Consider the following 109,103-nt stretch of genomic DNA (forward strand, 5'->3'; position numbering starts at 1 on the left):
CTACGCTCTGGGGGCCTCACCCGCCAGCTATAAGGTACAGATTGTCATACTTAGTCACCTCCCTGCCTGTTTCTCTTCGAGAGGTCAAGCAGACTGGAGATCAGAGGTGCAAGTGTGCTCTGCAGAAAGGGGAAGTTGTATGGGGCCCATGAAGGCAGAGACCCAGCCTGAACAGAAGAGCCGGAGACCAGAATCCACGTCCTTCCCAGCTACTTCTGTGAACTCAGCTGCCGGGGACTTGGATCTTTCCTGCCTAATGGATACTTCCTGGGCTGCTGAGGGGTGCTGGCCATAGGCCGATGGTTTGGGGTTTCTTCTTGAGGTTTCCATGGAGTCAAAACAAAATGTGGACTTTGATCTCTCTTCAGCAATTGGCAGAAAGCTCAATTCCTAGCAGAGTCCAAATCAACTTTTGAGGACTAATCTCTCAACCTCCCCATTGTCAGGGACAGCCACTTCTGGAAGCTTCACATCTAATTCAGGCTGCAAAAAGCAGCTTGAATTCCTATTTCTATCACCCACTAAGTCAATTCAATTGCCTTCCTTTTTCTTAACTTTGAAATAGCTTCAATTACCTGGCATACAATAGTCACCTGGGTTTAATCTTTTTTTTTTTCTTTTTTGAGGGGAACTCATTTTAACTAAGCAATTACAAACAATAGCTTGATTATACTTCTAAATTCTTTTGACACAAGCAACTGCTTCTTTACCAAAGCATGCACTGAGCTATCGGAATATTGTAATATTTCCCTCCCCCAGCAGTTTTGCCTAGATCTCACCCACTGAAGAAACCAACTGTAAATATCTGACATTCCTTGTACCTCTGGTAGTCCACACTGTTTAGCCTTCTGGGGCTCTTCATTTCAGTTTTAAGCCTCAAGGGAAAATGGAAAGAAAAGACTGGGGTATGTTTTCGTACCCCAAATGTTTCAGACTAGGTCCTGAAACTTTGCTTCTTTATAAATAGTCACCCGGGGGCGCCTGGGTGGCTTAGTCGGTTAAGCGTCCGACTTTCGCTTAGGTCATGATCTCGTGGTTCGTGGGTTCAGGTTCGAGCCCCGCGTCGGGCTCTGTGCTGACTGCCAGCTCAGAGCCTGGAGCCTGTTTCAGTCTGTGACTCCCTCTCTCTCTGACCCTCCCCTGCTCACGCTGTCTCTCTCTCTCTCTCTCCTAGAAATAAATAAAACATTTAAAAAAATTTAAAAAAAAATAGTCACCTGTTGGGGCACCTGGGTGGCTTAGTCGGTTAAGCATCTGACTTCGGCTGAAGTCATGATCTCATTGTTCATGAGTTCGAGCCGCACGTTGGGCCTCTTCATTGATAGCACAGAGCCTGCTTCAGATTCTCTCTCTCTCTCTCTCTCTCTCTGCCCCTCCTTTGTTTACATTCTCTCTCTCCCTCTTTCAAAAATAATTAAACATTTAAAAAAGTAATAAAAAAAATTGGGACACTTGGGTGACTCAGTCGGTTAAGCAATGGACTTCGGCTCAGGTCATGAGCTCACGGTTTGTGGGTTTGAGCCTCGTGTCGGGCTCTGCGCTGACGACTCAGAGCCTGGAGCCTGCTTTAGGTTCTGTGTCTCCCTCTCTCTGCCCCTCCCCTGCTTGCACTCTGTCTCTTTCTCTCAAAAATAAATAAACATTTTAAAAAATAATAAAAATAGAAAAAATTTTCATAAAAATAAAATAAAATAATAGTCATCCCTTGAAGGATGCATGTTAGGATGTTGCCATAGTTTCAGCTTCTAATAAAGCTTTTCGTGTGTGTTTGGTAAAATATATATACGTAAAATTTACCCTTTTAACCGTTTTTAAGCATACAGTTCCGTAGCATCACATACATTCACAATGTCATGCAGTCTCCGGCACGATCCATTTTCAGATCTTTTTCATCATCCCGAACAGAAGCTCTGGACCCATTGCATAGTAGTAGCTCCCCATTCTCCTCTCCTCCAGCCTCTGGTAACCACTAATCTATTTTCTGACTCTATGAATTTGACTATTCTAAGTACCTCATATAAGTAGAAGCGATAACATTTGTTCTTCGGTGTCTGACTTATTTCACTTAGCGTAACGTCTTCAAGGTTCACACATATGGTAGCACATATTAGACTTTCATCCCTTTTTGTAGATCCTGTGGTGTGTATATATGCCTCATGTTGTTTATCCAATTCATCTGTTGGTAGACAGTTGGGCTATTTCCATTTTTTGTCTAGTGTCTAATAAAGTTTAAATAAATAAATACATAGTATCTGGCTCCTCTATGACCTATGACCAACATAACAACTACCTTTTACATTTCGTTCTCTAGAAATAGGACATCAGGATGCCTGGGTGGCTCAGTCCATTGATTGTCCAACTTGGGCTCAGGTTATGATTCTTGTGGTTCGTGAGTTTGAGCCGCGCATCAGGCTGTCTGGGGTCAGCAAGGAGCCCATTTCAGATCCTCTGTACCCCAGTCTCTCTCTGCCCCTTCTCTGCTCACGCCCACTCTCTCCCTCTAACAAAAATAAATAAGCATTCAAAAAAATAGAAATAAGACGTCAGTTAGATCAACACCAGGGCTCTGTGGGCACGGCTAGGGCTGGAGACAGTGAGGATGAGGATCTGTGGTCACTATGAACCTTTGCAGAGCTACACCTGAGGGTCTGGCTGGTGGAGATAGCACTCTGGGTGGGTGGGATTGCATAACATGGGGGTTCTGATTCTGTAATAAAGGAGAGCTTTCATTCATTCCTTCCTTCCTTTCATTAGACCCATTCATTCTATTGTTTTCCCACTTGTTCATTCCAAGATTATTTAACACCGTGATGAGCTCTTACTGCCCTGAGCTTCCAACCATTAGAGGCAGAGGGACCCGTAAATCGACACTGACAAAGCCCAATGCCCAGGGCTTTGGGAGAAGAAGGATGGCATGTTGTGGGAACCCAGAGAGGCACCTCTCCTGTCCTTGGGAGCCCGGAAAGGCTATCTGAAGGAACTCATGCCTGTGCCAAGCCATTAGGGAAGGGAAGAAGTTAGCCAGATGGCACAGAGGACGGAAAGGCTAAACCAGGCTTAGGGAGGGTCACCCAAGGGCCCAGAGATGAAAGGAGGAACTGCGGTGGGCTTACGTGTGTGACCTGTGATTTGAAGTGGGGGTGCAGAGACGTGTGAGAGGCAGAGGCGGTGAAGCCACAGGTGTGCGCAGGGATCATTTGGAGAGGGGAACACTTGTGGTGTTTGGGCTTAATCCTGGAGCAAAAGAGAAGTTCCGAGGGCTTTGAAGAAGGGGAAGAAAGCAGATCCTGTTCTACCCTCAAAGGAGGCATCCAGCTCAAAATCCCAAGAGCCAACATCTACTGAGTACTTTCAGAGGACTGGGTGCTGCTCTGGGGCCTCATGCTTATCTCCGTTAACCCTCATGACAGCTGACCAGGATGAGTGAGGAGACCTAGAGAGAAGCTTCCCAAGGCCTCCAGGTGTGGGCGGCAGGATGTAGATCCAACTGATGAGGGAGCATAAGGCAGGCTGAGGGCAAAGTACAAGCACAGGTGAGATGTGCTTGATATTCCTCAGGCACTCCCAGCTGCCCAAGAACAGACGAAAGGAAAGAAAACAAACGGCTACCTGATAGAGACAGTGGTCATACAGGACATGAGTCTCCATCAGTTTACAAATACCTTAGTAAATTACGAGAAAAAGGCAATCTTATCAACAGCCCTAATCTCAAGAAACCTGCAGACTCAGTTTCCTGGAAACCCAACATCACCTTCCTCTCCATCGTGATGGGGGGACAAAGGCAGGAAGGAAATGGCGGGTAAAATTAAATTTCCTTAATCCACAGCCCCCTGACAAATACCTGAGGCAAATACAGAGGACAACATCTCTCCAGGAACCCCCTCCTGTCTTAATGTTAATGCTTTGCTAGAGGGAAAACAACCTTAGCTTGACAACAGCTAGGCCTCCAGTATCCTGTGAGTCTTCTTCAGCATAGGAAAATCTCTTTGGAAACTTCCCCTTTAGCCTTTAGCTCCCCAACTCCAGAGTGCATAGCCTGTCATTCCTCACAGCCCCAGCGCAGCTCTTCCTGCCCACGGGCCCTGTCCTCGTGCTTTAATAAACCCACCTCGTTGCACCAAAGACATCTTCAAGGATTCTTTCTTGGCCATCAGCTCTGAGCCCCACCATCACCCCAAAATGTCATCTTAACCATTACCGCGGCTATTCAGTGTGGTCTGGGGGGCAGAATCAATTGCATCTCCTGGGAGCTTACTGGAAATGCAGACCCTTGGTCCTACACCTTCCAGAATAGAATCTGCATTTTAACAGGACCCCTGAGTGATTCCTGAGCACCCGGAAGTTAGAGAAGCTCTAAGATGATTCCCAGGACTAGCTGCATGGGGGAATCTCCTGCACGGTGCCCAGGGCCAGACTCCTGGATGAACCACCACAGAATTTCTGGGGCTGCCACTCAGCCATCAGGATTTTTCAGAATTCCCCCCAAGTCCTTGCATGATGCATTCCCCCCTTTCCAGGGAGGGCAGGCTGACTCCTGCAGGAAGGCTGGGAAGGGGGAGGCTGAGAAGGGGGAGGGGGACTGGGATCCCAGCTCCCCTGGAGGCTCTGCAGCTTTAAGAACAGGAGCTGGCTGCATGCCCAGGAGGCGACCACATGAGCACAGGCTGCCGGAACGAAAGTCCAATCCAGTGTACAGGGCTGGGCTGGGTGTGCAGACCCAACCAGGCCCGAGCCTGGGTCCCAAAGGCAGGCCCCAGTGGCGCCGAAGAAAGGGGACCTTTATGCCTTTTGGAGGGAAGCACACATTCTGCGAGGCCGTGGAAACAAAGAGAGGAACTGTTTGTAGTCCTAGTCCAGACGTCCCAAACAAACAGTAAGTCAGGAGGGCACAGAACACCGCACAGCCCCTCCCCTGCCCCAGGACATCACACACACACACACACACACACACACACACGCACGCATGCGCATGCACACGCACATACACACTACTCTGCAGCTAAGGGGCACCAGGGCCAAGCTGGTGAGCAGGACAGAAAATTCCCTGAAATTCTTTCTCAGGCTGGGGGGACCTCTGAACTTCAGGGCTCAGCTCAGGTCAGGTAGCACCTGATGACTGCCAACACCTCAGCTGTGGGTGCTGTTTCTGCACCCTGTCCCCCCTCCTACAGGGGCCTTTTGGTCCGTATTCGTGCCCTGAGAACGCCAAGGTCCCGTCAGGGCAGAGAAAGTGAAATTGAAATCTGTCAGTTTAACTATCGGTCTTTGGGCCACCAGCCTTCCTGGGACGAGGCACCGATGAAGCTAATGGCTGACATGGGGGTGGCTGTGGGGACTGCGGCAGACGCGGGGCAGGTGGAGTTTCCTGGGCGCCTGCAGGATGTAGGCAGGGACCTCTGAGGAGGGAAAAGTGGAGGGGAGGCAGGAGTCAGGACGTCACCTCCACCTTGGCTGGAGGCTGAGCTCTGTAAATCCTATTTAAGATTTTCTCCAGGCCTTGAATCTGCTTGTCTCAGTCTCCACGGTGGGGGGGTGGGGGGATGGGGGGTGGGGGGTGCAGGGGGGACCAACTGGCACAGATGGCTACAGTAGCATGCCCCTGACCCAAACGCTAAAGGCAAAGCCTTGTGACTTTTGAGTGTCTCTTCTCTCGTGCTATCTGTACTTCCCTGTCTGCCTCCTTCATTACGGACAATTGAGAGCTAACCGTAATCCACCTTAACTTCCTGAGAAGGCGTGCAAAAATTATCATGCGTTGGGAGCAGGTAGAGGGTTGAGATTATGTTGGCAGAGAGAAGGTTGGCATTGATTGGCACGCAGAGGAGGGAAGCTACTTTGTGTCTTCAAGATAACTGGGTACAAGCTAAAAGGAAGGGAAGGGGCGGTCCGAGGGTAGGGAGCAAAGAGAAAGCTGGCTTTACCAGTGGGTGGAGTGAAGGTGAGGAAAAAGGAAGAGGAATGTGACATGCGGTGAGCAGAGCAAGGCGGGGCAGGGAGAGAGCCAAATGGTGGCTTGTCCATAACAACCATGAAGCATCTTCAAGAGCCGGATGTGACTTCTGGCTGCAGGGGGCTAGATCCCAGAGATCACCTGCTGGCCCCTGACATGTTTTATTTATTAATCTGAGCATCCTCGGGAAGCGGGGAGATTTCATGTGTGATTCTGAAAGGTCTGCATGCCAGGCTTAAATTGCAGAAGAGCAGCTAGAGCTGCGTGTTCACCAGAGTCCCCACTCACACGGCAAGCATTCTGCTTCCTCCACCCCATCCCCCACTCCCCAACTTCTGTTACCCGCCGCCGCCAGTTCCCACAGGCAGTGCAGACTGCTGCTACTCCTGGTCTTGATAGTTAAGATTCTCTTCTGTTGAGCCTGCACGCGTGTGTGTGTGTGTGCACATGCATGCACATGCACACGTGAGGCTCTGTGTGTGCACACGCCAGGCACACAGGTATGCTGTCTTTCTATTAATTTCAGTTCATCTCTCCCCTATTTGGCTGAGGATGGCAGGAGCACAAAACCAAGTGTACCCCGCTCCTTACAGACAGACTCCACAGCCTTTCCAGGCCATCTGCCAAATCGCGAGATGGGATTTGCATTAAAAAAAAATTTTTTTTGAGTGCATTTTCTTATTTTGATTTAAGTATTTCCCAGCCTGCCTTAAGGCAATATTTCATGGATGCCACGCTTTCTAGCTTTTAAAGCATTTCTTCGGGGCGCCTGGGTGGCTTAGTCGGTTAAGCGTCCGACTTTCGCTTAGGTCATGATCTCGCGGTTCGTGGGTTCGAGCCCCGCGTCGGGCTCTGTGCTGACTGCTAGCTCAGAGCCTGGAGCCTGTTTCAGTCTGTGACTCCCTCTCTTCCGACCCCCCCCCGCTCACGCTGTCTCTCTCTCTCTCTCTCCTAGAAATAAATAAAAATATTAAAAAAAAAAAAAGCATTTCTTCAACATGCACAAATTCATTTTCTCCTCTCAGCAGTTCCGTAAGGTCAATAGTTGGGGTCCCCTTCCTGTGCTCCCTTGGAGAAAACCGTAGGTAGAGAAACTAAATGCCTTGGTTCTGCGGTGGTTTTGAAGGAAAGTTAATCAAAGTCAGCTGTTGTCGGAGGCCGGCTCCGACAGGTCCAGGGGTCCCTGAAGGATGGACGGTGTCGGCGAGAGAGAGAGAGTGAGAGAGCCCCGAGATTCTTTCTGATCACCAGGCAGGCATCTCTGTCCTGTCGGTTTTGGTGTCTTTATTTAAAGGTTCAAGAACAACAAGAGATCAGAAAAAGGAATTTTTACAATGGGAAGCCTTTTGTGAATTACCTCAATCATAGTGAGGTTGAATTTTACAACTAAGGAAATAACAGGATGTTCTTAATGAAAAATAGGATGACATATATATGTTAAGTCGTAAATAGTTAGGCTAGGAATTATTGTTTGGTTCTTAAGAGGATGAATGTTTTTGAACTGGTTTGTTTGTGGAAACCTATTTGATGCTGAATGTGTGAACACCACGGGGTCCCTAAATGTGTTAGCCTTTTGCTTTTGGGTTATGTGTTAGCTACTCTTTTCTATCCTCATCCCAGCCACCTGTAAGGGAGGGTGTTTGCAGAAGATAGGCCTTGGGGAAGGGACTGCCGTACATCACCAGTTAGAAGAAGCTGTAAGTGTTAAGTTCTACCCCTGTTTGTTCCTAAACTCTAAATTAGGCTCTTTGTCCTGGGGCCAGGCTCAATTGTCTTTGATATGCAAGGCCCATAGGAAGAGGCTTTTGACAATCACCTACAGAGCTCTCATCTAAAATCTCTTTTGTAAAGACAGGAATATGCTTTTCCTTATGTGGTATCTGTGTTCGGAATATGGGTCTGATCTGGAATATTGTGAGGCCTGGTCAATACCAGCAGGCTCATTTCCAACATGAGCCAGTAGTAGTAGCAGGAGATACCAGTTTTCGTTTCTCATGGCTGGAGCTGTGCAAACACTGCCATTTCCTTGCTGTGACTGCCATCCAGAGAGTCCAGTGTGGCTCCCAGCAAGCTGTGTCCTTTAGATGGCAAGGAATTATAAAAAGTATAAAAAGCTAGGCTTGGAAAAGCACAGTGACCATGGGTATGATGTCCATCCAGAGTACTTGTTTGACTACTGATTAGGCCACTCAGAAGCTGTGAACCTTTAGACAAAGTACTAAATCTCCCTGTGGATGACAACCCTTATCTAGGGAGTGTTGAGTGGATTAAAGGAGATAGCATCTGCAAAATGTTTAGAACAGTGACTGGCACGCTATACGTTTTCAATAAATATTACCATCAGTACTAAAATTATTATTATATGGGGCGCCTGGGTGGCTTAGTCGGTTGAGCGTCCAACTTTCACTTAGGTCATGATCTCACAGTTTGTGGGTTCGAGCCCCGCGTCGGGCTCTGTGCTGGCTGCCGGCCCAGAGCCTGGAGCCTGTTTCAGAGTCTGTGTCTCCCTCCCTCTCTGACCCTCCCCTGCTCATGCTGTCTCTCTCTCTCTCTCTCTCTCTCCTAGAAATAAAATAAAAACATTTAAAAAAAATTATTATTATCTGCACCTTTGGGACAGGCTAAGTTGTAACAAAAGGACCCCAAAATACATTTGCTCACAAAGGATAGAAGTGTATTATTCTCTTTCACCTACTAGCTCGGAGGTAGATGGTCAGTCCAGGACAGGTAAACAGTTCTGCTCCACAGGGTCATTCAGGGACCCAGGTTCCTTGTGCTGGGTTTCTTCCCATCCCCTGGGGCGTCCCCCTCTTCTGCCTAGGTACAGCTGCCCACCATTACTTCTACCTTCTGCTCCCCACTGCAGGCAAACAGCCTGCTTCCAAATGCTATAACTCTGAAGCTATTCATGCCCTTTCACTCGTATCCCTCATTGACCAGAACTTGGGCACACTTAGCTACAGGGGAGTCTGGGAAATGTAGTCTCTGGCAGGGCCGCCTACATATGCCCAACTAAAACTTATGAATTCTCTCATGAAAGGGAAGAAAGGGAGAGTGGAAATTGGGAACAGTTCACGCCACTGGGCCATGTTGCCACAAATGCGCACTTTGGGCCTGAATCTGAAGTTGCTAGTGCCCGCTCCTTCTGCCAGTTTCTTAGCCCACCCGAGCTCTACTTCCTACTGGATGCCTGAGTTGCTCATGGATTTCTTCTTTAGAAAAATCCAGGGACAACTCTTGGCTCCATGTTTGAGATAAATACCTCTGGTGGCAGCATGATTATCTCCTGCGGGCTGGTCAGACTACCTGTCCACAGGGAATGGGCAGCCTGTCCCTTTACTGCCCAAACCTCCTCGCAAGAGTGGCATTGGCTCTGTTCGTTTGTTTGTTTTCTTCTGAGTCTTCTGACAACTTCCCCAACATGCAATGTAAATTCCATACTCTGTTGTCTTCAGAGAGCCAGTCTTCCTTGTGATCTTGAGTCCAGGGGTGGCTGATTTAGGAAGGGTCCCTGTGTCCTTCTATTCTCCTAGGGCTCATCCTTACATACATCGAAGAGGGAACCTTCTCCCCACCTCATCAAGGACTATCTATGAGCCTGGAGGGCTGTAAGAAAGAAATGAAGCCATGTGTTTGGTGGGTGGATGGGCAGCCATGTGGCCCCGCAGCTCTTTAGTTTTGTTTTTTTTTTATATTTTTATTTATTTCTAGGAGAGAGAAAGAGAGCGCGAGCAGGGGAGGGTCAGAGAGAGAGGGAGACACAGACTCTGAAAAAGGCTCCAGGCTCTGAGCTGGCAGTCAGCACAGAGCCTGACGCGGGGCTCGAACCCACGAACCGCGAGATCATGACCTAAGCGAAAGTCGGACGCCCAACCGACTAAGCCACCCAGGCACCCCTACCAGCTCTTTAGTCTTAAAGTTCAACTTCGGTGATGCATACCTTCCTGAAAGCACTAGGTTAAGTAACAGCCTGGCTCAATGAAAGGAAGTGTGGATCAATATTCCATTCTCATTATTGCAAGTCACTGATTGGTTGGGTCAAAGAAGGACATACCAATGGTCTAGCAGGAGCTTACTCCAGGGACAGAGAATGTACTTTGAGGTATATTGCCTAACAGATAAAGAAGGAAATTTTTATTTGTTGAGGACCTACTATGTGCTGAGCACCTGCTCAAGGCAGCAGTCAGAGCACTAAATAACAAAACAGGAACCTAATGGAGTTTACAATCTAGCAGGAGTACTTGGCATTAACCATCTTATTTAATCCTTGTGAATTCTGCAAAGCATGTATTTTTTCGTATTTTGTAGACCAAAAATTCAAGTTCAGAGAGGGGAATGGTAAGGATACTTTTAAACCCACGTCTACCTGATTCTAAAACTCTTACTCTTTCCATTATTATTTCATCTGCCTCCAGACACTTTTTTTGTTGAAGAGGGAATCTAGCCTATGTGAAAGAGAGACCTGGCCCCCTGTGCCAAACACCTGAAACAGTGGCCCACCATCCCCCTATGCTCCCAACACCCTCCCACCACCCCCTGGAACCTCCCTCCAATCATTCTTTTCTCTTGTTCACATCTTCAGCCTCTTGCCTACCCCCATTTCTCATCACTACCTAAACTTGTTCAATCTCTCCAGTCTGAAGAGAACCCTCTTCTTGATCCCATATTTCTGTCTAACTTCTCCCTTCAGTTTCCCTTTCTCTCTCCTGTCATAACCAGGCATCTGGAAAGAATTGTCTACACTAGCTGTTGACACTGCCCACCTACCCCTTCAATCCTCCATCACCCATCTGGTGTATGTTCCCATGATCAAATGCCCAGACTAACGTCATGAAAGACAGCCATTCTCGAGGTCTAGTTGGTGCTCTTCTTCCCTAACATGATTCCATCCTTCAAGGGCTTTGGTACCGTTATGCACCCACACATTTTGAGCCTCTCTCCCCAGGTGACTTTTCTCTCTAGGTTTCCACCCTACTTTGCTGGACAATTTTTCCTATCTCCTATGGAGGCCCTCTGTTCTACTCACTCCCTGAATGTTCCCAGGGTCTCTGTGTCCCACCCACTACTCTTCTCACCCTCTCCCTTGGTGCCCTCAACCATATATGAGCTAATGTCCCCTCCCCCCCCCCCCCCCCCCCCCCCCCCCCCCCCCCCGCTGACTTCTGGTCCTGAATGTCCAGCCTCTCATGGACTGCTGCTTCTGGCTGTCCCCAGTCTCCTCTCACTTAGCATTCTAAAGCCAGACACCTCGTCAGGCTCTTCCAAGACTTACCCGGCTTCTTATGCCCCTCATTTTCAGGACGGGTACCATTATTCCAGTCGCCCATGTCAGAACAAAGAAATCTAGTAATTATCTTGGATCCATCCTTCTCATTGCATCTTTGCTTTCAATCAGGTATCATATTCTGGTGAGTCTAGCTCTTCCAACTCCTGAATCTCCTCTCCCCTCATTCTCCTACCACTGGGGAAAGCCTTTATTGCTTCCCACACAGCTATGGCAAAGGGCCCTTGAGGGACTGCCTCTATTTCCACGGTCACCCCTCTAATGCTGCTGGCTCAGGGCATCCTCCTGCACTTCAGTGCTCCCAAAGATTTTGGATAAAGCTCACATAACCCCTCCTGGCCAGCTCCATGTCTACCTTTCCGGCACCTCTCCATTTTTACTCCAGGTATGCCCACCACTCGGGGTGATGCAGGTTCCTGCCTCGGGACATGCCTTCACCCTCTGCCTTCCTCCTGGGGCTAATCTCCAGTTGTCTGTCAAACCTTAGCTCAGGCAGCAGCATCTCACAGACCAAGTCTGGCTGGCACTCCCATCACAATTTCCCATGCCAGCTTCCCCATTAGCAGCTCCAGGGCCGAAGCACATAAGCGCGTTGCTGGCACACAGAAGGTGCTCTACAAATGGTAAAGGAATGGACTGTTTTTTCAGAAACGTTTAATTCTCACTCAGGAAGCCTGAGGCATCAAGTTAAGGTCCACTGTGAAAACTCTTCAGGGTGTACCCAATTTTTTAATAGAAGCATGGTTTGGCCTTGACAATCAGACATTTAGAAGCTGCACAGCCAGTAAGCTGAGTGTAGAGCAGTTAGTTGTTCCTAATTCACTCCCAAGGAGCTAAGCAAAAGGAAGCACGGCTGTCCCTCTTCCCCGCTGCCTCTTTTCTCTGGGCTGTCAGCATACACGGTATTTTTGCATATGCCCTGGGGTCCTTTATTCTCTGGGGTTTCTGAATTCATTATACTATTGCATTAGGCCTGGGGGAGGGGGTGACAGTTCAGCAAGATTTAAGGCTTCAGGGAGGAAATAGGGTCCCTTGGGGGTAGCTGCTTGTTAATTCATGGTGGATTGGATTTTTTGTGAGCAGCGACTTTCCTCAGCCAGGAGCACCGAAGGTTTGGAGAAAGCTTTGGGGGAAGGTGATGTTGCCCTGGCCAGGGAAGGCATAGTGCTCCAGAGGTTATTTGTACCTCACTCTAATTCTCCAGCTGAACAGAAGCAAAACTTCCCATTTTGCAGAAGTTTTCATTGTTTGTTAAGATGGGATTTTACCAACTGTGCTTGAAATTTTCTTGCTGACAAATCTGTTCTCTGGGATGGCTGAGATTCTATCTCTAGTCTGATGATCACCTCAGCATTTTGAATAAGGCACTTGGCTGGCTAGCCAGCTATGTGGATCTAGGCTGGTCCAGTGGCCCAGACCCTGAGAGCCAGAGATGTCAGGAACGTCATCCCTGTCACCAGGTAAGACCTCCACTTCTGATGCTTCCCTGAATCTGGGCTCCACGTGGCTGAGGAGATTAGCGAAGTCTCACAGAATGTGCAAATCAGGACCCAGGGTTTGCAAGTGACAGCCTCGACTCATGACATGCAAGAAAGATGAATTTACCAGCTACAAGTCCTAACGGGAGATCTGTATTTAGATATGTGTGTTTGTAGGGTCAGGGAAAGCATCATCAAGACATGCATCTCCCTTTATACCCCTTGGCTCGGCTTCCTTCTCAGCTGGCTTCCTTCTCAGCTGGCTTCCTTCTCAGGCTCTCTATGTCCCTCTCTACGGAGAGACAGAAATTGTCCTTGCATCTAGCAATTTCAAGAAAAGAAATTCTTCTTTCCCAGCAGCTATACAGAGTCAAAATGTAACTCTAATTGCCTACTCTGGGTCATGTGGCTTAGTCTGTTTGGGCTGCTAAAACAAAAATACCACAGACTGGGGGACTTAACATGCATTTATTTCTCACGGTTCTGGAGGCTGGGAAGTTCCAGATCAAGGTGTGAGCAGATTTGGTGTCTGGATAGAGCCCACTTCCTGGCTTACAGATAGCTATCTTCTCAGTGCATCCTCACAAGGCAGAAGGGGAAAGGCAATTCCGTGAGGTCTCTTCTGTAAGAGCACTAATCCCATTCATGAGGATTCTACCCTCGTGACCTAATCATGCCCCAGAGGACCAGCTCCTAATACCATCACACTGGGGGTTAGGATTTCAATATATGAATTTTGAGTACAGATAAACAGTCCATTGCAGTGACTGTCCCCAAGCCAAACAGTGCGATCTTGGGGATGGGGTGTGTAGATTGGTCACCTGGGTCTGAGATAGTGATTGACTATCCTACCAGGGGAGGGACAGTCTTAAAAATGTCTGGGCATGGATGGGATTGGTAAGGCTGCACGACAAATTACCATAACTTGGTGGCTAAAACCAGCAGAAATGTATTATCTCATAGTTCTGGAGGGCAGAAGTTTGGAAATAAGGTGTCAGGAGGCCACACCCCCTGCAAAGACTCTGGGGAGTCATTTTTCCTTGCCTGGTCCAGCTGTTTTGACCCCAGGCAGTTCTTGGTGCTCCTTGGCTTATGGCTGTATCACTCCGGTTTCTGCCTCAACATCACATGACGGCTCCTTCTGTGTTTCTCTTGTTCTGTTGGTGTCTTGTCCTCCTAGAACGACACTTGTCATTGAATTCAGGGCCCACTTGATTAACCCACAATGATCTCATCTCGAGATCCTTCACTTAATTACATCTGCCAAGACCCTTTCACAGGTACCGGGAGTTAGAAGTTAGACATATCTTTGCGGGGAGGGGGCATAACTAATCATAGGGCAGAAAGAAAGTAATGGAGAGCCACTACACTGTACCCCTTGACTGCCTAGCACAGAAACAATTTCACAAATGTGCCACCCCAACATGGCACAAGCTGCCCACGCGTCAGCCAAGCTGGTGGATGCGCATTCCTCTTGATCGGGTCTGCATGTTAGTCTTAATAATCTGTCAGTTACGCAGAGTAAATGGTCGGGTTAAACACCCCAGCATTTAATGGTCGAGAGAAAATATAAGATACTTGGAATAAAAGCCACTTGCAATTATTAAAGGGAATATGGGAAACAGCACACTCACCCAATGTTCTACAGGAGAGGATTGGCAAGAAGCCACTTCGTATCTACTGGAAGATAGGAGTTTCTCCACCATCATCCGGGGGTGCCTGGGGTTCTGCTCTCTGGAAGACCCTCCCTTGCTCCTCACGCTCCATGAGTGACATCAGAGAGAATGTGCTTTCTGGAAACTGTATACCCTAGCTGGCCACTGGATGAGGACCTGGGGACAGCGGTCTGGGGCTGGCCCCAGCAGTTGAGCAATCGCATGCTGTGGTTTGCTGGGCTGGGATGTCTCTGGCAGTGTGACTCTTTAAACTTGGAGACAGTTGCTGGGCAGTTAGTTTTCTGATAACTCCATGAGCTGGCAACCAGCACTGGAGCCCAGTCAAGTCATGCTCTGGAATCTGGACCCTGTCCTCACCAGGGCTGTCTGCTAACAGCCATCTCAGTGCTCTTCCCTCCCCCAGCTTCCACTTAGATGTCCGGCCACTTGGCCTCTGCCCTGGACACACAGAGTAGTGGGGGAGAGGCAGGGCTAATTTGGCCACTTGCCCCCAGGCTCTTTCCCAGTGGACGGCTGTCTACAGTGGGGAGAACGGTCGCTTTGGCCAGGCAGGGAGGGCCCGGCAAGAGCTGCTGGAGGGAAAGGAGCCCTCTCCAGTGTTGTTCTTTTTATCTCCCACCGTGTCTTCCTTCTCTTGGCTTGTGTTTGCACCACCATTAGCCCTGGGCAGGGATTTGACTTTTGCGATCCCAGAGGATAGTTTTCTGGCTCTCAGCTCAGTTGAATTACTGGTCACCGGCAGTGGACGATCTCGTGGCTCTGTTTTCCCACTTCCCTGCTTTCAGAAAGGCCAGCGGGATTCAAGTATGCCTTTTGTTACAGAACCTTACTAAAGACTGAAGAAGTAGCCAACGCACCCCATAGCCTGGCTTTTCAAAAAATACGTTCTTTAAATTTCCGACCTTACCGGGCATGCGGTTTGACTCCCCAGACCCAGCAGGAGAGAGTTTAGCAGCTTTGTTCCATTTAGCAGATATTGCTTACTTCCTGGTCAGGGAGGGGGAGTCTACACGGCCCTGCTCCCCACCCAGCACAGCCAATTCCACACATTAGTGCTTGTCACTTGCAAACCCCTGTTCCTGATACAAAATTCTATGCTCCGCAGCACACTTTTGATTGCAACTAGATCTGCAGCTGTCTATGTAATGGGTATCAGGAATGGCTGGATCAAGACACTTGAATGACAGTATGATGACTTTGTCTCTCTCTATCCCCCTGTGACTCTCCAGTCTTCCTTTCTGCTTTTTTCTCTGCTAGCTTCATTTTCAGGTGGATTTCATGAAGCTCTAGGACTGCCATGCACTTGCACATAGTCATGTTACCTCTTTCTTGATTGTTCCAACAGAGGGACATGGATGGCTCTGACTGGGCTGGCTTGGGACCTCTGTTCCTTCCTGTATTAGCCACTGAGGCCAGACAAGCAGACATACCCTGGTTACCTGTCCTGAGTCACATGCCTACCAGACAGCCCCTCTGGGTTGCAGGGAAAGGTAGTCTCTGGAAGGAAAAAATGCTTGAGAGGCAAAAATAAATGTGTAGGAGATTCTGAGCAGGTTCTTGGTCTGCATTTTCCTGTAGGTCCAGAGCTTGGCAGGCTGCCCAGCCTTTGCCCGCACCCTCAGGGGATTTGACCTTCTTCCTGCATCCTTCACCATCGCTGAGAGGCCTTTTATCCTTTATGTTAATTTTTTTATTGTGAAATGTATCATATATACATATATGCCATATGTTCGGCTTAAAGAATAGTAAAACAAACACTTGCATCCCCACCTCCCAAGTTAAAAAATAGAACAGAGTGAGTTTCTTAGAAGCTTCTGAATGCGTCTCCCCAGCCAACACTCCCCTCTATCAGAGAGAACCTGTACAGAATTCTATGTTTATCAGCCATGCTTTTCTTTATAGTTTTATTACACACACACTCTCTCTCTCTCTTAAATCTCTGAGGAGTATATTGTTTGATTTTGTAGACCATGGTTGCCTATCTTAATGCTATATTTAAGAATATAATAGAAGCTCCTGGGTGGCTCAGTCAGTTAAGCGTCTGACTTCATCTCAGGTCATGATCTCACAGCTTATGGGTTCAAGCCCCGGGTTGGGCTCTGTGCTGACAACTCAGAGCCTGGAGCCTGCTTCAGACTCTGTCTCCCTCTCTCTCTGTTCCTCCCCCACTCACACTCTGTCTGTCTCTCTCTCTCTCTCAAAAATAAATAATCATTAAAAAGAATAATACATATTCTGTGACTTCTTAGATTAAACATTGTATTTCTGAGATTCATTTACATTGATGCAAATCACTATAGTTCATTTTTACAGCTACATACTATTCCACTGTGGAGTTATCCCACAAGACATGTATTTCTTCTGTTCTTTAGAGTATATACCAATGTGTGAAATTACTAATTTTAGGGGTGCTCACACCTTCATGTCTACTGGATAATGCAAATTTCCCCCCTAAAGTGATTATAATAATCTATATTTTTACTAGAAGTCAATGATAATATTTTGGTTGATCTCATTCTTGTAAACTTTGTCAGTTGAATGGGCGTGGCCTGTGTCTGATTATGGTTATAATTTGCATATATTTGCTTGCCATTGATGGGAAATTCTCTTCATGCCCATGGACCATCTGCTTTTCCGTTGCTGTGAAATGTCTGTTCATGTCTTTTCTCTATTTTCTCACAGGCCGTTGGTATTTTTTCTTTATTTATAAGAGCTCTTTGTGGATTTAGAGGGTTATAATCTGACATCAGTTCTGTAGGTTCAGATATTTACTTGTAGTTTGGGATTGCCTTTGCATTTTATTTATGGTGACTTGAACAGAAGCTGTTCATTTTCATGCCAAACTTTTCTTGTCTAAGAAACCTTTCCCAAGCTAAGTCATAAAGATATTATTTACTATTATCTTCTGAGAATTTCTTCTTTTGTCTTTCATACTTTAAGTACTAAATCTTTCATTTTTTAAGTATTTAATCTGCCTGGATTTGATTTCTGTGATTGTTGTAAGATGATCGGCTCCCAGTTCTACTTTTTTCCCCCACTCCATCAGAAATCAAGTTTCCATGTGTCAGTAGTTGTTCTTTTTCCTCTGACCTCTCAAACTTTCTGTGTTGAATGCCAGTTTTTCCCATAATCCATTGCAGAACAATGGTTTTGTAAATATAATAAAAATCAATTGCTAGAAAAATGAAATTCAAAAAGATACACAAAATAAAGTCCCCAGTTTTTTATTATCAGATCCAACACGTTAAAAAAAATTTTAATATTTATTTATTTTTGAGAGACAGAGAGAGAGAGCACGAGCAGAGGAGAGGCAGAAAGAGGGAGACACAGAATCCAAAGCAGGCTCCAGGCTCTGAGCTGTCAGCACAGAGCCCAGTACAGAGCTTGAACCCAGGAAACGTGAGATGATGACCTGACTGAGCCACCCAGTTGCCCCTAGATCCAACAAACTTAAACTTACTCTGTCAAGTTACTATCCAAGTTTCCAAATGCTTACTATGCATGTCTGTACTGATCGTGGGCCCATGACAAACAGATCAGAGATGGCAAGCAGTGTTCAGACTGCACTTTGAGTAGTGCTGCTCTGTTTTGCACTACTGATATGTTTGTTATTCCTGCTCTCATATCACCCAATCTTTTTCAAAAATTATAGTAAAATATACATAACTTAAAATTTTCCATTTTAACAGTTAAAAAATTTTAATTTTAGAGAGAGAGGGACAGAGGGAGAAAGTCTTAAGCAGGCTCCACACTCAACATGGAGCCCAACGTGGGACTCGATCCCACTACCCCCAGGGTTATGATCTGAACAGAAATCAAGAGTCAGATGCTCAGGTGTTATATGGAAACCAACTTGACAATAAACTATTTAAGAAAAAAAAAGAGTCAAATGCTCAACTGACTGAGACCCCCAGGTGACTGCATCTTAACTGTTTTTATTTATTTTTATTTTTAAAAATATTTTTATCTATTTTTGAGAGTGAGAGAAAGAGAGGCATAGAGAGAGGGAGACAGAGGATCCAAGGCAGGCTCTGTGCTAGAGCACAGAGCCCGATGCGTGGCTCGAACTCATGAACCATGAGATTATGACCTGAGCAGAAGCTGGACGTTTAACCAACAGAGCCACTCAGGTACCCATCAACCATTTTTAAATGTACAGCGTAGTGGCATCAAGTACATTCACTTAATATACAGCCATCAGCAGCATCCATCTCCAAGACTTTTTCAGCACCCCAAACTGAATCTCTGTCCTCATTAAACAACGACTCCCCATTCCCCCCTCATCCTAGCCCCGGTAACCCCTATTCTACTCTTATCTTTAGTAATTTGCTATCTCAGGTAACTCAGATAAGTGGAATCATATGGTATCGGTCATTTTGTGACTGACTTACTTCACAAACATAATGTTGTCAAGGTTCACCCATGTTGCTGCGTATTTCAGAATGTCCTTCATTTTTGGAATATTCCATTGTATGTGTCTACCATAGTTTGTTTGTCCAGTTGTCCATCAGTGGACATGAGGATTGTTTCCACCTACTAAGGAATACTGTAAACAATAATTTTGTGAATATTCCACCTATTGTGGCTGATATGAATAGTGTTGCCATGACTATACGTGTACAAATGTCTGTTTGAGTTCTTGCTCTCCATTCTTTTGGGCATATACCCAGAAGTGTGATTGCAGTTTGATGTTTAATGATTTTGAGTAAACGTTTTCACAGGCTACGCCATTTTACATTCCCACTAGCAATATAAAAGTGTTCCAATTTCTCCGCATCTTTGCCAACACTTGTTATTTTCTGCTTTTGTGTTGTGTTTTGTTTTTAATAATATCCATCCTAATGGGTATGGTGTGAAGTGGTATTTTACTGTGGTTTTGTTTTGCATTTTTGTAATGATTAGTGGTTTTGACCGTCTTTTCATGTGCCTATTAGTCATTTGTATATATTCTTTGGAGAAATGTCTTTTCAAGTCCTTTCTCATTATTTAACTGGGTTGAGGTGTTTTTTTAAAAATTGTTTGTTTTTGCAGTTGAGTTGTGGGAATTCTTTCATTTAATCTTAATTGCTATGGTTTTATAACAAGTCTTGATATCTGGTAGAGGAAATGTACCTTCCTGCCAAATAGGCACATGCTTGTCTGTTCTTTAAAAATGATTTGACATTTCTTGGCCCTTTGCTCTTCCAAACAAATTTCCAAATCATTTGTTGAGCTTTTTTTTTCTTTAATCTTGTTCAGATTTTGATTGGAATTGCCTAAAACATGTACATCAATTTGAGGGTAACTGATATATTTACAATATTGAGTCTTCCTGTCACAAACATGGTGTCTCTCCATTTACGTAGGTGTTTTAAAAAGTCAGTAAAGTTTTACAATTTTCTCCATAAAAGGATTTCACAATTTTTGTGAGATTTACTAGATGTAGAGTATTGGTATTTGCTCATGCTATTAAAGATGGTATCTTTTAAAATTACACTTTCTAACAATTGCCGATGAATAGAAATGAAATGCAATTGACTTTCACATGTTGGTTTTGTATGTGGAAAACTTCCTGAACTCTCATACCAATTTTAATAATTTATTGGTAGATAATGTTGGGTTTTCCATGAAGACCTGTAAGGTTTTTTCCTTCTTTTCCAATCCTAACACATTTTGATTTGCTTTTCTTTTTCCCTTGTTCTACTCTACTTGCCAGTAGAATATGAGGATAAGGGGACTTCCTAGGTCTTGATCCAGATCTTAAAGGGACTGCTTTCAACATTTCACCATTAAGCATGGTGTAAGTGTTTTGTGCTTTTTTTTTCTTGAGAAACAGAACCAGTAGGAGAGATATATTATATCTGTATTATCCATTATGTCTTATATATAATATAAAAGAAATTGCTCGTGGGATCATTGAGACTGAGAAATCCCACAGCCTGTTGTCTGCAAGCTAGAGACACAGGAAACCCACTGGTGTAGGCCCTCATCAGAGGGCAGGAGAAGACCAATGTCTCAGCTCAAACTATAAGGCAGAAAGCAAAATCTCCCTTTCTCTGCCTTCTTGCTCTATTAAGGCCCTCAAAGGATTGGATGATGCCCGCTGACCCTGGGGAGGGCCATCTGCTTTACTCAGTCTACCCATTCAAATGCTTATCTCACCTGGAAACACCCTCATAGACACACCAGAAATAATGTCTAACCAGCTATCAGGGCACAACCCACAACCCAGTCAAGTTGACACATACAATTAACTATCACAGCGTTCTTGTTTTTGTGATTTGTTTCATTATTTTTATTTTGTTCTTGGTATTGTTCCCCTCCACCTCTTTTTTAGCAATGCTTTATTTTTTTTTTAAGGTTTTTTTTTTTATTTATTTCTAGAGAGAGAGAGAGCATGAGCAGGGGAGGGTCAGAGAGAGGGAGTCACAGACTGAAACAGGCTCCAGGCTCTGAGCTGGCAGTCAGCACAGAGCCCGAGGCAGGGCTCGAACCCACAAACCGTGAGATCATGACCTAAGCGAAAGTCGGACGCTTAACCGACTAAGCCACCCAGGCGCCCCAGCAATGCTTTAAAAATAAAGAAACTAGGGGCACCTGGGTGGCTCAGTCGGTTAAGCGTCCAAATCGATTTCGGCTCAGGTCATGATCTCATGGTTTCGAGAGGTTTCATGAGTTCGAGCCCCGCATCGAGCTCATGCTGACAGTGTGGAACCTGTTTGGGATTCTCTGTCTCCCTCTCCCTCTGCCCCTCCCGTACTTGCATTGTTTCTGTTTCTCTCAAAGTAAATAAATAAACTTTAAAAAAAAAAAAAAGAAAAATATAAAAACCCTTCTTAGTTCACAGGCTCTACAAAAGAATTTGCCAGTCCCTGACTTAGATTATCTCCCAATAGCTACACCTCAATAGCTTTGTTGTTTCCAACAATATAGTGTTACTTGTGTGATTTCCTAATGTAAATATCTATGGAAGTCAAGAGTCAGAGAGATAGCCACCACCCGGTGGCAAAACTTTGCTACCATATCTCCATCCACCATATCCAGTGTCTTTTCAAACTAGTACCAACTAGGATCATGCCAAGTGCCTCTAACACTTAGGCATGGTGACTTGAACAGCTACAGTTAGTTAGATTCCGGCTCTCTCTTGCTGCCCTCTGCTGGCTGACTCATTGCTGAGGATTAGATGTGAGTTCTGGTGGGTCATGACACCTCCAGGTCGGTTGCTGGTCTGTAGACTTAACAAAACCTTATCAAAACCAGTGGAAAGTACTAGTAGAACTCTTAACACTGCTTGTGATGGCCAAGTTTATTATCTCTTGTAAACAGGAAGCCCTCAGACTTTTTGAGCACAGGTATTACATAAAAAGAAGAGTTACTGTGGCTAAACACGTGATATTTTACTTCATCCATGTAACAACCACATGAACTTCTTCTCTCTTGATTGTTCAGCACTCCCTTTGTGCAGGTGATGAAATTGAGACCCAGAGAGGTTACATAACCTGGCCAAGGTCCACAGGTAGTAGGTAGTGGAGCTGCAGTTTGGGGTTCAGTCCATAACAATCTGACTCGCAAACTCGGGTTCTTAACGTGCTACCCAAGGTTCTCCATCTTTGGTAGAGTCTTAATCAGTGGGAATCCTTACGGAGCAAGAAATCTGCAATTTCATCAATTTCATGTCCAGGATTCTGATGCAGGTGTCCTCGAGAGCTATACTTTGAGAACACTGCCTCCCATAAATAGAAACTGAACATAGAACTGTTTAACACCAGAAGCCTCATCCTGGGGTGGAGCAAACTGTTGGGTCTACCCCCTTCTTTGAATGCAGGAGATTAGAAGAAGTGATCAAATGTCAGATATCTTATCTCTTCCTGTCCCTCAGGCTTCCCTCCCCAACTCCCCACCTAAGCCACAGAGAAGTACGGCTCAGTCACATTTGCCCAAAGAGGAAGAACACTCCTCTCAGCTGACAAAGAGCCCCGAGCAGGTGTGCCCTGGTTCAATGACAACACTCAAAACCTGAGCGAAGCCTGGCTGCTTTAAGGAACAGTTTCACATCTTAATTGAAAATACATACTAAACCACCTAGCAAATACCCTTTCCTTTCTTTAATAAGTTAGACCCAGTGCTCAGGCTGTCGGATCTGGAACTGTTCATGGCTTGCTGGGCAGAGACAAAAGGAAAAACACTTTGTTATAATCCAAACACAATGATCTTCAAGGAAACAAAGCAGCTTGGGCCATAACTATTCCTTGGCGTGCTCTGGGTTTCTAGCCGCAAATCTATGTTTGGCAAGGAATGGGATGGAAACTTCTCCCCACCTGGTGGCCAGTGTTTCCTTGAACCTCTTTATCTCTCTTTGGCTCCTGAGTAGGGTTGGCCATCATCCACAGAGCAGGGGTGAGGGCTAGGGGCGCATGCCTGTGAGGGCCAGCCACTGGTTAGGGCCCAGCAAAGAAGCAGCACAGCAAGAACACGGCAAAATGATGTCAGACACCGCGCTGAGTGTCTGTTATGACTGAATCTTCCCACAGCCCACAGAGGTGTTAGGATTATATCCTTACTTGGCAAATAAGAAAACTGAGGCAGAAATACACAAAGTAACTTGCCCCAAACCACCCAGATAATGAGAAGTAGAGCCAGGAATCAAACCCAGAGTCCTTGCCTTTCGACACAGCTGTTTGCCACAGTAGGGGACCACTGCCTTCTGTGTTCGAGCTTCGTGACAGATCCTCCCCTTCCAGTCTAATTAGGTTCTGCTCACAGGCCTTGGCAAAAGGCCAGTTGTCCTTGGGTCCAAGAATTACATAAATACAATCAGCTATTTTGTTTTAAGATTTTATTTTTAAGTAATCTCTACACCCATCAGGAGGCTCGAACTCACAACCCTGAGGTCAAGAGCTGCACACTCCACCAACTGGGCCAGCCACATGCCCCTACAATGAGCCATTTTATTTCATTTTTAAACAGAATTAAATTTAACTTAATTTTAAGTTTATGTGTTTTGAGAGAGGGGAGAGGCAGAGAGAGGGAGCGTCTCCAGCACGCTCCACACTGTCAGCTCAGGGCCCAATGAGGGTCTTGATCCCACAATTGTGAGATCATGACCTGCGCCAAAACTGAGAGTTGAATGCTTAACTGACTGAGCCACCCAGGTGCCCCTACAATGAGCCACTGAAAAAAAAAAAAACAAGATTACTGGGGCACCGTCCCCATCCTGCCTAGATGTGCAACCCTCACTGGTTTTATGCAACAGGTGATAAAGAGATTGTGGTGCAGGCCTGAGTCTCAAACTTCTGGTGGTCAGGAATACTCATAAAATGAAATCTTAGAGAACCTCAATCAGAAAACAGAGCAGGGAAGGGCATAATCATGTCTGAGAGGGTGGCTCAGTCAGTTAAGTGTCCAGCTTCGGCTCAGGTCATGAGCTTGTAGTTGGTAAGTTCAAGCCCCACATCAGGCTCTCCGCTGTCAGCACAGAGCCTGCTTCAGATCCTCTGTCCCCTGGGTCTCCGCCCCTCCCCTGCCCTTGTGCACTGTCTCTCAAAAATAATTAAAAATTTTAAAAATAATAAAAATATAAGATTACATATGTTAAGCACTTTGCCCAGTTCCCAGTACTTCTTAATGTAATCAGCAGACCTCTGGGTGTTATCGGGCCCCTGGGCCAGGATGCTCCTGGCTACAGGACACTCCCTTGACCATTTGGTAACAAACACATTTCAAGCAACTACAATGGATGGTCAAAACAGGAAGAAAAAATAGCTTTGGGCTCAAGAAAGTTATAAACCAACTGGGGAATTAAAATAATTTCCTATTGGGGTGCCTGGGTAGCTCAGTCAGTTAAGTGTCTGACTTCGGCTCAGGTTATGATCTCACGGTTTGAGGGTTCAAGCCCCCTGTCTGTGCTGACAGCTCAGAGCTTGGATTCTGCTTCAGATTCTGTGTCTCCCTCTCTCTGTCTCTCCCTCATTCGTATTCTCTCTCAAAAATAAACATTAAAAAAATTTTTAAATAATTTCATATTTAGAAAAAGAAATGAAAACTTACTAATTGCCTACCTATCACACAGGGTCCTCATTTCTAGACTAGTCCTGATGTTACCAACTACTAAATGTGTAGCCATGGAGGAAATGATTTCGCTGGGGCCTTGGTGTCCTCGGTGGGAAAATGGATTTTATTGTCAGGGTCACGCGCGCGGTTGATTCCCAATAAACAACACACAGGAGCCGGGGTAGAGGAGGAAATAGAATTAGGCGGGCTTTCCTCAAGACCTAGCTTTGGAGCTGAGGTCTGAGTGTGATGAGGGCTTTGGAACTCTAAAGAGGAAATAACATTCCTGGTGCTTTTCTCCTCGTGTTATGGAAAACCCAACTCAAATGGATTTAGCCATGAATGGAATGTATTGACTCACAGACCCAAGAAAGTCAGAGGTGGAGCGAGTCAGAGAAGTGGTTTGACCTAGGAGTACTCATGCTGCCACGACTTCGGCTGCGGTTCTCGGTGAGGCTTTGGTTGTTGCTCTTCATGTACTGGTTTTGCCAACTGGCTGGCTTTGCTTATGATAGTCAAACGGCTGGGACAGTCCAGCCTCACATCGACAGCCCATGCGGGCCTTCTGTTCCCTATTCCCAGGATAGTTCAAGTGGCATTGGACCCACGTAGGCCACATGAGCCAATCCCTGCAGGCAGGGGCCAGAATTATGTGATTGGGTTGGCTCAGGCCACATGCTTGTCCCCAGCACCTTGGGGTAGTGTCCAGTTTCTTGGAAGCACGTGAATCCTCAAGTGGAAAGTGGGCCCTCCTGGAGGGTGGGATTTGGCCGGGAGACAGCCACGATGCTCACAAGGGGGAAGTTAACTTTCATAAAATAAAAAGGAAGGCGTAAGCAGGGGTGAGAGTGAGCCCACAGGCTTGTTTGGCAGAGCATTCTTGAGAGGGGGTGGTGAGGAAGGGCAGCGGGGGCCCTGGAGAGGGCCATCCAACGCTGGGCTGGGCGCTGTGTGAGCCTGGGAGTTTCAGCATTTACGAGCATTTACCAGCACCTCAGCAAATTCAGGAAGCATGCCTGTTTCCTTCTATTATAAAGGCTAACCCTTAATTCATTAAGTAGATTATTTACTCTCCCTTAAAACATTCAGTGGGGGAGTAGAGAAGAGGGGAGCCCACATTTACCGAGAGCCCACTCTGTGCTGACTCTGGGCTGGAGGCTCCTCCTACATCTTCTCCTTTAATGCCCCAGCCTCTCTCTGAGATAGGAGGCATGACCCCATTTCACAGAAGGGCAAGGAAAGGGAAGTTCAGTTGAGTCTCTCAGCCAACAGATGTGCAGAGAGGAGACTTGAGTCCCCAGGTCTGCTTGACTCCAGAGCCCACAAACAGGGAACTATGCTGGAGTTGCTCCAGTTCATGAGAATTTCGTTGTCCCCGTATCACTGCAAGTACCAGGCTGGTGACCCTTGTGCATGGTGACTCTTGCTGTGGAACGTGAGCTTGTCCTTAGCCACATATGCTGTGCCCACAGACACTGATGAATGTGGGAGTCTGGAGGCAGCAGGCTACTCATGGCTGGGGGCCCTGTTTCTAGGGCCTAAGAGCAGGAAGTCAGGCCCAGGAGAACCAGGGCAGGCTGAGCACCCTGTCCCTGGCCATTGTCACTGCTCACCTGCTCACAGTTTCCTCTCTAGCAGCTCTGAGTACTCTGCTCAGGGCTTTCCATACATTGTCTCCTCAACCATCACAAAGCTCTTTCGAGGCTGGTTATTCTCCCCATTTTATAGCTGGGCAAACCAAACAGTGAAGGCTGAGGTCATAGGAAGTGGCTTGTCCCTGTGGGGTGTGTTTTCTCATGCCTAGTTTATAGATGAGTATGTTAACCATCTGCTCAGAGGTTGCCCACTGATCTCACATGGCTGGCGGGTGACAGAATCAGGATTCATACTCAAGCTCTGTCTGATTCCAGAGACTGGGTTTAAGGGCCGTGCTGTAAAGGGTGGCCCTTAACTTAGGGAAAAACTTCAAGGAAGCCATTTGACCTTGTGGATTTCCCCTGAAGAGGCTGTCCCATGTGCTCCCGGAGGGGCTTGTGATCTACTTTGTTGGGATAAATACAGGTCCTTTCTTGGGTCATCTGTGTATACTGGTGTCACCGACCCTCTTCACTAACCCCGAGCTTCCCCCCTCTTCCCTAAACACCTTACAGGAGGTCCCCAACAAGCCCTGGGAAGAGCCACTTGGGAGGAGCTCCCTCTGCCTAGAAATTTTACACCTGCCGCAAGTAAGTACAGACTTCCTGGAGCCTCGGGCCACATCACCCCAAGACGATGCTGATGCTGATAGTAAGCCTTTTATTTTTTTAAAGCCGCCTACAACAAAAACACGGAAACTGGGAATGCAGAAGGTCCACGTGAGCAATCACAAGGTGTAACAGCAGCTGCAGAAGGTGACTGTGGGGAAGTGGATTGCCCCCCTTTACTTTAGGTTCTGTTTTTAGCCTGTGTTTTTCAGAGCAAGTAGGTGCCATGGTGACAGGTGCCATAGAAATAGATGGAGCACACCGCCGAATGTGGAGCTGCCGTTCCCATGGAAATGCACCGAGAGCTAGGGAGAGCCCGCAGTCCCACTGCGCTCTGGCTGCTGGACACGACAGGAACCCCCTCGGAGGGCCTTGTCCCACCTGCCAACTGCCGGGTCATAGTCCCCTTGAAGCCCCTACCTTTCTCACTGTGATTGTCCGAGACCTCTGATGGTCTCCCTCCCAGGGCACCCGTGGGGGCTTCTCTTTGTGACCTCCATGGGAGTCCCAGGGAAGAAGCTCTTCCCTTTGCCCCAGCCACGAATCATCCAGGCAAACCGCGGCCTCTGAACTAGCACCGCTATGTCCCCTCTCTGGCACTGAGAGTGCGCCGGTCCCCCGCACCGTCCCCATCCTGCCTAAGATGTGCAACCCTCACCGGTTTTATGCAATGGATAATAAAGAGCTTACGGTGCAGGTCCTGAGTCGCAAACATCTGGTGTTCAGGAATACTCCTAAAATGAAATCTCAGAGAATCTCAACCAGAAAACAGAGCAGGGAAGGGCATAATCATGTCTGAGAGTGTGGTTTTCAGTTTGTGAAACCTCCGGCAGTGCAGAGTCTGGCTCGCCTCAGCTATTTCTGGATGCAGCTTTAATGGGACTGAAAGACCCTTTGAAACAGCTGCCCAAGCCGTCCCGTAGCATTTACACAACCGTCTCTGTACAGCTGTTGATGGGTGGATATAAATGAAAGGGGGCCAAGCTTAGCTCACTTTTATTTGGACTTAGACCAATTGCATGTCTTCTGAAACGTAACCCATGTATTCATATGGCCTTGAAACCTGAATTACACTAGGCCTGGTATAAGAGGATTAGGTTTAGAGGGCATGTGTTATTTTATCTGTCTCATAACGTCTACTTCCGGACTGGGGCTCTATTACTAAATACATTTGTTTCCGTACAATTACGCTATCAGATGGCATACTTCCTGCGGGGTAGGGCAAGTATAGTTCCGGACTCGTGTGTGCTTCTGAGACCAATCATTCCAAGAATTGACCAACTAAGAGTTAATTTTACTCTCAAAGAAACACGCACACACATATCCCTAAACACAGAAATTAAGGGAAAAAAACATTAGTAATCCATACCCCATCAACTCATCAATTATCGTGTAAATAGTTACAGACGACGAAAACCATAGGTCTGGAAAGCACTGAAGAAATGTCTATCCTGGCATGTCTGACATTTGACTCGAAGGAATCAGGGCCCAAGGAGTCAAGGTGCTTTGCTGTTTGATTCACTGTATCTTGTATGTTGTACTAGATTATTACCACGTAGGCAAGACCTTTCCCAGTCGAGGAGGTGCGTGGAGCCTCCAGCTCCCCCAACCAGAGAATGGTGCTCATTGTGACCTTGAAGTAGGCTTGTAGGCCATGCCATTGGTTGAGCAGTGCAGTAGATGGGGAGCTAGACATTAAAGCAACTGTTTGCTTTATCCCTAGAACTCACCCATGGAACTGCATGTATTGTTAGTAACATCATAGACTTAACCTCCATCTGGATTTGTGTGTCGTGTTTCACGGCCACAGGAATTGGCTCGGACAGAGCACTGTAGAACCTCTGTATTAAATAAGCAGACATGCGTGCTCTAGTTTTATAGGCGAGCAAACTATGAAGCAGAAGGGTTTGCCTTGTTTGCCCAAAGCAATGTCATACCTTGGAGTTTTGCCACTTGGTTGGGTTGCTTTATTTAGCTAAGTAACTAAAAGCAGATTTACTTTGAAGAATCAGGCTCTCAAATATTCTATAACTCTCTAAGAATGGACATCTACAGCCATGTTTGGCAGGAAGAGTTCTTCCTAAATTGTCACAGAGTCATCAAGTAAATGTTTGGCCACATGAAGCGTTTACACAAAAACTTTCCTTTTTCAAGGTAAGCTTCTTCCATGGAGCTGGAACAGGGGACCTGAGTTAGAGAATATTTGATATTTAATTCAAGACACACACCAACCTTGGTGTCACTTTTCACAGCAACAATTTGAAGCTAAACATGTAGCAAGAATCTCAGTTTCTGTTGTTTAATTTAATTTTATGTTGTAAAATATATGTAACATAATATTTACTATCTTCACCAGTTCAGTGGCCTTGAATACATCCATATTGTTGTGCAGCCATCACTACCTTCCATCTCTAGAACTTTTTCATCTTCCTGAACCTAAAATCTGACCCCACTAAACACCAACTCCCCATTCCCCCATCCCAGCCCTTTGTAACCACCCTTCTATAATCTGTCCCTATGAGTTTGACTATTCCAGGCACCTCTTTTTTTTAAGTTCATTTTTTAACTTTTTAAATGTTTATTTATTTTTGAGAGAGAAACAGTGAGAGCCAGGGAGGGGCAGAGAGAGAAGAGAGAGAGAGGGAGGGAGGGAGATGCAGAATCTGAAACAGGCTCCAGGTTCTGTGGGGCTGGAACTTAGGACCTGCGAGATCAAGACCTGAGCCAAAGTCGGACGCTTAACCAACTAAACCACTCAGGTGCCCCTATTTATTTATTTTGAGAGCTAAAGAGAGAGAATCCCAAGCAGGCTTCGTGCTGACAGCTGACAGCTGAGTTGGAGCTCGATCTCATGAACCATGAAATAATGATCGGAACCATGAGACCATGACCTGAGCTTAAATCTAGAATCAGACACTTAACGCACGAAGTCCCCCAGGCACCCCCCAGGAACCTTTTATAAGCGGAATCATTTGGTATTTGTTCCTTGTGATGGGCTTATTTTTCTTTCTGTAATGTCTTTAGGCTTCCTCCATGTCATAGCATCTGTTAGAATTTCCTTCATTTTAAAAGGCTAAATAATATTCCATTGTATGTGTATGTCACATTTTGTTTATCTACAATTTAATTTTCTATATTTGATTCTTATCATTTTTAAATTTTGAAGCAATCACAAAGTGACAGAAAATGTTCAAGGGTGGTACAAAAAACAAAACCCTCTTTTTTTCTTGAACTCTTTGGGAATACGTTGTCCTGATACTCCATCATCTTTCAGTACTTTTCTGTGTCTTTCCTGCATACAGACACTTTCCTACCTGACCACAGCACGACCATCAAAACCAGGAAACAAGGTTTGCCAATTATTGCAATCATGTCTTTTACCACAAAAGGATCCAGTTCAGAATCACTTTGCATTTAATTAAGTCTATTTAGTCCCCTTCAGTCTGGAAGTACAATTCAAAAGTCTCTCCTTGACTTTCATGACCTTGACACTTTTTTTTAATGTTTTTATTTATTTTTGAGAGAGAGAGAGAAAGAGAGCAAGCAGGGGAGGGGCAGAGAGAGGAGACATAGAATCTGCGCTGTCAGCAGAACCAGATGTGGGGCTCGAACTCGTGAACCACGAGATCGTGACTTGAGCTGAAGTTGGACACTTAACTGACTGAGTCACCCAGGCGCCCCTTAAAAAAACTTTTTTAATGTTTTGACCTTGACACTTTTAAAGATCACAGACATTGTAGAATGTCCCTCAAGTTAAGGTTTGTCTAATGTTTCCTCCTGATGTATAAGCTTCTTCAAGTTATACATCATAGCAGGAAAATCATGAAAGTGACACTGCCTTCTTCCCCTTGCCGCCTGCCAAGGGATTCTCTCTTTGGTTTGTTCCAATACTTTGATCACATGGGTAAGGTGGTGTCTACTGGGCTTCTTCACTATAAAATGAGCCTTTTCCTCTTTGTAATTGGTAGGCATTTTATGGGGAGGTACTTTAAAATTGTGTAAATATCTCATTCTTCATCAATTTTAATTCTTTTTTTATCTCCATATGAACGTTTGGATTCCCATAAAAGTTAGTGAGTTATATCCATTCCCATCATTCTTTAATTTAAAGCCCATATTGTCCCCAGTTTGGCCACTGAGAGCTTCTTCATTCTGTGGCTTTTCTGGTACGGCCCCGTAATTCTTAGAGCACATCCCTACTTTCCAGCGTAACAAGATGTTCTAGGCTCATCTTCTGACTTCCTGGCCCCAGTTATGGAATCAATCATTTCTCCAAGGCATCTTGATTCATTTTAATGGAAAATGGCATTTGGAATCCAAAATTTGGGCTCATCCCTTTTGAAATGTTGTTGCTCCCAGGCAGAGCTAAGGAATACATGTTTCTCTGCATGCACACACACACACACACACACACACACACACACACACACACAGAGGCATGGGCATGCTCCACGTAAATACACTCTTTACCCTCTAATACTACATGCCAGGCTGCCTTTCTCCCACCCTATGAAGAATCTCTCCTTGCCCTGATCAGGTGGTGACATCACAGAACATGCCACCCTTTTTGGGGTTGACCTCCTCATCACTTGGGCTCTGATCCCCTGCTTTGGCCACCATGGCCCCTGCCCTCCACCCCTCACTGTGGACTCTTTCCTCACAGCTCTACCTAATGACTTTGGGACTGAATTGTTTAGGAAGGGGAACCATTGGCTTTGGTTGTTCACAATCTTTTGCTTATTGGGAGCACTTGAATCTGACCTATTAGATAAGCAATACTAAACATGACTCCCAGCATTTCCCTAATCTTTTGTCTCTCTTATTGTAATGAAAACAATTCTTATGAAATATTTATACAGTTAGGATGGCTTCTTCCTTACAGCAACATCTATTTTGCAAATTTGCAGTTGTATTTAGGCTGCCGCCAGCCACTCTCTTGGCAAATGTTGAGCGACTCCCACCACAAAAATTAATGAGTGAAGGCAAGGTCTGCACACCTACTTATTCTGTTCTTCCATTATCAAGCTGTAGGACTCTGGGGAAGTGAATCAGGCCACATCTACAGAAACCAGAAACAGACTTTTGCGTTACTGTGAATCGCTCGTGCTTGTGAATTGAGATCTTCCTGGTTAGACTCTGAACATCAAGGGAATGGACTTGTCTCCTCCTATATTTTGTATCCTTCAGGTCAGGTGCTGAACGCAATCCTGCTTACTGGGCGGGTGCTCCTGGTGCTTGTTAACCAACAGGACCACGATGACCTCATCATGGTAGTAGGGAGAAAGGACATGCATTTTCAAACTCCAATGGGTGCTTGTCGGGCTTTAATCTCCTTGACCTCCATAAACACAAATTCCCCGCCCCCCTCCCCCCACCGCGACACTTGCTCTTCTCGGCTTCTAAGCACATGGTTCCTCTCCTACCTCCCTGGCTCCTTCATCGCGGTTGCCTTTGTGCATGTTGCTTGCTCTGCCTGTTTCCTCCAACAGCGGGCCTTTGTTGGGCATTTTCCATGTGCCAGGCACTGTTGTAGGTACTGGAGATACAGCAAAGAATAAAGCAGATCAGAAATCCTTCCCTGGCAGAACTGAAGGGAAACAGGAAGGCTTGCCCCTTATGTGTGTGTGATTTCTTGCATCCGTTCCACAGCCTCTGCTGCCGCCCTGAAGTGTGTTGAGCACTGGCTGGTCCAGCCAGGCAAACAAAGGATTAAGGTACCCTCTCTCCTTCAAGACTTTTTCTAGAAGGAAGACGTTCAGGTTTTTTTTTTAAGTTTATTTATTTATTTTGAGAGGGAGAGAGCGCACAAGCAGGGGAGGGGCAGAGAGAGAGAAAGAATCCCATGTCAGGCTCTGCACTGACATGGGGCTTGAACCCATGAACCCATGAGATCATGACCTGAGCTGAAATCAAGAGTCAGATACTTAACTGGCTGAGCCATCCAGGTGCATCCTAGGAAGGAGGCTTTCTATACGCTCATCTTTCTCCTGATCTCCCCTCTCATCTGCCAGCCTCCTATTTTGCCTGCCCTACACAGTCCCCCACCTGCAGCCAGAGCCTTCTTCACACACTCACTCCACTGCCTAACACCTTCAGGATTTCCCATCGCTCTTGGATCGCCCAAGAGCTGGCCTCTGCTTACCATCCCGGCCCCCTCTCCCCTCCCTCCTCCTTTATATCAAACCTCCCAGCAGCACAGGAAGCTGGTTCCATTCCCATGCCCCCCTGCTTTGGCTCACGCTGTCCCCTGACCTAAAGTGCCCCCTCCCCACCTGTCTGCTAGTCTGACCCCTACACTTCCTGTTAGATTCAGCTCCTTTACCTCCTCCCCTTGCAGTCCACCTAGGACTGCAGTGGCCCAGGAGTGCTCAGCACATGGTGTTACAGCTACTGAAGATAGATACAGTGGTAATTATGTGCTTAATGTCTGTCTCTGGGGATGGTAAACCCCCTGTGAGCGTGGGCTGTGGCTGTCTTATTCCCTACAGTAAGTGCAGCACGCTGGGTGAGGAGCGGTAAACAGGCAATGCTTCTGTGGTGCTAACTGTGCACCCAGCCAGGAACTGTTCTAAGAATCTCACGTGTGTTAGGTCATTTAATCCTTACCACGACTCAGTGGGATACGCACTGTTATGAGTCCCTGTTTACAGATGAGAAAATAGGCACAAGGAGGTGAATATGATCCCTTCCCAAGTGTAAAGGCAGGCTCGGAATCCAGCCAGCCTACCCCCTAGTCTGTGCTCTCTACTGCAATGCCTGCTGAATGGCAGGTGGATGATGGATCGTGTCTGGATACTGAGTGCCTAGCAGGCACCCGGTAAGCGATAGCTGTCATTATTATCACCATGGTGTCCACACTCTCAGGCATGCATGCCTTTTATTTATTTTTTCTAGTCTTTAAAAGTTTATTTATTTATTTTGAGAGAGAGGGTGGGGGAGACAGAGAGAGAGAGAGAGAGAGAGAATTCCAAGAAGGCCCCATGCTTTCAGCACAGAGCCCAATATGGGACTCGAACTCATGAAACATGAGATCATGACTTGAGCCAAAATCAAGAGTCAGATGCTTAACCAACTGACTGTCCCAGGCTCCCCAGACGTACATGCCTTTTAATGAGGGCAAGTTCTGCTTTTCTCACCTCTGTGTACTCAGTGCACCCCACATGGTAAGGACTAAATAAATATTTACCAAATGAATAAAAAAACTCGTGACAGAAGTATAAGGAATGACCCAGGGTGCCTGGCTGGCTCAGTCAGCATGTGACCCCGGATCTCAAGGTTGTGAGTTCAAGCCCCACTCTGGGTGCAGAGGTTAGTTAAAAAGGATCTGAATTGGGGCCCCTGGGTGGCTTAGTCGGTTGGGCGGCTGACTTCAGCTCAGGTCATGATCTCATGGTTCGTGGGTTCAAGCCCCATGTCGGGCTCTGTGCTGACAGCCAGCTCAGAGCCTGGAGGCTGCTTGGGATTCTGTATCTCCCTCTCTCTCTGACCTTCCTCTGCTCAAGCTGTCTCTCTCTCTCAGAAATAAATTAAAAAAAAACATTTTTTAAAAAAGGATCTGAATCTACCTTCCTTATATATGTTTCAATTAAATTCCATGTTTTAAATTATGTGATATTTACATGTTGTACTACTGAAAGTTGTAGAAAGGATAAAGCAGAAAATCCCTCTTCCATCAGGGCCACCCCATGGCACAACTCCAGAGGGCGCCATTCACCTAAAATACAGTGTGGCAGCCACTGCTCCTGCTCAGGACCTTGTCCACCTAATTTCCCTCTCTGCAGGCACAACTGATACAAGCTCTTCTCCATCTTTACAGAGATAGTTTACATGCATTTGAACTGATCATGGGTGTGTTATTCAACATAGACTTCTTTACCTTGCCTTGTTCATTTTATGTCTTTGGGAGATTGTTTCACACCAGGCGTATAGAGTAGCCTAGCCTCATTCTTTTTAATGGTTACATAGTATCTCATTGTATGGTTTGGATGTACCATAGCTAAACCATAGTTTAGCTTTGCCTCTATTTAATCAGCCCTCCATGTATTTAACCAGCCTCTATTAGGTTTTTTCCAAATTGTTTCTGTTACAAATAGTGCTGCCATGTGCTCCCATCACCCCACCCCCTGTTTGAGCACATCTGGAACATGCATTCCTAGAATTGGATTACTTGGGTAAAGCAGAGAAATTACTTTCTAATGGCAGAATTTCAGTCATCTGTGACTGGCATAGCTAAGATTTTTATACCGGGCTTTGGGGTGTGTCAGATCCTTCTAAGGAATGGATGATCTGTGGGCCCCTCTCTGATACATCTGAGACTAGGGGGCAATATTTGTGGGCTTGATAGTTTGTTACTCTCTAAAGAGAAAAGACAATTCACAGTGGAAGGGTAAGCTTCTTAGAATCCAACCAGTGCTCAATGATTAGATCCCTTACTTAGAGTAAGACCTCACTGAGCGTTGAGACACTTGGGTCACTCAGGGCCAGTCAGCAGTGAGTTCACTGAAGGCCCTGGTGGAAAGACTGAGAAGTTCAGGGTTCAGTCCCCAAAGAAACATATGGAATCAAGAGACTCTGGTTCTGGAATCACATTGTAGGGGGAAAGGGGGGGCGGTCCCTGCTATTCCTATGAGGATGTAATTCCGATTAATACCAGAGGATGGAGAGAGGGAGGGATGGATACATAAACACATAGACATAGAAAGGTAGATATCAGTCAAGCAAGCACAAGCTTGGACTTATTTTGGGGTTTGGGCTGCACCACCTAATAGTTAATGGGACTTTAGGGAGCTTCTTTGAGCTTCTCAAGATTCATCCTTTGTCCATAACGGGATTAACAATGTCTTTTATGTGGGGCAGTGGTGAGGAACCAATGGTTGTAAACCAAAGAAGGTAAAGGGTCTGGCACAGTGCCTGGGTTCTCATATACAGTGGGGCGGTAGCTACTATCGTTTATTATATGACTGGCCTTTCTGTCATTGGTATATTGGCAGTTGCCAATAAGCATGTACTTCATGCTCCATTTGACCCCTGCTTCCAGGGGGACTACTCTTTAAAGTAGGGGTTCTCAGCCTTCTTTCCCTCCCGACATGTGGGCGATACTCAGGTACCTGGCACACTCCCAGCATTCATTTCTCAGGGCAGGATTTCAAACTACACTCATTTATCTCCAGGCCAGGAAAGCAACATTATTACAGGAATGACCTAGATCCACTGAAACTTATATTAAAATGATAAATAAATAAAGGAAAGGAAAGGCAATCACCCTCAGATTTGGGTCTTTTGGCTACAATTTGCAAAACAGCACCCAGCTTCCACCTGCGGTCTCATAGAGTAATAGTGAGGGGCAGGTACCACTGGGGGTGCTCATTTCAGTGGGTTTGGGGGTAATCTCTATTCTCTCCTCCAGATACAAAGTGAAGGCCATTACCAGAGGGGTCTGGCAACTGTCCCCACTTGATTATGGAATGGTTCTCTCTTTGACCTTTGCTGAGTGCCTGGCTGAGGTGCTAAGCTTTCCGCAGTGACCCTGGGGAAACACAGACATCCAGGGCCTTAGCTGGTGCCTCGGATGCTTGGCCAAGGGGTCCAGCCTGCCAGGTCCAGGAAGGCTCTCTCAGTCCCGCAGACAAGCTCAGGCTTGACCCGCCAAAGCAGCTGCTTTAATACTCAGTGTCTTCAACTGGGGAATGGAATCCAACCTCACCTGACCCTCCCAGCAACCAACCCCCTTAGCCCAGCAGGGCCAATTCTTCTCTCCTCTGTGTCCCCAAAGCACTTTGTTGTGTGACTATTAAAGCACTCCCTGTCAGTTTAAAATGCATCTCTACCCCTTCTGGGGCAATATTTCTTGTATTTTGTTTGTTAAAGTTTTTATACAATCTCAAATTTTTCATTAAAATGGACGTGGGGTTTGCATGGTTTTCTACCTATGAGACGGGAGTTGAAAACATACATCAGTGGTCTGGAATCTCATTGGGCTCTTCTGCAGCTAGAAAGGGCTGTGGAAAATCTGGCTTGTCCAGAACCTTCACTGTGGACACCACCCTTGAATCCTGCTTTCATCCATCGTCCAGTCAGTCAGCTGGTCATTTAACAAACACTGAACCACTTTTGTGCCAGGCACTGCACTAGACACATGGTATATTGAGATGAAGAAGACACAGGCCGTGCCTTGGAGGCCAACACAATGAGACTGTCTAGCCCTAGATTGTCATAAAATGAAGTATAGGTGACATACAATATTGTGTTAGTTTCAAGTGGACAAATACAGATTTGGCAATTCCGTACCCTGCTCAGTGCTCCCCAAGGTCATTGCAGTCACTGTTAACCACACAAAATTATTGCGATCTTATTGACCATATTCTCTGTGCTATACCTTTCATCTCTGTCATTTTGTTTACCTCTTCATCTGTCGAACCCTAGATTCTGCTGACACCTCGAAACCTCTTTCTAGAGCATGTTAACCTTAAAAATAAAACTGCCAGCAATTTTAGCAGCAAAAACGAGTTTATTTGGAAATAGCAGAGAATTGCAACCCAGGACACACAAGCTGTGGCAACACTGTAGGCAAGTCCAGAAGCAAGTCTGGGGAACAGAGGAGAGGGAGCTCCTTTCCAGAGGGAAGGGGGAAGATGGGAAGGCTGTTAGAATGCAGACGTCCATTGGAGTAAACTGGGAGTCCGAAGTGTAGTGGCCCCTCATTGGCTGAGCTGTGACCGTCACTGACCGGGCTGTTGCTGGGAGAGGAGGAGACCTTTCCTCCTACTGCTGGGATAGTAAACTAGTAGCTAACGTAGTATTGGACTTGGTAAGGTGTAGGTCTTCCTGTTGAGGCTGCAAGACCTCCCCCTGCTGGCCTCTCTCCTCCTGAACTAAACTGAAGGTTTCCTTGAATTAGTTTTCACAAGAAGTCAACATACAGGATTTCTTTCCAAGTGTAATTTCCTGGAGCTTTGGCACCATCTCTATATTTTAAAATCTACGGTATTTTATTCATCCACCGAAAATCTCTGTAAGGCACTCTACTATACCTGGAGTAGGGGGGTGGGGTGGTGAGGTGGGGAATATGAAGAAAAAACAAAAAATCTGTTCCTTCTAGGCACCTAAATCTTTTTTAATGTTTTATTTATTTCTGAGAGAGAGAGAGAGGAGAGAGAGAGAGAGAGATGGTGTGAGCAGGGGAGGGTCAGAGAGAGAAGGAGACACAGAATCCAAAGCAGGCTCCAGGCTCTGAGCCACCTGTCAGCACAGAGCCTGATGTGGGGCTCGAACCCACGAACCATGAGATCATGACCTGAGCTGAAGTCAGATGCTTAACTGACTGAGCCACCCAGGCACCCCTCTAGGCACCTAAGTCTAAATAACAGAAGTCACACACAGACAGAAAATTGGGCCAATTCTTTCATTTGTGATTGCACATGGCATGCATTCATTTGTTCATCCGAGCATAAGTGTTTTTGGTGTGTGCTATGTGCTTTCGCTGTAGCAACACCGTGGGAGGCTCAAGATGTACACTTGCTCTCTGGGTACTTGGGGTCTCCCCGGGAAAGAGGAAGGGAGTTCAGAGTCAAGTGAAACATCAGGCCAAAGTCAGTGGCTCAAAGAACGATCTGGGGGCAAGGAGACCCGATGACCAGTGAGCATGAGCCTACAGACTTCTTCGTAGAGGCAGAGGATTCAAACCAGAAGTGAGGAATGGAAAGGTCTTCAGGAGGGCAGGAGGGAGGACATTCCAGGCTTGGGCAAGGTCATGAGCAAAGGTCTTGAAGTGTTAGGAATTTCTCATTAGAAACTGAGACCCGAAGGGGGTGGGAATAGGGTGGGGAGAATTTGCTCCAAACAGTGCCAGGAAGGGCCCGGTGGGGGGGGGGTGGGGGTGGATACCTGACTTCTCCCAATCTGCCCCCTGCAAGGAAGCTCTGCTTCTCGTTTGTTCTGCTTTCTTCCTTCCCCCAGTCTCTGGCCCATTCAAAGACGTCATGATAACCACACTTCACCTGAAGTCCTGCCTTCCCTCTACCATAAGGTGCTTGATCCTACAAAAGACACCAAACATCAGAAATGTGTCCAGCATGGCTGGGGGTAAGTAGTGATAGACGTTTCAAAAAAGAAAGAAAAAAGATCCCTAGAAATACCAGTTGTGCCGGGCCCAGGAATTCCTGAAGTTTCTAGCTTCTGCCTGGGAAACAAGAAGTAAGAGTAGGATGATATTAGCTCTGGTCCCTAACTAATGTTCCAGCAGGAAGTCTGGCATGTGGACCAGACTCAGGCGTGAACACCGTACCAGGCGGCTTCTGTACCACCAGTTCTGCTTGGTCAACCCAGCTCCACGGGGAAAACCGCCAATGGCCTCCCATGATGCAAGGGGTTTTCCCTCTGGGGGAAGAGCACCCCCAGATTCCACCACATTTTAACTGGTTTTTGATTCAGACCAGATTTTGGTCTGTTTTGGTCCCTGTTTTGGTCTTCTCTGGGTGCACCATGTCCCCAGTCTCTTAAAGGAGTGGCCCTCAAGGCTCTGAAAGGTCCTGTGAGAGAAAACAGCCATCAATTGTCACTGACCCAAGTCCCAGCAAAATTTCATGACACCAAAGGCTTTTCTGATTACTGGAATCACCAAAGATAAAAACCAGTAGCATGGTTTAAAGTGCTAGAGCAGGACAGTGTTCATTATTTATTGACATATCTGGCCTCTGTCGCTATTTCTGGACCAACAGAATTCTCTGTTATTGCATAACAAACACCCCAAACTCACCAGCATCCGCCATATTCTCCAACGATGCTGGTGCTTAGTGGGGTGTTTCTTCTGCTTCACGTGGTGTGGTGTCTTCTGGGGCTGGATCATCCATGATGACTTCTTCCTCACATGCCTGGAGTGTCCACTTGGAGCTCTGGAGCACGTGGGGCTGACCTAATGCTTCTCTATTGCTAGGAAGCCTCGCCAGCAGTGGTAGCCAAACTTCCTTACAAGGTAGCTCAGGATTCCTGGAGGAGGAGCCGTAATGCCCAGGCACATATCGAACACCTGCTTGCATCATACTTCCTAACGTTCCATTGGCAAAGCAAGGCACGTGGCCAAGGACAGAGTCAACAGGGAAGGGGCCACTCGGGGCTGTGAGCACTAGGGAGCGTGCTTTGTAGAGAGCCGTCAGGGTAATAGTCTCGCACAATTCTTGGTACACATGACGTACCAGCAAACCCCAGCTGAACCCACTGCTCGCTAGAACCCCAAGGAATCAGGAGGGCGGAGTGAGTCAGTCTGGATATGTGTCCCAGCTTGGCTCCGCCTGGCGGTGGCTGTGGGTAAGGTGTGTGACCTCTCTAAGCTCACCTGTACATGGAAAGTAACAGCTCAGTCCTCCGCAGGAGGAGTCACCGAGCTCCTGTGGGTAAGATGTTCCATCCAAGTCAGCCACTGCCATGGAACGTTCCACAAGGAAAGAAGCTCATTCTACAGAACAGCTTGGGACTGTGTCTTCCAGGGCTTTACATCAGATTAGGAACATTAGGGGTGCTTCTCTCCCCCTCTTGTCATTAAGTTAAAAAAAATAAAGAAAGAAAGGAAAGAAAGGACAACATTGCTTTGAGGTAAAAGGACTCGGGAGACTCACTTCATTTCTCCTCACAAAGAAAAAGCCATCATGACCTTAGATGGAGCCGGAGAAAGCCAGGGGATTCAGGAATCAGCTCAGACCCTCCCCTCACTAGTCCGCCACCCCCTCCACAAAGCCACCATGAGCCCTCGAATGGTGTCCTGTTACTAATGGGAACAAGTGGGAGACTTGTTACCATCAGCAGTGGAGATGAACAAAACGAAAACACAGTGCTGTCTGAAGTGCATTTAATTAAAAAGGAAACAAAGAAGCTTTGTGTGCATAATACCTCTGATTTGCAGTATTAAAAATCCAATTTGCTCTCGCAACAGGCTTCGGAGGTAAGAAAGAAGGTGGCTAAGGAAGCCAGGCTTCTAGGCTGGCTGGATTCCCCGCCACCTCACTCCAGATTATTTTTGGAGACATTCTGGGCTTGCTCGAGACGTGCGGTCAGCTTCCTTGGGCTTTCAGCAGCTGGGACTGTCCAGCTTGTCCTCATTGTCAATGTCTGTAGCATTGGCAGGCACCGAGGGCTTGAGGCAATGAGTTCCAGGATGTTAGAGCAGAAGCTGGTACTAGAACTTTCCCTGCAAGATAGTTGCATCTACTTGTATCGGCTTCTTTCTACCATCCCCAAGGAGGAGGGTTCCGGACTGGATGGTGGACCCATCCTACGAAGGTCTGATGCCTATAGCCCAGTGGTGACCCTAGAGGGACCCAGAGGTCCGTTGTCTCAGGCTTAAATCCTGGCCACGCCATACACCAGCCATGCGAAGTCACTTCATCTCTTTGAGCCTTGTTCTCCTCATGTATAAATGACTTAGCACAGAGAGCTCAGGAAAATATCCTAGCTAAAGAGAAAATATTACCTGACACCATCACTGTGGCAAAGAGATGCTTATGTGTCAATACAGCAATCTAACGTTTGGGAGAATTGTCACCAAGGTTATTTCTCCAAAAGCAGCATAATTATGTTTTTTCTTTGGGATGCTCTGTTTAGAAGAAACAGTCCTCAAAAAAACCCATAAGTTTTCTTGTTTGTTTTTTCTCCAGTTACAGAACGACACCTATTTATCACATAAATTCTAGATTTGAGAAAAGCACAAAAGAGAACGTTAAAAATGGCCAAGTCTTGTTACAGGAGATAACTGTGATTAACATGTAGATGTATTTCCTTCTAGTTCTTTCTCTTATCAACTGTCTAGAAAGGAGAATGTGCCCAGCACACACTTTTGTTATCGAGTATTGTTCCTTTAACTATATGTTACATCTTTTACCATCATTAAATACTCCTTCTGTGCCACAATTGTAAATGTCCATGCAAGATTCCACTGAATGAATATGCCTTCAACCCCTACTTCCTGTACACCTGAGTGTTAGGTAATTAACACACAACATTGAACTCCCAGGGTCTCTTTGAGGTAGGTGTCATTACTGTCATCTCATCCATGGACCACACTGCTGGTCAGAGGCAGAATCGGGATTCAAACACAGGTTTGCTTACCTCTAAAGCCAGAGGACTTCCCATTCCAGAGGAGAGCTCCTTACCCCCAGAGGACATCGTGGCATGCGAGTGGAGGGTCTTCCTCTATAGCTGCAGGAAGACTATCTCCTTGGAGGGAGAGTCAAGAATTCTATGAGCCTGCTCAGCCAAGAATCTGCCCACTCAGAAGACATGAGCAGTCCCTTTCCCACAAAGTATACCTAAATGTCCAATAAAACCTATGAAAATCACTTAGCTGCATTGGTCTTCAGGGCCATACAAATTAAAACCACAATGCAAGGCCACTACACACCTGCCAGAGTGGATGGAATGGAAAACATAGGCAACACCAAGCACTGGAGAGGATAAGGAACAAGCAAGAACTCGCAATATAAATTGGTACAACCACTTTGGAAACCACTTAGCTGACCATGTATATACCCTGCAACCCTAGGTGCATGCCAGACAGAAAGGCATCCATGCGTACCCCAACATGCATGTATTAAAATGCTCATGGCAGCACCATTTATAATCACCCCAAACTGGAAGTCGTTCAAATGTCCACCCACAACAGGATTGGATAAACACATTGTGGTAATGAGTATATCACACAGCAGCGAGAATGAACCAGCTATCATCAAACACAGTGGTATGGATGGATCTCCCAGACATGTGATCAAGTGACAGAAGCCAGACTCCAAAGACTCACCTTGTATGATTCTGTTATATGAAGAACAGGCAAAAGTAATCCGTGATGTTAGAAGTCAGGGTAGCAGCCACCTTCGAGGCTGGGGTGATTGACTATAAGGGGCATTAGAGGGATTCTGGGATGCTGATAGTGTTCTGTTTCTTGACCTGGGTGTTGGTTACACGGGTATGTTCATTTCCTGAAAATTCCTCGGGCTGTACACTCATGGGCACTTTCCTGTGCTGTGCTGCAACAGAGAGTTCAAATGGAAAGACTCTGCGAAGAGACCACTGACTCTGCCTGTGTCCCTCCTCTCACCAAACCCAGGGCTCCGGCCAGCCAGCGTGGTGGTCCTGCACAGGTCCCTGGCTCCAGCCTTTGAAAAGTTCTGCCAAGCCAACAGTGGCGCTCTGCCCCTGCTGGGCCTGACCGAGCCAGGCAAGTGGACGTTGCCCGCCCCGAGCGCTGTCCCGGACACCAGGTAAAAGGCGGGGGTCACCAGGGTTCAAGTGTGGCGGTGGCCACATGCAGCAGCCAGCATGGCTGTCAACAGGGACCTATTTGGCCAGTCATGGGGATCCTCAGCATCTGGTACAGAGCCTAACTCGTGACTCTTGTTCACGGACCAGCTGCTGTCCTTCCCTCCATTCCCATCCTTGTCCCTGTCCTGGTCCCTGCCCGGGGAAGAATCTTGGGGGTCACCAAGATAGTCGTGCCCTACCTGGAAAAATGCTGGCATCTGCAGCCGCCCTCTTCCTCACCTAAGCCAGACATCAGCAGCCCTGGATGAAGAAGGAGGTGAAAATACTTGCACCGCTGATACCTACCCAGAGGTGGCCGTCAGTAACACTGTGGGCATGTTCTCACAGACTTAGAAGACATAACGCATTGAATAAATGGCCCTACTGATTCTGCTTCTGCAGTAGCACCCCAGCGAGCCCACCTTTCTCCCACACGACCCCAGCTCAGGCTCACGTCTCTTCTACTCGCCCACCCAAGTGGCCCTTCCTAATGCTACACCTGATCACGTGACTCCCCCCATTTAAAATCTTCAGTGCCAGGGAGCACCTGGGTGGCTCAGTCGGTTAAGCATCTGACTCCGGCTCAGGTCATGATCTCATGGGCCATCAGTTCAAGCCCCTGCATCGGGCTCTGTGCTGTCAGCTCGGGGCCTGGAGCCTGCTTCGGATTCTGTGTGTCTTTGTGTCTCTGCCCCTCCCCTGCTCATGCTCTGTCTTTCTCTCTCAAAACTAAGGAAATAATTTAAAAATCATAAATAAATAAATAAATAAATAAAATCTTCAGTGACTTGCACCTTGGCCTGATATCAAGACCTGTAGTGACCTGGCCTCTGTGTCTCCCCTTACCCATGATGCTCCAGCCATCCCCAGCCATGTCCCCAGAAAGAAAGCTCCCCCCAGACAGTCTGCTGTTACCATTTTGTGGACTCTGGGGTAGAAGGGTCCTTCATAGACCCCACCTGGACCCGAGGTCAGTTCCTGCTGTTTTTTTTCTAGCACCTCCTATGCTACTATCTTGGGAACTCCTAGAACAGATCGCCCAATGGTCACATGTTTGATGCCTCCATGCTGTTCACATACTGTTCCCTCTGCCTAGGATGTGCTTTCCTCCTTGTCCAGCTGGTGAACTCCTATTCACCCCTCAGGACCCAGCTCCAGCACCTTCCCCTTTGTGGTAGAGACTGGGTTCCACCCTTCCCTGGGTTGCTCCTCTCCCCATGCTGTTAATACTCACTGCTCTGTGTAGCAAGTATTTGTGTTTAGTGCAGTCTCACCTGCCTGTGTACGATTGCACACTTCTTTTTTTTTTTTTTAATTTTTTTTTAATGTTTTATTTATTTCTAGGAGAGAGAGAGAGAGAGACAGCGTGAGCAGGAGAGGATCAGAGAGAGAGGGAGTCACAGACTCTGAAACAGGCTCCAGGCTCTGAGCTGGCAGTCAGCACAGAGCCCGACGTGGGGCTCGAACCCATGAACCGCGAGATCATGACCTAAGCGAAAGTTGGACGCTTAACCGACTAAGCCACCCAGGCGCCCCCGATTGCACACTTCTTACCAGTGGGCCAATGTCTCTCTGTCACTATTGTCCCACCACTTGTGCTTGGCACAGGAATGGCTCAACAAAATAACTTTGGAGTGAATGAAGCATAGGCTTATCACCAAAATATTTTAACTCTACAGAAAAGTTGCTTTTTTTAAAAGTTCATTTATTTTTGAGAGAGCGTGCAAGCAGGGGAGGGGCAGAGAGTGAGACAGACAGAGAGAGAGAGAGAGAGAGAGAGAGAATCCCAAGCAGGCTTCACACTGTCCGCCCAGAGCCCGACGTGGGGCTCAAACTCAAGCACCTGAGCTGAAATCAAGAGGCCTAAATTGCACCACCCAGGGACCCCATCCCCCATTCTTTTTAAAAATGCATGGTCACGGGCCATGTTGATTCTGGGCCTGTGAGCTTCCTCCTTGTGTCCCCAGGACAGGCCGTCCCCAGTTCCGGAAGTACGAGTTTGGTGCCTGCACGGGCAGCCTGGCCTCGCTGGAGGAGTATTCGGGGCAGCTGAGGGACATGGTGGCCTTCCTCGTGGACTGCAGCTTCTCCCCAGAGGCAGCCTTGGAGAAGGTGGGGCTCCCCAGAAGAGCCTCCACAGGCCATGGTCACGTGGGTGCATACAAGGTAGGGACATAACCTCCAAGCGCTGAATGACCTGAAAACATGGATCACCTTGTATTTTCCTGTGGTGGGGAGAACATTGACACAGGAGGCAGGAGACCAAAGTGGCCCCAGCTCAGCCACTGTCTTGCTGTGCAACCCCAGACAAGTGGTTAACCTCTCTGAGCTTGTTCCCTCATGTGGAAAATGGGGTGTCCAGCCTCTCCCCTGCCCACGTATGGGATCGCTGTGAGTGCCCAGTGTGCCCTTGAGTGTGCAGGTCAAGCCCTTATAGACAGATCATGGCGTCAGGCCATGTAAACCAAACCCATTTGGAATTGTCTGGCTCCTTTAACTTAGAGCATCTCAGTGAGCTCTTTGAAAATCCCCCTTGGCTCAAACTTGCTGGCGCCGGGCAGAATGCGCCTGGCCAGGTGAATGCCTGGGGATTTGTGGCAAGGCCTTGGCCAGCCTGTTGGCTGCTGGGTTATGTTTCTGTCAGGAAAGCTGGGTCATGTTCTTGGCCAGTGGGGGCCCCGGTGGTCGCCTCTCTTGGGATGCGCCCAGTGTTAGGGGTCACCTCCCTGCTGGGTCTCTGAGGTTCCTTCCATCCCAGCCACTGCTTGTCATAGCAAGAGAACCAGATTCCCTCGTTCCACTGACGCCTCCCAGGCCCTCATGGGAAGCCCACGATGGCACCGTGCTGGAGGGTCGGCCAGCCAGTGTCAGTGGCCGGGGGCAGGTTTCTCTGTGGAGGACTCAGACCGCGGATTGTGTCCTGGGCTTCTGGATATTTATTAAAACTTGCTGGTTTGGGCTCCTGCCAGAAAGGCCCAGGCTGCCTCTGATGAGAAACCATTTTCCTGAGTGAAGCATGTGCCTGAGCGGGTTTTCTTAAAGGTGGGGGTGGGGACAGAGTGCGGCCACTGGCAGAGGCCAGGGGCAGGGTTGTGCCCCACACGCACCGCCACTGGCAGCAGGTAGGTCATGGGCAATCTTTCATTGAGATGAGGGAACTGAGGCCTGGAGAGAGGAAAGGACTTGCCCATGGCCCGAAGCCAGACTGCGCCCTAGGGCTCCTGGCTCCCGTCTCTAAAAAGTCACTCACTAGTACAAGTGTGACGATTAAGGGATGCTTTGCGCAGAGTGTTCATCTCTGCCCATGGTAAGCGCTCAGCCTTCGGTAACCAAATATCCTTCAGTTCAGCACGGCTGCCTCTGGCCCTTGGCTCCTGGGAGAAACGGCGAGGCAGCCATCTTGGATTCAGGTGGGGCCCTGAGGGGCAGCCTCGGGGAGCTCTGCCTGTCCCCTGTGAAAGTCCCTGACACATGTCCCTTCCCCAGTGCTGTGATTCAGACCCCAACCGGGCAGGCACGCTGAGGTTTCATCCAGCGGCCACCAGCGGCCTGCCAGGGAGGAAAACTTGCCCCTTCTTCCCTTCTAGGCCCTTTGGCTGGTCTGACACTTGGACTGACAAGAGATGGGTTAACAGGAGGAAACCACATTTCATGTCGTACCTACAGAAGCCCCAAAGATGCGAGGCTCAAAGAAGTGATCAAAGCAGGCAGCTTTTACACCTTTCAGACAAAGAAACAATGAACTTGTGAATAATTGACAAGACAAAGAAGTTTGGGCCTGGGGTAGGAAATTAGGAGGAAGTCACAAGGTTTGTTTATACAGCCCTCTGGGCCTTGAATTTCCCATCTCTGGCAATAAAGATGCCTTTTTCCTTCTTGGTACAGGGAGGGTCCCTCCACGTGGGAGATTTATTTCCTACTTTTGGGGGGGGAGGGGCAGGGGAGGGGAAGGGTGTAGAGTGTTTTTCTTGCACTGGTGGTTTCTCAAGTAACTTTAATTCAAAATAATCCATATGCCACACCGGTGTATTTTGGGGTGGCCTATCTCCCCCCTCAGGGCCAGCAGCAAGGCCTTGGGGCAGCAGCCACGACTGTCCCAGTGGATCATCATCGTGGCCACATCCTAAATCTTTCATAAGCCCCACTGCAGCCACCAGAAACCATTCAGACCACAAACAACACCAGTGAAAGTCACTCAGGTCATTCTAAGGCAGGGGGAGCGAGGCAGGGCTCAGCAGGGCCCCTTCCCCAGTGTGGACTCACGAGGCAGAGCAGACTCAGTGGTTCCCGAGACATCCTTTGCCTTTGGATCCCTCTGACATTGACTCTCTTCGAGGGCTTCACCCCTGGTCCCTGGAGGTCCGTGGAGAAAATTCAAAGGACCCATGGAATTGGATGGGAAAAAATTACATCTTTACTTTTATAGCCTCAAACTGAAACTGAGCACCTCCTCTGATTATGAACGCAGACGAGGAACTACCATTGTATCAGCAGACCCTGTGATTTTGTGGCTGCCTGGAGAACTCCCAGATATGATCATGTCTCGTGGCCGTTCAGATAGCACAGAAATACCCTATGTGTTGATCACTACACCAAAATTATAATGGTAGGTCTGCGTCTTGTTCCCCAGGCTGTTAACGAAGGATACAAATCACTGCATCACATGTTTTCATACTTTGATAACTGCAATTGCAATATAATTGGCTTCCTTTGTAAACCTATGCATTTGTTATGTAGTTAAAAATGTTACTTTAAGTGGCAGCTCCGAGCTACCAGAGAGTCCACAGCACATACAAAGTTCTCTGTTTTAGACCAATAAATACCGGCAGGCTTTCTCATTCCTATGACACAGGAAAGTAGAAGCTATATGGGGCACCTGGGTGGCCCAGTCGGTTGAGTGTCCGACTCTTGATTTTGGTTCAGGTCATGATCTCACGGTGTTGTGGGTTCGAGCCCCCCATCTGGCTCTGCGTGGGCAGAGGGGAGCCTGATTGGGATTCTCTCTCTCCCTCTCTCCTCTGCCTCTCCCCTGCTGGCACTGTCTCTGTCACTAAATAATATAATAAATATAATACAATACAATATAATATAATTAATCAATCTTAAAAAACAAACAAAAAATAGAAGCTATAATTTCATAATAGCTGCTTGCGCCCCCTCCTTCATTCAGCTGCCTTGAATTCCTGGTGCTCAGGCTTTCAGTCTGTGTTAATTCCGTTTTTTCAACATGTTTTCCTTGATTTCTTTTCAGACAACAGTGCCTTGTGCCACCATTGCTGGCTTTTGCTGCCACCTGGTGGTCACAATGAGGCCCATCCCCAAGGACAAGCTGGAGGGGCTGGTGCAAGCCTGTTGCTCCACGGGGAATAAGGGACATCCTGTTCATATCGGCCACCCAGGTGAGTGTCCGCTCTCGTTCGTGATTCCGACAGGCACCCCTGAACTTCAGCCTGAGAAGACAGGAACTTGCTAAGTTCCTGAACTCCTCCGGCTTGTCCTCATTTTCCCCAAGAGTCCTGGGGATCCCGGACGAGGCTCAGACTCCTGCAGCAGCAGAGTCTGGCTGGGTATAGAGGCCCCTCAGGTTTCAAGGTGTTGCCCTTGGCAGAGTAGTCAGTCTCACCCATCAGCTCCCATGAACTTCAGGTGAACTTAGGGGTGACAGCACAGCTGCTTGTCCCGGGACTTGAGCTCAGAGCAACCTCTAATCCAGGCTGTTGGTCGGTGGCATATTTGGCAGAGGAAGGCTTTATTCTAAATGTTCACTTGAACGGATCCCCAGGGTATTAACTCAGTCTGAGAGCGAGTGAGCAGATCTAAGAGCGGCCGCTGTCCAGACCTCCTCATGGTTCTCAGAGGGACTGGTGAGCGCTTGGGACTGGGTCTTGGGTGAGATTCAAAGTAAGTGAACTTGCTCAGCTGCGTAAAAAAAACAAAACAAAACAAAACAAAAATGAATCAGAGAAAGCCTGGTTTCTCTAAAGATGCAGTCAGCAGCAGGCCCCTTCCTCAGAGAAAGATGATCTCAGGACCACCCGAAGCAAAGTGCATTGATGAATCATTGAATTGTCCACTCATCGGTGGGGCTGGGTCGGGCCCAACACATCCCCCTTTGCTGGTACCAGGATAAACGTTGGCTCACAAATGCTGGCTCGGTTAGTGGCCTGCACAAGGTGTTGGGCTAAGTGCACCTCCAGCAATCATATCAGGCACCTGAGATGCTGAGTGATGAAACTACTATTCAGAATGGACTAGAAGCTGGCAAGCATTCTGGATTGTTGAAGCCCTGAGTCCTTTTCTCCAGTCCCATCAATGGCAATCCTAGGACCAGAGTTTCTCTGAGAGAAAGAAACATAAACCGCTCAATGTGTGTCAGCTTGGATGGGACCTTCAAGGGCAGGACCCGATGGGCTTCGTTTTCATTTTCTATTTGCAGAATGGTTGGGAATCAAAGATCTTTCCAGACCTGACTATGGGGAGCCTGTGGTGTGTCAGCCGGGGGACATCCCAGTGTTCTGGCCTTCTCCGATGACCAGCCTCGAAGCTGTCAGCAGCTGCAGTAAGTCCGGGCTTGTGGGGGGCAGTCACTATGACCCAGGATGGAGACTGGTGGGTCTCCAGTTCTTGAAAGCACAGACTTACAGTGCGATGATTTAGGAAATAGAGTCATGATGGGCGCCTGGTGACTCAGTCAGCATCTGACTTCAGCTCAGGTCATGATCTCACAGTTCATGAGTTCGATCCCAGCATCGGGCTCCGGGCAGACAGCACAGAGGCCACTCCAGATCCTCTGTCCCCCTTTCTCTCTGCCCTTCTCCCCCACTCATGCTCTCTTGAAAAATAAGTACACATTAAAAACAAAAAAGAAACAGAGTCACGAAACAGAACATATACAGATCTCACTGGCTTCCTTCTTCTCTTCCCAGGGCTGGGTCTCTCAGCCTGTCTCTCAGCTCAAGAATGCTTTGATATAATATATTTCTCACTGTCAAAGAGTCCCAGCCTGTTCTGATAGAAAGACCAATATCTAGCTTGACTTTCTGAGACATTTTGTAGGTGGGTGGGGCTTCTGAAAACCGGAGTGAAGGTAAAGAGTACAGCTAAACACACCATTTCACATGGTGTTTGCAAGGTGCAGCGGGTCCCCCTTATCCTTGGTTCTGCCTCGGGAAGCTTGTTACCCACAGTCAACTGCAGTCACGAAGCAGACGATTCGTCAGAAGGTCTATAGTGGCCTCACTCTACATCACAGTGCCTGTGTCACTCACCTCGCTTCCGCTCATCACGCAGGCATGTTCTCACCTCACATCGTTGCAAGAAGAAGGGTGTGTACAGTACAGTAAGGTATTTTTAGAAAGGGAGGCGTTCACATAACCTTTGTTATAGTACATTGTTATCATTGCTCTATTATTAGTTATCCTTCTTAATCTTACCGTGTCCAATTTGTAAATTAAACTTTATCATAAGGAGGTACATATAGGGAAAAACAGTCTCTATAGGCTTCGATGCTATCCGTGATTTTCTGTCCCCTGGGGGTCTTCGAAGGGATCTCTATACCGCAGGACCTCGGTGTTTTAAAGAGATACATACGGTCAGTTTATTTTTTTCCAAGGTGTAGGGTGCTGTTACAATGAAGCGACACAAGGGGGCGCCCTAACCAGCTCACAGTAAGGTCGGGCTGGGATAAAATATTAACTATTGCGGCCCATTTCATGGACACTGGAAAATTCTAGCCAGGTCAGCCACACCTGCACCACAAATCATAGAATTTAGTGTTTCTTTAATTGATTTTGAAGGCATTCATATGACTTTAGCTATCAGAATGGCCTCGTGACAGGGGGAGATTAATACAGTTAGGAGATCCATGGGATTCTATTATCTAACAGTAAATGTATTAGGCACCTGCTACGTGCCAGGCGTGGACCCAGATGTTGGGAATAAAATGCTGCATGAGACAAGATGCAGTTCTCAGGGAGGGTGTGGTCATTTCTGAGTGTGTGTGGGCTCATGTGTGTTCACACGTCCACACACGTGCAGTGTGGACGTGCAGTGAATACTATGTAGCACGGTGGTCTCACCCCCTCCTGCCACCAGCCACAGGGGCTGCCCTTTACTGCAGCAAACTCCAGCCCACTAGCTCTGGCTTGAAAGAGCACGCCTGTTTGTATGTGAGACCAAATGACATCACTAGTTTAGGGATGACCTGGAGTATTTCTGATTTACAAAAGTCATGCTCAAACTTCTATGTGCAAACTCTTAGTGATAGATTAGTTGCTACACGCCTCACAGCTGACGGGGCAAAACCCCGTGCCACACTCTGAGACGACTGTTCTGATGTGTACCTGACATCAGAGTGACCGGTTTTAGATGCTGACCACCACACAGAAGAGGAGTGATTACATTCGTCCAAATCCTTAGTTCTTGCCTATCTAAAAATTAAGTTAGAGTGCTTTCTGCAGTTATCAGTAGGTGTTTCTTCTGCAGTGTCGACTAACTCTGGCTTTTTGTTAAGTCTGAAAAAAACTGTGACTGTTTTCTGTGAAATCCGAGACTCTTGTGCATTGAGACACTCAATTCTGAGATAAATAAACAGTGGTCCCTCATCTCTGGGAGCACAGAGCTGAGTGGGGTGAAAGCACTCTTGGATAATAATGACAGTGAAGAAAGCTGACAGGGTAAATGAAGGGCAGTAAGTATTAAGCACCTAAATGGACCAGGCACGAAAGCATAGGATTAGTAAGATACTGTGCCTGATTCAGTCGTGCAAACCATCATTTATTGAGGGTTTCCTCTGAACCACTTTGCAAGAACACTTTTCTGTGCACTTTCCAGTTTAGTTTTGACAACAAGCATCTGAAGCATTATCATTATGATATAGTTGAGGAAACACGTTTAGAGAGGATAAAAATCTCATCTCCGACTGCTTGGCACACCAAAGCCAGTTCTAAATAACTATGCTAGCGTGCCGGGATTCACATTGCCCGGGATTTAGTATGGGAGAGGTGTGTTGTTTTGTTTGTGTGAGAGAGGGAGGGTGCGAGAGAGAATGTGTGAGTGGGAGAGAGGCAGAGGGAGAGAGAGAGAATCTTTTTTAAAAATGATTTTTATTAAAAAATATTTTTAAAGGGGGGGCACCTGGGTGGTTCAGTTGGTTAAGAGTCCAACTTCAGCTCAGGTCATGATTTCACGATTCGTGGATTCGAGTCCCACGTCAGGCTCTGTGCTGACAGCTCAGAGCCTGGAGCCTGCTTCACATTCTGTGTCTCCCTCTCTCTCCGCCCCTCCTCTGCTCATGCTCTCTCTCTCTCCCTCAAAAATAAATAAACTTTAAAATATTTTTTAAGTTTATTTATATATTTTGAGAGAGAGGACACAAGCGGGGGAAGAGCAGAAAGAGAGAGAGAATCTTAAGTAGGCTCCATGCTCAGCACAGAGTCCAATGTGGGGCTCAATCCCACCACCCTGGGATCATAACATGAGCTGAAATCAAGAGTCAGTTGCTCAATGGACTGAGTCCTTTTTTTTGGGGGGGGGGGGGAGAGTTTTTTAAAGAACAAAATTAGCATGTACCAAATCAAAATAAAAGTCCTATGGGAAAAATAGGAGCTATGTTCAGAGAGAGCTATTTATTAGCAAAGTATAGAGAGATGGCTTCATGCATTGTAAGAGTTCAGTACGTACCCTCTGATACCCATGGATTAAACTGACAGAAACTCCTACAGCCCTATCTGTAGCTGTGGCTGTACCTCCCTTCTCCCGTATTCAACTCATCTTCACTTTCCTAAAAATTGAGGCACCTGTTTAAGTGGGACTTGATTCAGCCATAAGACAGTTTTCTCTTAGTGCAACGAGCCTCGAAGCGCTGTTGGCAGAACTGAGGCATGGCGCCATCTTGCCCGTCAGCAGTGAGCTAGAGGAGCATGGACTGAGTTTGATGAAGTGAGTGCATTAGTCCCTCCTGTTGTGTGTTTTAGGGACCCCGCTGGCTTTCACCAGTGCACCGGGCTGCACAGTCATGACCAACCTTAAGAATCCGGAGGCTCCAGCCAGTCGTTTTACCCCTGAGGGAATTCCTGAGGTCCATCACATTTCCCAGGATCCTTTGCACTACAGCATTGCGTCGGCTTCAGCTGTTCAGAAGATTAGAGAACTAGAGACTATAATAGCCGCAGACCCAGGTAAGAAAGTTCACACCTTAATGACCTGGAGAAATTCATCATTGACGTAATGGTCAGTGAAAAAGGCAGCATGCAAAGTGCATGCATTACAGTGTAAATTTTTTATGAAACGAGAAGGATTCATTCCTCTTTATTTAAATAACACTATCAAAGAAAAGAAGTTGCTATTGTATCAAGAAAGTAGGCATAGCCTTGGGACGCCTGGGTGGCTCAGTAGATTAAGCACCTGATTCTCTGCAAGGGGCGTGGAATCTCCTTATTAAGATTTTCCTCTCTCTCTCTCTCTCTCTCCCTCTCCCTCTCTCTCCCTCCCTCTCTCCCTCTCTCCTTCTCCCTCCCTCCCTCCCTCCCTTTCCCTCTCTCTCCCTCTCCCTCTTCCTCTCTCCCTCTCTCTCCCTCCCTCTCCCCCTCTCTCTTTCTCCCCACTCCCCCTCAAATAAATAAAAGAAAATAAGCATAGCCTTAATGTCATGCTATTACATTTTTCATTAAATTATGGAAATTGAGGCTTCATCCAATGTGTGTCAAGATTTCACTTATAAGGTCATTCTAATGAATGAATGTTTTTGAGGTATAAACTTCAAAAACAATGTTATTACGAGGCTTCAAGGTATTTAGAATCTAGGGATGCCTGGGGGGGCTCGGTCAGTTGAGTGTCTGACATTGACTCAGGTCATGATCTCATAGTCCATGGGTTTGAGCCCTGAGCTGTCAGCACAGAGCCTGGAGCCTGCTTCAGATTCTGTGTCTCCCTCTCTCTCCGGCCCTCCCCTGCTCGCATTCTGTCTCTGAAAACTAAATAAATATTTTCAAAAAATTTTTAAAAAGGTAGTTAGAATCTAAACTCTTTGAAAAGTTACTTGCGAGTCATTAAGATATTTGCTTGAGTCGTCTTTCCCCTCCATCGACATATACAAGGCTCAGCTGCCTAAATTCTCTCTTTGCCCTATGGAGCATCCCCACGGTGTGATTTTTTTTTTACATGCTTACACTGCATATGAATCCCCCCAAAAAGTAAATGCACCAAAATTCTAATGTTGATGATCTCTGGGTAGTTCGACTGAGTAGTTTTTGTTGTTTTTTTTTAATTTATGTTTTTTCCCCAAATTGTCAACACTAAACATAAGAGAGACTTTGGAAGGTGAGCTTATTAACTGGAAACACTGCCACCAGGATCCAGTTGGGACCCGGTAGGTAAGAAAACAGGGAGTATGGTTCCTAGGTAGTCAACTGCCACCATTTAAACAAAGCCATCCCTGCGTTTACAAGTGTCCCTAATCCCCTTCTTTTGTGCCATTGCCCTGAGATTGGGTGCAGAACAGAGTTTTTGTGCTGGGCAACAGAGGTAAGGCTGGGGGCTGGATTGTCACTCCCTTGCAGATACTGGTGGGGCAGGATCCTGCCAGAGACAGCCTCACAAGAGATTGGAACCAACATGTGTATTGTATATTGAGTCTCCGAGAAAGGACATTCCTTCTATAGCTTGAGACCCGCTGGCTTTCTAGACATGGGATCCACTAGGGGTCTTCTGGTTGCAAGTAGAAGGAGGTTGGCTGAAAGCTAGTCAAGGGGCTTTTCTCTTTCTGCGGCATCGCCATGATTAAGAGCCAAATGTCTGATCCCAGATGGCCAGCAGAGGGCGCCGATGTGCATGGAAAGTCAATCGGTTTGCAGGCGGAGAGAATTAAGGTGCAGCCTTCCCAGCGGCTCTCCGCCTCCGTTTCTCATCAGTATAACAGGAGTAATAACTATGAGATCTCCCTCGGGAGGTCTATGAGACCAATAGCTATCATCTGCTGAGTTTTACCATAGACCAGGCATATGCTAAAAGCTTTGACACATTTCGGGGCGCCTGGGTGGCTCAACTGATTAAGCCATTAAGCGTGATCTCATGGTTTGAGGGTTTGAGCCCTACATCCAGCTCTGTGCTGACAGTGCAGAGGCTGCTTGGGATTCTCTCTCACTCTCTACCCCTCCTCCGTGTTCTCTCTCTCTCTTTCTCTCAAAATAAATAAACTTTAAAAAATTTAAAGCTTTGACACGTTTCATCTTATTGAATTCTTCCAATGACCTAATGAGAGAGCTATTATTAACTTCCTTTAACAGATGAGGAAACTGAGGCATATAAGGTTAAGAAACTGAGGCCCCTGGGTGACTCAGTCCGTTAAGTGTCCGACTTCGGCTCAGGTCATGATTTCACGGTTCATGGGTTCAAGCCCCACATCAGGCTCTGTGCTGACAGCTCAGAGCCTGGAGCCTGCTTCAGATTCTGTGTCTCCCTTTCTTTCTGACCCTCCCCTCCTCATGCTGCCTCTCTCTCTCTCTCTCAGAAATAAATGAAACATTAAAAAGAAAAAAGGTTAAGAAACTTGCCCAAGTCCACATACCTAGTAGATGGGCAGGGCAGGGAAGACATTGAATCCACACTAATAGACTCCAAAGCCCACGATCAATAAATGTTGGATAAATCGGAATCTGAGTTTAAATGGTGTATCACAGTCCCACGGCCAGTTAACACAGTGCTCCGGTCTCTATGGGCTCACACCCCATTCCTTCTGCACCTTCTCACAGGCTGTAATTCTAGACCTGGGAGCTCTCTGTACTTTGAATGTCTGGGGAAGTCATATGGTGGTCCCCTTGGTGGCTCATCTGACCCCTGTTTCCTAAGCAGATACCTGGATTGGCGGTGGTGGGCCCCCTGTGGAGAGGAGGGGGGTGAGGTCAGCCGAAGGCATAGACCCTCCTGGCCAAAGTCCCAACACCTAGACAGAGCTGATGACAGTAACATTGGTACAGAAAGCAGCAGCTGGACAGAGTCATAGAGCAGCCAGCCAGGGTGCCTTTATGTTAAATAATACTGCAGCTAAGAATCTAACAGCTCCAGGGCCAGTAACCAGCCTGGAAGATGTCTGATCTCAGGGTGCCTGGGTGGCTCAGTTCGGGTCAGGTCATGGTCCCAGGACCGGAGGATTGAGTCCCATGTTGGGCTCCTCGCTGAGCATGGAGCCTACTTAAGATTCTCTTGCTCTCTCTCTCTGCCCCTCTCCCCATCTCTCTCTTTCTCTCTAAAATATTTTTTTTTTTAAGTCTTCTCTCTCCCCTGGGTTTGGGATCAAAGGTCTACAGTAGCAAAACTTCCTTCAAAACCACAGGGCACAGCTTTTTGATGTTTTGTCTGTCTGTTACATTGTTCATTCATTCATTCATTTGTTCGTTCATTCTGCAGAGACTATGGTTTCTTTTACATATAACCCCACAATAAATTTGAGATCTATGCCTATCACAGATGCACCTTTAAGGACATGCATATATAGAAATGAATGGTCACGGCTATGTATATTTAGAGCCTCTAACATAGTTGATTTCCTGGGTGGATTTTTTTTTTTTTAAATATCTGCAATACTTTCTCCCTCACAACCATTCTAATCCAGGCTATCTCTCTTCCACTCAGCAGGAGGGTCAGAAGGGAAGATGAATTATTAACTCTTCCATTAGTTCAGATAAAAAAAGTGAGTGGGAAGCAAATTTACTGTAGGCCCGGCACACCCTAACTTAATAAGAATGACCTAGGAGGTCACAGGGCCAGTGGCACAATGGATAACGCGTCTGACTACGGATCAGAATGACCTAGGAGGTCATCCACAAAGCCCCCTTTCGGTGCTCAGTCAGACTGTGTCAAGGTTTGAAGCATGAGGCTTGTGGGAACGGCAGATTCATAACTGCCCAGAGGTGCCAATACTGTCTATTAAGGAACGTCTTTAATCCTAAAGAACAACAGATGCTTTTGATTCCTACTGTATTAAATAAGCAGATACAAGATTAATGGTGTTATCTGGAGCATTACTCACTATTATAATAGAGACACTCTGTCATTTTTGAGAGGATGCTGGCTTGCATTTGACATCCCTGGAGAATATGCAGGGACCCGGGGTTCATAGTGATGATGTTTGCTCTCTTAATAAAACCATCATGACTAATGAAATCACACACTGCTGTAAATTTGACAAAGTTCTCTCTCCTCCTCTCACTTTTGTTGTTTATCACATCCTATGAAACAGGTTACTATTCCAATTATTTTCCTTTAAAAATGTTCTTCTTTCCTTTCACCACAGCAGTTCACACTCGTTGCAGAAGCCTCAGAAAACATATGAACATAAACAGGCGGTAAAAATTACCAGAATCAGGGTGCCTGGGTGGCTCGGCCAGTTGGTGAGATCGAGCCCTGAGTTGGGCTCTGTGCTGACAGTGCAGAGCCTGCTTGGGGTTCTCTCTCTTCCTCCCTTTCTCTCTGCACCTTCTCTGCTCTCTCTCTCAAAATAAATAAATAAACATTTAAAAAATTACCAGAATCTCATCACAATTAACCATTATCAACAGCTCAATATTTGCCCTTAAAGTCTTTTTCTTTAGTCTTAAACCTGTAAGACTGAAGAAAGAATATATATATATTCTTATATATATATATATTCTTATATATATATATTCTTATATATATTCTTATATATATTCTTATATATGTATATTCTTATATATATATTCTTATATATATATTCTTATATATATATATTCTCATATATATTCTGATATATATTCTTATATATATTCTTATATATATTCTTATATATATATGTAAGAATACACACACACACACACACACACACTGTAAATATATTGCAAACAGCCTTCCATGTCATTAGTCTTCTACCACATCCCTTCTAATATTTGCCTAGAATTCCATTTGAGGAATGTGCCACCATTTGTATTAATATCCTATCAATTTGGACCATAAGCAATCTGTGATGAATGCCTTCTGACTATGTGTGTGGGCACCCCCACAATCACTGCATGAGGGTAAATTCCTATAGGTGAATTGCTGGTGCCAATAGAATGTGCCAATTTAAGGTCAGAGTGCCCTCCTGACAGATGCACTCCTACTGCACCCTCCTCCACCTGGACCACCCCCCACCACGCTCCGCTAGGAAAACTGAGGTCCAGAGCAATCCAGGGACCAGGCCAAGGTCACACAGCCACCACGTTCCAGCACCTGGGTGTGAACACAAGTTTCCCAGATTCGAAGTCTGGAACTGTCCCCCCACAACAGAATCCCCAGCCCCGTGTCCCTTCAAGTTCTCCAGGCAGCTGGAGGCCAGGCCGACACCCCCTGTCTCTGGCCCTCCCACCTCTCATTTCAGCCGCAGCTTGTGGGGGAAGTTCTGAGCCACATGCTGCCTTCACAGCGCACAGATAACGCTCTGCGTGACCTGGATGCGGACAGGGGCTCGAGGCAATGGGACGGGCCCTGGGAGGCTGTGCTGCCCAGCTGGGACCCGCTGGCAGACACCCGCGGGCATCACGGCAGATGCTGCTGGCGCCCCCGCCTGTCTCCCTCCCCCGCGGGTCCACCTGATGCTGCCATGGGCGGTGCCCAACCCCACAGCTTCCCCGCTTGGGCTCACATCTCTCTGTCCTCCACCTGAGCGTGTCCTTGCACCCCCCGAACCCCTCTAGCACAGCAGGCACAGCCCCGAGCGGCGGAGAGTTTACAGCCTGATGGGTAACCCGCACCCAACAGGGGACAGGAGCAGGTGCGTCAGCGCCCAGTCTCCCTGCGCTCCGGGACAGTCCTGAGGTGCGCACCCACGGTTTCAGAGAGCATCTCAAGCGGGATCGGGCCCCAGCTGCCTTTGGAGTTAATTTGCTCACTCACGCGTTCTTCAGCGGCTTTTCTCCCCTTTTTCGCACTTCCTCCATCTTCTGACTTCATGTTCCTGGGCTCACTTTACACCGACATCCCTGCACCCAAGTCCTTGCTCGGGGGCTTCTTCCGGCTTGCCACTCCTCCTTTGATATTCCTGTGCGAGTTAGAATTTGCTAAAACCACGATAACAAATTGACCCCGAGATGCTTTCCTCAAATACAGTACAAGCGTGTCCAGGGCAGGCGTTCCCAGGTGCGTGTTCGGGTTGAGCAGGAAGGGAGACCTGCCCGGACCCAGAAGCTCTGCCATCACACCCTGTGGCCTCCAGGGGGCGCTGGTTGTCACACCCCCGCACCTGAGAGCGGGGGCGGGGGGGGGGGTGGTGGGAGGAGGCCAGGAGTTGTGGCCGGCCCAGGGGGGTGTACCTGACTTCCATTCACATTCCCTTTGACCGCTCTCCAAATGCTGCCGAGAGAGCCTAGTCCTGTGCCCTCCTTCCGCGCCCCCCCCCCAACTGGAATCACTGCTGGGCAGCCATTGACTGGCTACCCTTTGCGGGGGGGGAGGGGGGGGGACAGAGGAGGAGGAGGCATTCCAGGGAACAGCCAGCAGTCTCTGCCACACCTCTCAAATCCACTTCCGAAACCAAAGGAAATAAAAAACCAAACTGCTGTTTGCATAAGTTTCTACTTGAAACACAGTGACGTTATTTTATGATTTTTTTTCCCCCAATAATTTTAGGCCGCCGGGGGATCGGGCACCTGCTCTGTAAAGATGAGCTGCTGAGGGCCTCCCTGTCACTGTCCCACTCCCGGTCGGTGCTCATCACCACGGGCTTCCCCACGCACTTCAACCACGAGCCCCAGGAAGAGACGGATGGCCCCCCGGGAGCCATTGCTCTGGCCGCCTGCCTGCAAGCCTTGGGGAAGGAGGTCTCCATGATCGTTGACCTGAGAGACTTGAGTTTGTTCAAGAAGCTTGTTGAAGAGGCTGTTGAGCAAGGTGAGCAGTGAGATGAGCCCAGTCCATTTCCCCACGGGGATCCCCGCGGGCAGAGGGTGGGGGTCAGCGAGCCTGGCTCCTCCCCAGCACCCCGCACAGGGCCGTGCACAGGTCGTGGGGAGGGGGGGGGGAGTTGGCCTTAGGGGCTCAGAACAACTCTTTGCTATTTTGGTATAAGCAGCATCATATCCGCACTTTATGGATGAAGAGGCTGGGCCTCAGAGAAGTCCAGGTGATTTCCCCACGTGGGAACTGTGAGCTGGGAGTTTGAACCCAGGTCCTTCAGGCTCCGGAGCCCAAGGTCCCACCGTGCATCTGCTCCCCTCCCTACAAGAGCCCTGGTGAGGACTCAGCAACCCCCCAGCCAGCCCTGGACTCCCACCCCCCAGCTGGAGGTGGGATAGTCCGGAACAGAGTGGCTGAAGGGCTCTCACCCGGGGCCCATGGGTGGGGATGCCCCACGCTACACGGGCTCCCGGAGCACTCAGGTGGCGTGAGAGCCGCAGAGCCACAATCTTTTCCTTTTAGCCTCTAAAAAGGACTTCGGTCCCAGTAAGCCATACCCTCTAGCACCGTGGAAGTTTCCCAAAGGCTGTATCTGAACATATAGAATCCATTTGGCACAGCAAATGTGTGCTGAACACCTACTATGCGCCAGGCACTGTGGAGATCCATCAGTGAGTAAGACTCACCCTGTCCTGCCCTCCTGGAGAGAGCATCCCAGGGGAGTGTGGCTGACAAGAAGCCATCCGGGGGCAGGAAAGTGTGTGGTGTAGAAGAAGGCGTGAGGCTGGGAGGAAAGTGGACCCGGATGGGGGATGGTGAAGGGCAGCGCAGAGGTGGGCTATTTGAAACAAGATGGTCAGGGAAGGCTTCACGGAGAAGGTGACATTTGAGGCAAGACTGATGAGGTTGATGCATGGGGGAGGCCAGGGCTGTCTGCAGGAAGAGAGCCCAGGCTGTGACCGTGGCCAGAGCAGAGGCCATTGGGTAGAGTGGGCGCCTTGCAGGTTTGAGAAAGGGCTACTGGCTTGCTGACTGGCCTGGCATGAATAAGAAGAGAGGCCAGAGGCAGGACAGAAGGGTCCCGAACTCAGGCCCGGAAGGGTCTCATGAACATCTGAGCTTTTATTCCAGGTGGGTTGGGGGAGCCCTAGGGGGTCACGGAGTGGAGGCGGGCCGTGTTCTGACTTCACTTTGAAAGGATCACCCAGGCGGCTGTAGGGACAAGGTGGAAACTGGCCAAGCTACTGCAAGCAGGAGACGGGGGGTGGCTTGGAGTGCGGGGTACCCCGGGGCACATCCCTGTGGTCCCAGTGATTTTAGCCACAGCTGGGGCAGAAGTTCTGATTCACACCAACCTGACCGGGCCCCACTGCAAGCCAGTGCTTTGGGGGATTTCTCCAAAGCTGTGCAAAACCGCTCGGTCCAGAAGTCAGGAGACTAATGTCTCCAGGAGCCCCTCAACCAGTGCCGCAGGGGAGACAATGCAGGAGAGCCCATTGCCTAGAGCAATGCTTTTCCTCCCTCCAGCCCTCCCTTTCAGCTCCTCCCCCCTGCCTGCTGGGACCGTCTCCCAGACAAACCCTCTGCACCGAGTCTTCATGTCAGACTGGTTTCAGGGGACCCCAAGAGATGAGCGGTACAGGTGGAGGCTTCGAGAAATAGACAGATCTGTCCATATTTTGAGGGTAGAGTCATGATTCCGGATGGAGGGGATGCCGGGTGAGACGGGAGGCCAGGATTGCTTCACAGTTTGGGCAGGGTGACCAAAAGGTCGCAGCTGCCGTGACCCGAGCGGGGGAAGACGCCGCTGGTGGGAGGCAAACACCGTGTGGCCGCTGTGGAAACTAGTATGGCAGTTCCTCAGAAAATTTAAAATAACAAATACTGTAGGATTCAGCAATCCCACTTCTGGGTATAAATATACTGCAAAGGAACTGACATCAGGGACCCAGACAGATACTGACACACCCATGATCATAGCAGCAGTATTCACAGTAAGCAAACAGTGGAAGCAACCCAAGTGTCTGTCAACCGAGGAAGGAATAAACAAAAGGCAGTACATACAGACAATGGAATGTCATTCAGCCTTAAAAAGGAAGGAAATTCTGACACATGGGTGAGCCTTGAGGACATGCTAAGTGAAATAAGCCAGTCACAAAGGAATGAATAGTGTATAACTCCATTTATACGAGGGGCCTAGAGCAATTAAAACCATAGGAACAGAAAGTAGAATGGTGGTTTTCAGGGGCGGGGGCAGGTGGAGGGCGGAGGGGGCGTTTGCTGTTTAATGGGTCTGGAGTTTTCAGTTCGGGAAGATGAAAACATTCTGGAGATGGATGGTGGGGTGCTGGTCAAACAACACTGTGAGTGTACTCACTGCCGGAGAACCGTACACTTAGAAATGGCTAAGAGAGGGGGTGCCTGGGTGGCTCAGTCGATTAAGTGTCCGACTTCGGCTCAGGTCATGATCTCACGGTTCGTGGGTTCAAGCCCTGCATCAGGTTCTGTGCAGAACATTTGCTCAGAGCCTGGAGCCTGCTTCAGATTCTGTGTCTCCTTCTCTCTCTGCCCCTCCTCCCCTCACACTCTGTCTCACTCTGTCTCTCAAAAATAAATAAATGTAAAAAAAATTTTTTTAAGAAATGGCTAAGAGAATAAAATTTACATTCTATATTTTACCACAATTCAATGTTTTAAAAGTTTTTAAAAGAGTGCAGGTTGGAGCCTCGGGGTGAGAAATCTATCAGCCACACAAGTGGAGAAGTCAAGTAGACAGATCTACGAGTCAAGGTCAGGAGAGCAGTCTAGGCTGGAAAGATAAATCCGAGCAGTAGGCATATTGATGGTCTTTTAAGTCCAGACACAGGGTGAGATCACTGAGGGAATGTGAGACAGAGAAAAGGGCCCAGGATTGCTTCCGGGGACCCTCCACAGGGAGAGGGGCAGCCAGCAAGGGAGATGGAGAAGGGAGGGGCTGCACTGAGGACAGAGGAAAACTGACCGACTGTGGTGTCAACACGGAGAAGGTATGGGCCACGGTGGCGGCCAGTGCCAACGGGCTGGCAGTCTTCTCCATCTGACAGCTCAGTCCGGTATTTTTAGCCATGTGCTTTCCCAGAAGCAGGTCTGCCCTCCCCACTCACCTGCTCGCCGGCTCCGAGGCTTCAGGGGCACATGAGCTCAGAACTGGGGCTCACCTGGCCAGGCGGTTTAGAGATGGAATCTGCCGTGTCAGATTCTGCAGAAATTTCATTACATGTGGACGAAGAAAGCAAAAGAGATTTGGCCCTTTTAGTGAAAACTATTTCGGTTCTTTTTATAACCAAAGGCTGCACATGTTTAAAGAAAGAGCTTAGTCATTTCCTCCCTGTCTTGAGCATAAATGGACCAAACTGATACATTGGTTCTTCGTAGCTCAGGTGCGGGTTCTCATCTTGCCCAGACATTCCTTTCCAGAGTCTCTTTCTCTCTGTGCCCCCGCCTTGGGGGCATGTTATGTGCCCTGCCCTGTTTGGCCCCCTGTGCTCCTTCTTACAGGTATCCTGTATCCTTGATCCAATGTCAAGAAAGTAAGAAAGCACCAGCCTTAACTTAGCACCTACTAAGCGCCGTCTTCCCCGGGCTCAGTGCTCTGTCCATATCCTATCACTTACACCCCCAAGCAGTCCTGGGGGCAGGGGCCTGGTTAACCCCATCTTGCAGAGGAGGAGACCACAGCCAAGGGAATTTCCGTGACGTGTCACAGAGCTAGGAACATAGCTTCCCACCCAGGGGTATTTTGGTCCCGGTGCTGGGTCACCAGGGTGCTCCTCACAGCACAGAAAGGGGCTGGGTCTTTCAGCTTGTTGTGACCCGTCCACCCCCGGTCCCTGGCTCGTCCCGTGTAGAATGTGCTCGGTGGATATCTCTCGGTGGACTGACTGCCCTCTTCTGGTCTTTCCCTGTTAGACATGGGGTGGGGCTGGGGAGGGATGTTGGAGAGAGGCCCTTTAGGGTCTCCGACAATGATTCTGGCCCCTCCACCCTCGGGGGCAGTTCCCAAAGGGCTTGCGGGCAACAATGCAGTGAAGCTGGGCCACCCCGAATCCACATTTATAATACAAGCACATGGTCTTAACCTAGACCTTACCTGGGTTGGGTTTGTGGGGGACGAGTGTGAGGGGCTGATGATGGAGATTACGACACCCCCTCTGTCCACAGAGCGGTTCCGGGGGGTCCGATCCCGGTCGCAGGCCCTCTGGTAGGTATCTCAGGCTCTGCGGGGAGACCTCATCCAGGGCCGGTGAAGGCGCAGGGACTGTACCCCAAACTGCTGTGAGGTCTATTAGTTAAAGAAAATCAAGTCCATTTTATTTATTTATTTTTAAGAAAGATTGAACTAGTTTCAATCTATTCCAGGAAGGAGACCTTTTTTTTTAATGTTTATTTATTTTTGAGTGACAGAGACAGAGCACGAGTGGGGGAGGGGCAGAGAGAGAGGGAGACGCAGAATCTGAAGCAGCTCCAGGCTCCCAGCTGTCAGCACAGAGCCCCATACGGGGCTAGAACTCACGAAACCATGAGATCATGACCTGAGCCAAAACCAAGAGTCAGATGCTTAACTGACGGAGCCACTAGATGCCCCAAGTCAATTTTATTTTAATTGGGAATTTGTGTGTGCTTTCCACATATTCTGCAATAATATGTATTATTACTGTAATTAGAAAAGGTGCCGTTTTTGAGAGTCAAATTCACTTTTGGAAATCACTCTACTATCAGTAGCTAACTCCAGGCTCGGACTCTGGGACCTCTCCTCTGTTGTTCTGGAACTTCCCTAAAGGAGTGCAGGGAGGGAAGGGTGGGGAGCAGATGAGAACTTAGGATGGAAATTAAGATCCTCCGTCACTGACCTTCCGTGCTCAGCTTTGCCCAAGTTATATAGCATCTCTGAGCCTCAGTTTTCCTCTTCTGTAAAATGGGATTCGTAATGGTTCTGATCACATAAAATTGTTGTGCTGGTTAAGTGAGAGCGCACATGTCACATGTTTAGCGGAGGGCTGCCTTCCTGTCACCTGGGCACCTAAATATGTCCTCAGCGCTCACGAGGACAGTGAGCCAGAATAGGCCTCTGATCACACGGTGTTGTGGACATCCACATGCGGCCTATTCGGTGCCACTAGCCCAATTCCACCCCTGCTCAGGGTCACACGCTCCACCAACCCTACTGTTTACTCAGGACTAAAAGTAAGCAAGTACCCTTGCGTCCCAGATCTTGGCTTTCCTAACAGAGCATTCTACAGGTAGGTGCTGCCCCTCATGATAATGATCCTCTCCAAAGAAGCTTTTGAAAAGCCAACGTGAATTTCCAAAATGCAGCCCTAGGGCTGATGTGTCCACCCTTTGCCTTTACTTTCAAGGTGTCCTGAAGTCACAGATCCCCGTATTAACGTTCCAAGGTGAATCAGCAGGAGCTGCTCAGGCATTTCTCTGCAAAGATGGGGACCCCAAGTCACCTAGGTATGTATGTCACCTCCCAGTGCGAGTGGGCGGTGGGGGAAAGCCCCCCCACACTCGTTGACAGCTCCAGAGAGGGAACAGAGCCCAGGGGTCTCAGGGGCCAGGCGGGCGGGTCACAAGCTGGGGCTTCGCAGAGGGTCTCTGGGAGTGGCAACTCCCTGAGAGATGGCATGTCTTCCCAGGAGAGGGAGACATTAGGAAAATTATAAAAAAACAAGAACTTAGCAGCTTCTCAAACTGGATTATGACCCATTAGAGAGCAGTGAGTCATTTCAGTGGGGGTAACCAGTACCTTCGGAAGGTGAAATAGAAATAGAAATACAATTGAATACTTTAAGTCGTAATGTTAAGTATGCTCATGAAACTTTATGCAGCTGCGTGTATTCTTTTTAAGGTTTATTTATTTTTGAGAGACCGAGACAGAGCGTGAGTGGGGGAAGAGGCAGAGAGGCAGGGAGACACAGAATCTGAAGCAGGCTCCAGGCTCTGAGTTGTCGGCACAGAGCACGACGTGGGGCTCGAACCCACGAACCATGAGATCATGACCTGAGCCAAGGTCAGACACTTAACGGACTGAACCACTTATGTGTATGTTTTTACTGTGTGTTATGATCAAACATTTTGAAAAATACATCTATATTGTAGGTAGGGGTGTATTTCAGATCTTACAATTTTTAATACAGTGTTCTGCAAACTTTTTCGACAGAAGTAATACATAACACATTTTGCATTGCAAAACAGTACACATGTGTACATGCACATGCGCATGCTCACACACACACAACTAAAACAAGCTTCAAAAAACAATATATTCTGACATTTTCTATTCCAGCCTGTTCTATTCTATTCTTCAGTGTTCTATTTTACTTTTCTGGAAATGCTGACCCAGCCTAATAAATTTACCTCACAACCCACTAAGAACTATCTTGTTAGAACTTAAAACACTGATGTAATAGGCCTGGAGGGCATAGCTTCACTGCACTTGACAGCAGAATTCGGTGATCTGATATGCTATTTAAAGCTGCAGGAAGATGTATGGTTCGTGTTAGAGATGTTCATATTCTCCAAACAGTTGGCATATAAACAAAGCTCCGGATCTTCAGAAAGAAGCTAGAAAATTCTCCTGTGTGGAATCTGGATGGCAGTTAACACAGGTGCTGCTCTGTTTGCTGAGTGGAGAGAGGTGGGGCCGATCTGATGGTCAGGAGAGAGGGTTCTGCTCTCTTTGGAGAAAATGCATTAACTCTTTCCAGGGAACAGCCTTCCCAGGAGTGAATTACTTCCCACTGTAGCTAAATGGACCCTGAGGGCCTAAAAAAAAAAAAAAAAAAATCAATCCCACCTTCTTGAGGTGTATTAACTGAATTTTCCTGTGGGAAGATCCAGAAATGGTGTTCTCCCTGCAGAATAGAGAATGTATTAATCTCATTTGGAGGTCTGGTTCTAAACAGCTTTTTTTTTAACACCTTTGATATAGATCTAGAGGAAATTCAGGGTCAAAGCTCCTTCCTCCTGCGGCTCCTGGGTGGCTCAGTCAGTTAAGCATCAGACTCTTGGTTTCAGCTCAGGGCATGATGTCACCGTTCGTGGGTTTGAGCCTTGCACCAGGGTCCACACTGACAGCGCAGAGCCCTCTTGGGATTCTCTCTCTCCCCCTCTCTCTCTCTCTCTCTCTCTCTCTGCCCTTTTCCTCTCGTTCTCTCTGTCCCTCTCTCAAAATAAATAAATAAACTTAGAAAAAAGAAAGAGCTTCTTCCTCTTGTTGATTCTGCTTCTCAGTGGCTGCCTTTTTCTGCCGTGGACACGCAGCCTCAGGATTACATTCCAAAACCTACCCAGTGGCCTGTTCATCCAGGCACATAGGATGTCACCACATTCTGCACACCCAGAGGGCACAGACCAGCCATAAAGATTCTGGTTTTGAAAAGATGTACAGGGGCGCCTGGGTGGCTCAGTAGGTTAAGCATCGACTTCAGCTCAGGTCATGATCTTGTCTGTGAGTTCAAGCCCCGCATTGGGCTTTGTACTGATAGCTCAGAGCCTGGAGCCTGCTTCACATTCTGTCTCCCTCCCTCCCCTGCTCTTTCTCTGTCTCTCTCTCTCAAAAGTAAATAAACATTTAAAAAATTTTAATAAAATAAAAATAAATAAAAACATACAGTAAAAGCATTCAGAGCTTAGATTTTTTTTTACTGTAGTAAAATATACATAACATAAATTTTACCACTTTAGCCATCTTAAGTGTGCCGTTCATGTGCATTAAGGTATATTCGCGTTGTAGTGCATCCACATCCATGACTTTTTCATCTCCCAAACAGCAATGTCGTCCCCGTTAAACAGTGACTTTCCATCCCCCTCCCACCTCCCACCCGACCTGACCCGTCTACTTCCTGTCCCTGTGAATCAACTGCTCTAGTACCGCATATAAGTGAAATCATACAGTACTCGTTCTGCGACTGGCTGATTTCAGTTGGCAGATTATCCATGGGATTCATCCATGTTGTAGCACGTGGCAGAATGTCTGTCCGTTTTGAGGATGTACCACACTTGATTCTTTGTTCGTCTATCTGTGGGCACAGGGCAGCTTCTACTGTTTGCGAGTGTGAACCCCGCTGCCGTGAACAAGGGTGTGCAAGTATCTCTTGGAGACCCTGCTGTCAGTTCTTTTGTGGAATTGCTGGTTCACTCAGTGATTCTATTTTACATGTTTAGGGGGACCACCACACAGTTTTCCATAGCAAAGATTTTTTAAAATTTATAAATAATGTTTATTTATTTTTGAGAGAGTGAGAGAGGCAGAGCATGAGCGGCGGAGAGATGGAGAGAGAGGGAGACACAGAATCCAAAGTACGCTCCAGGCTCTGAGCGGTCAGCACTGAGCCCGACGTGGGGCTCGAACCCACGAACCATGAGATCATGACCTGAGCCGAGTCAGACACTTAACCAACTGAGCCGCCCAGGCGCCCCTCCATAGCAAAGATTTTAAAGAACTCCATCGTGGGAGGATTTAGAGAGTTATAGAAGTGCGATTTTCGTGTTTTTAAATTGGATTATCAAGACAGTATTCTTCCTGAGATGGCCGGGGGTAAGCTACATGGGGGATGGGCATAAGGAGGACACTTGTGATGAGCAGTGGGTGATGAATCACTGAATTCTACTCCTGACACCAACAATGCACTTTATATTAGCTAACTAGAATTTGAATAAAAATTTAAAAATAAAACAGTGGGGAAAAAAAGATCATATTCCTCCTAATAATGATAGCAATCACAACTACCACCACTTACTGCCCACTGAGTAGGTGCAGGGCCCTCTGCTTAGCACTTCTTGTGCCTTTTCTCCACTATATTGTTGAAGCCTCTTTAAAACCCGGAGAAGTAGGTAATGCAGGCACAGCATCCAAAAATGAGGCCTAGGGAGGGTGCTTTCAACACCGTATAAGACAGGACCCCTTGTCAGGTCATCACATACAGCAGGTGTGGGTCAGAGAGGTTAAGTACTTGGCCCAGGCCATGAGTGAGAGGGCCTGGACTCAGAGCCACACGATCTGATTCCACAGCCCACAAGCTTACCGCTGCTGCCTGTGTCTCTTATCTAATCTCTGTCTTGCAATTAGATTCACTTGTCTTCCCTTTCAACTCTTTTTTAAGTCTGTTTGTGTTTGTAAACTGAACAAGACCTTGGAAGAAGCCAGTAGCCACTAACGCTCACACCTCTGGGTGCTGGTACCCACTGGCGAGTGGAGATGGTCATTATCTCATGGTTTGTGTTTTTCCAGCCCCACATCAGGCTCTGTTGACAGTGCAGAGCCTGCTTGGGATTTTCTCTCTCTGCCCATTTCTCCCCTCCAAATAAATAAACTTTAAAAAAGATCTGATCAACTAGCCCCCAGCACAAGCCATGGCACACATAAATGTTCAGCCAAATTCTGTAGGAATTTGTAGGAATCAAAGAAAGAGTACAAGGGTCCTTCACATAAACACATGACCCAACAAGGCAGCCACACCCTCCATAAAGCCCCTGTGCCCTTGCTTCCTGGCAGATTTGACCATCTGTTGGCAATAGAGCGCACAGGAAGGGCCGCCGATGGTAATTACTATAATGCGAGGAAGATGAACATCAAGCACTTGGTTGACCCCATTGATGATCTTTTCCTGGCAGCACAGAAGATTCCTGGAATCTCATCTTCTGGTAAGCTGGGAGCACGGAGAATTCAACAAGAGTGTGTCCACACTGAATGCCTTTTAGTGACTATTGAACACGTGACATGAAGGCATTTTACGGGGCCCATAGTTTTCTACTCCAGAAATGCTCTTTGTCTATCATGGTTGGTTTAGACAACAAAGATGTCATCCCTTAGAAACCCAGCATTCCCACGAACATGAAAAGGAAACAACACTTTCGCATATTCTTCCCCCAACTCTACAATATTAAAACTAATAGTAAAATAAGGGCACCTGGGTGGCTCAGTCAGTTAATCGTCCGACTCTTGGTTTCGGCTCAGGCCATGATTTCACAGTTTTGTGGGTTAGAGGCCGTGTCAGGCTCTGTGCTGACAGTGTGGAGCCTGCTTCGGGTTCTCTGTCTCCTTCTCTCTCCGCCGCCTCCCCCACTCCCGCTGTCTCTGTCTCTCTCAAAATAAATAAATAAACTTAAAAAAAAACCCTAATAGTAAAATAATAATAATACAACCAAGGCATGGCATATTCTTTTGGTCATGTAGGACAAATAGACCGTGTATATACTGTCCCTCATCTTATGAGAGCTTTAATTTTTAAACATACCTTAGATATATGATTAGTGCCAATATTCTGATTGCTAATAATACAATAATGTGATCGTTTGTGTTTGTACAGAATGTCATCGTTTTCAAAGAGGGTTCACATCCATGTGTTGTGGAAGCCTCTTTGACACCCTGGGAAGTAGGTAAGGTAGAGAGAGTATCCAGAAATGAGACCTAGGGAGGTACCTAGAAGTCATTGAGCTCATTAGTGTTGCTGGTAGATTAGGAAGCCAGACTCCCAGGCCCCCTCCAAACATGCTTTTCATGGAATCACGTTGTCTTAAGCGAATTGCTGAAAGGTTTGATATAACTCCCAGAACAGTGTTCTTCCCCTGGGGGTAGATATAGATCCTGGGGTAATTAAGGCAAGTTTCTCTGTTCTCTGTTTATTTGTTCTCTTCTCTTCATTCAAACTCTTCAGAGTGTTTCCCTGACTCATTAGTCACCTTTGGCTTTTGAGGTTTGGATGAGACGATGAAAGTCTTCCTGGCTGAGTAGAAACTTTCTGCAAATCGCCTGGTCTTTCCCAGAAGAGGCCTTGGGTGTGGTGCTCACAACACAATCGGCTTGAGCTTCCGGTCTGTCGGGGCTGGCCTGGTGGAAGACCTGAGGGCTGGAGGAAGGCGTGCCCGGGGCACGGAGGGAAGGGGTCTCCTAGTTCAAAGGGGGCAATCAGGGTCTGAAGGAGCTGCTCTTCCCCTGATGAATGGACCCCTAATCTTTGCTTGTCCCCCCAAGGAGGCTCCCAAGATCCCAGAGGACGCAGGTAGGGCTCGCTGTTTGTACCTTCCGATTGCCCCCCTTTGTGGGTGCCTGGACCCCTCTCTTACCCGAAGGAGCCCGAGCTTTTCCTATGATTTCCCACAGCACCGCCTTCTCAGCAGGGCCACCCCTGGTCTTTTCTCCCCTCTGCTCCATCAACAGCCTGTTCCTCAGTTTCCACAGGGAGCTACCTTGTCGTGGACGCACTACTGACCCCCCAGGACCTGAGCGCCACCCCCTTGGAGATTCTGGGAGTGCCATCAAGCGAGGAAAACAAGGTCACGGGCAGGGCTCACCTGAGGAAAAAATGAGACAAAATTCATAAAATGCAAAAGAGCAGAGACAGAAATAGACAACATACCAACGCTGGGGGTTGTCATTAGTTCCCTTCATTCAGTCGGCAGTCGTGGACCCAGAACACTTTTTGGAGAGAAATCCCCAGGGTGTGGACCTAAGGTGTCTGGCTGTTAACAACAGTCTGATTTTTTGGACCACATCCAAGTCTCCGGTGCTTGAAGCACGGTAGCTCTGGCGCCTGTCTGCCATCGCACAGCAAATGCTAGCCTCTGGTGGAATGCTTCCACACGTTCCAGGCCTTTCTAGAAACAGACACAAAGAGAGCCATGCAACCTGACTGCCTGGCCCTGTGCCCTTGAGGCCCCTGGACAAGTGCTTCACATGAGTGGTTTTCTTAAGGCAGCTACAGCCCTCGCCTGGAGGCAGATTCAGCTGATCTCTGGCCTACAGAATCCTCCAGAAATACCTGGACACAGGACCAAATGGTGTTCCTCTAGAGCCACCTCAGATGGGTAGGCTGCAGCATTGGTCAGATTTTTTTTTTTTTTTAATTTATTTTGGAGAGAAAGAGAGAGAGAGACAGAGCAGAGGAGGGACGGAGAGAGAGGGAGACACAGAATCTGAAGCAGGCTCCAGGCTCCAAGCCGTGAGCACAGAGCCCAACGCGGGGCTCAAACTCACCAACTGCGAGATCATGACCTGAGCTAAAGTCAGCGCTTAACCAACCGAGCCCCACAGGTGCCCCATATTTCATATTCTTTAAGTTACGGTACAGAATTGACCTTAGCCATCTGTACCAGTTCCTGTCACACGGATGGGTTCAGGGCCTTTCTTGCAGCCCCTTTGTGAGCAGGAGTCACTCAAAAGTTGAGGAACCACAGCTGCTTGGTAGCACCAGCACGGAGGTTACTCCACCTGTGACTCGAGAGCGTGACTCAGCAGGGGACTGGCCACATTCTGGTGGGTTCCAAACTTCAACTCACTTTAAAAATAATTTTTTTTTACGTTTTATTTATTTTTGAGAGAGAGAGAGAGAAAGACAGAGCGCAAGCGAGGGAGGGGCAGAGAGAGAGGGAGACACAGAATCCCAAGCAGGGGTTCCAGGCTCTGAGCTGTCAGCACAGGGGCCAATGCGGGGCTGGAACCCATGAACTGTGGGATCATGACCTGAGCCGAAGTCGTGCACTTAACCAATAGAGCCACCCAGGTGTCCCTTAACTCACTTTTAGCTGAAGAAGTTTCTAGAAGATCTGAAGGAGAAGTCCATCTCCTGGTTGTCTGAAAATATACGTAGAACCAACCCTTTTCCCCAGCCTGAGGCAACAAACAAGACACTTGTGGAGGGGGCTGCCGCCCCACAACCAGCCCCCATTTGGCCCAGCCCTGTACACTGACTGCCTTGGTTCCCCTTCCCTTCAGGGGTCGGTGACGGGGGCAACGAGCTTGGGATGGGCAAAGTCAAGGAGGCTGTGAAGAGACACATACGAAATGGGGATGTGATCGCCTGTGACGTGGAGACCGACTTTGCTGTCATCGCTGGTGAGTGTTCACACGGCGGGCCAGTCAGACCCGGGTCTGCGCTGGGGCCTCGCCCAAGAATGTGTGTTTCTAACAAGTTCCCAGGAGCCCTTGGTGCCACTGATCTTGGAGCCACTCTTTTATTTTTTTTAATGTTTATTTATTTTTGAGAGAGATGGAGTGTGAGTGGGGGAGGGACAGAGAGAGAGAGGGAGACACAGAATCCAAAGCAGCTCCAGGCTCCAGGCTCCCAGCTGTCCATGTTGCAGAATTTTTTTTACCTCAATGCCCGGGGTTTGTCGTCTCACTGCTTCGAAGAATGGAGACGTGGACACCAAATGAGCAGCAGGCAAAAGTTTATTAGAGTATAAGGTTAGAAAGGAAGAGTAGCAGGAAAGCTCTCTTCACAGAGAGGGGATATTCAAAAGTGAATCCCCGAACTATAGGCCAGGGTCTTTATTTTGTAGGGTTTTGGTCAGCCCTTTCCCTTCCCTCTTGTTTCTCCTCAGGTCCTATCCTTATTGGCTGGAGAGTTCTAGGTGCTGGGTTGTCCATTCCTGATTGGCTCATTTCCATTGTATGAGGGGTGGTCTATGGCCATTCCATTCCTTGTGGGTCATAGGTTTTATGGTCTACTACTTCTTTTCAGTCAGGTCTTTTGTCAAATTCCTGAGGGAAATCTGAGGGGGAATAGGTGGAGTCTGTTACATTATTGAGAGGAACCTTATGCCTAGGTGGGAGTGTTGATGTGATCAGACACTCCCAGAATTGTTCCAAAATATGTCTTTCCTCATCCAGGGACCTCAGATCCTAATCCTTTCCCTCTCTGCCTATTTAATCCTATTTTTTCCCTATCATATCAGCACAGAGCTCGGATGTGGGGGTCCAAACCCACAAACCATGAGATCATGACTTGAGCCGAAGGTGGACACTCAACTGACTGAGCCCCCCAAGAACCCATTGGGGCCACTGTCTGAGATGAGTTCCGCTGCTCAGAGGCCAGGTGATGGACCCCAGAAGCTTTCCAGTTCTATGATAGAAACTTTTTCTGTTCTAGGTGTTTCTAACTGGGGAGGCTATGCTTTGGCCTGTGCGCTGTACATCCTAAACTCAAGTGAGGTCCACAGGCGTTACCTAAGGAAGGCAACTGGGCCCTCCGGAGCACCTGGGGAGCAGAACTGGGCTGAGGCCCTTCCGTCCGTTGCTAAGGTAACACACCCCGGCTGGCACCCCCTGCAGGAGAGGCGGGCGTGCTCCAGACTGTCAGCCCAGGACCCGTGCCACTGCTGCCTGTCAACAGCCAGAGGCAGAGCCCGCCTATGCGGGGGAGCAAAATTTGCCACCACAAAATGTGGCTCTTTGGCATGCGGATTATTTTAGGCTGGTTATCTTTTAAAAACAGAAGGACTCAAGGACTCAGTTCCCATGGCCCTACCCACTGATCCTGATCACACACTCAAACCCACCTCTTCATCCCCTGCTCCTCCAAGAACCTAAAGCACCTTATGGGAGAACTTTCTAGAATAATTTGGATCATGGGAAATGGGAGCCAAAGCCCTGACTTGATGTCTAAATCCCAGGCCTGAGGTGACTTCCCCATGAGCTGCAGCTTCACCTGAGGGCAGGCGGGAGCTGAGGGGGCTGCAAAGTCTGAGAAACAGTGGAGGGAGCTGGGGAATTTGGCCTGGAGGAGGCGGTGCTGAGGCCTCACACCCCAATGGCTTCCTGGACAGACAGTGTCCTCGGCTCCCTGAGAGACGAAAGTAGGCCAAAAGGCAGAGGTCACAGAGCAGATTCCGGTTCACTGTAAGGAAGACCTTGCCCTCTGCCCTTGCCCAGCCCTGGGAGGAGGAAGCCTCTGACGTGAGCCCATGGAGGAGGGGTTCCCGTGCGAGGTCAGGCTGGGCCGCTGACCCCAGAGCCACTCCTAACCGGTCCCGAAACAGTCTCATGCAACCGAAGGCCTCACTTCCCTAGTCTGGCCTCCCAAAGGGCTGGATTGTCAAGTGTAAGACCAGCAACCAGCAGAGGGAAAAGTAGTGGTAAATTCTTGTAGAATGAATGAATGAATGAATGAACGAACGAACGAACGAATGAACAAATGAAGAAGCGTAGGGGTGGATGCAGTGCTTTGCTAGGGCAGCAGTTTCCCAAACGTAGAGGCATCTGAATCACCTCAGGGGCATCTTCAACCACAGGGTGCAAAGCCCACCCGAGGGTACCTGACTGTAGACCTGACTTGAGCTGGGGAAGTGGCCTCTCTGACATGTTCTGGGTGCCCACATTCTGAGACCCTGGGTTGGTCTGGGGAGAAGGGAAGGCAAGCCTAGGGAGGGAAGGTTCCTGAACGCTGAGCCTGGGCAGAACAGCTCAGATGGGGCGAGTGGTTGTGATGAGTCCCCAGGCAGCCAGGCCCTGAGGCCCAGAGCCCCTCACTTCCGAGAAGCATGTGTAGCCAGAGCCCTGTCTCTCCCTCTGTTTCTTTCTCCTTCCCGCCCCCTGCTCTCCAGCACCTCCCTGGCTTGATGTTGACCCCACTTTACAGAGGAGGGAGCTGGGACTCCATCAAGGTGGTGGCTTGCCCAACTCACCCAGCTAACAGATGGAACTGGGGCCCGACCCTGGGTCTTTCTGCCTCCATTTGCTGGGCTCTTTCCATGGATCAGAAGTTTCCCGGGTCCTGGTGATGCCAGGGTGCCCTGTGGGGCTGGAAGCACGAGAGCAGCTTGAAGGGACATTTTCAGGGGGAACGGTCTGCCCCGTAGGTGCCCATAGGGCCTTATGTGTTTTCTTTGCGCTTCCTGGATCTGAACTGGAAAAAAACACTCAGGGGGCTGCCTCACACATGATTCCTGATTCACACAGACACAAAAGAATGAACCCGGCCAAACAAATTCACACAGACCAAATGCTTACCCTCTGGGGATGGAAAATTCTCCTTTTGAGTTTCCACCCAGTCCTTCATAAATACATTAATAATGTATCACCCTTGTAAGGAAAATAAAAGGGAACATTTGCAAAGCAAAAGTACAAACACATGTGCCTTGAGCCCCTCCTCTGGGCCAGGCCAGATCTGCTCTGGGGGAGAATGGGGTCAGACCCAGGCCCTGGGTAGGAAACTCGGGATCTCCCTGGGGTCAGGTTTGGGAACACATAGAAGGATGGAAGGGTGCAGGGCAAGCTGCTGTAGGGACAGAGAGCAGGCACTCAGCTCCCTCAGAGGGCTCAAGAAAAGCTTCCTGGAGGAGGTGGCCCTGAGCTGGGTCTGAAGGATGGGCGAGATATAAGCGGCTGGGTAAGAAAGGACAGGAAGGCTCTTCCAGGCAGCAGGATCCATGCAAGCAAAGGCGCAGGCACACGAAGGAGTGCAGCGTGCAGGGGAGGTAACTGGGATTGTCATGCTAGAGTTCTGTAGGTGGCTCCATGGACGTCCCTGACTCATCGAGAGGTGCTGGGCAGAGCTGTGGCCTGTGTGAGTGGTGCCGCTTGATTGGTTAGCAGGATGGGAAATGTCCCCATCTCTGCTCTGTGAGTTACTTGTAAGCAGGGCCTCCGATATTCAGGGACAGTTCTTAGGAGTCCCATTGTAACTGTAGCAAGTGTAGGCACCATGCTGGGGAGCCCAGGGAAGGTGGCCACCACCATCTAGGGCACACCCTGCCCGCTCTGGCTCTTGGCTGTGCCTGAGAGGTTTATCTGAGGACACTAAATGGCTGGAGAGCATTCCCCACACCTCATCAGGGGCCAAGAGGAAGGACTATGGATGGATGGATGGATGGATGGATGGATGGATGGATGGATGGATGGATGACTGGATGGATGGATGACTGTCTGGCCAGATGGATGGATGGATGGATAGATAGGTGGATGGATGGATGGATGGATGGATGGATGGATGGATGGATGGATAGGTGGATGGATGGATGGATAGGTGGATGGATGGATGGATGGATGGATGACTGGCTGGCTGGCTGACTGTCTGGCCAGATGGATGGATAGAAAGATAGGTGGATGGATAGATGGATGGATGGATGGATGGATGGATGGATGGATGGATGGATGAATGGGTGATGCAGACAGGCAGGAACATGGCTTCATCCTGGGCTCCTATTCTCTTCCAGTACCTTCATCCCACTCCATTTTTCTTTCTAACTTAAAAATTGAGTTACATAGAAGAAATAAGTGCATAAACCTTATATGTACAGTGGATGGATTTTTATATACATAAACATCCATGCAGCCACTGCCAAGATCACGATACAGAACAGTTCTAATTTCCTAGGAGGCCCCTTTCTCCCACCCCACTTTGAACAGCAACATCACCTACCCATGACAGCAGCCTACCACACACCTGTGTGACCAACAGCGACCACTAAGCCACTAAGCCCCAGAAGTCATCCTGTTCACAGTGAACTAGACCCCAAGCCCTGGCCTTGCTGTCTCACTTCAGTCCTCTGTCCCTCCTCTCAGGCCACACTGTCTCAGCCTGGATTGGTGTCACAGCCTCCAGGTGCTATGCCTCAAGGTCAAGTCTCCTCTGTCACCTCCTCCACGTGGTGGGGTCTCCTTGAAGATGATGTGATCATTTGGTGATTCCTGGAAATTGGCAGACAGTCACCATTGACCCAGCTGTTCCTTGTGGCTCTTCCTAGAGGCCAAGTGCCAACCAGTTCCTAAGCTGCTGTCTAATCACATGCACCCTGACACCCCAAGGCTCTCCCTGGGACCCAGAAGGATGGGAATGGTGCCGGGGGCAGTGTGCTAGGAGGAAATGCCCACGCCCCCCTCTGGGGACCCAGGACCATTCTCCCAGAAAGAGAGGATATGACCCACTGGAGAAAGAAATGGAAGAATAAGACCCAAACAAAGGGCAGGAAATGCCATTCTGGGCTGGGTGGTCCCTGCGAAGGGGCAGGAGATGCCTGGAAATGCCCCAGGGTGTCCCTCCCAACTTGGCCCCCAGGCGGATGGAAATGCAGGCCCTCGGGCCAGCTGTGAAGAGACAGTTCTCAGGTGGCTTTGCCAGAGCTCTCTCTGTTGTTTGGACCAGTTTTCGGTGAGTGGCTCCTCCAAGCCCCTGGCTCGGTTCATTCCTGCTCTTTCGTCCTCTGACATCCCAGCTGCCTCTCTTCTAGCAAGTCTTTCAGAGTCACTCTGACAACCAGGGTTGAATGCCCCCTGCTCGGTACTGTGATCCCCAAAGGCTGTGCCTGCCTGATCACTCATCTGGGCTATGAACCCCCCGGGGGTGGAGGGGGCAGGGGCCATGTCGCACTCACCACGGTATCCCTGGTTCAGCCCTAGCACATAGCTGGTGCTCAAGGAAACTCTGATGGGTGATGGGATGAATGAGTAAATGCCTGGGGAGGAAGATGAGAGCCCTTCCCAGACGTTTCCTAACCTTCCTGTTGTGGATTCCTATGTCTCCTCCGTGCAACACCCCCCCCACCCCCCCCCGCTTACAGGGGAGGAGGGTGAGGATGTGCTTGACTCCTGGCCCTCCTGGCACCATCCTCTCACACCTGAGACCCTCTTCCTCAGGGGAGACCAGAACTTTCCAACCAGAGAGAAAGTCATGCTAGCTTTGATAAGTAGTTCTTTGGCACCTTACTTTTGGAGGGTGAGAGGAGGAGAATCAAATCACTTTCTAAACAATCAGCAAGTAAGTCGAAGGGAAAAAAAGCTCTGGGCGAAAGGCCGGGGGACCCAGCCCTGCCAATAATAATTCACCTTATTTCCTGAGCACCTACTGTGTGCCAAGGACCACAGTAGGTACTTTACTTCCATTATCTCATTTAACGGAGGCATTATTACTATTATTATCATCAAAATCCCCATTATACAGATGAGGACACTGAGGTATGGAGAGATTAGAACATCTACCAGGAGAGACCCAAGTCAGACCTGTCTGATCCCAAACCCTGCCTGCTGGGCCCAGGGTCAGGCTGCATTTTCTCCATGGCTCTGCTCCCTTCAGATGCCCCCACACCCACACTGAGTCGTATGGAGAAGACCAGGGGGTGGCTGCAGCAGCGGTTGGTACCTGCCCCACAGGGGCTAACGGTGGCCTCTCAGGTGGAACAGGAGCCTTCCGGGCACAAAAGCCACTGTCTTATGATCTGGAACCGAGCAGGGACTAGCGTGTAGCCCATGCTGTCCCTGCGGAAGTGAATCTTCAGTGTTTTTAACTAACACTAACTCCAGGGTGGCTACCAGAAGAAACATCCCAAACTGTTCCAAATTGCTGCTTCTCCGGAGCAGGTTTGGGACAGATGAGGCGTGATACAGGACACTTATGTTTCATTACGAGTCCGCCGGTGGCATTGGTAGAGTTAAGCAAAATTTTGTTTTTAAAAAAGAGACCGTGCCAAGTGAAACACTTCCTCCACTTATAAAACGTTTCCCCCCCCACCCCCCACCACTTCTATCCCCATCCCCATTTTTTTTTTTCCAGGAAGAAAAAATGTTGGCCATCCTGGTGCGGCACGAAGTTCGGAGTGGAGCCTCGGGCAACGTGGGCATGGAGGTGGACGGGCTGCCCTTCCACAGCACCCACGCCCAGATAATCCAGAAGCTGGTGGATGTCACCACAATGTGTGTGTGACTGTGCGTGCAGAGTGCGTCCCAGATGGCCATGCCTGGATCCAGGGAGGAGTTCCCTGAGCCTCCCCCCCGCCCCCCGCCCCAGAATCTTTCCACACAGTCCAGCGTGAGCAAGGCCCGGGACACCGCGCGCCTCCTGCCTGGGACGGGATAGTGCAGGTGATGAGAACCAAGGAGAATGTTTCTTCGGGCTTCCCAGTTTTTTGCTTTTCTTCCTAAGTGCTAAGAGGCATTGATTTCAACCCCCCTGCCCCAGGCTTCTTCAGAACACCCGCATGGTCTGCTCTGAGAGTTTTCTGACCAACCCCTTAATGGGGACACCAGCAAAAATATTACTCGCCAGGCAGACACAAGAGTGGGCCTGGCTGGAGCCATGAATAACCCCCCAGGCTAATTAAGATATAGGGGAAAACCGGGCGGGCATCTGGGTGGCTCAGTCCGTTAAGCGTCTGACCCTTGATTTTGGCTCAGGTCATGACCTCGTGGTTTGTGAGGTCAAGCCCTGTGTCGGGCTCTGCGTTGACAGTGTGGAGCCTGCTTAGGATCCTCTCCTTCCCTCTCTCTGTGTCCCTCCCCCGCTCTCTCTCTTTCTCGCTCAAAATAAATAAATTTTTAAAAAATCGCTAAATGTACAACTATGTAGCGTGTATTTATTTTCAAAGCTCTGGGACTTTACTAAAGGTCTACTCACTACCACCAACAACAAAATATTTATACATCTGAAATGCTTTATTTTTCAGACATTGGGTCTTCAAACCTCACGTCTATCACCATCACCCCTCCTGTCTGTCCCCTCCTGTCTGTTCCTCATCTCTCATCAACCCATGCGTTCTGACACCCCTGCCACAGAACTGACACTTCTCCCACCTCCCCTGCATATGCTCAGCCCCAGCCCGGAGCCGGAGGCTTTGACCGCCCTGTGAAGGAAGGCAGCCACACTCCTGGAGGAGGGGTGTGGGGGAGTCAGGAGCGTCTAGGGCTCAGGTGACTCACAGGGTCCTGCTGGACGACGGTAGTCAGCTTGCCCTTATCTCCCTCACAATCTTCCAGTGCACATTTCCCAGTAAAATTAGACGTAGAGTCACCAACCACATCCCATTACACTCCCCTGTCGAGCGAGTGCAGTATCTTATGCTAGTTCACAGCCAGATGGGGTAGTCTGGCTTCCCAGCTCCAGCTCCAGATGCTTGCTGGGCCTGCTTCGTTTTATTTCCTTAACGATGTCCACTTCAATTCTTTAAGGGGCATTAGTTGTGAAGTGTGAAACACATGCTACAAAAATTACCTCTAGATTGTCTACTCAACCGTAGAAGTTAAAGCCAAAGCGTGTAGTGAGCAATCTGGGATTAACGTCCAGCGCTACGTACATGGCGAAGCCCCTGGCCAGCTGGGGATGGGACAGTCCAGACCTCCCTGTGTCATTCTGGCGGGGAGTCCCCACCTACAGGTCTGTGCTTCCGCTGACGTGGCCCCGAGGGCAGACGTGCTCATTGAGATGAGCTCACCCTCTCACCATCTGCAGCTTCTCACAGCTCCCTGAGCCCGGCTCAGCGCTAAGCTTTACTGGCCAGGTATCTTGCACTTGCAGTTTTCATCCCTGATTTGAGACCACATTGCTCTGTGTAATGGGGGCCCCTCAGAGCCTGCCTGGCATTTGTGAAGTCTCAAGGGCCAGAAGAGAGGAAGCATCACTTTGGTAAAGCTGCCATCACTCTTCTGATTCATATTTTGAGGAAAGACACTAATGGGCCTTTGGTTTTGCAATAGTAATAACAGAGCTCTCCTCTGGCGTGGAGACGTTAAAGGCATGACCGTGCAATAGGTTCTGTGCACTGTGGCCAGAAGTTTACGGGATGATGATGACGTTGTTTGGGACAGAGGCCGAGACCTGGGTGGAGCCCAGAGAAGGCTGTGAGTGGGGGTCCTAGTTCTGCAGTGAGACATTCACAGCACCCCCCACCACCACCACCACAAGGAGAAAGGGGCTAAGGCCCAAGCAAGAGCCAAGAATACACCCCTCTTGGGGCGCCTGGGTGGCTCAGTCAGTTAAGCGTCTGACTTTGGCTCAGGTCATGATCTCATAGTTCGTGGGTTCAAGCCCCGCGTCGGGCTCTGTGCTGACTGCCAGCTCAGAGCCTGGAGCCTGTTTCCAATTCTGTGTCTCCCTCTCTCTCTGACCCTCCCCTTCTCATGCTCTCTCTCTCTCTCAAAAATAATAAATAAAACATTAAAAAAAAAATACACCCCTCAGCAGGGGCCAGCCCTGGACCACTGGAGCTCTGAGTTCCAGGATCCAGTTTCTAGACATTTCTGTTCCACCAGATGATTCCTGGTCAAGCCTTTCATAAAGTTTTGCTCAAGTTTATCCTAGTGTTGGCCATGGTTTGATAAAGGGCATGTGTCCACTTCTAGGGTGACAGAGTGAGCATGGCTACGGCCCAGAGAAGCCAGTTGCAGTGGGACATGCCTGTCCTACAGGGAACCGTGGGGCGGCCCGAGGTAAAGATGGGCTGGGGCACCTGCCAAGATGGATTCAGGGGGCACTGGATGTTGGAGGGGCAACCCGGCAAGCAGTGTCTGGGATACTCTCTGGATATTCAAGGGCAGGCCGGAGACCTTGGGCACATCGAGACGCACATGCCCCATAGACCCTACAGGAGGTGGGGCTCAAAGGCAAGCAAGCCAGCTAATGGGAGTCAGGATTCCTTAGACCCCTGCTGTCCTCTGGTCAAGTGCTGCCCCTTTGCTCATCTGGGCAAGACATTTCTCTGAATTCATTTCCTGCCCCTCATTGCACGGGCTCTGCTGATGGCCACCCCTACCTTCGTCCAGCCCACTGCATTCTGCTCCTTCCTACCCATTCCGTGTGGGTTTCACTGCTCCTCAATGATAATTCTCAGATTCAAAAGACCACTGCTCTAGGCAGGACAGAGAGGATGTGGCTTAACAGCAGTTCACATGAACTCAGTGTGTGTCAATGGTGTGATGTGTCTGCCAGAAAAGCCAATGCATCAACAGATGCACAGTGAGGTAGTGGCCCCGGAGTGGCTCAGTCGGTTAAGCGATTGACTTCAGCTCAGGTCATGATCTCACAGTTCATGAGTTTGAGCCGCACTTCAGGCTCTCTGCTGTCAGCACAGATCCCACTTCAGATCCTCTGTTTTCCTCTCTCTCTGTTCCTACGCCTGCACCCTCTGTCCCTCTTTCTCAGAAATAAATAAATGAAGGAGGAGGAGGAGGAAGAGGAGGAAGAAACTCAGTGAGGTAAATGGTCCCTTTCTCCTCAGCGCAGATCGGACAGGCTTGGTCTCGCTTCAGATCCAAGCATCACATCTGAAGACGTGAGTTGTCTTTTTTTGTTTTTGTTTTTTTTTTCAGATAAGGTAAAACCTGTTAAGTGGAAATAGGTGGCTTAAAGAACCATCTGTCAGAGGCTGGTTGGATGGTCACCACTTCTGCTTCCTCCTCCTGAATACATAGGAAAACTATATTTCCCAGCCTCCCTTGCAGTTGGGTTGGACCATGTGACTGGAATCTGGCCAGTGGAGTGTGTAGACATCAACCACTTCCAGACTTGGCCATAAATGCCCTGTGAGATTCTTTTTGTGCTGCCTCCTGCCTCCCCTACCTGTGTGGATGGAACAATACCCAGAGGTGCTGGAAACTCTTGATGGAAGGATTCGGAATCACTGCCATCACTTGGATGAAGACTTGCCAGAACTGTCAGATTCTCAGTGGACTTTGGATGAACAGGAGACAAACTTTTCTTGTTTTAAGACACTGTGATTGGGGGGATGGGTATAGTCGTCACTGCAGTGTAATCCAGCCTTGTCTAATACAAGCTTGCGACATTTAATACTGAGAAGTAGGATAAGAAAATTCTCTTTAGATGCCAGTTCTTGAAGGGCCAGGGGCTCCAGAGGCATAGTTCATGCACTCTAAGGCCAGTGGGGAAAGTGGTCACTTTGGCTCATTAGGAGTTTTTTCTGCCCAACCCTGGAATGCCTTGTCTTGGGTAGTAGCAAATTGGTGTCATTGGTAGTATTTGTTCAGAAAACTAGACCACCATTTGAGGGAGAGGGGATCTACCTGGGATAATTCCTGGAGAGAAAATGGGGTATCATGACCTCTATGGTACATTCCAGCACTATTATCTAACATCTAATCTAGCAGCGTCCTTCTGAGAGTTGTTGAATTAAAGCAAATGGAATTGAAATCCCATTTCTCTGGGTCACTGGGGACTATTGTGACCTCCAGGTGATTGCCACCAATGGCCACTGTCTTGCTAGATGAATCCCAGGAATGGCGGCGGTAGGATCGCCAGCTTCAAGAAGCAGGTTTTTCGGAAAAGCAGTGAACCAAGCGGACCACATTCTGGCTGTCCTGACTCCAGCAGTCAGAGGAAAGTGGCAGATGGGGATGCATGCTGTGCTGAGAATCTCTCCCACTCTTGTCTGGCCAACCCACAGACCAGTGTGTATAAACAGGAAGATGAGCCCTCATCTTGCTAAGCAACACGGAGGAATAAAAAAGGAATCTAATGACTCCATCACCTTCCGTCCAAACCAGATGAGCCTTTGCTTCTATCCACTCTCTCAGGAGAGAAAGGAGTCTTAATCCCCAATAATGTCTTCACTTAGTCTGTTTAGAAGAAGGATCAGTTCTTGCAGAACACTTCAGGACTCCAGGAATCTGACCCAGAAAAGGATTAAGCGACCCAAACTAAATTTACATTTTAATATGATGCAGTTAATCTTGAGCGATAAACATGTAGCCTGCCACTGTTGAGAAGATGCTAAAACCTTAAAGCACTGGTCAACAAATGTGAGCCTCCCCAAACAAAACCCAAGAAGTGAGGACATCCCCAAGGGATGGCTCTAACAGGTCTTTCTACTTTGACAATCTTCCCTGGTGAGGGGGGTGGTCTGTCTGATCAAGCCCTTCCTCACTGTGGGGGACAGAGGGAGAGATATTCTCCAAATCACAGGGCTGGACTCTGTCCTCAAAAGGGAGGGGACCAAGTTAAGTCCCAGAGTGGATTTGTAACAATGTGCTAAAGAGCTGAAGACACTTTATGAATCTCAAGAGGAGAGAGAGAAGATCCAACTTCACTTGAAGGCTCATCCTTTTTGACCACTGCTGGGTGACCAAGGGCAAACACCCTAATTCCTCTGACTTTTCTCTAAGAAAACCAATCCTTGGGTCTTCCTGACTCTGTTGGGTATTTCAAGAGCCTTCTAAATACCCCTGGTGTTGGAAGACCCTTCTTCCTCATAAAGACTGAAGCAACTCCAGCTGTGGCTGTTTACTTTGTTTTATTTGCAGACTCAAGTTTGCTAAGTAAATCCATTGCACAGTCCAACACACATACTTGGCATAAAAGGGAGAACAATACAAAAATACAACTCTTGATAGTAAAAGGAACCACCCTCAGCTCATCCCGGTCCATCCTCCTAGTAGGAACGCTTTTGTTTAAGGTCAAAATGGGGGGAAATTTGGCATGAGGAGGCATGAAGGTCTCAACCAGTTCCATTGCCCCGTTAAGATTCTGGGCTGGGGGTGGGTGGACTTTTCTTGGCAGTATGGCCATTTCTGCCACTTTGAGATCTGGTCACTTCCTCCTCCAGGAAGGGAAAGAGAAGCTCCCTAGGCTATGGAGGGCTTCCATAAGGAGCTAGAGTAGGGCTACCCAGTCAAAGCCAAACTTCCCTGGGACACATCCAACCTGGGGTATCTGCCTCTGGGCACCCCTGATTGGAGGGTAAGAGATTCGGGATAAATCCACCTCTTGGAAAGAGAGGGGAGGAGAGAGTCAGAGAGATCTAGATTTTTCCCTTGGCTCTCCTTTTAGCAGATTCCAGAAATGTTCTATGGATGCCAGCTTGTATCTCCCTGTCCCTGGTCCCTCCCCAGGCTTGAGTCCACCTAGCCCCTTGGCAGTGAGGAGCTTGAATCCCAGAACTCTGAGGGAAGTCAGAGTTGGGCCCAGCCCACTGACCAGGAAATCTGAAGGGCTAGCATTTCTGTAAAGGTGGGCAGATCTTTGGAGCAGCAAGAAGTTCTTCTGGTCCTTGGTATGTTCGCCAGGGTGGAGGCTTGACATGGTCGGGCACAAAGTTGCAGGAGAGATGAGACTGATACTGAGCTTTCCAGGACAGGACAAAAGATGGCGGCCAGTACCCTGGTCTACATATGGCCCCAGGGACCCACTCTCACTCTACAGGTGTGAGGTGGGTCGTCTGGCAGACGAGCAGAGCTAGAGAACAAAAAGAGGCAGGGCGAGCCCAGGGCCACCTCCTCTTCTGGTCCCAGGGGCTATTTAAACCATTATGGAGCTTAACCCCAGGCCTCTGGGCTGAGAGATGCCAGGGAAGGAGTCTCTGTTTTGTTTTATTATATCTGAGAACCTGGAGACAATGTCAGGGTCCTCTCTGAGACTGCTAGACCCTCCACAGGGTGTGTGGCGGGTGGCTGAGGTGGCGACTGGGGTGAGGACACAACTCTGCCAGCAGTCACATAACCTTAGCCTCAGTGTCTTGGCACAGAGCTGTCATGGAGACCCTGGCATTTTAACCGTGAATACATGCACGCTCGCGTGTGCACGCGCGGGCGCGCGCGCACGCACACACACACACACACACACACACACACACACAGAGTTCCTAGCTTCCGCGTCTGGTGCTTCTGGGCAGATGGAAACAGAAAACTAATTAGAACCCTGTGTGTTAGGAACTTGGTTGCACACACTGGCTTCAGGCCTCTGTCCCCGCACTGAGCATCAGGACTGGCTGTTTAAAAGGACCACAGACATGGCCCCGGGGAGCCCTGGGACTTGTCTTCCATCAGCCCTGGGGGTTGTAGAATCCACTCAATTTTCCCTGTGAAGGTGAGACATGCCCAGAGCTGGGGTCTCTCCTTTCCCGTCACTTCCTTCACTGGCCCCCCACCACACGCCTCCACTGCCCGACCACCTCCCCAGCTCCCTTCTCCCCTCCAGCCTCCCGGGAGGTCATCTTCCTTCTGATCCTTTTGTGGGGTGGGGCTCAAGTGTTAACGGTGACAATACAGCTTCACGCGTCATGTCCTCAGACACACCTGTGCATTGGACGGGTGTCGTCTGTGACAACGGCAGCGGAAGAACTTGGCAGGTGTGCACCCAGACACCGGCCCTCACTTCCCAATCCCCGGCCCTCACACTCTGCACCCTGCCCCCACCAGCCCGTCTTTGAGAACCTCCCGGAGGTGACAATCCCTTGTCTTCCTCTCCCCAGAGGCCGGCAGCGGACAACACACAGCAGCTCAGCGAGCTGGAGCGGGCTCCCCGGGACCAGAGACGCCTCGCGGCGGCCCAGGCCCGTCATTCCCTCCCGTAGGAAGAGCCACCTGCACTTGGCCGAGCGGGCAAGCTCAGGCCTCACTTAGCCCCACACGGTGGCGGAGGGACCCCGGCTAGGCCAAGCCGCCCGTGGGGGACCCGCCCACCCCAGGCGAGCTGGGGGCCTGGAAGGTCGAGTGGAGCCTGGTGAGCAGCTCGGGTTCATCGCTTTTCCCCGAGGTGTCGGGGGCGCCCGTCGTGTAGGCCTCTCTGCCCCGGCCGGTCCCGGCGCAGGTGAGGAAGGCCAGGCAGGCCCCGCGCAGGCGGCCCAGGTCCCTGTGGGTGGACTCGCTGACGAAGCAGTACAGCACGGGGTCGGCCACGCAGTTGAAGCTGGTGAGGAGCAGGGAGAAGTGGTAGGCGTTGAAGACGGCCTTGGCGAAGGGGCAGCTGGCCTCCCAGAGGCTGCGCACCAGCAGCAGGGCGTGGTAGGGCAGGAAGCAGGCCAAGAAGATGACCACCGTGCTGAACACCAGCCGCTGGATCTGGTCCTTGCGGCTCTTCTGGGTGCCGTGGCTCCGGCGCACGGCCCGCAGGATGCCCCGGTAGGAGGCCAGCAGCAGGCACAGCGGGAACAGGAAGCCCACCAGGAAGCGGTAGTGGTTGATGCCGCGCTGCCATGGCTCCAGCGGGTAGTGCTCGAAGCAGACGCGGTGCCGCTCGCTGTCCTCCACCACCTGCTGGTGCGTGAAGAAGTAGACGCTGGTCAGCAGCTCCTTGGCCCAGATGAGCACGCTGACGGCCACGGCCGCCTTCAGGGTGCGGAACTGGTGGAAGCGGAAGGGGTGGGCCACGGCCAGGTAGCGGTCGATGGAGATGCAGCACAGGAAGCCCACGCTGATGTAGATGTTCTCGTAGAGGAGGACGCCGCACAGCTGGCAGGACAGATCTCCGTGCGACCAGTTGTCGTGCTGCAGCACGTACTGCAGCCAGAAGGGCAGCGAGCATATGTAGAAGAGGTCGGCCACCGTCAGGTTGCACAGGTACACGCCCAGCTCGTTCCGGGCCTTGATCTGCAGGTAGCCGAAGTAGAGGGACAGGCAGTTGGCCGGGAAGCCCACCACCAGCACCGCCACATAGACCACCGGGGCCAGAGTCTGGTGGATGGTGTGGTCGATGGTACAGTTCGTCGACGTGTTGTTCTCAGTGATGTTCCCCATCTTCGGGCTTCGAGGGGCCTCGCCCCTCATGGGATCAGGGAAGGGGCCAGGCTCTCCGACGCCATCTTGTTTACGGGAGGTGGTTCAAGCTGTATCAAGGGCTGGGCCTCCTTACTGGTGGGTAAGTCCCTGAAAGGTAAAGGCGGGAAAGGCTTAGAATAATGGCAGCCAACATCTATGTAGCACCTACTGTGTGCCAGGTCCTGTGCTAAGTGCCTCGCTCGATTGAGAAGATAAACCAACTTCAACTCAACTAGACTATCTGAATGGGTCACACGCCAAGATACTAAAATGCGGTTTAGGCCTCCCTGTCCCCCCTTCCCTGGCTTCCTGTCCCTTATTTATTTGCCTGGTCCCTCAGGCAGCAAGCAAGGCTAGGGGCTCTTGTGAGCACCAACTCTCCGAGAGAAGCTCGAGGTAAAGATCAATTCCAATCCATATACCACAGTGAGGGCCCCGGCCATTCTCTACCACAGCATTAGGCAGCAGTCACATTTTTCCTACTCACTCCAAGAAATGTACCAAGTCAGGTAACACTGAGGCACAGCCCCTTCTGGGGACCTCTCCAGACAGCACGGCCCAACTCCATCACGCCCTATTGGTCTCTGGCAAGAAACGAAGGCCATGCTTCCTTCAGGCTACTGCCTGGATTCCTGGGTGCTCACAGGATGTGCTACCCCACCTCTTCTCTGGGGAATTGAGGACCCAACGCAGAAAACAGCACAAGACAGGAACCCAGAGAAATGAACACAAGGCTCAGGTCAGCCGCTTATAGGCTGCACAAGTCATTTACCCCTTGTGAGTCTCAGTTTCCTCATCTAGAAGGTGGGGATAGAAACATTTGCCCTCAGAGACAGTATCAGGGCCACATAAAATGATGGATGTCAAAATGCACGGCATTGTTTTGCCAGAGGCAAAGAGGTGGATTAAAAAATGGTAGTCTTACTCCTATTTGCGAGAAGTTTATCGTGTTGAGAATTTAAGAAAGAAAATGTTATTGCTATATTTACAGATACAATAGAACAAAAGAGATTAAAAATTTTTTGTGAGCCTACTTTATAAATTAATATATCTGATGTTATATAATGAAAGGCCTAAGCTACTCTATTGATTAAACACTTCTGGTTCCAATGAAAAATCTCACTGTGGGTCTAAATCAGGATTTTTCAACTTTCTGTTTGTTTGTTTAACAGCCATCTTCCCCGGGGGCACTTGGGTGACTCAGTCAGTTGAGTGTCCAACTCTTGATTTCAGCTCAGGTCATGATCTCAGGGTTGTGGGAAAGACTCCATGCTGAGCGTGGAGCCTGCTTAGGATTCTCTCTCCCTCTCTTTCTCTGCTCCTCTCCCACTCTCACTTTCTTGTGCTCTCTCTCTGAGAGAAAGAAAGAAAGAAAGAAAGAAAGAAAGAAAGAAAGAAAGAAAGAAAGAAAAAGAAAGTCATTTTCCTAAGGAGCCTCTTTAGACATTTTCCCCCAAACACCCCCTTTCCATGAAATTTTAATACCCCATATATATTGCATATCTGTTTGTGTACTGCAGCCCTTTGGAGGGGGACAAATCATTGTAATAGCTCAGATTTTTTTCACCCACCCAAGAACCAATTTTACCCCCTCCAGAGAATGTATACTCTATGGTTGCCAATTCTGAATGAGTGACGTTTGAATTAAGCTATTTTGAACTTTTTTTTAACGTTTATTTATTTTTGAGAGGCAGAGAGAGACAAAACCTGAGCAGAGAGAGAGGGAGGCACAGAATCCGAAGCAGGCTCCTGGCTCTGAGTTGTCAGCACAGAGCCTGACGCGGGGCTCAAACCCATGGACTGTGAGATCATGACCTGAGCCAAAGTCAGATGCTTAACTGATTGAGCCACCCAGACGCCCCTGAATTAAGCTATTTTGAAGTATCAGCGGATCAATCCCGTCCTTTGCATTGTTTCTTGACAATAGTCAATCTGGGACTCAAGGACCCAGAAGGGAAACCCCTCACAGTGTGTCACCAGCTACCTCACCGCCAGCTGATGAGCTCCCCCCACCCCCCCAACTCCCTCCTGCAGCTCTGCTGTGGCTGCTGCTTGGCCTCTTGCCTCTAAATGGGCAACAGGTGGTTCTGGTCCAAAGCTACCCTCCCCACCTGGGCTCCCTCCCCACCCCGGCTCTCCCCTGCATGTCCCAACCATTACCCTCATGGAAGCCACAGCCTCTTTCTAAATATAACCAGGTCTTCTTCTTCCTTGCTTAAAACCCACTGAGATGACTTCTTACCACACCTACAGGAAAACCAAACTGCTTATGGGGCCTACAAGCTCGGCATGATCTGGCCCCAGCTTCCTCGGCCTTGCTGCCCACGGCCACCCTCTGGCTACAAAGGCCAGCTTTCTGTGCCTCAGGCCACGGAGCCTTGGCCTAATGGCTGCCTCCCTGGAGTGCTGCCCCCTGCCCTCCCCCGACCTCCACCTCTGCCTCTGGGCTGGCTCCCGTTATGCCAGATCTCAGCTCAACCGTCACCTCCTCCGGAGGCCTTCCCTGACCACCCCACCAAAAGCAGCCCCCTCCCGGGTCGCTGTCACATCATCCTGTGTGCTCCTCAGAGCTCCCATCAGTATCTGAGGTTTTCCTGGTTGGTTTACTTGTCTGCTGCTGGTCCGTCTCCACCACAAGAATGCAAATCCCAAGAGGGCAGAGGCCATGTGTGCCTTGAACACTGCCTGGCGCTTGACAGGCACTCATGGATACTTCTGGAAGAAATAAGTGAATGCCCCTTCCCCATTTTACAGGTGAGGAAACCGGGGTTCAAAAGGGGCAGCGACTTGCCCAAAGCCGGCCTGAGGCAGAAAGCATGGGCAGGAGAACCCAGGTCTCGCTCTTCCATGGCCCTCCTCCCTCCCCCCTGCTAGCCAGTGCCCCCACCTGAGACTCACTCCCGAACTCTCTGTCGGCCCACTTCTCCACCCTCTCCAGGACACGAGCCCCGAGCCTGAGCGATGGCGGCAAAGGGGAGTGCTTCTTGTTGTTCTTAATTGTGGGTAGATATATATAACATAAAATGTACCATGTTAACCATTTTTAAGTGTACGTTTCTAAGCGGTGTGAAGTACATCCACACGGTTATGCAGCCATCACCACACCACCCATCTCCAGAACTTTCTCGTCTTCCCAAACTGGGAAACTCTGTTTCCTTTACACCCTAGCCCCCCATTCCCCTCAGCCCCAGCCCCGCAACCACCATTCTACTCTCTGTCCCTGAATTTGACTATGCTAGGACCTCGTGTGAGGGAAATCACTCAGTGTTTGTCTTCTTTGCATCTGGCTTATGTCACTTAGCAGAATGTCCTCCAGATTCACTCACGTGGTGGCAATATTGCCGAATTTCCTTCCTCTTGAACGCTGAAGAACAACCCGTTATATGTATGTACTATATTTTTGTTTTTCCATTTATTTGTAAATGAACGTTTGAGTTGTTTCTATCCTACCTACTGGCTAGTGTGAATAACGCTGAGATGAACAGGGACGTAGAAGATCCACTTGAGTCCTTGTTTTCAGTTCTTTGGGGTGAATACCCAGAAGTGGAATTACTGGATCATAGGGTAGTTCTATTTTTTTTAATGTTTTTTTAAAATTTATTTCTGAGAGAGAGAGACAGTGTGAGCAGGGGAGGGTCAGAGAGAGAGGGAGATACAGAATCCGAAGCAGCCTCCAGGCTCTGAGCTGGCAGTCAGCACAGAGCCGGACACAGGGCTCGAGCCCATGAACCATGAGATGATGACCTGAGCTGAAGTTGGATACTTAACTGACTGAGCCACCCAGGCGCCCCAGGGTAGTTTTATTTTTAATTTTTTTTTGAGGAACTGCCATTCTGTTTTCTATAGTGGCTGCATCATTTTACATTCCCGCCAATAGTGCATGAGGGTATTTTCTTGTTTTTTGCTTTCTGTGGGTTTTTTTTGTTTGTTTTTTGTTTTTTGTTTTTTGTTTTTTTTTTGGTTATATGTTTTGATGGTAAGAAGAAGGGGGAAAAAGGGCAGCGGAGGCCCGTGACCCTTCAACTCTGCCCACGGCCGGTGAGTCAAACTCTGGCTCCACTCACCCTTCACTTGCCAGCCTCCCATCCCTGAATCCCAAGCCCACGCACAGTTCAGCTGGCTTACATACGAGAAGGTCAACAGCCGGACACGTCCCTGAACTGTCCCCAAGAGCACTCACTCAGGGCAGTCCCTGTCTCTGAATTTACCTCAGGTTCTCCGAAGTCCAGAGAAAGTCCACCCGCAGGAAGATAAAATTCATTCCTAAGCAGAGGCCCCCAGGTGCCCCCCAAAACAGGGCAAATGAAGCCATAGTGAAGAAAAACACGTCCTGTTGGGTCTTCGGTATTTTTTGAGAGTCACTAGGCTAAAGTCTATTGTTTATTAGTGGTGAGTGTATATATGGGGAAATGGCTTGTGGCTTCCTTTTTCCTAGGCCAACAATAAGCAATTTCTGGCAACCAAAGTCAAAAATATTCAAGCGTGCAGGGCAAAGAAGAACCATTTACTATGTTTAGATTAAAACACCTCCTACATTCCCTTGTAGCAAAAAGAGGGTTTGGGTGTTTCCAGAGCAGTGGTTTTCAAATTTAGGTGCATCTGAGACACCTGGAAGATTTGTTCCAAACAGGTTATTGAGGGGTGCCTCCATCAGTTAAGCATCCAACTTCTGATTTCGGCTCAGGTCGTGATCTCGCAGTTCGTGAGTTTGAGCCCCGTGTCGGCTCCGTGCTAACAGCGTGTAGCCTGCTCGGGATTCTCTCTGTCTCCCTCTTTCTCTACCCCTTCCCTCTTCATACTCTCTTCTCTCAAAATAAATACATAAACGTAAAAAAAAAAAACTTATTGAGATTATTGAACCTTACCTACAGAGGGTCTAATTCAATGGGTCTGAGGCAGGGCTTGAGAATTTGCAACATGTTTCTATGTGGTGTTGGTGTGACCAGCCCACCCACCACACTCTGAGTAGCAAGGCACTCAAAGGTCTAGAAAGTCTCAGATCTGAGTCCCGATATGGGGCAGGAGAAGCATCCTGATAACTCGAGTTCCCAAGCTGGGAGGCAGAGCTGGCTGTAAGGGGACTTAAGACCCACAGAACCCTTGTGGGCAAAATTAGGAAGCAGACTTTGGGAGGTCAACAGCCTCAATCACTCTCTCAAGAAAGTGACTGGATCGTCAGGGTACTTAGACCTTGTATTTGCACAATCTTCTACAGTTTACAGAGCATTTCGCCCCCGCCCTCTCACTCGTCTTCACTATAGCCCCGTTATTTTCCCCATTTTAGGGAGACGACGCTGCGGCCCAAAGGGTGGAGTGGCTTGCCCAAGAATCCAGTTCCTCTGTGTTTCTCCCACCCACAGGGAGCGTCCAGTCTCATTAGACCGAAGAGCACACGCACAAATGACTATCGCTCGAGGCAGTGCACGAGGAGTGTGAGCCTCCCTCATACTCACATTTAATGTTGGTTTGTTCTTTTCACTCCACGCACATCCTCTGTGGGAGAGCATCCCTCTGTGGTTTCAACCCCATCTGCACTCTGACAACTCCAGACCTCCCGCCAGGCAGACAGTGGATGTAAGCAGCTTCCTGCTGCCTCACAGGATATGCTCCATGAAGCCCAGCCCCCTTCCATCATTTTCTCAACTAACCTGCTCTTGGAAGGGGCATCTCTACCTGCCCAGATGAATGGCCTTTGGCTGTCTTTCCTCATCTTCATCCAAAGAATCCAGTAAATTACCCAGCTCTACCGTTTTCAACTCCTAAATATTTCCCATATCAATCTCCTCTTCTTCAGTTCCTATACCAATGCCCTAGATTGGCTTGGACAAGACTTCACCCCCAGAAGCAGTACAATGGCCTATTAGATTTCCTAGCTCCATCTTACCACCTTAAAGCCATCTTCTAAAATAAAATCTAACAGAAACATTCTAACTTCAGACCCTTCGCTGGCGCTCCAATCATCCATCCACGCATCCATGCAACTATGCTTTCATGCATCCATCCATCTGTCCATCCATTCACTTATTCATTCATACAGCAGATACTTACTGAGTATCTATTGTAAGGAAGGCACAGCACTACGCACTGTCACTTAGGGAAACTCAAGTTACTTTTACTCTCATGAGACAGTGGAGGAGATAGTGAGACCAGCTCCTAAGGAGAGCACAGGACTTTAAGGGAGCTCATGGGAGGTAACCTGAAAGCCAGAGAAGCTTTCCTGAGTGGCAAAGTTAGACTAAGGCAGAAGAAGGGGGAAGGGATGCCCAAGCAGGGGGGAGTTTCTGCCTGTGGAAACAATGTGTGCAATGGGCCAAATGTGAGAGAGACAATGGGCACGTTGGGGGAACTGAGAGTGGCTTCACATGACTGGGTGTAGGTATGAGGAAGCGTGGCCAGAGAGGAGACAAGAAGAAGCTGTAGAAACTGACAACTAATTAGAAGGGAGGTGGGGGGCAGGGACCCCAGTCAGGGACAAATCTGAAATGTTCCTTAGTGCTTGGTCCTTACAAACTCTCAAAAATTGTTAGAGGATGGTTAGGTGCAGAGGTAGGTGGGTAGATACGTGAATGGGTAGATAGATGGATTAGTGGATGAGTAAATGAATGTATGAGAGAGTAGATGGATAGACAAATGAGTGAATGGGTAGATAGATGGATGAATGGGAGGGTGGATAGGTGGATGGATGTGTAAACAGCTAGATGGGGGGCGCCTGGGTGGCTCAGTTGGTTGAGCTTTGAACTTTGGCTCAGGATATAACTCACCATTCATGAGTTTGAGCTATGCATCAGGCTCTGTGCTGACAGCTCAGAGGCTGGAGCCTACTTTGGATTCTGTGTCTCCCTCTCTCTGCCCACCCCCTGCTCACCCTCTGTCTCTCTCTCTCAAAAATAAATAAACATTAAAAACTTTAAAAAAAAATGGCTAGATGGGTGAGGGGTAGACAGATGGGTTAATGAGTAGCAAGATGGATGGATGGGTGAGTGGATGGTAGATGGGTTTGAGGTTGGGTGCTGGGACAGTGGGGTATCATTAATAGAAAAGTAAGGAGGAAGGATTACTGTGGTTTCCTTTTCAGAAGCCTGGCATCTGCGCAAGCCTCCAGAGTTGGTCTGAGGGTCCATCTTTTACAATCAGGTCTTATCACAGCCAGCCTTGCCTTCTTCCACTCACCCATCCATCGATCTCTCTACCTTGCCTTCTACTAGTTCCTGAGGACAGGTACCCCCAGAAAGAAACTATGCCTCCCCAAGAGAATCCCTTCTCTACCTGGTATCCATAGGAAACTTCCTTCTCAAAAATCAAGGGACACAGTGGATGCAAAAGTGTTCGGTAATGGAAAAACGTAGAGGGAATGGAAGAACCAAGCCACATCGGCTGGGAAGGCTCAACATGCTAGGTATATTTCCACACATCCGTTCCCTTTCAATACCATTCTCATCAGTGCCCATTTTATAGATGAAAAAACGGAGGCTCAGAGAAATGAACCAACGTGCTTAAGATTCCACAGTTACGATGTGGTAGGCTAGGTTTTGAACTCAGACCGGCCCACATTCTATATTATGTTCTCTTTCTCTCTATCATGATGATCACTGAGCAACCACCCTCCACCCCCACCCCCCAACCCCAGGCTTTGCTAAGCTCCAGTCCTCAGATGCCACCATGAGGGCTGCCAGGCTTAGTCCTGGGCTAGCTCCCCTGCACCAGGCAGATGTCTGCGAGGTCCACCATTTCCTCAACACCCAAAGTGCACCCCGTCCGTGGTTGCCCAAGGGGTGGGGTTGGGGGGCAGAAAACAAACGCAAGGAGTCTCTGCATCCACCCCAAACACTTCATTGTCCAGCTAAGAAGCCCACAGACTACACACAAAACAACCAACACCTAAAAGCAAATCTTTCTACAAATGCTCATCAGCAGAGAGAAAGGTCTTCCAGGACTTTAACGACCAAGAAAAATTAGCCCTGAAAGGAAGGAAGCGCCTTTTGACGCAAGCTGAGAGCCTCCTGCACATTCCCAGCCAGAAGGCGGAGGTGCCTGATGCTGGTGTTGGGCTGGTACATAAACAGCGATCTAATCCGTCGCCGTTTCTTCCGTGTGCTGCACACAGGCACGCACACACACACACAGTTACTCACGGAGCCCCGAGCCCATGGAGCAGGGAGTTTCCTGCGCGCCCTGCTTCCCTTCCCTTCAGCTGGTCAAACTTCCACATGCTTTCAGAGCCTGACACTTGCCTCCGAGACAGGAGTAGAAATCAGGCTGCAGCTTTCCTTAGTCCCATCTCGCTCCCAAATAGCCTCACTCCAGCAACACAAACGAGAAGAAGATCTCATTTCCAAAGCCCTTGTTACCGTATGAAAGTTCAGTCCCATCTGGGCTCAGGCAGTCGCTCTGAGGCAGGTGGGGCTCGCTATCCCATTTCACAGAAGCTGAAGCCCAGAGAGCCTAACCCAGTTGCTCAAGTTCACAGGGTAAGTCAGGTGGGTCTGAATTCAGAGCGCAGGCACCACGGCACTAATTTGCTGCCTTTTAAGCTCTTTTGACCACCAACTATAGCAAGAATACATTTGACATTGTAACCAAGCATGCACAGACATCGCACACACACACACACACACACACACACACACACTCACAGACTCACACACATGCCTATAGAGGAAAAACACTTCCCCAAAGCAATACTTACCCCACTACTTGCCACACGCTCTGATCATTTCTATACTAAATTGATTTCCTGACCCACTAATGAGTCACGATTCTCAGTCTGGAAACAGCTGGACTGATTCCCCCGCCTGCTCAGCCTCCAGACCCCAGGAAGGCGAAGGTCTCTGCCGCCAGGTGAAGAGCAGGCAGGGAGCGGCAGCAAAGGGGGAATCCGGGTCTTCTCTGACGGTCCACTCGGCCGAGCTCTGCCCTCAAACCTCAGAGAGCCGGGCTTCCTCCAGCGGCTCTGGAGAGGCCTGGGGGAGGAGACTGGAGCCACCTTGCCGGGCCTGGGGGAGTCCCCAAGCAGGCCACTCCGCAGCCGGACCCGCGCTTCCCCTCCGGAGATTTCCCACAGACCACACCTCCCAGCTCGGTCTAGAAAATCCCAGCTGGAGGCTGCCCATTCCTGAGCTGAGGCAGAATCATGTGAACTCCGATCTGGTATCAGGCTGGGCGGTTGCTGAGAAACCCTTGCCTGCCAAGGATGAGAGCAGAGCGGGACCGCTCCCTCCACGCATCCCATCCTCCAAATACTCCACATACCCCAGGGGCAGGGAGAAACCTTGCCGGGAACGCGAAAGCCTGAGTTGGGGGTAAGAGGCCTGGGGAGTCAGGGGGGCAGCACAAGGGGCTGAGCACACTAATTCTACCCATCACACCACCTTGAGCACCTGCCAGACACCAGGAGAGGAGGTACAGGGTGTCGAGCCCCTGCCCCAGGGGTCCTTGCTTGAGCCGTTCAGACAAGCCAATGCTCAGGTCTCGAATATTCTGTGGGCAGCAGCAGGAATGATGGGGCAGCAGGCCAGGACCCGGGAAGGTGACTGTTTACACCCCCCAGCCCCTGGATGTCACCCTTCAGCTGCCAACAACCTCACATCTGGGTCAGTGGGTCGCAACTCACCTAAGAACATAACTGGGGAACTTGTAAAAATTAATACTAATGCCCACGCCCTACCTCAGACGAATTACTTGGTCCTTCTGGAGGTGAGGTGCCCGCGCCAATGTTTTGCAAAGATCTCGGGACAATTCCAGTGGGCAGCCAGGTGAAGAAGCACTGACGTGGCGGAGGCAAGTTGGATCCTGTCCTGCAGACGGACAGAGCCGGGGCAACGGGGGAAGGTTCTGGGCTATGAATAAGGCAAGCGTCGATGTTTTAAAAGAGCATGGCCCAGAGCAGGGAGTAAGCACAGGGCTCTGGCTTCATGGGGTCTTCTGCTTCTCAGGAGCAGTTACTAAACTTGCTCAGCACAGCAGGACTGGAAGACCCTCCTGGAGGTTACACATCCCAGCCCCCTCATTTTATAGACAGGGAAACTGAGGTACAGACGGGCAAATGCTCTAAACCGGGGCATTACAGCTAAATGACAGAGCCGCGATTCTCAGACGCCGTGCTGTTTTGGCCTAGCCTCCTCCCTTTGAGGTAACCTCTTTGGAAGCTGCTCATGGGATGTGTTGCTGGAGCCCAAAGGCCAGCACCCACTGTGCATGGGGGTCATTGAGAAAGTGCGTTCTCCCTGCCCCACTGAATGATCTGGGGGACTCATCCTCTCCAGAGGGCCAATCGCTATAGTCTTTCAGGGGGACCGTTTTGGTAGGGGTCTCAGAAAAAATCTCCCTGTGTTGGGCCTGGGCCCTCCAAGCAAAGGCTTCCAGACACAGATGTTCTTCCAGAGCCGTGGAAGTGTGGCTGGCATTCCCTGATGTCACAGGAAGGAACGCGTGGGTGAGGAGTGCAGGATTGACTTAGTGGTGAATGCCCGATGACCGGTGGACACAGAGGCCAGAGAGAATGCCTCTGGCCCCTTCCTCAGGGTGGCCCGGCCTAGGAGGACATGCACACGCAGGGGGAGGGAGGGGCTTAGTCTTCCTCAAGTCAGCTGAGCCCGCACCCTCTGAGACGCCCACTCAGTAAGAGAAAAAGGAGCCCGTGCTGTGTTCTCCTTTGCTGCCAGGATTTTGTCTTGGACCTAAAACAGGAAAGAAGCCCTAGAAAGTATGACAACACAAAGCATCGAGCAGGGGCCTGAGGGGCCCTAGGGACCCCATAACCTCGAGTCACCCAAACCTCGCTAAATAAATCTACAACTAAGTACAAAGTAATGAGTGTGTAATAAAAACACAGCCTCAAGAGAAGGCCCCGGATGGCCTCCTTGCATCCAGACTTTTGTCCTTAAGCCCCAAGCAATAGCATCTTAGAGCTGCCGATGAGCAGAGTAGAGAGTTTATCGAGGAGCAAGAATGCCCGAGCTCTGTGGGGTACAGTGGCCTCACAGCGGTTGCTAGGGCCACCTCGGTGGCTCCTTCCATCCTGGAAAGAAACAGGACATAAATTGGGCCAGACCTCCACCTGAGTCCACTGTCCCCATCTCTCGGCCCTCAGTGACAGCAGTCAGGAAGAACTGTAGGCCCCCAGTGAGATGGCGGCCCCAGGAAGTTGGACTGAGCCCAGGGCAGCCCTGTCTGCCCCCAGCATAAACATCTCCTCCAACAACCTTGGCTCTGAGGGGCTGGTGGACTTCTCTGAGCTCCTCTGGAGGCTATTTTGAGGGCCACAGGACCATAGGCCACAAGGCTCTCAGGCACCCCCTGGCCCTTAGAATCCAGACAGTCTGAGACTTGTCATAGGGAGGACTTCGGAGTCTGTCCCGAGCTGGTGGGACCATGCAAGCCCCCCAGCACATGGCAGCAACGCCCTGGGCATGGGTTGAAGGTTAAGAGCAGAGGCTCTGGGGGGCACCTGGGTGGCTCAGTTGGTTAAGCATCCGACTTCGGCCCAGGTCATGATCTCGCCGTCTGTGGGTTCGAGCCCTGCGTCGGGCTTTGTGCTTACGGCTCAGAGCCTGGAGCCTGCTTCAGATTCTGTGTCTCCCTCTCTCTCTGACCCTCCCCCGCTTGCTCTCTGTCTCTCAAAATAAAATAAAGACATTAAAAAAAAAAAAAAAAAAAGAGCAGAGGCTCTGGTCCAGACAGTGCAGGTGAAATCCCTGGGCTGCCGACCACGCCACCACACTGCACTTCTTGAAGACCCTATAGAGCTGTGCTTCTCAAATGCAAGCGTGAACAACGGAGCCATCTGTGAGTGTAATGGGCTGGGAGAGAGCCTCTGGGCGCGGAGGGGCTTTGAACTGTGCCCTGAGAGCAAAGGCCCGGCCAGATGGGCGGAAGGAGGCTGAAGCGTGAAGGAAGGGAGAAGGCCCTGTCAGCCCTTGCTCAGAGGCCCGACACGGGGTCTACCCACTTCCTGGCCTCTTCTCCCTGGTCTTTAGGGGCAAATGCCATTTCCCAGGGGAGCTTCGGCACACCTGCATGAGTATTCCCAGGCCCTGCCCTGCATTCACTGACTCCGAATCACTTAGGGTGAGGTCCAAGAGGCTGCACTTTGAGCAATACCTTCGGGTTTTTCTGACACACGTCAAAGGCTGAGAACCACGGCTTTAAGGCCCACCTCCTGCACGCATCCCTTGGGTTCTTTTCATCCTTCCTTGGCCAGCTTGAGGACTGTGACTGCAAGGAGCTGGGACCAGGGCTCTTCACACATAGAGAAGGTGACCAATGAATTCCAAATGACGAATAGGCCCCGGACAAGGGGACGCCGGGAGGGTGCTTACATACTCAGAGTTACCACGACATGCGAGGAGTCTCTGTGTATCCCAGAGCATGCTTCGCTGATGGCTCACAGCAACCCTGGAAGGTAAATATTATTATCCCGTCTTTACCACCGAAGACACCCAGGGTCACAGGGCTGGCAGTGCTGGGATTCAAGTCAAGTCTAAATTCACCGTATTTTGGGGCGCCTGGGTGGCTCAATCAGTTAAGCATCTGACTTTGTCTCAGGTCATGCTCTCACGGCTCACGAGTTCAAGGGCCACATTGGGTAAGCCTAAGCCCAGCTTTGGGTGAGCTTTGGGTGAACACGTGCCCAGCCTCAAGCAAGCCCTGCTTCTCTCTCTCTCTCTGCCCCTCATGGACTCTCTCTCTTCCTCTCTCTCTCTCTGCCCCTCATTCACTTGCACCTTCTCTCTCACAAAAAAAAAAGAAAAAGGAAAAGAAAAAGATTCTCTCTCTCCCTGTCTTTCTGGCCCCTCCCCCGCTCTCACTCTCTCTTTCTAAAATAAAAAACAAACACATAAATAAATAAAATAATTAAAAAATAAATCCATTGTATTTTAGTAACTATCCATGCAATGCATGGGAATTTGTATGATTATGTGCTAATACCCACCTACAGCTCCAGGCAGTAAGCCCCATGAGGAGGAGGAGCTGGGTCTGTTTTGTTCTCTCTCAGGGAGAAGGTGGTTTGGCCCAAAATAAATGCCCAACAGAAATGTGTTGAATGCTTACATGAATAAATGAATCTGAAATCCATTTCTTTCTGCCGCCCAGTGTGGCTGGAATTGAAGTCAGGAGCTAACAGACTGGGGCAGACAGACTAGGGAATGAGGCAACAGGAAGCGGGCTGGCTTTGACTCCCAACACATGGGTGGGTGGCCATGTGTGAAAATGTATTACGGTGGAAACCTACCAATGAAACAGAAACTTTGGTCTGTCTTTAGAGAGTCTGTGGTCTTTCTGAGAAGGTCTCAGCCGTCTGGGACATCCTTCCTGCTTGGAGCCAAAGCACAAACCACAGACCTGAAGGTTGCCATGGCGACTCCTAGGGCCTGATGCCCCCTCTGGCCTCCTGCCTCCCCACCCCCGGGGCTCCAACCCATCAGTTAATAACCTGATCATGTAGGACAACAGTCACTCCCCAAGCACCCAAGCAGCAGCCCTCTTGCAAAATAAACAGATTTCTCCAGGGAACGGAGAGCTACGGACATATTCATTCTACTCAGCTCGGGCCACCTGCTAGAATCTACTTTTCAGAATCCACATTATCCTCTTCCTGGCTTCTCCCTTTCGTTGTAAAGACAAGGGGCTGGCAGAGGCGGTGACTGGAGCCTCAGGTTCTAGGGAAACAGATCACAGAGAAGCCACCATCTAGGGTGCCTGCTCCCTCATCCCGGAACCAGGCCCGGAGAAAGTGACCGTGGCCAAAACAGGCCCTGTGACAAGGCCCTAATTATGGATGTCTGTTTCTCTGCCGGTCTTCTCCTTTGCAAAGATGAATTAATTTGTCACCATGGCACCCAGGAAAAAAAAAAAGGAAAAAGGAAAAAAAAAAGCTTTCAAGTTGTGGTAGAGTCGAGATAGTTGGAGATTGTTAGATGCTTTTCTCATTGAGAGGTAGAGTCCAAGTCCCCTCCTCTTGAATGGCAGTGGGCTCTGTGGCTACATGATCAATAGAATAAAGTGGAAGCCACACTTGCTCGTTTCTGAAGAGACTATAAATCTCCATTTCCTATCCCTTGGGATGGTTGTTCTTGAAACCATGCCGTGGGAAAGCCCAAGCAGCCTCCTGGAGTGGACCCACGGAGACCCTAGCCAACAGTCCCCGCTGGCAGCCAGGATCAAGTGGCTTGTCACACGAGCCTGTAATCTTGGAAGAAGAGTCTCTGGCACCAGCTGGGCCGTTATTAGCTGACGCTGTAAGGAGCAGAGATAAGCCATCCCCACCGAACCCTGCCCAAATCTCGGATTCCTGAGCAAAATAGATGAGTACTGTTATTGTAAGCAACTACCTTTAAATATTTTTAAACATTTATTCATTTTTTTGAGAGACAGAGTGAGACACAGAGTAGAGCAGGGGAGAGGCAGAGAATCCAAAGCAGGCTGCAGGCTCTGAGCTGTCAGCACAGAGCCCGATGCGGGATTCAAACTCACGAACCATGAGATCATGGCCTGAGCCAAAGTCAGACGCTCAACCGACTGAACTATCCAGGAACCCCTTAAGCAATTGTCTTTAAACTGGTTTGTTACGCAGCCATAGAAAACTGGAACACAAGTATTCTTTTTCTCCAAAATCAGGTGAGGGCTTATCATGTGCTGGATCCATTCATATGGTTATTTTAATTTTTAGGACAACTTTGTGAGGTGGATATAATAATCTCCATTTTTTTCCATGAAATGCTAAAGCTCAGAGAGGTAAGGTATCTTGTTTGAGACCAGCCAGCTAGGAAGGATAAAACCCATTTCCACTGTTTTCACAAGTCTTCTCTCCCTACAGTGTGCAGTGTACCCAGAAGTGCAACCGGACAGTAATAACAATACTCCTAGCTAACACCCAGGGGCACTGTAAGGCTTTCAAGTCAAGATCTTCATCTGTATGGGCTCAACTATCATGCCCATTTCACAGAAAGTCACAATGAGGCTTAAAAAGAGGGTGGCTGATTTGCCTAAGGTAGTAATAGCTCTAATAACAGGAAGAGCTGAGATTTGCACCCCAGTTATCTAGCTCTGGAACTGCGCTCTCAGCTGCAGATGCTCTAGTCAATAGCATCCACACTGTTCCAGCCTGGCATCCTCCTTACGCTTAGGAATCCTTTTCCCACCATCCGCTGTTTGGAAGCTTACCTGCGGGGAGGGCAAAGCAATCTCACCTTCTCAGATCTGTACCATTCTCACGTCTCTCGTGTCCTCACAATCCCTCTGTGCGGTGGCCGTGGCCAGTACTATTTCCCTTTCACAGGGGCCCAGCCACTGGCTCTGGCTCCAAGTCAATGCTCCCTCCTCTTTTTCTCCGCCTAAATCCCAAAGTGTCTTCCTGAGCCGTTTGGCCAACATATCACTGTTCTCCAGCTGGAGGCGTACCGGAGCCCAAGGATCGCCAGGCAGGTGGCCTTGCCAGCCCCATCTGGGCGCTCCTTCGGCCAATCGCAGGCAAGCTTTCCCTGTGCCAGACGCCTGCCCTTCACCTAAAACGCAGCGCAGACCTGGGGAAAGGAAGGGAAAGCCTGGCCCACGCTGGATCTTGGGTCCCCCGTGCTGCCGAGCTTTGGGAAATGAAGGGTTAGCTGTGTGTGTGCGAGCGCGCGCGCGCGCATCTGTAATTACTAGGTGGCCACAGAGCCAGCCAAGGGGGTGACTGCTAACCCAGGCAGCAACCTCGGGCAGAGACACTACCCCGGAGGGGGCCCGGGACGCGCCGGCGCTCCGGGGCAGACACCAGGCGGGGCCTGGCAGGAGCCGCGTCTGCCCGCAAACCCCCGTCTGCCCGCTTCCGCTGAGCGCCCGCCGCGCTCGCCCCGGGCGCGCCCGCACTTGGCCGCCCCGCCCCTCCGGGCGCGCGCACACGAGGCCGCTCCCGCACGTGCCCGCCCCGCCCCGCGCACCCACGCGCACACGCGGTCGCTCTCGCGCTTGGTCGCCGCGTCCCGCGCACGTACAGGTGCCCCCACCGGCCGCGAAGGCGCGGAACCGGCAGCCAGTGCCCAGGACCCGGCCGCTGTCCGCAAGCGGTTTCAGGGCGCGCCAGGGACCCCGCGACGTCGGCTAGAGGAAGAGGCAGGGCTGGGCGTGGGGGCGTGGGGGCGTGGGGGGGGGACCCCTACCTGCGCGGTAAAGGGCCCGCGTATGGCTCGCAGGCACCCCGCGTGCTGTCAGCGTCCCCTGCTAGGGTCTGCGCCCAGCAAGCAGAGTGGGCACTGCGTCCTCTGGGTGCTGGCAGGGGTGGCCTGGGAATGCGGCGGGTCCATTTCCAGCCCAGGCCCTGAGTTCCTCCATCCTCTCCGCCTTCCCACCCCGCTCTCCCCCTACCCCCGCTGGTTGCTGATTGGGCACACCCAGCCCTGCCGGTCCTTGCCCAGCCTTTCTGACCACAGGCCACAGGCTAGGCGCCTGCCAGGGAGAACCACAGTCGCTCAGACCTGTCCTGGAGGGACAGCCCTCCCCACCCGCTACGATCCCGTCCCGGGAACAGGCCCTGGAGCAGCCAGGGGTGGGCCTGACTGGTATTGGCCGCAACAGCACAAGGGACTTTCTCCAGCCACATCCCTAGGGAAGCTGAGAGAAGAGTCCATGAAACGACCTTTCCGTCTTTTTCTCGCCCTTGTCCTCAGCACCAGCACATCAGTAGCCACTCAGTAAATGCGGTACCGCGTTGCTGCCCTGAGCGGCTCTGCACCCCGCCCCCCAACCTCAGCCGGGCCGGGGTGGGGGATGGGGTGGGGGAGGGGGGAGGGGGCTCCAGGAGTCTACACTGAGGTTTGCTGCTTCCTGGATTCCTGTGCTGGTGCTTAGATGATCCTATTAGGTACATGCTATTATCATCCCCATTTTACACATGGGGGAATAAGGCACAGAAAGGTCCAGTAATGAGCCCAGGTCTCACAGGTAGTGGAGGCAATGAGTTTCAAACTTAGTCGGCAGAGTCCAGAGCCAGCAGTCTATCCCCAGCCACCCTTAGCTGTCGCCCTCAACACCTCTGCTCTTTCACATCTGCATACTGTCATGCCTTTGTCCCTCTGCACTCAACTCCCGTCCCCACCTTCTGAACCCCAGCCCCAGTTTAAGAAAGTCAAAAGTAGGGGCGCCTGGGTGGCTCAGTTGGTTAAGCGTCCAGCTTCGGCTCAGGTCATGATCTCACGGTTTGTGGGTTCGAGCCCCGCATCAGGCTCTGTGCTGACTGCCAGCTCAGAGCCTGGAGCCTGCTTCTGATTCTGTGTCTCCCTCTCTCTCTGACCCTTCCCTGCTCATGCTGTCTCTCTCTCTCTCTCTCTCTCTCAGAAATAAATTTAAAAAAAAAATTAAAAATTAAAAAAAAAAAAGTCGAAAGTCGCTTCCCCATCAGGCCTTGTTCGCTGTTGCAGGCAATTTGTGCTCCGCCCCCTTGGCTCTCTTCCCAGCATCTTCCGCACTGTCCAGTTCAGGTCGCTGGTGCACAGCTGTCTCTCTGTAGGACTCTCACTCCCGGCCCAGCAACTGGCTCGGAGGAGAGAACTCCATTCCTGTTTGTGAAATGAGTGTCTGGGAATGGTCACCGCAGAGACTTGTGCCATTGGTCATGAGGGCGGATGGTCAGGGGTTCGGTCGGAGGGCAGCCAGAGCGCAGACAGGGGAGGTAAAGAGAGAGATCAACGTCTCACCTTGTGCTGACCCCTCTGGGTGGCTCCAAACTGCTCACCCTGTGACCCCGCCGCTAGGTGAGTCTCTGAAGGGAGACGGACAGTGGACCAGAGGGCAGCGAACACCTTAGCAGGAAGTTGCAGGGGAAGCAGCGGAAGCAAGAACCTCCCAGCAAGCTCTTCTCAGAGGCTGGGTCGGTCTCCGCTGCCACGTCTTCCTCCTCCTTGCAGCATCTTCACAAATGAGTTTTCTAGATTAACTATTCATGCCATAAACTGCACCTATGCTTTTCAAAACTTGCCAGGCTGAGTGTAGAATTGTGTTTGCCTTCAAGGGGCTCCTGGGTGGCTCAGTGGGTTAGGCGCCTGACTCTTGATTTCGGCTCAGGTCGTGATTTCCCGGTTAGAGAGATCGAGTCTTGCATCTGACATCGCAGAGCCTGCTTGGGATTCTCTCTCTCTCTCTCTCTCTCTCTCTCTCTCTCACCCCCTCTCGCTCTCAAAATAAATAAGCTAAAAAAGAAGTTTGCCTTCCAAGGCCAGTGTCTGAGTTAGAGTCCTAGCTCTGCTACTTACCAGTAGGGTGACCCCCTTAACCTCTCTGTGCCTAGTTCCTTGTGCATGAAATGGGGACACCCCTTCAAAAGGGGGTTGAAATGAATTCACAGTTAAATCAGGCAAAGCCCTCAGCTCGACACCCAGCAGATATTAGGGTTCGATAGGTGTTAGCTGTTACTATTGTCTCCTCCAAATACCCTCTTATATAGGCTCTTATCTTTGAATGCTTGCGGTCCATAGTGCGTATGAATGGTCTCTTTGAATTCCAACGAGTAGTTTTATTCTCTCCAATTTACAGATCAGGAAGCTGAGATTCAGTGAATTATCTGAGGCCACTCGGTTCTGAGTGTCTGAACCAGGATTTGAAGAGAGTCTGAACGGAAGCTGCTGCTTGCAGCAGTGATGTCCTGCCTCATCCTGTACCCCCAGGAAAGAAGGTGGGTGTTCTAACGCCCCTAGTCAGTTACCAGATCCAGGATTCTGGCTGCCAGGGGTACATACTGCGCATGCCATGCAGAAAAGTTATTGCAAAAGGAATTGTGCCCGGGGCTGCCACGATGCACAGTTCCGGGTGGGGGGGGGCATCCACACCGTAACCTACCAGATGGGGTCCCCTGGAGTTGGAACAGTGCGGCAGTGTTTGGTGGCCCTCTCTCCCTGCCTTTTTCTAGCACACAGTCTCTATTTACAGATCTCCAAACACAGAACCTTTCACAAGCATAAATACTCGTCAATTACAGCAAAGCTCTGTTTGGATTCATGCTTTTCTTTTCAGAGACAGAACAGCATGGCACCTATGCTACTCACTGCAAGATTCAGAACTGGCCTGTGGAAGATGGGGTTGGCCTCTCTGGCCGTGCTCTCCCTAAGAAGATGTTAGATTTGGGGAAGCACAGAGATTCTTTGCACTTGGCCTACAATGTTACCTTCTGGGGAGACTTCTGCTGTTTCTTGATGTCAAGATGCCCAGTCCTTGGCAGGGGCGGTAGAATTTGTTGTTTTGTAAACAAGACCTGTCATTGGCCTCGTAAACAACAAACAGCTCACTACGTTAAGCTGAAGCGTGCATTGTTTTCCAGAACCTTCCTGGTCCCAGGGAATGGCAAATTACGGCCCACGGAATGCTGATTTGAGACACTGCGCTAATAACCATCTTCCTTGCCCACAGCAATCATCTCCCACAATGGGCTGGACTCCAGAGACGTGGTCAGAATTTCTCCATACCTGGCATAAGTGACGTTCACGTCCATTTCTTCTTTTTCAGTCTCTCATGGGATTTCGGTCTCAGCCTTTGCATTTTCCCAGGGACTGGTTAGCGAGGCCGTTGCAGGTGCTCGGAAATGGCGGGACACGGGCTGGATGAAAGGGATTGTTTCACCGGGGCCAGAAGCGCGCCGCAGACTTTCTATAGGCCCATCCAGATCCCCTCTCCACCCATCTCCATCCTCCTCCGTGGACTGGATCACCGCCTCCCTTGTCCTCTGCCTTCTGTTTGGTTTGGCCAATGGGAAGCACTAACTGGGATCCAAGGACGCCAGGAGAGTGAGGAGGGGGGAGTCTTCATCCCCCTGCCTGGGTCGCTGCAGGTTGGCTGCCTCATTTGAGCTGCTGCCCGAGAGTCCCCGTCCTAGGCTGCTCTCCCTCTTCTTCCTCCAGCCTGGGGCAGTGACTGCACCGCTGCCAGGCAGGGGGCTGCAGTCCTGCACTGGCTCCCTTAACCCTCTCCCCACATCATTAAAAACCGTGTCCCGTGTTAACCTCTCCTCGGTCACCCTGCGTGACCCTGTGTCTGCTTCCTGCCAGCACCCTGGCTGATACGCAAGTGCATGGACCAGATGCGTCTTCACTGCGGACTCACACTAACGGAAGAATATGCATATATTTTAGGATGTGCACAGATTATCCACTTTTAAAAAAGTGCTGTTTCCCAGTTCCCATGAGCACAGCTGGCCAGCCTCAGAGGAAATCTGTCTGTATCCCCCGAAGGAGTCCCTGCTTCCTCACTCTGCTACTCTGCCAGCTCAGCCCGCCCACCCCACCCCCTCCCCAGCTCAGCCCCCGCCTCCTCTTGCAGATGGCCTGCCCTGTGCTGCCTGTGGCCGTGAACTTCTTAGCTACTCATTCCGGTATGTGTGACTCTCCTTTCTGAGAAATGCTTGTCATTGCAGAGTCAGGCTCCTGCCAGGACAGTGTCAAACAACAAGAAGCTGGTTTTGCTGCGAATCATCTTCTCTGGCATCAACCGCACTCCAGCAGGCTTGGGCCTGAACTGATTAATCAGACTGACCTGATTCACACGACGTTGTTTCCGCCCCCACTCAGATAACCCTCAGGCTCTCAGACGGAGGGTGACTAATGGAGCCACCCGAAGGCAGGAAACTCTGAGGCTGGTGGAGAGCGAGCACAAGTCCAGATGAAGTGTGAGCTCGCACATCTGGAGAGCTGGGGAAGTCACGCTGCATGACTGGCTGCAGACTCCTGGAGGAGGCCTTCAGGCTGGGCTTGCTCAGGCTCAGGGGGCTGGGAGAGGGGGTAGCGTCTGAATATCTGGCTTCGAATCCCAAACCTGTTGCTTTCTAGTCAGGAGAGCTCTGGCAAGTTATGTAGCCTCACTGTGCCTGTTTTTTCTTCTTTAAAAATGGGGCAGTGGGGTGCCTGAGTGGCTCAGTTGGTTAAGCATCCCACTCTTGATTTCGGCTCGGGTCATGATCTCACGGTTTGTGGGTTCGGGGCCTGCATCTGGCTCTGTGGCAGTGCAGAGACTGCTTGGGATTCTCTCCCTCTGCCCCCAACCCCACTTGCAATCAATCAATCAATCAATCAATCAATCAATGTGATAAAGAAGATTGGTGTGAGAATGAAACATAAAAGTACTTTCAAGAAACCTATTGTCGGGGCGCCTGGGTGGCTTAGTCGGTTGGGAGTCCGACTTTCGCTTAGGTCATGATCTCGCGGTTCGTGGGTTCGAGCCCCGCGTCAGGCTCTGTGCTGACTGCCAGCTCAGAGCCTGGAGCCTGTTTCAGTCTGTGACTCCCTCTCTCTCTGACCCTC

General features: G+C 49.3%; 2 protein-coding genes and 1 long non-coding RNA gene across 8 annotated transcripts; 2 read left to right on the top strand and 1 right to left on the bottom strand.

The window, feature by feature from the left end:
* Positions 1–4,681: 4,681 nt before the first annotated feature.
* On the top strand, positions 4,682–79,759 carry DGLUCY (D-glutamate cyclase). 6 transcript variants are annotated; one of them, XM_039232541.1, is made up of 16 exons: positions 4,682–4,873; positions 26,568–26,642; positions 26,727–26,807; positions 38,616–38,741; positions 42,751–42,904; positions 44,912–45,110; positions 48,196–48,343; positions 49,381–49,503; positions 52,919–53,122; positions 59,562–59,822; positions 65,225–65,324; positions 69,367–69,515; positions 72,586–72,705; positions 73,742–73,893; positions 77,648–77,740; positions 79,139–79,759. In XM_039232541.1, exons 4-16 carry the CDS (start codon positions 38,639–38,641, stop codon positions 79,286–79,288), a joined length of 1,956 nt encoding a protein of 651 aa, XP_039088472.1. In that variant the 5' UTR covers positions 4,682–4,873; positions 26,568–26,642; positions 26,727–26,807; positions 38,616–38,638; the 3' UTR covers positions 79,289–79,759. The 6 variants fall into 6 exon arrangements, 5 of the variants coding, with proteins under 5 accessions (XP_039088472.1, XP_039088475.1, XP_039088474.1 ...); XR_005528495.1 differs by lacking the exon at positions 73,742–73,893 and having other exon boundaries at positions 79,139–79,208; XM_039232544.1 differs by lacking the exon at positions 77,648–77,740.
* A 6,473-nt stretch (positions 79,760–86,232) lies between these two features.
* Positions 86,233–96,894, bottom strand: GPR68 (G protein-coupled receptor 68). Its single transcript, XM_039232467.1, has 2 exons — positions 96,530–96,894; positions 86,233–87,951 (listed from the first exon to the last, which is right to left on the bottom strand). The coding sequence occupies exon 2, from the start codon at positions 87,850–87,852 to the stop codon at positions 86,737–86,739; it is 1,116 nt and encodes a 371-aa protein (XP_039088398.1). The 5' UTR covers positions 87,853–87,951; positions 96,530–96,894; the 3' UTR covers positions 86,233–86,736.
* Positions 96,895–106,354: 9,460 nt separating this feature from the next.
* Positions 106,355–107,101, top strand: LOC120232101. Its single transcript, XR_005528496.1, has 2 exons — positions 106,355–106,489; positions 106,828–107,101. It is a non-coding gene; the product is annotated as an uncharacterized LOC120232101 (long non-coding RNA).
* The last annotated feature ends 2,002 nt before the right edge of the window (positions 107,102–109,103 follow it).

The sequence above is a fragment of the Hyaena hyaena genome, unplaced genomic scaffold (assembly GCF_003009895.1).
Source record: "Hyaena hyaena isolate Hyena2069 unplaced genomic scaffold, ASM300989v1 scaffold_67, whole genome shotgun sequence".
Classification (NCBI taxonomy): domain Eukaryota; kingdom Metazoa; phylum Chordata; class Mammalia; order Carnivora; family Hyaenidae; genus Hyaena; species Hyaena hyaena.

Coding starts and splice junctions, on each gene's coding strand:
- DGLUCY (XM_039232541.1), top strand. CDS start 38,639: ATGATAACCACACTTCACCTGAAGTCCTGCCTTCCCTCTACCATAAGG. Junction 42,905..44,911: donor AGCGCTGTCCCGGACACCAG/GTAAAAGGCGGG, acceptor TTGTGTCCCCAG/GACAGGCCGTCCCCAGTTCC. Junction 77,741..79,138: donor GTTGTTTGGACCAGTTTTCG/GTGAGTGGCTCC, acceptor TTTTTTTTCCAG/GAAGAAAAAATGTTGGCCAT.
- GPR68 (XM_039232467.1), bottom strand. CDS start 87,852: ATGAGGGGCGAGGCCCCTCGAAGCCCGAAGATGGGGAACATCACTGAG.